The 144,179-nt window shown below is 37.3% G+C and overlaps 1 long non-coding RNA gene across 1 annotated transcript; it reads left to right on the top strand.

Annotated features, from left to right (window-relative positions):
- Positions 1-87,151: 87,151 nt before the first annotated feature.
- Positions 87,152-143,905, top strand: LOC120226676. Its single transcript, XR_005527082.1, has 3 exons — positions 87,152-87,478; positions 117,770-117,812; positions 143,796-143,905. It is a non-coding gene; the product is annotated as an uncharacterized LOC120226676 (long non-coding RNA).
- Positions 143,906-144,179: the final 274 nt, after the last annotated feature.

Below are 144,179 nucleotides of genomic sequence, written 5' to 3'. Positions count from 1 at the left end.
GGCTTGTTTTTGTTTATAGCCTCTTCCCCAATGCTCTTAGGGAAGAAATTATTTCCAAGTGGACATATATGGAATCACTACTATAAACTACTAGTAGCTACTTTGACTACCTGACAACCAGAGGATCCCAGGAATATTTTTGACTGTTTATGCCACATGGCAAACGAAAACATCCTGTGGGTGTGGGGATAGTAGAAGCTACATATAAATTTGACATCCATATGTCTAAGTACTAAATGATTGCTACTGTGTGAAATTTCTAAGATGGATTTGAAGACTAGCTACTATAGAATTTTATATCTGCCAAAACTTTGGAAGAAGATACAGTTTGTTTCAAGCAGCTGCCTATGTTTTTAATGGAGGAGGGTATGTGTATATATAGTTTATAAAAGACAAACTGAATTCTGTGTTTCTATAGGGATACATTTCATAGATTAATGCTAAGCCAGCAGTGTATTTTTTTAGTACTGATGGACATTTTCAGTGAGAGGCATTCAGTTGTCTGTGTTTTAAAGTTCATGTAAGAATTCATTTTCTTCAGGCTTGTTTTCTTAGTGAATCTCTATTAGTTTTTGTTAGCAAAAATTCATTTCCTATGAAATGTCTCTCTTAGTTATATTTGCATTAGGCAATTAACTGTTTGAATTTTGTTATTCTCACTATTTAGAAAGAAACACATATTCTTGGGGGAAATTAAGATGATTTCCATTAAAATTGGAAACACTTCTGCATACAAAAAAGTAGTTATGTTCTGAGGGTAGAGGTTTAAAGTTTATTCAAATCCTTTAATCCCCGTGGAAGTAAAAGTAATATATTGAAGTGTATGTGCAGAGGAGTATTTGCTACATTTCTGGATAGACTGCCTTGTGAAGGCCGTGCTGTCCTAGCACATCTTATAAGTACATATTTTTCTAGAAACATGTTAAACACTTTAATCATCCTGTAGTGGAAAGAGTGCAGGATTTGGACTTGGCAAGAGGATGCCTACTCTCCAATACTGGACTGTCCATGCAGTCTTATAATTGTATCTACTTTTCACTAAATCCTTAAATGTAGTATATGGTATTATCAACATTTATTTTTAAAATGTTTATTTATTTTTGAGAGAGAGAGAGAGACAGAGCCTGAGTAGGAGAGGGAGAGAGGGAGGGAGGGAAGGAGAGAGAGAGAAACAACGAATGAACGAACAAACCTGGAGTAGACTCCAGGCTCTGAGCTGCCAGCACAGAGCCTGATGTGGAGCTTGAACCCCCAACTGTGAGATCATGATCTGAGCCTAAGTCAGACGCTTAACTGACTGAGCCACCCAGTCGCCCCTCAACATTTAAAATATAATGCTAAGTTGTTATTAAATTACAAACTTCTTGCACAGATTTAAAGGTTTTTTAATTCAAGGGTTTTCTTAAAAAAACCCAAAAACTGAGTCTTTCAACATTTTGCTAACTATTGCCTAACTATCAGAGTTAAAATACTTATCCATAGTTCAGCTCCTTGGACTACATGATTCCTCTTTTCTCTTTTGCTTAAAAATCTTTAAATATGCACGAATAAACTAATTTCTGGCACTAAAGTTTTTCTAAGTTGGATTTTCTACTAGTGGATTGATGATATCCAAGGGAATTGGAAACATTCTGTTATTCAGTCAATCTTTAGATTGTTCCAGAGAAACAGTTGCTTCAGCCCTTTTCTTTCTTCTAGGGTTTGGGCAACTCTCTCAGTTGTGTAGAATAACTGAGAAGAGGTCACCCTAGACTGACCTCTTTGAACTGGGGGATACCAGTCAAGGATCACCCTTAGCCCCGCCATTCCTTCTGTTTAGTGTCTTGGGCTATGATCAAGATAGAGCCCAGGAACAACTCATCCTGAGAAGAAGCGAGCCCTGACACAATCCTCTGTGAGTATGTGCCTGTGAATGTCTTTGTGTGTGTAGCCAGATGCCTTGGGAGGATGAAGCTTGAATTAGGGAAGTTAGAAAAGTACCATTTTGGAGGATTGTAGGCCATTTCTCTCATCTATGATAAAAATTGTGCTTTGTATCCATGGAAAGCTCTCTTTTTAGGATTTTGGTTTACTTTTTACATGTAGATATTAGATAATTTCTCAAAGTAAGACTAAGGAAGTGGTCCAAATGCTGATGCTTGAATCTGAGATATTAAATAATCTATTTAGTAATATTAATTCAGATTATCATTAGCAGAATTAGGGTGCTCTAGAATTAATTTGTGTTCCATGCATCTGCATTGCTGCCCTATGGCTAAAAATATTGTTTGTTCTCAGGGAATCTTATTGTAGGAGACCCAGAGTCTTTACCAAGCCCTGAAGGAAGATTATGCAATGAGTTGGGCCTGAATTAGTGCTATTTCATTTAGAATAATATTTAGACCTTAATCCTCTATGCTTTGAGAAGAGGTTATAAAATATTGTAATGACTTCTCTGGACCTTGGCATTCAGGCTGCAATTTGTGGATGAAAGTAAGAGTTTTCTCCCCAAATAATTGGACATCTTCACCAAGTTGGCCTGATTTTGTTTTTGCAGCAATGAAAGGAAAGTTGGGGTCCTGGTCTCAGGGTGTGGAGATGAATGGAGGTTCTCAGTTGTGGGGGCCATTCTGACCCTCCACCTCTATTGGAAAGAAGTCTGAGATAGACTGTGGTTAGTCATTTAAAAAATGTGTACCAGGCACTGTGCTAGGTGTGAATGAAATGTTTACTTGGGAACTTACTTGCTTCTTGAGAAAGGCCTGAATTGCAATGTACTTTCCTCTTAGGACTGTCTTTGCTGCATCCCAAAGGGTTTGGACTATCAAGTTTTCATTTTTATTTGCTTCCATATACTTTTTAAAAATGTCTTCTTTAATTTCCAGCTTAATGCATTCATTCTTTCATAGGATGTTTTTTAACCTCCATGTATTTGAGAGCTTTCCAAATTTTTCTTGTGGTTGATTTTAAGTTTCTATCATTATAAGCAATGTTGTGATATGTATCAATATAGCTGTGTCATTGTATGTATGCAGGGTATGTACTTGAAATCAATTATTGTAGGGCTGGGGATTCCTGGGAACATGTGTATTTTTAACAGCTTTTTAATATAATGGCAAATATTTATTTTTTTCTTACTAATTTGATTTCTCATCTGCAGTGCAAGAGACATGCCAACAGTGAACAGTAGTATTCTTTTCATTTTTACCATTTGATAAGTAAAATTTGGATTTAATTTTAATTGACATATCTTGAAATAAAAAAAAATTAAACCTGGAGGAAAACCTAGAGAGTATCTAATTTAACCAGCTCACTTTACAAAGTCCGCAGAGACTACATATTGGTTGTACCCAAGATCTCACAGCTAATGAGCTGTGCTACAGGGATTGCAGTCCACCTCTCCTGGAACCCAGCCCAGGCCCAGGGCACCTTCCACTAAAACAAGCTTAGTGGGGGGGGTGGGGGGGGGAGCTGCTGCAGCTCTCTTTCTGCAGCCACTGGAGCAGAAGACCATGGAGAGAGAGTGGGTTTCTGTCCAATGAAAGACTATTAGTTGTTGATTGCAGTCTGCAGGAGCAATTAGTAGACATGGGCTCCTGGAGATGCTTTGTCCCAGGAAGGACACTGAGGATGCCATGGCCTGCAGGAGGAGCTGGCTGTCCTGGTGCCAGAATCTCCTCAGGAAAGTACACAGAGCTAAGAAAAACCTGTTTGGATGCCATTATGCCAATACCATAAAATGTAGCACGAATCTCACTGGGGTCTGCCTTTCTCATCACTGGGCCTTAAAATAGGAATGGAAGGAGGCATTTAGCCATCTTCTGGATAGAAAGGGTAACAAAGGTTTATCAGGGTATTGGACAGACTGGAGTCCTACAAAGTTTGGGAAGAAGATTGAGGCACACCCAAAGGCTCTAAATTGTAGTCTGACCTCTAGTTTTAGTTTATAAGGGATGTTTCTGGGAGATAAGGTCATGTCTTCAGTTTCCCCTTGTCCTTGCACACTGTCAGCAGGGTCACCGTCTTAAAGTCCTATTTATATCCCATACTCCATTTGCCTTATACCAAGTTCAAACCGAATTTCTTTTTCTGAAAAGAAAAAGATACAAAATTTCATTACATCCAACACATGATGTTAGTACAAGGGTGAAGAATCATTTCATAGAGTAGAGTGGAGAAAAATAAAGAGGAAACTCAGCAAAAAGAATCAGAACCAGGGGCTCCTGGGTGGCTAAGTTGGTTGGCGTCCGACTTCAGCTCAGGTCATGATCTCACGGTTTGTGGGTTCGAGCCCTGCATCTGTCTCTGTGCTGACAGCTAGCTCAGAGCCTGGAGCTTGTTTTGGATTCTGTGTCTCCCTCTCTCTCTGACCCTCTCCTGCTCATGCTGTCTCTCTCTCTCAGAAAAAAAAATTTAAAAAAAGAATCAGAACCAATCACAGTGACTTGGATAAATCATGAGATCTTCTCATCTGTCTGCAAAACAAAGGCAGAAATAGGTTTGGCATTGGCGACTGTGGGCTGGCTCCTTTCCAGACTCATTGACCCACTCCTTCTTGGCAGATCTGTTGGTCTGCTTAAATTGATCTACAGTTGTCTTGGAATCCTGGTTATTGCCATTTTCCCTCACTGGAACACTATGTCTTCACCATCTACTTACAAGTAGATCCCATTCATTTTAACCACTGCCTATACTTCACTCAACTTCCTCTGAAACCACTTATTTAATATTTATCATATATTGAATTTCTGATAGTTATCTTTTAATGAACACATATTTTGCCTGTAACTATACTATCAGCTACTTTGGTAAAGGAATGAGGTATTATGCCTGTGGTGGCTTTTGGTACCTACTTGGGTAGGCTGAACTCCATCTCCCAGAACCCCATTTCATGGATTTTTCCAGTTAGGGTAAGCCCCAAGAGAGGCACTTGTGTGAGACTTGCAGGGAAGCAGTTAAGCAGCAGCCATTTGGTAGCACACACAGGCTATTGCTGATCTGCTGCATCTCCCTGCTGCTGTGAGGAGCTCAATGGGCCTATAACTGTTCACTGTCCCCTTACCTTCTTTCGGGTGTGTGCATATGTGTATAATTCCATGATGAAGGGGCCCAGATTTGCAGAACACCCATACCATTAAGGTCAGAGGCCGGAGAACTGACATTGTATGCTTGTGAGTTCCAGTGTTACCTTGCTCTCCCTTACCATACATCCGTCTTCCTTCCTGATGGTCTGCCTGTGAACTTCAAACTCCAGCATCAGATGCAGAGATAAGAGCCTTACAGAGACTCTTCAGCCAGCCTCCATAATTGCGTGAGGTCAAATCACTGTGAAATCTCCCTGTTAGGAAAAGGCCGAGGTATCTGATTGGCTTTATACACACACACACACACACACACACACACACACACACACACACAAGCATATGAAGCAGATACTTATGTGTGTGCACACAGAGCTTCACAAAGCCAAATTTATTTTCTTTACAGTGTAATAGTTCAGATAAATAGATAATAATAGGAGGATTTAGAAATCCTTGCACAGGAGAAGAGAAAGAAATTATGATAGAAATCATGAAAAAATAATCAGAACCAATGCCAGTAAACAGATACATCATGATTACTAAAGAGGACAAACAGAAAGAAATCATAATACGGAACATCTGGGATGGGAATATAAGCAAAAATAGAACAGGATGGCAGGGGGAAGCCACATAAAGGAAAATGAACAGTTAACAAGGACAGAGGCTTCCCAACTTTCTCAGCTCCTTCAGTGTCCTGGTAAGTTTTTCATAATACCCTTGGGCCCAAGGAAATACTAAGCAGCTTTGCTTATTAAGTAATAAGTTCCAAATAACCTAAAGAGTATTTATGTCCTAATAATTTAATGCCTATTGGGTGCTATACATCTTCTCAAAGTTTGAATTAAATTGGACACCTCTATCGTAGTTTCTCTACCATATTAAGTTCCATGTGATACTTCCTTCTTGTCACAGGCAAAAACCCAACTTTACAAAGGTATGACATTTTTTGAAGAAATGTGGTTATCTGATGTTGAAGCTCCAAACTCTCTCTAGCTAGTACTTTGCAAAGTATCTGACAGAGGTTGCTATGCTTCTGTTGAAAATATGTCACAGCACCCTATAAGTTTGCGAAGGCATTCTGGGGTACCATGGAGCACAGACTGATGACCATAGATCTAGGACTTTAAAACAATTAGGGCTCCTGGGTGGCTCAGTGGTTAAGTGTCTGACTTCGACTCAGGTCATAATCTCACAGTTCGTGGGTTCGAGCCCTGTGTCAGGTTCTGTGCTGATAGCTAGCTCAAATCCTGGAGCCTGTTTCAGATTCTGTGTGTCTCTCTCTCTCTCTGACCCTCCCCTGGTCATGCTCTCTCTCTCTCAGAAATAAATAAATTAAAAAAATAAAATAAAACAATAGTGGAAGAAGTTATGGAGGGAAAAAAGAAAGGGCATTTAGCAGGAAGGTATTTTAAAGGGAAGAGAAAATGAAGACCTACAACACAACATACATTTTGGAGTTTATTCATTTACTTATTCATTCAATAGCTATTTACTGAGCACCTGTCTTATGCCAGACATAGGTATCATGCTGGGTTCAAAATATACAGTGTGAATTAGGTGAACATAGTTTCTGGCCTCAAATAGCTTTTAGCCTAGCATAGATAACAGGCATTAGAAAATAGAAAAAATCATGATTGGAGATGAACATGGAGCTAAGAAAGCATATAGGAATGAACTTCATTCTACTCTGAAGGCCAGGCTAGGACTCCTCAATTAAGTATGTTCTGACTTGGAACATGAAGAGCAACTAGACAAAAGAAACAGGGTGCAGGAAGAATGTTCCAAGATGAGAAATCAACATCCATGAAGGACCAAAGGCCAGGAAAGATATGGCATGAAAGGCACAAAAAGAATTTCAGGATGCCCAGAGAAATTCAAGGAGATGGATTGTATGGCATGAAGCTGGGGAGACAGACCCCAGAACTTGAAAGACCTGCAAGACAGCTGGAAAGATTGGATAGTGTGCTATGCTGAAGTGAAAAATTTGACAGGTTTTAAGAAATAGAATGACACCAGCAAATTTATACCCCCAAAGGATCACACTGGTTGCAGGATGAAGAATTGATTGCTGGGGAAAAAAAGACTGAAGTAGAGAGGTGAGTTAAGAATTCACTGAAATAGCCAGGTGTTGGATGACATGGTGTCAGTGGAGGGAAGGGTTGGTGCTGTTTCTCCAAACCTGAGAATGTGATATTGGGTGGAATCCAGAGCACAGAGAGAAGGAATAGTGTAAAGTAGTTGTTCTCAAAGTTGAGCATGCATTATAATCACCTGGAGGTTGAAACATGAAATCATTGGGTTTCTTCTGAGAATTTCTGATTCAGCAGGCCTGAAGTGGGGCCTGAGAATTTGCATTTCTATCTAGTTCCCTGATGCTGCTTATTTGGGAACTAACCTTTGAGAACCACTGGCCTAGAGCATGTACTAACACGAGGAAAGGGGAGGAAGGAAAGAAGAAAAGATAAATAGGCAACCACAGGCCGGTCACTGAAGGAGCTGTGCTCTATTTTGCTTTTCTTATTTTCATGAAATTGAAGGGAAAGGTCATCTGTTGAGGTGGGGAACAACAAAGCAAGATGTCGAGGACAGTGGACATTTAAAATAGTGATAAATGTTAAACAGGGCAGAGACTTGATTAAAGATACATAATGGTATTTTGGGATAATGCTGAACTTCCAGATGAAGTTGGTGGTCTTAAATTTATAGTGATACAAATCTACCAATTTTTGTTATTTTATATAGCAATTCTCTATTGCCCAAGTACATGTGCAGAGAAGGCAAGGCATTGGGGTTCAGTTAGGGTTGGTGTTCTCCTGGGCCAGAATTGTAGAAAAATAGTGAGGTAAGGGAGAAAAGGGGGTCATTGAAATGTCGGGCCATGTATATATGGGAGGAAAGAAAAGAGAGAAAGGTCCAGACAAATAAAAAGTTGAGAACTACAGATCCTAATGAATTGAGAGCACTAGTGTACTGGAGCCAAATGAGTGAACAATCCAGAAAAGTAAGATATTTTAGTTAGAGAACAGAAAGGCTAAATTTATGATGTCAAGAATAGAGCAGTTCCAAGTGATGATGGATATCTGGGTGGTCACGAGAGTAGACAGCTGAAGTACAGTGAAGGGGAAGGTCGTTGGAGAGGAGGGTCCAGGGTACTAGCATTTTAGAAAATGTTCTCCCCATGTATGTTGAAGATAACCAGATTGGTGGAAGAAGTTGAGGTGATGGCAATGAGCTAGCTGTGTACTAGCTATGAACTTGGTAGTTCCCATTGGTAAAGTGGAGTGTAGGATAATACAGCCAATGACATGAGTGAGCCTCAAAGGAGGACACACTTGTAAAAGAGACTGTGGAAGCTGTATATGAGCAGCAATGAGGAGCAAGAAGTGCCCCGAATCAGCCCCCAAAGAGGATGTCACAATGGAGAATGAAAGGTTTCCTTTCTGGGGCGCCTGGGTGGCTTAGTCGGTTAAGCGTCCGACTTTCCGACTTTCGCTTAGGTCATGATCTCGCGGTTTGTGGGTTCGAGCCCCGCGTCGGGCTCTGTGCTGACTGCCACCTCGGAGCCTGGAGCCTGTTTCAGTCTGTGACTCCCTCTCTCTCTGACCCTCCCCTGCTCACGCTGTCTCTCTCTCCTAGANAAAAAAAAAAAAAAAAAAAAAAAAAAAAAAAAAGGTTTCCTTTCAAAGACCGACACGGGTAGTGGAGTCCTCTAGTGAGAGAGCTAGTTTTCTCTTAGGAGACAAAGCAACATTTAATAAAGAAGTTGATGTCATAGGGAAGTTTGTTAATAATTAAGTATGAGTTTTTGAGGACACAGTAGAAACATTTTAATTTATGGAATAGAAGCAGCGTATTAGAGAAAATTGTTGGCAAGGAATCAATAAGCTGGCTGTAGCCTCACTTCTTACTTTATAGTTTGCTGAAGATTAGTGAAATTGATTTGTACAGTAACTGAGATTGTCAATTACCCAAGGAAAGTCATTTACATGCTCCTCGAATTCCAAAAGGTTTAGTCATGTTAATGGCACAGGAAAACTCAGAAAATATATGTGTAATTAGAATATTGATAATTTAAAAGCAGGAACTGAATTTGTATTACCTTAGGCACTTTAAGAATTATATTTATAAACCTTATAAAAATCAATCCAGAAATTCTGAGACTGAAGTCATCTATATATAACTGACTAAAAAGGTTAATGTAATTAAGATTTATTATGCTCATTGTCCCTGCTGCAGTTTAATACCAAGTGGTAGATGGTTTTATTCAAAATGAAGCAATTATGCTGAATTTATTACATTGCCAGACTAGGTATCTTAAACTACATTTTAGAACATTTTAGGTCTGAGTCTTTTATATTAAAAAAGTGTGTGTATATATATATATACACACACACACAAAAGATTTAAAGTCCCACTTATGTTTATTTTTAAGGTTATATTCTGGTATAGGTGAAATTTATAGCTCTATACTCTTCCAGAAAACTGTCTTCTGGGGTTATATGTAATTACTGTCATGGAAGGAGCTGAATACAAAGTTTGTTTCACATACACATAGCTAAGCTCTTGACTAGAAGTGGCATGGTTTCCCCATATGAAGAGAAGGGGGAAGTAAGGTTGTGCTGGTGTTTACTCTAAGATTCCTTCCTGGACCTTCCTTCCCCAGCTTGACTCTCTTTCTGTTTGGTCGGGGAGCTAACTTCTGCAGGATGCTTTCTCTGAGCTTCTGACCTAGATTATACCAAAGGGAAGCACTGATTGGGTCTCAACAGGAAGGGAGATTTCTCCCCCTTTTTCTCTACGTTGCTGGCATTTCTGACACTCTTTCTTTCTTCTCTGACTCCGTGATGCCCGGACAGCCCAGTCATGAGTCCAGCTTCTGCCAGAATAGCTAAAACTCTAGATTTCAGAAATCTACTTCTCTTTCCCCCACCTCTCTCTTAGCCAGTCACAATTTCTGCTGTTTCTAACTGCTACCTGCTTTTCTGATCCCTCTCCCCATTCTCATCCCTGTATTGAGATTACCTTTGTTTTAATTTCTTTGAAAAGTTTCTGTTTTCTTGCTTGGAACTTGACTGACATAAATGTCTGGCTTATAATGTTGTGGTAAGACTCTGTAAGTATATATCAGGAAAACAGAGCAGTGACTGATAGGTGCTTAACACATTTTCAAGTGGGAAAAGGAACTTTACAAAGCTGTTATGCATCATCCTTCTAAATGGCACACACAACATAACAGTTACAGGCATCTCAGAAACAATGTATAGGCACATTAAATAGCTGCAATCACTTTCCCAACTCCTGATAAATCATGTTGGCAGGAACAAATTTTGAAAAGGATGGAGCCAAAGAAGTGGTGATTTGAATCATTCTGATACTAGTTTGAGGAAAATAACAGTCATCAGAATAATTCACAACTTTGAAGTACTTATTGCCACAGTTATAAGTAGCTCAAGTACTAGGCATTTACATTTTATGCAAAGGATGCTTCTCTGAAGGCCATCTATAACTCAAAACTTCTATAATTCAAGACTAAATTTTTCATAAGCCTGAATAAATCTACAATTTATTTTATCAGTAAAAGGTGTCATGAAAATTGATTGGTCTTCTTCATGGTCTTTTGCCACATCTTCTTTCCAAAATTATTGATTCTGGTATATTCCTGCACTAACGCCAGCCCCACCATTTGATGAATAATATACAGAATATTTTACATGTTAAGGAAAAAATTAAGTATGATAATAATGAAAATAATGGCATGGGGCACCTGAACGTCGAATTCAGCTCAGATCATGACTCCAGGGCCATGGGATCCAGCCTGCATTAGCATGCTTAAAACTCTCTCTCTCTCTATCTATTCCTCTTACCCACTCACTCTATCTCTCTCTAAGATAAAAAAAATAAATAATGGCAAAAAATTCTTTTTACATTCTGAGGCAAGTAAACAAAGATGACTTATATGCTACAGAAGACTGAATAGGTATATATAGTTTACATGAAACATTATCTATTTGGCAATAGTATCCACTTAGTTTACAGTCAAGTTGGTTTGCCACCTCTCAAACCATAATATTTTTGATAAGCCTTTATAAATCGGGGACGTTCAAACAATTCATTTCCCAACTGTTATACCAGAAGCAACAATTTAGTATCATCTTACTTTGCATCATAGCAAGTTTACATAGTTTAACATTGAATGAAAACCCACGTCACTGCAGAAAATTTTAATGCTTTACTAATCACTGGGGATAGAGGTAATCAGAAGTTTGGGGAAAAATTATTATGTAATTTTTCAAGGAAAATTTAAAAGAATTCTTCCATTCAATCTTGGGATAAAAATAGAATTTGATTAAACTATATTTTGTAACTGCAACACCAGAGTGAGGGTATCATAGACACATGCACACATCTTCGAATTTTTCATTAACTATTATCCTTTTACATTTGATCATTAGAAATAGTGTTGAAGTACTAGAAATGTTATTCACATCTGGGAATTCCTCTTTACCCCACAGCCTGTTTCCTAGTGAAGCTAAAAAGTATGACTCAGGTGTTTGTTGCCTTGGGGAAAGGTTGTTATAGAAGAAGAATGGAAAAATCTGTCACTTCTTAGCTTTTAGTTTTTAAAAACAGGCTTATAAATGTGGGAGAGAATCAATAGTTTTGAAAAAAATATATTTTTGGGTTTGAAGAACCTGGGCATTTGTATTGGCTTAAAAAGCCAGAGTGTTGAGGCCCTTGGGGCCATGCAATTATACTAAGGACAAGAGCTATGAAAAAAGACCACCAGAGACCGTTTTTCTTCTCCCAGACTAGATAAAAAATCTCAAGAACCAGGAGGCAAAAAGAGTCTGAGAGTCTGAAGGCAGAATATGAGATCTAAGTGTGTCTCCCTGATAAGTGGGCCTGTAGGCCTGTACCCCCTCCTGGGGGCAGAAATTAAAACCCCCGGATATGTCTGGGTATTCGGGATCAGTGGTAACTGAAACTTTCACTCCAGTACTGAAGCCCAAGAAGACAGCAAGTTATGAAAGAAAACTCTCCTGAATTCCTAAGAAGTCATGGCATGTAGAATAGAAATATCTATGTGGTGTGTCTAGGTGGAGGGGACTTCACAGAGGCTCAGAAAGCTCTCTGCTCTTCTCAGGTAGCATGGGAGAGTGGCCACGTGTTTTTGTACAGCCCAGTAGGGGCCTGAAAGTAACTGAGAAAAGTCTGGCCCTGCAGAGACTTTGGATAGTTTACCAAAGATGTAGGCAATGTTTAGACCTCATGTCTGGAAACACAGCAGTCACATCAATGTCTTGTGTGGTATTTTTTTTAAATGTTTGTTTATTTATTTAGAGAGCATGGGGGAAGGGCAGAGAGACAAAGGACAGAGGATCTGAAGCAAATTCTGCTCTGACAGAGCAGAGCCCGATGTGGGGGCTGGAACTCATGAGATTATGACCTGAGCCGAAGTTGGACATTTAACAGACTGAGCCACCCAGGCTCCCCATTATGCAGTGTTTTTTTGTTTTTGTTTTTGTTTTGTTTTGTTTTTTACAATTTTGGCCCATGGCCAGTTTTAGTCTATGATAAGAAAGACATTTTACATTGTCTTCCAGGACACATAAAGTGTTCATAAAACAATATTTATGATGCTGGCTCTTGTGTTCTTTTCATTCTATTCTATTTCATTTGAATCCATTTGGTGTGATCTACTAAATTGATGTCATAGACTAAAGCATACAGTTTGAAAAACATTCTTTAGTGGATGCCAGTGGATGATTTCTAACTTCTCCCCATTCACAGGACAGAAACAAAGGGGAGTGGAGACCTCAACACTGATGGAGATGGGGCCAAATGAGATTAAGTTAAAGTTATAGAAGTATAGTCACCTTTTATGCATACCCAGGTATATGAAAGAAAAATTTGTAACCATTATGATATTCAGTGCTTATACTTAATAAGAAGCTTATACTTAATAAGAAGTACATTTGAAAATCAAAACTGGGGCGCCTGGGTGGCTTAGTCTGTTAAGCGTCCGACTTTCGCTTAGGTCATGATCTCGCGGTTCGTGGGTTGGAGCCCCCCGTAGGGCTCTGTGCTGACTGCCAGCTCAGAGCCTGGAGCCTGTTTCAGTCTGTGACTCCCTCTCTCTCTGACCCTCCCCTGCTCACGCTGTCTCTCTCTCTCTCTCTCTCCTAGAAATAAATAAAACATTAAAAAAATTTTTTTTAAAAAGAAAGAAAATCAAAACTGAGGGCAAAAAAGTGCTATCATCTTGCTTTCCATAAACTACTCATAAGGTTTTTGAACTATTTAGCAAAATTGGTGTAATACTACCCACCTAATGGTAGCTTCCTGAATCGTAGGGAAAACATGTGGTTATCAGTAACGTCTTGGAACATTAACTTTGTCAACTCAAAGCTGTCACAGAGTGATGAGCATTTCTCTAGGAAATAGTGGGTAGTATTTTAAAATTCTTTCAAATCAGAAGGATATATTTTTTTCTTATTCATGTTGAAGGTAAGATTAGTGAGAGAGAACATTTTGGCAGTATTCAAGTAAGGGCCTTAAATAGATTCACCTGTACTCTAGACCTTAGCTTTCTATCTCATGTTAATCATTCTTTTCCCTTAACGTATTTGCATTCTTTCCTTATCTTTATGACGTTCTTGTCTGTCACTCTCAATGATAATAATCCCTTGGCAGAAACTGAGTCAAATTCTGCCAACTATATTAGATGGTTGCATTCTATAACATTAAATCATTTTATCTTGTTGGTCTATAATTAAAAAGAAATCCTAATAATCCTAGAAACAAGTTTCTTAAGGACCTAGAAATATTGATATAGGACAATAAGGCAAGTGGAAAGAAAATCTTGATTTCTGTCTTAGCTCCGTTAGGCTGCTAAAACAAAAATATGATAGATGGGGTGGCGTATAAACAACAGAAATTTATTTCTCACAGTTCTGGAGGCTGGGAAGTCCAAGATCAAGGTGCCAGCAGATTCCGTGTCGGGTGAGAACCTGTTTCCTGGCCATTTTTTTTAGTATGTCCTCCTCTCATGGCAAGAGGAAAGGAACTCTCTGAAGTTTCTTTTATAAGGACACTAGTGTCATTCATGAGGACTCCACCCTCATGACTTAATCATCACCCAAAGGCCACAACTCTAAATACCATCATATTGAGCATAGGATTTAACATATGATTTGGGGGCAACAAAAACTATAGCTTTTGCTAGTCAAGGAAGATTGTCATGTTAACAGATCAATGGGAACAGTGTGACCTAATTTGTAATGGCAAGAAAGTGACAGAGACACAGACTGATGGCAAGGTTTCATTTGAGCCCAAACTTCAGGGATCTCCTGAGATACAGGACAAAGGCCTTTTGTTTTTTTACAACAAGATTCAGATGACTCAAACTCACTCTATGGCTCTTAAGTCTCACAATAGACCTGGAAGGAGCAAGATCTTTGATGAAAAGACAATGAAATAGAATAATTACACTTTCCTGAGAAAACTCACCCTGTCCCTATATTCCTTATGACATATTTTGGTTAGGAAACCTTTATTTTTTAAGTAAAATGTATTACATCTTTATAATATTTTTAATGTTTATTTATTTGAGGGAGAGAGAGAGACAAGAGACAGAGTGTGAGTGGGGAAGGGGCAGAGAGAGAGGGAGACACAAAATCAAAAGCAGGTTCCTGGATCTGAGCTGTCAGCACAGAGCCCCACGCTGAGCTCAAACTCACAAACACGAGATCATAACCTGAACAGAAGTTGGCCACTTCACCAACTGAGCCACCCAGATGCCCTATGTGTTACATCTTTATAAAATATCTTGTCCTACCCAGGAAGTCACGAACTAAAACCTTCTAGGGGAGCATCTAGGTGGCTCAGTTGGTTAAGTATCCGACATCAGCTCAGGTCATGATCTCATGGTTTGTGGGTTCAAACCTCCCGTCAGACTCTGTGCTGATACTGGGAGCCTGGAGCCACTTCAGATTCTGTGTCTCCTTCTCTCTGACCCTCCCCTGCTCACACCGTGTGTGTGTGTGTGTGTGTGTGTGTGTGTGTCTTTCTCAAAATAAATATTTAAAAAAAGCATCAAAAATTTTTTAAAAATCCCTCTAGGGCCCACATAGAAAACAAATAAACGAATAAAACCTGGTATATGAGAGAGTAGAGATGATTACAGTGAACTGGAAATTCTGTACTCTATCTAAAGACAAACAAACACACATAAAAAAAAAATCACTGTGTTGGCCTGAAAGAACTGTCTGTAGCTGAATTCAGCTTTCGTCTAGGAGTTTCCTTTAAATCAAGAAACAGAGTTTAGTTCATGTCAGAGGAGCACAGTGAGAATATGAATACAGATCTGACTACTTCAACCAAAACTCAATCGTGGTAGGAGCCTCAGGTTTCAGATCCCTTTCTGGTGGACCAGACTTACAGCAGACATTAACTCAAAGCAAGGGATGGGGAGACTATTTCTGGTAGGGGTGGAGACCAGTGGGATGGCAGATGCTGGGTTGCAAGATGTCAGCTTCACATGGAAGCTTTTTAAAAATGCACATGTCCATTAATTTCCCCTCCTGCCCCTAGATTGGGATGTGCACCACCCCAACCAGAGGTGGATCACCACCCCCACCCCAAGTTAGAAGTATTGCTGTAATGAGCTACTGTTACTGCTGCTGACAGGACTGGGTATTGCTTTGATATTGGAGTGCTGGGTGGCTCAGTTGGTTAAGCATCCAACTCTTGATTTTGAGTCAAGTCATGATTTCTTGGTTCGTGGGTTTGAGCCCCATGTTGGGTTGTGCACTGACGATGTGGAGTGTGCTTGGGATTCTCTCTCCCAATCTCTCTCTGCCCCTCCCCCACTTGTGCTTGCTCTCTCTCAAAAAAATAAATAAAAATTTAAAAAGTAAAGGTCACCTCATCCAATAAGATTTTTATTGTCTTGCATTAATTCCCTTTCACTCTAACTCCCATATATTGTCCCAATGGAGAGTCAGAAGGAAATTTGAGCTGTTCCTATAAAAACACTATGTATTTTCCCCTGAATCAGTATTTCCTTATTATCTCAGATATAGTTCTTTAGAAAACCCTTCAAAAAATAAATCTGAAAAATTTCTCTACAATGAGATCCCCCTGCATACCCTCGCCCCATTACTACTAGGTGGAAAGAAATACTTTTATTATTTTTCTTAGGTTTTATATATACATGCAAGAGAGGTATGTATTTTTTATATGCATACTATTTTAAGTCTATAAAACTTTCCAGAAACTAGAGAAAATGTTCAAAACTAGTTTTTACTAATTATACCAAGAGAGGAGAAATCCAGGTATATGTGTAATAAGATGGAGAAAATGTTACTCCCCAGAATTCCAAGGACTAGAAAGGGCAGGCTGGCTTGCCTGGGCTGCTTACCAAGAAATGAATACTTGAGATGGGGAACGGGAGCACCAGCACTTCATCTTGCGAAGTGTGCCTGGGCAGGGAGAAGCTTCTAGAGACACATGAGGCAGGGAGGTAGTGAAATAGAAACCTGTAAGTCTGTAAGCCTCAGCAAAGCTACAAAGCTCCTGTATTATCACTAGTATGACTGGATTTTTAAAATGGAAAATAGGGGTGTCTATGCAGTGATTCTTGAAGTCTATTTCACAGTACAACTTCCTTTTCAGATTATTGCATTCGTGCCTTAAGACGTTAGAATTTTTTATTGAAGCAATTTTTCTAACACATTTTCACTCAGTTGCCAAATCGAAGCTTATAAAGCATTTTAAAAATTGTGCTCTGTTCAAAACATTACATTTTGTGACTCCTGGTTGCATTACAAGAGAATGCTAGTCTTCTTATCACAACATATACGTGACCCTTCACAGTCTTTCCCAGCATAGCTTTCTAGGTTTATCGCTTGTCATTCTCTCCTCCAACCTTGCTGGGAAACTTTGTCCCAGTAATGAAGAGCTTGCTGACATTTCCTGAAGGGGCCATGCTCCATCACAATTTTATTTCTCTTTGTTCACACTGACAAACTCAGTGTTTAATGACTCTAGGGTCAGAAGTAAACCCTATGAAAACTTGAGTTACATTAAGGAGGAGAAAGTAACGCTGTGTTAGGAAGCAAAAAAAAAAAAAAAAAAAAAAAATGGAGTCGACACAGGTGTTACTGATAGCTCTAATTATTTTTTTTAACAGTTTAGTTCTACGTCTTGACACGTTATTTAAGAAAAACTATGAAAAAGAGGATTTGTCTTCAGTTCCTTGGATACAAGTGGATGCTGCATTGGCTTCATTAGTTCATATGATCAAAAATCTAGTGTTATAAATCCAGGTTGGAAATCAGGCTCTTCAACATTCCTATTAGTAATAGTGTCTTTTTTTTTTTTTCCTGAATAGCCATGGCAACCATTTTTCTGTGAGTTATTTGAGTTTAGTTCAATAGGGTCTCTTTGGTAGAAAAGCTGCAAGCAATTCGTTTGCCTTAAAAAATGAACTAAGCGAAATGAAATTATACAATATGAGACTATCAAATTGTATTATGTAAATGCAAATAAAATAAAATATATTCTCTCTAAAGTGCCAGTGGGTATTAAGAAGAGCCTAATCGAATTTACATGAATTCTCATAAATAAACCTCCTCAGGTTACCCGAGTCCTCAGAAAGGAGGCAAAGGACAGTGAACTGCATCTCATTTGACATCTTATGAGATTGTGGGGTTTTTTTTGTTGTTGTTGTTGTTGTTCTGTTTTTACTATTTTATACAGAAATCATTTAATACCATTCTTCATGAAGTGAGAGAAAATTGTAAAATATTGTTGCTTCAGTAATCCGTGTTCAGCATACAAGTTTTATTTGACTCATTTGGATTTCACTGGTCTGTACATGAGGAGGGTCATTCTGAGGGCAACATTATGGAGTCAAATCCATGCCAGGTTGTTGTCATTGAAAAATGATAGTAATATTGTCTCTCATTTAGTGGGAAACTATGGAAAAATTGTAATCCCACTCAAATTAGAGGTTCCATATGGTAAAAAATTACAATGTGTAGCATTCTGCATTTTATTAAGTAGTCAAGGTAAGAAGGTCATTCAGACATTTGAATGCTGAAAATTCAAGTAACCTTTTCTTCCCCCCTAAATAATTAGAATAAAATAAATCTTATATACACATTATATATACACATGTATTTACATACATATATTTTATATATGTAAAGATGTATACATTTGCATATAAAGCTATAGATGTGTGTATATATAATTAAAATCACATAATTATATACATATGATTATATGTGATTTTTTATATATAATCATATATATGTGATTTCAATTTGTTTTGAGGTCAATGTTAAGCTTTTGCTTTTTCTTTTACCATCCCTACTTCCCATTCTATGTATATAATGCATAACATAAATTGATATGTAATATGTATAACATGTAGCTAGCTTATCAATCTTCGAACCAGACTTTTAGTGTACACAGTGGTGTGCTGGCAAATGTTTAATAATAGACTTTCTAGGGAGAGGAAAAAGCACCAGTTTGTAACATTTGCTAATTTCCATAGTGTAAATATGCCCACCTTAGGCTGATCTGAAGCTATCACTGTGACCTCACTGAATGCACAATTGGATGTGCTGTAGATCACCAGTATGTAGGGTTTCAGCTGTCCAGCTACATTAGACAAAATCTTAAGAGCATAGATAATAGCATAATGTAGTAAAATAATTAGGAAGTGATGCTTTTTGAATATTTATTACCCTTATTTTTAATAGAATATATTTAATTCAAGGGAATATAATTTAATTTTTACTAGTTGGCTGTAACAGGCAAACCATGTGAGTCTTAACAATTTGACAACTTGCTTCTTCTTCTGGTTTGAGGCTGGCTCAAACTGCTCACGGGCAACTTACTAGGGTATGGAGATTGAATCTCACTTTCTTCTGCTAATCTTTGCGTGGTTAAGTTTTTTTTTAAATATATATATATATAATGTTTATTTATTTCTTTGAGACAGATAGAGATACAGTGTGAGCAAGAGAAGAACAGAGAGAGAGGGAGACACAGAATTCAAAGCAGGCTCCAGGCTCTGAGCTGTCAGCGCAGGGTCTGATGCGGGGCTCGAACCTACCAACTGAGAGATCATGACCCCAGCTGAAGTCGGACACTTAACTGACTAAGCCACTCAGGCACTCCTGAGTGGTTAAGTTTGAATATGTTTATAAACTTGTCAGTTCCTTTCATAAATAAGAATGCAGAAGATGAATCAAATGAACCAAGAACTGTCCCCAGTCTAGGGCTGAAACATCTAAACTGTGCATATTTTCTCAGATGCACTCCCCTTCCTCTCATTTGAACATCCCTAAAATTGGTGTGCATCTTATAATTGAGGTGTACACTTTCTTATAGTTTACTTTGCTACACTATAGTAAAGTGTAGTAAAAACACTTTACTACAGTGTTTTTCTACAATTCCTAAAATAATGATGCATCTTAAGTTATGGCATATGAGATTTGATAAAATGTATGAGAAATTGCTGATTTGATTAAGATGTGGTTAGATTATTTTTTTTATTGGCAAAGACAAGAAAATCCCTTTCTGTTCCAGGAAGTGAGTGTCTTAACATTAATTCAAAATATCTCAGTATGTGTTCATAAGAACAAGAAAGGCCTGATCTGTCAAATGAAGGGAGTTGACATTAAAATGTTCCAGCTCTTAAATTAAAGTCAAAGCTATTATGTTCTAAGAAGAAAACATAATTATTTTTCTCTTCATCATAGCTTCAGTGTTAACATCCATTGTATGAAGAATGAAGCATGTGCTCATCTATTTCTTGGAGTAATTGGCTATATCCATTAGGTGTTTTAGCTGTGGTACATAAGGGGTGGTTAATGCAGAAAATACCTGTAGGTGACATCTGAAACGTAACTGAGTATTAAGATCCAGAGAGATAGAAAATTGCCTTCAGCTCACTTCTCCTGCCAAGTCATTCTATCTTTTAGATTTTAGTTTTTAGGGAAAAGCCATGTTGATTCTATGTCAAGGCAGAGAAACAGGGAGTTCTATTTTCTCTGTGCGCACAGCCTACTGTGGCAAATCAGTTCACTTGTATCATCCTTGTATGCTTTAATGGGGCAGAAGTAGGAAATGCAAAAGGGTTATGGTCCTTTTGTGAAATATAATTGTTGGTTTATGCTTTATCCTTTAAAATAAAAAGTATTTTTTACTTCATTTTTCTGCTTATTAACGGCTCTCCATGTTTAGTGGAAATATTTGAAAACTACAGAAAAGTATGAAAATGAAAATCATGCATAAAAATCCCATCACTTAGACATAATACTTTTGTGCAGAACTTTCTGTGAATATCTCTGCCTTTCCCAGAGGAAGATTCTTTTGCAGGGTATCACCCATGTTAAGAAATTGAACATTTGTAAAGCTTTGTAAAATGCCTCCAGGAATTTGGATCAGTTTAAACTCCTAACATAGTGTATGAGAGTGCCTCTTCCATTGCACTCATGCTAACATTGGATATTATCATTTAAATTTTCCCATTTAATAGTAAACAGTGGCATCTCAGTATTTTTGTCTATTTGATTAACAGTGCTTTCAGGTAACTGCCTTGCACTCATTCATTAGGATCTATATTTCTTTTGTGATTAGCTTGTTCATGTACTTTGTTCACTTTTATTTTACGATGTCTACATTTTACGTGGAGACATCTATAAACATCTATATGGAAAGAATAACGCTTGCCATGTATATTTCAAATATTCTTTCCAATTGTTTTAAAATTTTTTTTTAAATTATAAAAGAATTAATGTACAGTTTAGAAACTGTAAAAATAGAGAGACGAAAATAAAAGCCATAATAAACATCCTTCTTCCTACATTTTGGGATTTTTCTTTTTGGCCTTATTTGCTTTCACACATCCACACACATTATTTTCAAATTCATATAGCATGATTTGTTTATATCTAGATTTTTAAAAACGATCCTACAGTGACCCATTGTAAAAGTAATATATGCTGGGGTGCCTGGGTGGCTCAGTCGGTTAAGCGTCCAACTTTGGCTCAGGTCATGATCTCATGGTTCATGGGTTCGAGCCCCACATCGGGCTCTAGGCTGACAGCCAGCTCAGAGCCTGGAGCCTGTTTCGGACTCTGTGCCTCCCTCTCTCTCTGACCCTCCCCTGTTCATGCTGTCTCTCTCTCTCAGAAATAAATAAAACATTAAAAAAATTTTTAAGTGATATATGCCTATCTTAGTTTCAGTTTCTCCAAAGTTAGACCCTGTGACTTGGTGTGGATGTCCAGCTCACACATACAAGGCAAAGGCAAGGTATGAAAATTCAGATGGTAAAGATCTACTGAGCCACTTTTAGATTACACAATTGAATACTTGCAGCAAAATGAAGAATAAGCCAAAGCCAGCCATCCTTGACCCTTGTCACACACATGGAAGCAAAGGACCCAGAGGACTGCAGCATGAGTTTAGATCATGTCTAGACTACTACACTAGTGATTTCATATTCTGCAGTTCTATTCTGATGGTGCCAAGGTAGAAGGTCCTTCACATCAGAATGTGGGAGGTGGTGAGAAGTCATCCTATGATGGTCAGTGGGTAGGTGAATCGGAGATGGCCTCATATCAGCTCCTGATAGACCTTTCTTCCTCTCATGTTTCAGATGGAATATGAAGTGTTTAACCAAAACTCTGGTTACGTTGTGGTTTACTGTGATTATGTGGCTGCCTGCGATATTGCCAGGTAATATATAGCCGAGTGGTTTTCCTATAGCAGGTGGTTTATCTAGAAAGTGGTCCCTGGGCACCTGGGTGGCTTAGTTGATTGAACATCTAACTCTTGTTTTCAGCTCAGGTCATGATCTTGCAGTTTTGGAGATCGAGCCCCGCATCAGGCTCTGTGCTGAGAGCAAGGAGACTGCTTGGGATTTTCTCTCCCTTTCTCTGCCCCTCCTCCACTCTCTCTCTCTCTCTCTCTCTCTCTCAAATAAATAAATAAACTTAAAAAAGTGTGTGTGGGGGGTGCCTGCGTGGTGCAGTAGGTGTCCTACTTCAGTTCAGGTCAAGATCTTACTGCTTGTGAGTTCAAGCCCTGCGTGGGGCTCTGTGATGACAGCTCAAAGCCCCGAGCCTGCTTCAGATTCTGTATCTCTCTCTCTCTGCTTCTCCCCCACTCATGCACTCATTCTCTCAAAAATAAATGAACATAAAAAAAAAAAAACATAATCCAAGGAAGCAGAAGTAATGGGTAAAGGGAAATGGGGAAAAATGAAAAACCCATGAAGCATACATGAATGGATGGGTTTGCCATTGTAGGCGACTATGGCTCATACCAGTGGGGACTCTCTTTGTAAGTATGTAAATTATACCTTACACATGCTATGGGACAGAACTATTATCCCTCCTTTCTTGTGTGTTGCCTGTCACTGATTCCTTGGCCTTTCCAGGCAGTTTGTGTGTAGATTAGGCAGTCTCCAAAGAAGACAGAGAAAGACTCCTGGGAAGAGAATTTGAGAGACACAGGTCTTGAGGTCGGGATCTGCCAGCAGTCTGGGAATTGTCCTGTGAAGCTACAGGTGAACTCAGGGGTGGGCAGAAAAGACCTAGGCCATGTCTGCCACAGTGCAGAACACAGGAAAGAAGCACGCTTTATATAAGGAGATAAACAATTTAAATACATTACTATGTGGTCATTTCAATATTCCAACTTTTTCTCTACATTTCCTTCAATGATTAGATGAACTATATTTTCAGTTTTGCTTTCTGTTTTCTTAAACTTTATCTCATTTTATAATAATTTACTCATATTATTATGAGTAAACATAATTTTTGTAAACAATATTTTTCCCCATACAGATTAAAGTTCACATGGAATAGAATTATAAGAGTAACTCAGTAAGTTAAAGAATTATTGTTCCAAAAATTCTGTGAATATTTGGTCTGAATCATTAATTGAAGGGGAGATAGGACTGTGGAGGTAGCAGAAAAGGTTTCTTTGTGGAGAATTTTATGTCAGATGTTTAAGGGCTAAGTAAAGAAGGGCTCAGATGTTTAGGAGAGCATCGGCTAAATTAGATCAGGTATGGCATATTTACAGATTCTGAAACACAATTAAGCAAACTCTATTAGGAGGCTCATTAGTTAGGTAAAAAAAATCCCCCCATCTCCAAGATGTCCACTTCCTAATCCCTGGAACCTGGGAATATGTGCCCTTGGCTGGCAAAGGGCAATTAATGTTGCAGATAGAAGTTTGCTAATTAGGTGACCTTATAATAGGGAGATTAAAGAAAGGTGGAGGTAGAAAGTCAGAGAGATGTGCTGAGAAGGGAGAATTTAATCTGTCCCTGTGACTTTGAGGATGGAGGAAGGATGGCAAAGAGCAAAACCCAAGGAGTGCAGGTAGTCTCTGGAAGCTCAAAGAGCCAAGGAAATAAGATTCTCCCCTCGAGCCCCGGAAAGGAACACAGCCTGCAGACACCTTAATTTTGGCCCAGTGAGACCCAGATGGATTTTGCCTGAAAAGTGGTGAGTCCTTTTAACCTGCATATTTGATCTTTGGGCCGGCCGGCCGGCCGGCCGGCCGGCCTGCCTGCCTTCCTTCCTTCCTTCCTTCCTTCCTTCCTTCCTTCCTTCCTTCCTTCCTTTTTCAAACAAGAAAGTTTTCTTTGGGTGTTCCTCTGTTCCCATCTTTAATGCCTCTTAGTGTAGTTGTTATATTTGTATTTCTGTGGTCTGGGTGTTTTTAAAAATCTGTTCTTGCACTTATAAGAGAGGTTCTCAATTCACACTAACAAATCTCTAATTTTCTGCAGAGTGAATTATACTTAGCTGTTACATTTTTATATTGTAAGAGATTTTACCACTGGCCGGCCCCCCATCCCATCTTCTAAAAGCCCATATTCTGTTGTATTCTGCTCTGATTTTTTCTTTTTTTTTTTTCCTTTTCTTTCTGGGTCTTTTAGTAAATTACTTATAAGAGGCTTATGGAAAGTCAAATTTGGACTTCTTCTTTGCAATTTGGATGCCTTTTATTTCATTTTGTTGTCTGACTGCTGAGACTAGGACTTCCAACACTATGTTGAACAACAGTGGTGGGAGTGGATATCCCTGTTGTGTTCCTGATCTCAGGGGGAAAGCTTTTGTTTTTTCCCGATTGAGGATGGTATTAGCTGTGGGCCTTTCATATATGGCTTTTATGATGTGAAGTTATGTTTCTTTTATCCTGGCTTTCTTGAGGGTCTTTTTAAGAAAAGATGCTATATTTTGTCAAATGCTTTTTCTGCATCTATTGACAGGATCATATGGTTCTTATCCTTTCTTCTATTAATGTGATGTATAACATTGACTGATTTGCAAATATTGTACCAGCCCTGCAGGGCAGGAATTAATCCCACTTGATCATGGTGAATAATTCTTTTTATATGCTGTTAAATCAGATTTCGTAGTATCTTGTTCAGAATTTTTGCATCCATGTTGATCAGGGATATTGGCCTGTAATTCTTCTTTTTAGTGGGGTGTTTGTCTGGTTTTGCAATCAAGGCAATGCTGGCTTCATAGAATGAGTCAGGAAGCTTTTCTTCCATTTCTATTTTTTGAAACAGAACAGCTTAAGAATAACAGGTATTGGGGCGCATGGGTGGCTCAGTTGGTTAAGCATCTGACTTCAGCTCAGGTCATGATGTCGCGGTTCATGGGTTTGAGCCCCGCATTGGGCTCTGTGCTGACAGCTAGCTCAGAGCCTGGAGCCTGTTTCAGATTCTGTGTCTCCCTCTCTCTCTGAACCTCCCCTGCTCACGCTGTCTCTCTCTCTCTCTCTCAGAAATACATAAAACATTAAAAAAAATTAAAAAAAAGAGTAATAGGTATTAACTCTGCGTTAAGTGTCTGGTAGAATTCCCCTGGTAATCCATCTGGCCCAGGACTCTTATTTGTTGTGAGATTTTTGATAAACAACTCAGTTTCTTTGCTACTTATGGTCTGTTCAAATTTTTTATTTCTCCCCATTTAAGTTTTGTGTGGGTGTCTAGGAATTTGTCATTTTCTTCCAGATCATCCAGTTTGTTGGCATATAATTTTTCATAGTATTCTCTAATAATTGTTTTTCTGTGATGTTGGTTGTGATCTCTCGTCTTTCATTCGTGATTTTATCTACTTGGGTCCTCTCTCTTTTCTTTTTGAGAAGTCTGGCTAGAGGTTTATCAATTTTGTTTGTTCTTTCAAAAAGCAGGCTCTTAGATTAATTGTCTTTTCTACTTTTTTTTCTTTTTGGATTCTGAATTGTTTATTTTTGTTCTGATCTTTATTGTTTCTCTTTTGCTGCTGCTTTGGGGTTTCCTTGCTGCTCTGCTTCTAGTTCGTTTATGTGGAGGTTAGGCTCTATATTTGGGATTTTTCTTGCTTCTTGAGATAGGCCTGGATTGCAATGTATTTTCCTCTTAGGACTGCCTTTGCCGCATCCCAAAGGGTTTGGATTCCATTTATTTTTAAACTTCTTTAATTTCCTGGTTGACCCATTCATTCTTTAGTAGCATGCATCTGGAGGCTTTCCAAAATTTTTTTTTGTGGTTGATTTCAAGTTTCATAGCATTGTGATCTGAAATCATATGGTGTGCATGGTATAAATTCAATCCATTCATATTTCTTGAGGGTTTTTTTTTTGTGACCCAGTATGTGATCTATTTTGGAGAATGTTCCATGTGCACTCAAGAAGAATGTGTATTCTGCTGCTTTTGGATGAAAAGTTCTGAATATATCTGTCAAGTCCATCTGGTCCAGTACATCATTCAAGGCCATTGTTTCTTTATTGATTTGCTGCCTAGATGATCTGTCCATTGCTGTAAGTAGAATATTGAAGTCACCTACAATTACTATATTATTATAAATAAGTTTGCTTATGTTTGTGATTGTCTAACTTTCACTTTTTGCAGATGGCATGATACTGTACATAGAAAACCCAAAAGACTCTGCCAAAATATTGCCACAACTGATGTAAAAATACCACAAAGTTGTGGGATATAAAATCAGTGTAAAGAAATGGGTTGCATATCTGTAAACCAATAATTAAACAACAGAAAGAGATATCAAGGAATCAATCTTATTTACAATTGCACCAAGAAACATAAAATACCTAGGAAGAAACTTAAAGAGGTAGAAGATCTGTATGCTGAAAACTATAGAAAACTTATGAACAAAATTGAAGTAAACACAAAGAAATGGAAAAATATCCCATGCTCATGGATTTGAAGAACAGATATTGTTAAAATGTTGACTCTACCCAAAGCAATCTACACATTCAATACAATTCCAATCAAAATAGCACCAGCATTCTTCTCAGAGCTAGAACGAACAATCCTAAAATTTATATGGAACCACAAAAACCCTGAATAGCCAAAGTAAGGTAAAAAAGAAAACCAAGCTAGAGACCTCACAATCCCAGACTTTAGCCTGTACTATAAAGCTGTAATCATCAAGACAGTATGGTACTGGCATAAAAACAGACACATACCAATGGAATAGAATAGACACCCAGATGGCGCACCTGGGTGGCTCAGTCAGTTAAGCGTTAGACTTCAGCTCAAGTCATGATCTTGTGACTTGTGAGTGTGAGCCCCATGTCGAGCTCTGTACTGGCAGCCTAAAGCCTGGAGCCTGCTTCAGAATTTGTGTCTCCTTATCTATCTGCCCCTCTTCTGCTCACATGCTGTATCTCTCCCTCTCAAAAAAAAAACAAAAAAACCCATAAACAAATATATATATATATATATAAAGAATAGAGAACCCAATTGGACCCGCAAATGTATGGCCAACTAATCTTTGACAAAGCAGGAAAGAGTATCCAATGGAATAAAGACAGTCTCTTTAATAAATGGTGCTGGGAGAACTGGACAGCAATATGCAGAAGAATGAAACTAGAACACTTTCTTACATTGTACACAAAAATAAACAAAAAATGGATGAAAGACCTAAATGTGAGACAGAAAACCATCAAAACCTTAGAGGCAAAAACAGGCAACAACCTCTTGGACCTCAGTCACAGCAACTACTTACTCGACATGTCTCCGAAGCAAGGAAAATAAAAGCAAAAATAAACTATTGGGATCTTATCAAAATAAGAAGCTTCTGCACAGCAAAGGAAACAATCAACAAAACTAAAAGGCAACCAGTGGAATGGGAGAAGATATTTGCAAATGACATATCAGATAAAGGGTTAGTATCCAAAATCTATAAAGGACTTCTCAAACTCAGCACTCCCCAAAAAATAATCGAGTGAAGAAATGGGCAGACACATGAATAGATACTTTTCCAAAGAAGATATCCAGATGGCTAATAGACACACGAAAAATGCTCAACACACGAAAAATGCTCAACATTGCTCATCATCAAGGGAACACAAATCAAAACCCCACTAAGATACTACCTTATACAAATCAGAGCGGCTAAAATTAATAACTCTGGCAACAGCAGTAGTTGGCGAGGATGTGGAGAAAGGGGAACCCTCTTACATTGTTGGTGGGAATGCAAACTGGTACAACCACTCTGGAAAACAGTGTGGAGGTCCTTCAAAATATTAAAAATAGAATTGCCCTACGACCTGGCAATAGCACTACTAGGAATTTATCCAAAGGATACAGGAGTACTAATTCATAGGGGCACATATACCACAATAGTTATAGCAGTGCTATCAAAAATAGCCAAATTATGGAAAGAGCCCAAATGTCAATCAACTGAAGAATGGATAAAGACGATGTGGTGTGTGTGTATATATGTATGTGTGTGTGTGTGTGTGTGTGTGTGTGTGTACGTGTATATATACAATGGAATACTACTGAGCAATGAACAAAAATGAAATCTTGCCATTTGCAACAATGTGACTGGAACTGGAGAGGATTATGCTAAAGGAAATAAGTCAGCCAGAGAAAGATACTGTATGTATTCACTCATATATGGAATGTGAGAAACTTAACGGAAGACCATGGGCCAAGGAAAGGGAAATAAAATAGTTTCAGAGAAGGAGACAAATCATAAGTGACTCTTAAATACAGATAGCAAACTGAGGGTTGATGGGGAGCAGGCGGGAGGGAGGGGAAAATGGGTGATGGGCATTGAGGAGGGCAGTTGCTGGGATGAGCACGTGGTGGTGTAAGTAAGTGATGAATCCCTGAATTCTACTTCTGAAACCAATATTGCACTGTTGATAACTAACTAGAATTCAAATAAAAATTTGAAAAAAAAAAAAACAAAATAAAAGAGGCCAATCTTTTTCTTTCAACTGTTTAAGACATCCTTTAAGATCTCCTTGTCCTTTGTTATGAGGGACCATCCTCCTCCACTTAACTCTGCTCCCTCTTATTTTTCCTTTCTACTTAGTGGAACTTGTATAATAAGAGAACTATTCAGTTGTAATATTTCTCAACAAGATGAATTCATGACATATTCTTGGACCAACTTTCTAAGAGGTAAGAGAAAAGTAGAGAATGTGAAACAAATAATGTAATTACTGGCTCTGGATAATTACTTTAAAAGAGAGACAGAGGAGATGGGTGGGAAAGCAAAGCTTCATACTCAAGAAATGTAAGCTGTTTGTTGAAGGGCTTAGTAGAAAATGGCTCAAAGGTTCACAAGTGAATCAGATTGTAGAGACCTCTGGTCCTGTATGAGTAAAGGTGTTGAATGTCCTTCTGAACTTCTTATCCTATCCATATAGCCACATCTGGGTAATTTCTTCAAAGTTATCATTTGGTTCATGAATTCTGCTGTTGACACCATTCATTGTGTTTTTGGCTTAAAGAATAAAGTTAATTCCTTAAAAATGTTGCTGGGTTCTTTTTCAAATCTTTCTGGTCACTTTTGGCAACACTGATAGCTTGTTTTTGTGAAGACACCTTTTATCTTGTAAATATCTCATATACATTTTGTAATTTTTGTTCTGATAATATAAACACTTAAATTATTTGGGGATTGTTTCTTGTATTTGCTGACACTTTACCATGTGATTTGTATTCTTGTGGCTCTCATAAACTCTAATTGTGAGTTCCTGTTTATTTGAAATTAATCTGTGAGCCTCCTGGGGTCTAACTTGAGAACACTTTCCTGATGAGAGGATGTGTATGTATGTCCTCTCTGCAGGGAGACAGGGGCACAACCAATCTCGGCCTACTTCATGTAGTCCCCTTCATGTTTCTCTGAATTAATGGGATATTTTAGAATCAGCTCCCTGTTGCCATTAGTGTAAGGCTAATCTTTGGGGTTCTAGGGTTGGAGGGTAATTTCACTATTTTATATAATTTATAATAGTTTATTATTCTGTATACTTTCCTTTGTAGGTAAACCACGTTTTTGTAAGCTTTTCTCTTTTTCCTTGGTATTCTGAGATTTCACTGTAGTGTGTCTAGATGTCATTTTACTTTTCTCCTGGTAGGTTCTTGAAACACAGTTTTGCATGGAATACTCTTTGATTCAGGTAATTTCTCCTTTACTCTCTCTTCAGATAATGCTTCTCCACCATGAGTTTCCTTTCTCTTTCCCTCAAATGTCTATTTTGGAGCCTTGCTTGCTATCTCTTGAGTGTACTTTGATGCTGCATTCTGGTAAATTACTCCTTCTCTCTTGCAGCTGTCTAGATGTCTGTTGCATCTACCTCTGGCCCTCCTTCACTTTATCATGTCTGTTAATATTTTCCACGGACATATTTCTCTTTTCAAAAATAGTTTTTTCCTTCTATGTTTGCTTTGCCCCTATTTTATTATAATTTCTATTCTCTACATGGGACTTTTTTTTTCTTTATCTTTTTGAGGATCCTGAGGATACTTAATTTAAAGCCTTTTTCAGGGGTGCCTGGGTGGCTCAGTCAGTTAAGCGTCCAACTTCAGCTCAGGTCATGATCTCACGGTTTGTGGGTTCGAGCCCCGGGCCGGGCTCTGTGCTGACAGCTAGCTCAGAGCCTGGAGCCTGTTTCAGATTCTGTGTCTCCCTCTCTCTCCGACCTTCCCCTGTTCATGCTGTTTCTATCTCTCTCTCAAAAATAAATAAAACATTTAAAAAAATAAAAAATAAAAACGAAAGCCTTTTTCAGACTATTTTGTAAATTGTGTAGTGAGTTTATGTTCCTTTGTTTTCATACTGTGTTTGTTTTGCTTTGGGAAGTTTTGTTTACCCCTTCTCACTTTTCCTTTTCCCTGGGTTCCCAGCCTGGAGTCAGATTTTATTGTTTCTTTGAGGCTCTTGTCCTGTGATAGGAAGTCTCAGATCTAGTCTCAGAACCAGTGGGTGGCTTGATTCATTTCCTGATCTTTAGATTCTGTCTGTGACCTCTGCCTTCCTCGTCCCACAGCTTATTTGAAATTATAGCCACAGGTGGTAGTTGATACCAGTTTCATTTAGTTACCTTTCTCAGGACTGGGTTTCTAGGGCACCTCTGACTCCTCACTTCAAACAACCAGCCAGGCTGCAGCTCCCCTTTTCACAGGGAGTGCTTTTAACTCTCAAAGGATAGGGGCTGAGCTTCTAGCAGTCACCACCTGCCAGAACTCAGTAGGGTTCAAGGCCTTAGTTCTTTTCATTGCTTTGTGTTTTTGGTCAATTTCCACTAGAAAGAGATGTTTACCTAGGTTTTATACATATAACTTTTTGCCTCTTTAATACTCTGCCATTTCCATGTTTGGAATACAGATGGTTTATTCAAGCGTGAACTCCTACCATTTTGACTAGAACTCCTACCTTTGCTTTTGTAGCCACTTGTAGGCTGCCCGTGTTTACATTCAGTATTTGTTTTGGTTACATATGCATTTGAAAATAAAGTAAGGTTATAGATTTCCAGTGCCAGCGTATACCGAGATTAGGTGCACTACTTCGTTTTGGTGTGCTTGGTGCCTGCTGGGCTTTCTCTTGAACTTAAGGTTCTGGTTTGTCTGTGACCATCTTGGATCACGTGAGTCCGTTTCACTTAAGGAGAGCTGTGTTTTAAACAGTTGTCTCTGTTCAGCCAGTTAGGGCAGTGCAGTTGTGCAGCTAGAGCAAAGGGAAGAAATCAGGTTTAATCAGATGCCCCCTTACTCTTGCTGCAGTGAAGGAGTGTCCTGTAGACATTTAGGTTGTGCTTTCTTTTTGCTTTTTAGCCACCAGGAGGTGTGTTCTGCCTTTCAGACTGGCCTGCTACTTTGGAAGCCTAGTGATTCACCTCTAGTTTATACATTGCAAATTACTTTTCTTGTAGAAAGGTTTTGACACTTCCTTTTCTGAGGCATATATAACTTTTTGTCTTTTCCTAGGACACTTAACTTACTTTCTGTTTCTGAGGTCTTTTTTTCCTACTTAAGCAGGTTCCTTTATGATGTCTTCCTAGACAACATCTTATCTGGGATGAACGTCAGTGGGTGGAAGAGGGGTGATAAAGAGGTTGGGATGGGAAGGTGATCAAATAAAAACATCATTAACATTATTATTACCATGGCAACAGAGTAAGCCTTTTAGAGGCTTGACAGTGTCTCTCCATGCACCACCTTTATCTCCTGTATTCATCTCAGTCTCCTTTGATCCTCACAATAGCTTAGTCAGGAGGACAGCACAATTTTCTCCATGCTACAGATGAAGGAAGGTCTGGGAGCTCACAAAGAAAAGTGACGTGCTGAAATCAGAATGAGAAAGGGTCAGAACAGGGACTAGTGTCCTGTGCTGTTCCATCATTATGTGCTGAGATATGAGCTGTACAAAGTGGAACTCTTTTATAAGAAGATGGGTGTCCTACAATGCCACAGACTTAATCAAAAAATGGATTAATGGATTATTTTCCCATTTCCTGAGTCTATTTGTACCTGTTTGCAAATGGATACCGTTCTGAAGATAGGCATGTACATTTATCTCCTTTATGTCTCTCTATTCTGGTGGCACCTGACTTTGATGTTAACCTGGAGTGAGAGACAATGTGTATTAAGTATTTTCTTGACATTTTTATTTTTTGGATGCCATTATATTTGGAAATTCTGTCTAGCAAAATTGCGTAGCTATATGAGCTATATGTTGTATGAAGAAGCTGTGAAAACAATTTCTGGCAGAAAAATGTTTTACCCTACAGGTAAGCTCACCTATTCACTCAGAATTATATATATATGAATATAAATATATATATTTAATTATATATAGAATTAAAAAATTATCTTAGAAAGCATGAAGGAGGAAGAGGGGTAGAGGCAGAGGGAGAAAGAATCTTTCTTTCTCATGGCCCCAGGATCATGACTTGAGCCAAAATCCAGAGTTCGATGTTCAACCGACTGAGCCATCCAGCCACCCCTCACTCAGAATTATTTAACATTTTTCAATACATGCCTTTTGGTGAGACCATAAATTTTTTGACAATTACTTTTTCTGTCTTAAAAAAGAGCCAATTATAAAAAGAAATGAGCTATCAATCGCAAACATGGAGGAACCTTAAATGCATATCGCTAAGTGAAAGAGCTTGTCTGAAAAGGCTACTTATTCTAGGATTCCAAATATACAGCATTCTGGAAAATGCAAAACTCTAGAGACCATAAAAAGGTCAGAAGTTATCAGGGATCCATGGGGAGAAGGAGGAGGAGAGGTGAACAGGTAGAGCACAGGACATTTTTAGGACAGTGGAACAATTCTGTATTACATGGTAATGGTGGGCAATATGCATCTCTCAAAGCCCGTAACTATACAACATAGAGTGAGCACTAATGTAAACTATGGATTTTGGTTAATAATGATCAAGGTTCATCAGTTGTAACAAATGTCCCACATTAATGCAAGATGTTGATAATAGAGAAAACTGTCTTAGCAGAGGAGAGGAGGTATGAGAATTCTCTATGGCTAATTTTTCTCTAAACCTAAAATTGCTATAAAATGGTCTATTAAGAAAACAAATGGTGTCCCTTGTGCCCTATAATACGTATGGAGTCACTAGAATTTCTAAAGAGCTTTTCTCAGCAAAGGGCTTTGCATCACTGAGGGAAACTACACACAGGCATCTCCCTCTCTATTTTTTTAAGTTCTTTTTTAATGTTTTTATTTATTTTTGAGAGACAGAGTGTTAGTGAGGGAGGGGCAGAGAGAGAGGGAGACACAGAATGTGAAGCAGGCTCCAGGCTCTGAGCTGTCAGCGCAGAGCCCGATGCAGGGCTCGAACCCATGATCTGTGAGATCATGACTTGAGCTGAGTCAGAGGCTTAACGGACTGAGCTACCCAGGTGCCCCTGCATTTCTCTTTAGTTATTATGATTACACAAACTTTATGTTAGAAACCTCCTTTGTTCATTACCCTCTACCTTCTCAACACTTTGTTTTTTTCAATCTGAAATAGCTCTTCTCTTGATCTTAGCTCAAGGGTAAATCTTAAAGGGTTGTGAAATCAGTTTCTTCAAATATCAGTTATGAGACTAAGAATAAAAACACTCAAATTATTTTTTGTATTTAGCCCATAGGTATTTTAACACTCGTAAATCATAAATAACTGCAGTTAAACATTCAGTTTTTTAGGACGCAAATCTCTTAGAAAGACTACAGTTAAAAAAATTCCTCCCTCTGGGACGTGTTCCGTTTGGTTTGGTTTGTTGATATCTCAAACTTCTTACTGATGCAATAACCATAGTTGTGCAGGAGCAGAGGCCACTTCTAAAATGTATGGGAATGCAAATGTAAGGAATCGACTGTTTCACATACAGCTTGATGTGAAACTGTTTTATCTGTACTAAGAACATTGTTGGCAGAAAAAAATAATTAGTCCTATAAAGTCTATGCCTTTCTGTGTCCCCATTTCTAATATGGCATTTAGTCTCTTTTTAATTTGAAGCACCAGATCAAATTAAACCACCCATTAAGATTCTCTGGTAGCATAATACCATATGACGTGATAGTTAGTATTAGTCCATGAGAACAGTGAACCCTTCCTAGTAGAGAACTGCATACTTGCAGCCTCCAAAATCAATAACCACTGTGGTTGTATGAAGGTGTGTGTGTGTATTATGTATAGGGGCCTTATAAGCAACATCTGAAAGCCTGATACTATTACTAAGCAGGGGCCAGAGCCCCAGAATAGTTTTAACTAGTCCATTCTATTGATTGAGAGAACTTGACTATTTGGACTTATTGGAATTCAGTTAATAATTCTTGCAAGGACATAATCCCTTATTCCAAGGAATTATTCCTTAAATGAAGTTAAACCAGGGCTCACAGGCCAAATCTGGCTCACCATCAGTTTTTTATATAGTTTACAGCCTTATTTTTTTTCTGTAAGCCCAAAAACTAAGAAGAGCTTTCACACTTGTAAGGGGTTAAAATTAAAATATGACAAAACCCAGATGTAGTCCAGAAGGTCTACAGAATTTGTATCTGGTCTTTTACAGAAAGTTTGCCAGCCTCGGTCTTAGAAACGTGTCGTTCCAATCCTTGTTTCCTATAACTAAATTAATTAGCTCTTATCTCGGCTCCTTCCACACAAAATGGCTGAGATAATTTACTTAAAGCTTTTGTATCTCCTCTATGGAAAGACCGTTAGTATATATTTCTATCTCTTATATGATTAATGAAGTCTTTGAGTTGGTTCAATAATTAGCATCCTCCTTTCAACCCAAGTCCCGAACAAAATGTTAAATAAGATAAAGGGAAGGTAGATGAAGGCCAAACCTCATTGTCCTCACTGCTAAAGGCTAATTTGAGAGGCGTAGCTTTGTGTGAATGCCAAATGAGCCCTCCCTTCCCCTGAGAAGTGTGGGACCACAGCAGAACCATCTGTGAGGAACAGGATTGTGTGTGCTTCTGCAGGTGGCTTACCAGCAGAGGGGGGAAAGGAGAGCTGTACAGGGCATTTTCTATTCTTAAACTTCTTGACCACACATGCCAGTCTTCTTCCAAAAAGAAGAAATGAGTTCAATGAAACCCGGGGTCAAATGCTAGGCCTGCTTGATTCACATTGAAGAATAACTCAGAAGTAGGGAAGAAGCACTTCCCCCTAAAATATTAATCTTCAAATCCTGAATGTGACCTGTAAGGCATGTCCTCCTTCCCTTTTATCCCCCCAGAACAACCCCCTCCCCCCCGCCACTCCAGGCCACCTCTCTGCAGTTTTACCTCTTCTTTACTTCAGTTTATAACTATGCTAAATATGACTTCCTAGAGCTGGTCTCTGTGCCTCGAGTTTTGTAATATCCCTGGTCAGAGATGCCTTCTCCTGCAGTCCATAGCTACCCTTTGCATAAATCCCCAGTTTAGAATTCATTTCCAGGGACTCTACTGTTTAAAAAGCGTGATTATTTTCTCTGTCTTCTTTTGTTGTCCATTCTTCCACTTCCTACATTTTCATTTTTTAAAATGCTTATTTATTTTGAGACAGAGCATGAGTGAGGGAGGGGCAGAGAGACAGAGAAAAAAGAATCCCAAGCAGGGTCCTCACTGTTAGCGCAGAGCCTGACGCAGGGCTCAGTCCTATGACTGTGGGATCATGACCTGAGCTGAAATCAAGAGTTGGGGACCTAACTGACTGACCACCCAGTCACCCCCAAAATTTCATCTTAATATGGTAGAACGCTTCAATAATGAGATCCCTAGAATAAGGATTGGTGGTTTTATGGCCACCATTTATTGAGCATGCACTATGGGTGCTGCATGAAGCTGAGTGCTTTCTACACATTCTCATTTAATTCGCAGTACTCATAATAATATAGATCATAGGTAGGTAACACATTTGAAATTCAATGTTCTGTGCAAAATGAAGACTTATTTAATAAGGTCATGGATCAGTTTCCTAAGATGTTTATATATTTTTTTTCTTAATAAGTTTCAACATTCTCAAGGAAAGGAGTAGTGGCTCCTCCTGTTTTGTGATTTCCATTGCATTTAACACATTGTTCTGAAGAAAAATAGATGTTCGATATATATATATATTCTCAGTTCCAGTACAATGAAATTAATAAAGAATAAAAATAATGTTAATTATCTTTAATATTCTACAAACCAGCTGGGAGTTAATGGTATAGCAGAGGAAAAGAATAAGTCTTCAAAATAAAACCACGTGAAAGCTGTGTAGATTTTTCTTCTTTAGCTTGTCAATATGCAAAATATCAAACACTCAAATGGAGAAAGAATAATAAAATGATCACTCATAATCTGCCATTAAACTTCACTCTTATCAACTTGTGGTCAATTTTGTTTGATCTACACTCCACCCTTTATAGATTAAGAAAATTAGACCTCTTACCAGTTACTGTGAATATTTCCATCTGTCTTTCACAAAGATGAAGACTTATTTTATTTTATTTATTTATTTTTTTAATTTTTTAATGTTTTATTTATTTCTAGGAGACAGAGAGAGAGACAGCGTGAGCAGGGGAGGGTCAGAGAGAGAGGGAGTCACAGACTGAAACAGGCTCCAGGCTCTGAGCTGGCAGTCAGCACAGGGCCCGACGCGGGGCTCGAACCCACGAACCGCGAGATCATGACCTAAGCGAAAGTCAGACGCTTAACCGACTAAGCCACCCAGGCGCCCCAGATGAAGACTTATTTTAAAAACAAAATAATTGCATTATAGTCCAAAATTTAACAGTTCTTTAATATTATCCAGTTAATGATAGAATTTCCCCAATTGTGTATAATTTAAGTTTAGTTTGCTACAGGATCTAAATGGGATTAGTGCAGTGTAACTGGCTAGCATGTTGTTGAAATCTTTTAAACCATAAATTGCTTCCTTCTCTCCTCCCATCCCTCCAATTTAGTTTTTTAAAAAAGCTGAATCCTATGACTTTGGAGTCTCATAGTATGGACCTTGCTAATTTTATTGCATAGTATATCATTTACCATGTTTCAGTTTTCCCCATTCCTGCAAACTGATGATTATATCTAGAGACTTAATCAGATTCAGGTTCAAATATTTTATCTAGAATTGTTTTAAGTAGTATTAAATACTTCTGTTAGGAATTTTTGTTTCTTTTGTGCTGTTAGCAGCCATTGGTAATCATTGCCTAAATATATTTACTCATTAGGGATTATAAACTGGTAGTATTCTATTTTACCTTTTCTTCTTTATTTGCTGGGATACTTCTGTAAAAAGGAATAGCACTGTATTAAGTACAGGATAGCCCGAAATACAGTTATTTACTCTGAAGTAAAGAATGCAATTTTTCAACTTTCTACAATTTTTCAAAATAATTATTTTTCAAAATAATTCAAAATAGCAAGAATCACCTTTCTAACATCTTTTGAAGGTGACTAACAAGATCTTTTTCTGAGACTCATTATCAACTTACAAGTTTAAACACTTGTTTCAGTGTGCTATAAATATTATTCTTACCATTGCTTAAATTTTCCTCTTTGGCCAATGGGAGCTTCATCCAGTTGGTTCCTAAGTCATTTTGGTCATGAACATTTTCTTGCCCAGACATGAAATCAGCCTTGTCTTCAAAAGCTCTGGTTTGTTTTGGTATAGAATATGAAGGGATTATGACCTGGGTGGTGTCGTGTTAATAACTACAGTGCTGGTCATTGTGTGTAGGCTTCTTCAGAAGTCGTTAGGAAATGTATTTTTAAAAATCTGTATCTCTTATCCTGTGTCAAAAGCATCATTATGTAAGACACTTGCATATTCATTTTCTTCACAATTCACAAAAACAGTCTTAGAATAATGTCAGCCCTGCCACCTATACTACTACAATTATTAGAAACAATTTGAAGGTTTCTTTTTAAAAAACAGTCTGAAAGCAAATATCTCTAGGAAAGTACAACCAAATAATTGTTTTCTGTTTAGTTATACTATCAACTCAAAAGTTAGCTTTGTTTATTTCAAATTTGTAAAGAATTGTCTTTTGCTATAAAATTGACTTCATTTTACATCTAGCATTTACATGGTTCCAAAGTCAATTGTAAAAAAAAACAAGATCTATTCAGGAAAACCTAGCTTCTAGGTTCTTGTGTCTTTCACCACTTTTCCTCCCTCCCTTATAAGTAACCATCAAACATGTTTGTGGTTTACCTTTCCACTTGTTAATCCTTCTATTTTTAGTGTGTGTACATGCATGCATTTTTATTGATAAATAGAATCACTTAAATATTTGTCTCTAGCTTTTTTATAGTACAGTATAAACTGGGAATCTCTGCAAAAATATGAGGAGGGATTCCTGCTTCCTTTTTATAGCTGCATAGCACTCCACCATGTGACTATTCCACAGGGTATGCAATCAGTCTATTATGATGGACGTATCCATTTTATTTGCTATTACAAACTGTTCTGCCATAGATAATCTTGTAAAAAGTCCTTTTGTATTTTGTCAAGGCATCTTGGGGATAGATCCCTGAAAAAGGGGTTTGCTGAGTCAAAGGTTAAATACAATCATATTTTTGATTAATAGTGTCAAATTCCTCTCCAGAGGGATTGATATATATTGCATTCCTATCAGCAATATGTGAAAATGCCTGTTTCCCCATAGCCTTGCCAATAATGTATGTGCCCACTTTGGGATAGACTTTTTTTTTGCTAAAATTGTATCTTATTTACTCTTACATTGATATTTTCTTACTATGAGAGAAATTGATCATCTTTTCAAATGAATAAGATCCATGTAAATTCCTCCTTGGGTGATTTCTTTCCATATCTCTAGCCATTTTTCTCTTTGGATTTTTTTCCCCTCTACATTTAGGAGGTTAGACTTTTGTAATATAATGTGCAAATGTATTTTCCCAGTATGTCATTTGTCTTTTTACCTGGCTTAGGTTGTTGAATATTTTGTGCCATAAAAACATTATCATAAACTTTATCAATCTTTTATTTACATTACTGGATTTTATGCCCATTAAGGGAAAATTTCCCTATTTAGGTAATAAAGCTATTCACCTGTGCTGCCCCTTTGAATACTTTTATGATACAACTTTTTACATTTCAAATCTCTGATGGGGTTTATGCTGTTGTATAATTGAGGAGTAGTTCAAATTTTGTACTTAAAACTCTAATTATCACGATATACTTTATCTGAATGTCCATTTCCTTACTGATTCTCTAAAATTCCATAAGCAATTAATCTTATGTCTGGATTTTGTGTTCTACTTCATTGGTTTCCATGTCTGTTCTAACATAAAGCACACTAGTGAAAGTATTGAGGCTTTATGATATGTTCTAATAGCTGGTTGTGCAGATCTCTTTTCATTGTTCTTTTTTTTTTTTTTTAATTCTTTTTTCTTTTTTATTTATTTCTGAGAGAGAGAGACAGTGTGAGCAGGGGAGGGTCAGAGAGAGAGGGAGACACAGACTCTGAAATAGGCTCCAGGCTCTGAGCTGGCTGTCAGCAGAGAGCCCGACGCGGGGCTCGAACCCACGAACCGCGAGATCATGACCTAAGCGAAAGTCGGACGCTCAACCGACTAAGCCACCCAGGCGCCCCTTTTCATTGTTCTTTTTAAGGATTATTCTGATTTGCTCATTTTTATTTCTTTTCTTTTAAAGTTTATTTTGAGAAAGAAAGAGAGAGAGCGAGCGAGAGCACACACCAGTGGAGGAGGGACAGAGCCAGAGTGAGAGAACCCCAAGCAGGCTATGCTGATAGCCCTGAGGTGGGGCTTGAACTCACAAATCATGAGATCATAACTTGAGCTAAAATCAAGATTTGGATGCTTAACCTACTGAATGCCCCTATTTTTATTTCTTCTAATGCACTTTAAAGACAACTATCTAGCTCCAGAGGAAAATGGTATTTTTATTGGATTTGTGTTTTATTTAGAAATTAGAGCTTTCATCTTTATGACTTTGGATCTTCTTTTCCAAGAATGTTGTATGTTCATTTGTTCATGTCTAGTTTTATGGTTTTTAGAAATGTTCAATAGTATTCTTCATAGGTTTTAGACCTTTCTTGCTAAGTTTATGCCTAGGTATGGCCTTTCTCCCCCCTCCCACTTTTGGAAATAATGCCTCTTAAGTTTCAAGTGTGTAAATAAATGCTATTGATTTTTGTCTGTTGGTTTTCACAACATGTTATTTTCTAAATTTTCTTATGTTTGCAGTAATTTTTCATTAAATATGGAGTTTTTCCAGATGTATGATCATATCATCTGTAAATAGGTGTTACTTCTTTGTTCTTATGCCTCTAATGCTTTCTCTTGTCTCCTTGTATTTATATCTCCAACAAGTATTAAATAATTGTGAAGAGAAGGTTTTTTTACTTTTTCTAATTTCAGTAGAAGAGTCTTTTGTATTTCTTCTTTAAATAAGATGTTGCCTTATGTTAAGGAAGCACCCATCAATTCACATCTTATGAATAATTAGTATGAACAGGTGTTAATTTGTTAAATGATTTTTCTAAACCTATGAAGTTGTCTATGATCTTTTTCTCCTTAGCTCAATTAACATAATAGATTTTATTAATAGATCCCCTAGAATCTTGGAATCAACTCACTTAGATATGATGTGTTAGTCAAGATTACAATATCACATAAAAATAACACGTTTAGTATTTTTACATTGATAGCCATAGTGAGACTGGTCTATAATTTTCTTTTTTGGTGTAATATTAGTGTTTTTGGATCCATGTTAGACTCACTTTATAAAACTTAGAAGTTTCTTTCTTTTACTTATGTTCTAGAATCATCTAATTGGGATTACCTGATCTTTAAAGTTTTGGTAGAAATCTCCTCTGAAACCATCTGTATCTAATGGTTTTTGTTTCAGTGAAGTGTGAAGGAGGCGCTCTTCAGTCATTTCCTCTATTTCCTGTATGGAAATTAGACCTTTCTGACTTTGTTTCTCTCCTGGTGCCTATATGGTACTAATTTTAAAATACAGGTTTTATTATTATTATTTAGATAAGGCACAGCTAATAGATCAGGAGATAACCATCACTGAAAAAGAGTTGGTTACACTCCTAGACCAAGAGGAGACAGCATTCTGTGCCCTGAAACTACACAGGGAAGTCCCAGGGATGGTGGGGAGGGAGAAGAAGAGCGGGAGCTGTGGTGAGAGCCTTTATCCTGGTTTCCATGGACTGAAAGAGGCAAGACACCATTAGCAGGTTTAGGATTGCCAAATAGAATCACTTCACAGGCTCTGGGGCAAAGGGGTACCTTGTATCTGGTACCTGGCCTTGGGGTGACTAAGGCAGGTGACAGTGGTTCTGAGTGTGAGAGCTTTAGAGAGGAGGTGGTTGAAGATGTGGCTTCTGGATTGGAAGGTTTGCATTTAAAAGACCTACTGTGCTCAGGGGCAAATTGTTCACCATATCTAAGAAGTGGCTGACTCTAAGAAGGACAGTTCCTCCAGGGACAGCAAGGCCCCAGCTGTTGAAGCATCAGAATATAGAAAATAAAAGACTTTGTTAATGTGTATGGTAAATTGCATTTTCTGGAAATTATCAGTTTAACCTGGGTTTACAAATTTATGTGCAAAGATGTGTGCATAGTAGTGTTTTGTTTGGTCATTTCCCATTGTTAATATTTTTAAAAATTTTCTTCTTCTTCCCTCCCTTCTTTGAATTAGGTTTGCTTTGGTTTATTTTGTTCTCTTTTAAAGAACCAGACTTTTTTTTAAAGTTTATTTCTTTTGAGAGAGAGAGAGAGCGAGCATGCACAAGTCTGGGGGAAGAGGAAGAGGGGGAGGGGGAGAAGGAGGAGGAGGAGGGAAGGAGGAGAAGGAAGGGGAGGAGGAGGGGGAGGAGGAAAGGGGGAGGGGGAGGAGAGAATCCTAAGCAGGCTCTGCACCATCAGTGCAGAGCCCTAGGAACTCTAAGACGATGACCTGAGCCAACTAAGTGAGCCACCCAGGTGCCCCATAAAGAACTAGCTTTTATATTAGTTTTTTATTTGCCTGAGATTTCAGTTTTTATCTTACTCCCTTTTTGGGAGAAGGGTAAGGGGGTGATAATTCATTTGTTCTCTGGTAACTTTTTGAATTATATATTTTCAGTTTTATGGATATGTATTTATGTTATAAATTTTCTTAGAATTGCTTTAGTCCAATCTTATGGTTTCACTTGTTGTGTATTCATTATTATTAACATAAAATTCTGTAATTTGGTTTTATATTTCTCTTTTCATTTGAGTTAATAGCTCATTATAGAATGCTTTTAATTGTCAGACAGAAAGCTCCTTTGTTTTCATTAACAATTTGGTCATCAATGCTGTATTTCTAATATGAGTATTAACTGACAATTTTCTAATTTGGGTATTAAATAGCAATTTTCGTAAATGTTATATTCACCCTTCAAGATGTATTCTCTATTATTGAGGTTTGCAGTTTGATATGCATTTATATGGCCTTTTTATTATTTAGGTTTTTTGTATCCCTGCAAATTTTTTTGTCTACTTGATCTTAGATTGAGAGATATGTTAAATTCTTTTCCTTTGTTATTACACTATTATTGATTACATTCCCTATGTTATATTTTTCATCACCATGACTTATTTTATAACTGGAAGTCTGTACTTCTTAAGCTATTTTCCCCCACCCTACTCCCTCTGGTAACCACTGGTTTGTTTTCTAGAATCAGTTCCTTTTTGTCTTTGGTTTTGTTTTTTAGATTCCACATATAAGTGAAATCTATGGTATTTGTCTTTCTTTGTCTAATTTATTTCGCTTAGCCTATTTCTCCCTAGGTCCATCCATGTTGTAACAAAGAACAAGATTTCGTCTTTTTTTAATGATTGAGTACTATTTCTGTGTGTGTGTGTGTGTGTGTGTGTGTGAGAGAGAGAGAGAGAGAGAGAGGGAGAGAGAGACAGAAAGATCTCACATTTTCTTCATTTATCAATGGGCATTTAGGTTGTTTACATGCCTTGGCTGTTGTAAATAATGCTGAAATGAACCTGGGTTGCATAGATTTTTTTTTTTTTTAATTTCTGAGAGAGAGAGAGAGAGAATGAGAGAGAGAGACAGCATGAGCAGGGGAGGATCAGAGAGAGAGAGAGAGAGAGAGATACAGAATCTAAAGCAGGCTCCAGACTCTGAGTGAGCTGTCAACACAGGGCCCGATGCAGGGCTTGAACCCATGAACCATGAGATCATGACCTGAGCTGAAGTCAGATGCTTAACTAACTGAGCCACCCAGGCGCTCTGCACAGATCTTTTTAAATTAGTGTTTTCGTTTTCTCCAGAAAAATACCCAGAAGTAGAATCGCTGGATCATATGGTAGTTCTACTCTTTGGCTTTTGTTGGGGGACCTTCATACTGTTTTCCACAGTGGCTGCGCCAGTTTACATTCCCACCAACAGTGCACCAGGGCTCCTTTTCTCCACATCCACGCCAACACTTGTTATTGTCTTTTTGATACTAGCCATTCTGACTGGTGTGAGGTGATGTCTTACTGTGATTTTGATTTGACGTTTCCCTGACAATGAGTGATGTTGAGCGTCTTTTCATGCATCTGTTTAGTATGTCTCTTTGGAAAAATATCTTTTCAGGTCCTTTGCCCATCTTTAACCTGGATTATTTGGGTTTTGTGGTGGTGTTTGTTTTTGGTGTTGAATTGTATGAGTTCTTTTATATATTTTGGATATTACCAGATTATTGGACAGATCATTTATAAGTATTTCCTATTCAGTAGGTTGCTTTTTCATTTTGCTGATGGTTTCCTTCACTGTGCAGAAGCTTTTTATTTTCATGCAGTCCATTTTTTTCCCCCCCGCTGGCCTGGAGAGACCTATCCAGAAAAGTTTTGCTAAGTTTAATGTCTAGGAAATTATTGTCTGTGGTTTGGGTTTTGTTGTTTAGGAATTTTATGGTTTCAGATCTTACATTTAGGTCTTTAATCCATTTTGAACTTGTGTATAGGTGTATGGTGTAAGAAAGTGGCCCAATTTCATTCTTCTGTATGCAGCTGTCTAGTTTTGCCAGCAACATTTATTGAAAAGATGGTCTTTTCCCCAATGTATATTTTTGCTCATTTGTCTTAGATTAATTAACTAAATAATCATGAGTTTATTTCTGGGCTTTCTATTCTGTTCCATTGGTCTATATATGTCTGTTTTGGTGCCATTACCATAGTATTTTGATAACTACAGTTTTGTAATATAGTTTGAAATCTGGGCTTGTATTATCTCCAGCTTTGTTCTTTCTCAAGATTGCTTTGGCTATTTGTATGGATTTTTTGTTTTTTGTTTGTTTGGTTGTTTGATTTTGGGAGGGGGGGTCCATACAAATTTGAGGATATTTGTGATCTAGTCTTTGAAATAACTAATAATGTTTTCATAGGGATTTTATTGAATTTGTATATTCAATATTGTATACAATAAATTTGTATATTCAATATTACTTTGAGCAATATTGACATTTCAACGCTATTCTTCCAGTTTGTGAGCATGGTATATCTTTCCATTGACTTGTGTCATCTTCAGTGTCTTTCGTCAGTGTGTTACGGTTTTCAGTTTATATATCTTTCACCTCTTTTGTTAAACTTCTTCCTAGGTATTCTTTTTGATGCAAATTTGTATGGAATTGTATTCTTATTTTCCTTTTCTGTTCTTTTGTTAGTAGTATATACAAATGCAACAGTTTTCTGTATATTGTATCCTGCAACTTTATTGAATTCATTCATTAATTCTAATAGTTTTTTTGTTTAGTTTTTAGGGTTTTCTATGTATAGTATCAGGTCATATGCATATAGTGACTGTTTTACTTCTTACCAATTTTTAAAAAAATGTTTATTTTTGAGAGAGAGAGAGGGGGAGAGAGAGAGAGAGAGAGAGAGAGAGTAAGAGTATAAATGGGGGAGGGGTAGAGAGGGAGACGGAATCCAAAGGAGGCTCCAGGCTCTGAGCTGTTGGGACAGAGCCCAATGGGTGGCTTAAACCCACAAACTATGAGATCATGACCTGAGCTGAAGGAGGATGCTTAACTGAGCCACAGGTGCCCCACTTCTTACCAATTTGGATGCCTTTTGTTTCTTGATTGCTATATCTAGGACTTCAAATTCTAAGTTGAATGAAAGTGATAGTGGATATCCTTACCCTGTTCCTGATCTTATTAAAAAAACTTTTCCCTATTGAGTGTGATGTTAGCTGTGGGTTTGTTATATATGGCCTTTATTATGTTGAGATATGTTTCTTAGTCTATACCCACTTTGTTGATAGTTTTTATCATGAATATTGTCAAATGCTTCTCCTGCATCTATTGAGATGATCATATGATTTTCACCTCTTATTTTGTTAATGCATATCACTTTGAGTTGCATATATTGAACCGTCCTTGCATCCCTGGAATAAATCTTGATTGTGGTGAATGACCCTTTTAATGTATTGTTGGATTTAGTTTGCTAATATTTTGAGGATTTTTGCATCTATGTACATCAGGGATATTGATAGTTTTCTTTTTTTGTAGTGTCTTTATCTAGTTTTGGTAACGGTAATCCTGGTTTCATAAAATTACTTTGGAAGAATTCTCCTCCCCCTCCCCCGCCTTCTCCTCCTTCTCACTGAAGAAGTTTGATAAAGGTAGGTATTTACTCTTTAAATGTTTGGTAGAATTCACCTGTAAAGCCATCTGGTCCTAGACTTATTTGTTGGGAGTTTTTTGATTATTGATTGATTTTAGCCTAGGAATCTATGTTCACATTTTCTATTCCTGATTCAGTCTTGGAAGATTCTATGTTCCTAGGAATTTATCAATTTCTTCTAGGTTGTCCAATTTATTGGCGTATAATTTCAATAGTAAGATCATGTGTTTTTTGTTTTTGTTTTTGTTTTTTGCTTTTGTTTTTTGTTTTACTATGGTGTCAGTTGTAACTTTTCATTTATGATTTTATGTAGGTCCTTTTTTTCTTGAGGAGTCTGGCTAAAGTTTTATCAGTTTATCTTTTCAAAGAATTAGCTCTGAGTCTCCTTTATCTTTTCTGTTTTTTAAGTATCTATTTCATTTATTTCCATTCTGATCTTTGTTATTTCCTTCCTTCTGTTAACTTTGGGTTTTGCTTGATCTTTCTCTAGTTTCTTTAGGAGGTATGTTGAATTCTTAATATATTTGAAATGTTTTTATCAATTCTCTTTGAATATTCTATAGTTTCTACTTTATCAAAGGTTTTGATGTCTTACTGGGAACAGAAATTTTAATAATTATTATCTTCCTCCTTTGAATATTTTTTGTTCTGATTCCTTACTGTTCAAATATGAACATTGTGACCACTGCATTTATTTGCTTTTTTCTGGTATACATTTATTCATCCTTTTATTTTTAACCTTTCTGAATCTCTCCCATTTAAAATTTTAGATCTTTTTCTTATATAAAGCATAGTGTTGTTTTTCAATTTTAGGTTATCTGAGATCCATCTAGTTTAAATTCCATATTTTACACACACATGAATAAAATATTCCATTATATGTATATATTTTCTTCTTTGGTATTGGTAGCTCTCTGTGCCTTTCTTTTGTGTTTCTGGTTATATATAAAGGTTTGAACAATTAGGTGTAAAAAAATTTTATTCTAAGCTAATTTCTGTCAGATAATCAATGAGTTTGTTTTACTCACCATAAAATTCCCCCATTCTTTCCTAATTTTTGTTAATTGCACTCTCTCTATATTGCCAGACTATATAGCCACTACTTATCATACAGTCTCCTTTATAATCATCATTTTAGTTCTTAGTTATTCAAATATGTTTAATGCTCAGCACTAGTCTTTAGGGCAATGTTTGCACATTTTGATTTTTCTGAAGTATTTTCTAGTAGAGTACCCCAAACTCTTGCTTATTCATAATAATATATTGCCTTTATACTCAAAGGCTATCTTACTTCAATAGTTGTTTGGCTTACAGCTTAATGAATTTTAGTAATGCAAATACTTGTGTTATTAATTGCAAACCTTTCTCTAAAATCACTATCATGTGTTTATAGTAACTTTTCCTGCCTTTACACTTTGGCTACCTAAATACACATTCCTATATTAGTTTTGACTTTTGAAAACTTTATAGAAATGAAACCATGTAGTATATGTATTTTTTATCACTTAAAACAATTTTTTTAAAAGTAGACTCCATGCCCAACATGGGGCCTGAACTCACAAACCCTGAGTCAAAAGTTACATGTTCTACTGACTGAGCCAGCCAGGTTTCTCTTTTAAGCTTATTTTTGGTATTCATCCACATCATTGTGTATGGCTATAATTGATTCTTTTTCACTGCTGTATAATATTCTAGAGACTACCTATGCAATAATTTATCCATTATCTTGATGAATATTTGGATGTTTTCAAGCATTCCTGAATTTCTCAAGGTGCAGTTAGCTGGAGTAGATTTCCAGAATCTTTAAACTATGTATGATTCTCCTTCTTAATAAAGATTTTTTCAGAATTCTTGTAGCAATTTACAAGCAATTTATTTTTTTCTCAGTAGTCTTTGAGATAGGCTCTTAGAGTTGGAATAAGACTTGGAAAGGATCTGTTTTCACCTCTTTCATTTATAAAAATGAGTTTCTGTTAGGTCGCAAATGATAAATTTGAAATTCCATTGCTGATAAGTCACCAAGTTGGTTGACAATAAAGGAATAGATTGAAAAATGTCCAAAAGAAATATAAACCCTTAAGTCTTATACTTTGGGCCATGTAGCAGCTTGAGGCACATATAGCTCAAATGTGTTCTAGTGACATTATCAAATGTATAATGTTGATATTGATACCTGAATTGCTAAGGAAAATGTTGATTTGGTATTGTACACTGTCTATGAAAACAGAAAAATACAAAATACATTTTAGAAAGTTTCATTAAAATGTTATAATAATCAAAATAATTATGCTTAAAGGAGAAATATTAATAGTTGAATATCTTCATGTAGAGTAGTGGTGGTCTTTGCTTATTTTATACATTATCTAAATTATAAGTTCCTGTAGAGTAGGTATAATATCAATTCTTTTTTTTTCTTCTTACCATATTGCATAGTATATAGGAGATACAATTTTGAAAAAATCAAATATTTGGTACTTCCCCACACAGTATGCAGCAAGTCCAGAGTTAAATTGTAGAAGTGACTTTAGTTATAGTTGAGTGTCATGCTATTTCTGAGGAGAGTTGAAAGTAGTATAGGAGATATCTCGGTAATTATGACTAGAAGTTGAGAAAACTCAGTTTTGTAAACTAATAGCTACTTTTGTATGAAATGAGAGACTGAGGGAAGCAAAGTTTCCAGGCTGTAATTGTTCTCTGACTCATTTAGTGCAAGCTCTAGAAGAAGTACAAGTACTTCTCATTTAATAATGTAAACAATAAGTAGAAAATTGGTAAGAAATTCTCTGAAAGGATCAGTTAGGCTCTTAAAATTATGTCCTTACAGCCCATGGATGTTTGAAATCAAAGTTTGATGAACCTGAAAAGAAGGGAGGCTTCATCTAAATAACATAATGGGAAACAACAACAGAAAAAAAACCCAACAACCAAATTTTCCAGGCTTTACAAAATATGGCAGAACCTGGCATATGGATTTCCTAGCTAATGAGCATATGCCATGAATTGCTCTGGCTCTTGTCCACAGTAGCTACTGTGAATGACAACTAGGAAAGCATTTCCTTCTTATCAAACCAGGAACAATAGCAGATGTAATTACAACATTCTGTCAGCTGTGTGTGAAAATGAATTTCTACTTACTGCTGTGCAGAGAAGCCTGTTGTGTCAATCTGGGGACTTTTAAACAAGTGTACTTGGGGAAAATCGTCCTGGAAGAAGCAAGGAATTATTCTTTCAATGTGACCTTTAGGGTCTGTGACTCTTACAGGATTAGCGGTCACATTATTTCATGTTCCAATGAAAATGAATATTTTCTTTGTTTGCCTTCCTTTTATTTGACCTTAAATATTTATATAAGTGTATTAATTCATTAATAAAAACTGAAAAAAGTATACACATCTTATCTGGTTGGTAGTAATATCTAAGGTCTCTGTATATTTATATATACTTATGTTGTATGCACATAACGTATAACTTATGTATATAACACAAATGCTTATAAATATGTACATATGTGTATATATTATTTCTGTCAGCAACTGATGAAGCCATATAAAGAAGCATTTTGATTACCAATACAAATAAGTGTTTAACAATGGGTTTTTAGAGAAAAATAAGACCCTGATTTGTAGCATCTGCCTCCTTCCATGGGGTAAATACTCTAACCATGACTTAATTTAAGCTGTCAAAACTCCTTGCTACTGATGGAGTAGAAAAAAGATGCTGGTTCCAGGACACCTTGTAGGGCTTTTTAAGATAAGAAAACTGAGGGTGCCTGGGTGGCTCAATTGGTTAAGCATCCAACTCTTGATTTAAGTTCAGGTCATGATCTCACCATCGGGCACTGTGCTAACAGTGCGACGCCTGCTTGGAACTCTCTCTCTCCCTCCCTCTCTCTCTCTCAAGAATATATAAACTTTAAAAAAAAAAAAAAGGAAAGAAAACTGAAACATAACAGGGTGATATGATTTGTTTAAAAACAATAGAACTCCTATGAAGAAATGCACATGAACCCAGGATATTTTATTTCTCTGAATACCTTTTTTCCATTAATTTATATGATTCCCTGTATAACAAATATCTAGAGTGAAGGATAGCATATCTTTTTTACCTTAACTCCCTCATATATACCTATTCTTTTAATATAAATATGTATCATGCAATATTGCAAACAAAATGCAATAATCTGGATATATTTTTTTTATCATTTATCTGATACTTACATTTAACCAGGTGTTCTGCATTTTATTTGGCAACCCTTTCTACACTGTATACAAGCAGAGAAGACATGTCCTGAGAATCACATGAGGAAGAAATTGAGACAAGCTTGTGCTCTTGCAGAGAAGGCACTGGGAGAAGGGGAGAGATTTGATTTGTGTCATCCTGACCCTGTCCTCTATCTGTCCTGCCCCACCCTGATGGACTACCACGTCCTGGGCACTCTGGGCAGCAGGCGTGTTGAACAGGTATTACTTATTAGATATATTCTAAATTTAAAATTTTTTTTTAATGTTTATTTATTTGGGAGAGAGAGACAGAGCACAAGAAGAAGAGGGGCAGAGAGAGAGACACACATAGAATTCAAAGCAGGCTCCAGGCTCTGAGACATTAGCACAGAGCCTGATGGGGGTTTGAACCCATGAACCGTGAGATCATGACCTGAGCCAAAGTCAGATGCTCAACAGACTGGGCCACCCAGGCACCCCGGATATATTCTAAATTTTATGCATCCAGCTCGATCAGCATCATCCACACTGTGGTCCACAGTATACTAGTTACACATGACAATGCTAGTCACCTTTTGCCTCTAAAAACAAGTAACTGTATAAGTAAATGTGAGGAATCATGGGTTGAACAAAGTACAGTTTTCTCAGTAGTAAGACTTCTTAGAACCTTAAAATGCTAAAACGCTTATTGTAAAAATCCAAGAAGCAGACTTAGAATTGGTATTTCCTTAACTTGACTGCAACAATTTTTTTCCTCCATGGTGCATCTTTTAAGACCAGTGTTTCAAGGAATATACTTTCTGGAAATATTCTTTCTAATCATTATGATACACAGATTACCTTGGAAACATCACTCCACAGACATAATTGCTTTGTTTCTTATTTGTATGAATTTTGTTGAATTCTTTTGGTGGGCAGAGAGTAGCATTATTTAATTGCATCCTCACACATTCTCAAGTGTACCTAGTTTCCCCTATGCTATTGTCTTGGAGTAAAAAGAACATCAGTGGACTTGCCATTGGAAAACACACTTTATTTGTAAACCTTAGATCTGAGATTATTCTTTTTATGGGTTTGAAAAGTAGAAAGGAGCCTTCAAGGCTGACCATGTCCAGGGAATGTTAGAGTGTTCCCAGGTTGTTTATCATCTGTCATGGTTTTATTGCTGGAGAAGGGATATATATATTTCTGGGGGTGGGGGGGAATGTTTGAGAAACTATTCCCTTCACCTTCCATTATCTCAAATGTAATGTAGCGCATTCTGGGTTTTTTTAGTCTCAAAGCAGTTTTGGTTCAACAATGAAGAGGATTTGTGAAATTTAACAACTGATTATGTTTTACATAATTCTTCAAAACTGACCTATCTGCCATTTGTCATTATCTTTTGTGGTAGTAAAAAAAAAAAAAAAAACCATGAAGAAGACTGACAAAAGTATATTTTCACTTAGAATTTCAACTATAAATATCTTGTCCTATTTTCTGCGCATGTGTGCTCGTGCACTCATGTGCGTGTGTGTGTGTGTGTGTGTGTGTGTGTGTGTATCCATCAAGTTGGAGATAAAGTTTACCTTAACCCCATCCACCCTCAATCTCCTTCTCTCTTTCCAATCTCAGAGGTAACCATTATCAGGAACTTAGTTCTCTTCCATTTTACACTTTTCCATAGATGTGTCCATAATGTCTGTAAATTTACATAAACATATATGCACACATAAATGCTTCTATATCTATATATGTCCATTGATATCATACTTTCTGCGGTTTTGTTTTTAACTATTCTATAATGATACATACTAGATTTGGTTCATTTTTCTTACTGGCTGTGTAACTTTCTCTCTTGTGTATTTATACATTTTTGGGCATGAAGTTTGTAGTCTGTTTTCTGATTTTAAGTATAGCTCAAATATTTTTTGTGTATGCACTTCTGTGAAGGTTTCTGGACATCACACCTTCAGGACTGTTGTCATTGAAGTATAGGTTAGGGGTATATTTGCAGTTTTCCTAGATATAGCTACCTTGGGCTATAATCAGCAGTAACAATTTTCATTCTATTCTGTGAAGTGTGAATATCATTTCCCCTAAATTCTTGCCAATGGTTTATTAGATTAAAACATTTAGTGGGGTGCCTGGGTGGCTCAGTCGGTTAAGCATCTGAGTTTGGCTCAGGTCATGATCTCAAGGTTTGTGGGTTTGAGCCCGGCCTCGGGCTCTGTGCTGACATCTAGCTCAGAGCCTGGAGCCTGCTTCAGATTCTGTGTCTCCCTCTCTCTCTGTCCCTCCCCTACTCATGCTGTCTCTCTCTCTCGGTCACAAGTAAATAAAAAAATTTTTTTAAAAACATTTTGCAAGCATGATAGAAAAATATCACTGCTATTTTAATTTGTATTTTCCTGATAACAAGAGAAAATTAGTATATTCTCATATTTGTATTTTGAGTTACTGTTTTGGGATTGTTCTATTCTGCATATTTTATCATTGTGATTTGTCTTTTTTTCATTGATTAGTTGATGTTCTTCATATATTTGGGATATTGTTCTGCAAGATACATGGCAAAAGTCTTCCATCTCTATTTTAACTTTATAACTAAAATAAAAGATGTTTATTTAAAACTTAGTGTTTGTAATGGGTCTTGTTTCTAATTAATTATATCATAAATATAGTTTCTAATCTTTTAGAGCCTTTCTTACATTTAGATAGTTAATGTATCAGGGCCTGATTTTTGTTTATGTTGTGAAATAGTAAATCAGATTTTTTTTAAGGAGAATCACTTTTGTTAACATAATTTATTATAAACTTTGTATTTTTGTCACTGATTCATACATACATTATGTACCATGTTCTTCTGTATTTGTGGGTCAGTTTCTGGGCTCTCTCTCCTATTCCGTTGATTTATTTGACAGTTATGGTATCAACACCATACCATTTTAATTAGTATAGGCAAGAACATTCTTTTGTTTCTTAAAATTTCATTTACCTATTTTGTTTTACTCCATATGTGAAGTTTAGAACTAGTTTAAGTTCCATGAAAATGTTATTGTAGTTTAATTTGGAGTTGCATTAAATTTTAGGTGAGTTTTGGGAGAAGGCATTTTATTGCATTTATTCTTCCCAGTTACTCAGGTGTTTATGACTTACAAAGAGTTTCTTCATTTTATCCAAAATGGCCTCAGACATTTTTGGTTACGATTTTTCATATTCTAAAATTGCTACTGTGAGTTAGTTCTGTTTTCCTTTTCTTTTTCCTAAGCAGCTTTTACCAGCATAAAAAATGATTAATTTTGAATGTTGAGACTGTATCGAGAAATGTTAGTAAACTCCCAGGGTTTTCATAATTGTTTTTCTCTTTGGGTTTCTTTGAAGAATGATCCCCAATAATGTCAATATTTAAAGTCTTTCTGTGACAGAGAACAGTTTTATTCCCTCCAATATCCTGTTTCCTCTTGAAGACAGCCCTGCGTTTTAACTGGGCATAGGTTATACAGGATAAAGGCTACATTCCCCCGGTGCTCCTATAGTTAGGTTTGGCCTTATGATTAAGTTTTCATTATAGTGGTGTAACCAAAAGGAGTGTATTCAGTGTCAGAGCAGTGTATTTGAAGCAAACATATAATCTCTTACCACCACTTACCTTGCATGAAATGCAGACATGGTGGCTGGTGCTGGAGCATTTATCTTGGGCCAGAAAGTGCAAACTGCCTGTTGAAGATAGCAAATCCACAAGAGAAAGTAGGTCATAAATCCCTATTACTTGTCAAAATCTATTTTCTGTCCAAGCTTATAGGAGGAGGTAGAAAAAAAACAAAACCAAACTACTATCTTGACTCAGGGTTTTCTGATACTTGAAACAAAACCTGTTCTTTCCAATCCTTGTATCCTCTTTATGCTTCCCCCATGTCTTGCTTCTGGTTTTGACTAGCCCTTTAGCACAGTGTTTCAACTGTGAGGCCAGTCTTTTCCCGACCTTAATGGGAATATATCTAAAGTACCACCATATGTAAGATGTTTGTTATATGGCTTTAGCAGATAATCTTTATTAAGTTTAGGAAATGCTATTCTATTCCTAGTTTCTTAATCATATAACAGGGGTTAAATTTTTCAAATATTTTTTTTCTTGTTTAGCGTCTGTTGAAATAATCCATATGCTTTTTTTTCTCCTTTCATCCATTACTGTAGAAAAGTATGTTGATAAATATCCTCATGTGAAAATATTCTGTCATTCCCATGATAAATTCCCTGTGGTAATGATGCATTTTTATTTTAAAAATTACTTTTGATTCCAAATTTATAACATTTTTTAAAGATGTTATCCAGTTAAGTTCATTTCACATTTTTTCTTCTGTTTTCTTCTAGTTATCTTATCAAGATTATACCTGATTTATAATGTAAGTTGTATAATTTTTCTTCAGGAAGAGTTTATATATGATAAAGTTTACCTACTCCTTAGAAGCTTAAACTATAAAGGTGTTCTGTTCAGTTTAAAAGTAGACGTTTGAGGGTCACCTGGGTGGCTCAGTGGGTTAAGCACCCGAATTTGGCTCAGGTCAGGATCTCGCAGTTCACGAGTTCGAGTCCTGCTTTGGGCTCTGTGCTGACAGCTCAGAGCCTGGAGCCTGAGTCAGATTCTCTGTCTCCCTCTCTCTCTCTGCACTTCCCCCACTTGTGCTCTGTCTCTCAAAAATAATAAACATTAAAATAATAAAAAAATAAAGATAGACTTTTGAATATTCTATCAGTGTCCTTAATACTTATTGGTCTACTTAGATAACCATTTCATCTTGGATCAGTTCTATGTGTTCAGATATACAGTTGGATATAGATTATATCTAACTTCAGAAAAAAATCATTCCTTCTTGATTTCATATTGACTTTAATTTTTATTGTGTGTCTTATTTTCTTTAAATGAGAGGTATCTTTAGCTCTTTTAGTGATTGTATCTGAAGTTAAATTACTGAATAATTGTTATCCATTGGGAAAGGAACATTTGCTGTGTTGGGATTCTTCAATTTTCAGTTTAAAAATTAAATGCTGACATTTGCTTAGAGGAAAATGTTATCACCATTAGAAAAAAAGTAATGAAAACCTGTCTGTAGTAGCATATTATTTAAATTAGTATTTTTAAATATTAATAGTACTTAGTGCTTAAAGTTCATAGTAAGGGTAGCGGTGGCATATAATACCCTCTCAATCTTGTTTGTTCTTAGAACCCTTCCCCAAAATGGCTAATTTGTCTTCTAGTTAACTTTTCAAGTTAACTTAAGTCTAGCTTGATGTTTATCAGTTGTCATGCCATGTCACGTGGTATACTATAAACCCTTCACAGGCATGCCAGCAGATGGTAATCAATATGAAAATGTAGTGGCACTTGGGTGGTTCCATCTGTTGAGCATCTGACTTCAGCTCAGGTCATGATTCTTGGTGAATTAGAGCTCTGCGTTGGGCTCTATGCTGACAGCTAAAGCCTGGAGACTGCTTCGAATTCTGTGTCTCCCTCTCTCTCTGCCCTTCCAATGATTGAGTTCTGTCTCTCCCTCTCTCAAAAATAAATACTTTAAAAATGTAAAAAAATACAAAACTTTTGCCAATATTCTCATGGCAATGTCTGTCAGAGGAATCCTAGAACTAACTTAGTCGTGTGATGAGGTATGTTGCTGGCTAAACCTGTTAAATCATCAGGTGAAAGGCATAGCCTGTTGGCAAGAGGGACGGCATGTTTACTAAAACAGAGTTCAGGTAGAAAGTGCCCAGTAGCTTCCTAGCTGGTGCATCCCGTCCATACTTGTTCCTCGTTCCTCACTGTCACTTTTCAAAGACCGATTAGACCTTTGTTTTTCTTCATGTTCATTTATTTTTGAGAGAGAAAAAGAGAATAGGAGTGGGAAAGGGGCAGAAAGAGAGGGAAACAGAATCTGAAGCAGGATCCAGGCTCTGAGCTGTCAGAACAGAGCCCTTCATGGGACTTGAACCCACAGACTGAGAGAGATCTTGAACCGAGTTGAAGTCGGACGCTTAATCAACTGAGCCACCCAGGTGCCCCGGGACTGACCTTTCTAAGGCCTAAATTATATCATGTTATTTTCCTCTTTAAAATCCTCTGGTGATTTTGCTCTGCACCCAGAAGAAATCAGACTCCTCACCATGGCTTAAAACACCACAATACTTGCCGCTGCGTACCTCATGGACCCAAACTTTTCTATACTACATTTTGTTCACTATTGTAGCTAACCTGCCTTCTTTCTGTTCTTGAGGTTTGTTAAGCTCTTTCTCTTGCACCCAGTTCCTGCTGTTCCTCCCATAAAGAACACTCTTCATAACTACTTATGGTAGACACTTTCCCTGTCTACCCTATATAGGCCCCGGTACTCTATCTCATTACTGTATGTGTGATGGAAAGACTGTAATGGATGGTTTGAGAAGGTAAATTTTCTTTTGTGATGACAGGTGAATTTTGAGACTACAAACTGTTATCAGCTATAGGTTTGGCTTTTCAGGGCCCCTGAGTTCCCGTTTAGATGTGCAGAGTCAATGCAGTCACCTTTATAAGTAGATGAGGTCTACTCTGGGTCCTTGATGATTTTCTTCTCAGTGCTTTGCAGTGGTATTTGAAATAATCTTTTCTTGGTTTGTGTTCTTGTATTATTAATCACTCCATGCTAAAATATAAGTTCCTTGAGGCCAGATCTCTAGTGCCTGACTCATTGCCATTGCCCATGTACCCAGACTGGGACTGAAAGGTGCTCAGTAGGTAAGTGCCCTCTGCTGATCTGCCGGGTCTTCACTGCCTGCCGGTTCACTTGCTCTTTGAGAGAACTTTTTGGATTTTCAATCCAAATAGAAGTTCTCCCTTCCTTCAAACCTTATACTTACTCTCTCATGACCTCACAGTCTTCTATTCTTACAACTTCTGCTAATTTCCTATCCTCTGTACTAAAGAATAAACTTCTGAAGAGCGAAGATAATGTACTACTTTGTATATCCTCTACAACTGTTAGCACAATGCCTTGTACATTACTGTTAGTATATCATCGTGAGTTGAAGCAGTACTAATTTTGTATCACTTTAGGCTTTTACATTGCGAGTTTTGAATTTGAATTAACATGACTCTTCTGTTAAATGGAAGTACCAGTTTTTCCTTTCCTTTTATTTTTTTTAATGTTTTTTTTTTTTAAATTTATTTCTAGGAGAGAGAGAGAGAGACAGTGTGAGCAGGGGAGGGTCAGAGAGAGAGGGAGTCACAGACTGAAACAGGCTCCAGGCTCTGAGCTGGCAGTCAGCACAGAGCCCGACGTAGGGCTCGAACCCACGAACCGTGAGATTGTGACCTAAGTGAAAGTCAGACGCTTAACCGACTAAGGCACCCAGGCGCCCCAAGTTTTTCCTTTTAAACATATCATGGTTTCTGATCTGGCCTTCCTCCTTATGTTGTCATTGCCCAGACCTGCTCCACTTAGACATCGCAAGCTAGCAGCTCTCAACAGTCTAAACTGCATATGTATTTTATTTGGCTCTCACAATGTTTGTAACATCTTGAATTAGTTGTTACTGCTTAAAAGTGAGATTTCATCAAAATTTTATACTTGTGATTCTCCTGAAAGATAGGATGATCTGGCAGCCCATTGTTCATATACCCTCATGACAACAAATGCTGGGAACATACATGTGCCCTCGTTCTCCACGGTCTCTCCTCTGGTCTTGTCTCCGTTGTTTGTAGTACATGCTTAGACTCTTTACATGTTGGAGTTCGAGACTAGATTTATCCAATATCTATGGAGTCTATGTAATTTGAGCTACTGATGAACCAATAGTAACTACCTAAAACTACCTGCGATCCGACTCAGGTATGTTTGACTTTAAAGTCTGATGTGTTTCCATATTTAACTATGTATAGAAATGTGTAAGGCTTTGGCAGAAAGAGGATTATATAGTTTGCTCACAGAAGCTTCTATTTGCTCAAGAGCAGTATGAAAGGATGAAACTCATATAGAAGTTAGAATGTTTGGGTACTCTTACTACTTTTTCGCACTTTGTGATCATTTTACCTCTCTGGGCTATAGTTCTACTCTACAAATTAGGCATGACATGTGCTGATACCTAAGATTCCTTCTAGTTCTTACTATCCAAGGATTTAATAAAATTTAAAAATATTTTCTTGATATATTAATTTCAGTTATTAATCTTGGCATTATAGAGCTGACAAGTCTCTGTTGACCTGACATTTGTTCATAGGGCAGTGTCTTTTCTGTGTTATGAACACCTGTTTGATGCTTTCAGGGGCCCCATGGATATTCAGAAGTGCTAATTAAAGTGAATACTATTATTCAAATAACTTCCCCAAAGACTACATTTCACAGAGTTGAGCTGTGTGATTACATTTCCCTTGACATATACTTAGATTTCTAAATAAAAGGGAAAAGTTCATGGCAACATATATTTTGACTCCAAAAAAAAAGATGGTGATGAATTATGCCTCGTTTTCTCCCTGTGTAGTTGCCAAATCTTTAGAACATGGATCATTTGGTTCAGTGCCTTTCACTGAACTTTACCTGTCTGAACTCCTTGAAGCATTTGGTCCAGCATCCCCTCTCTCGATGTGAATCCCTGTCCAATATGATTGAGTGGTGTGGTTCATGCCATGACTGTACAGAAGCAGAGAGAAGCTAAGTGCCAGCACAGTGAACAGAAAACTTCTTTGCATCTTAGGCAAGTGTTTCTTTAACAAGGAATAAAAATGAGACTCTCCAGGCTAAGCATGAAAGGAAATCTAAGACACCTTAACACTTACTTATTAATTAATGAGGTGGTCAGATGTTGTTTTCTAGCCAATGTCAGTGTGAAGTGATGTGTACCCAAATATTAGACACCAAGAAATGTAGGTCTGAGCATACAGTTTTACAAGTGAGGATAAAGGATTTCTTGATGACCTGCAAATGAATGCTAGAAGAAATATTTTTTTCCACTGATTGAGGCATGGAAACTAGTGCTCACCTACTATTTACAAAGACACTCTTTTTGTTAAAAGCTCTGGGACTTGTTTTCTCTGAGAGAGGTATTTGTAGCTATAATTAAGAAATCTGTATAAATTGTGCTGATAATTATCCTAATTGGTATGAAAATCTGATTGAATACTTAGAGAAGTAAATTGCCCCAGCTGAGTTTTATAGGCAACACAGTTTTTGAAAAGAGAAGCTGAAGTAGGTAAATAGGTTTCAAAAATAAAGACCCTGCTAACTTTTAAGTAGGTCACATTTAGAAGTCCTCTTTGTGTGTCTGTGTATCTTAATTTGGACAACTCAGTGGCCTTGCAATATTTATATCCAAGACTAAAATAAGGTTCAAAATAAAGCAGAGCTGAATTGCTTGAGATGCTCTAAGATAAAAGGTCCTTACTGTCAAGATGCAGATGCTAAAAGCTCTCGGGCTAAGACAATGACCCAAGTGAGTGATGGAGACATAGGGACTCCAGTGCGTATCTGTCCTGATCTGCAGGAGATGGCTAGTTTTCCAAATGTGTCAAAAGAGCAACTGTAGTGTCCTTAAAGTATATATTCCCAGCAATTAGTCTATCTGGGAGAATGACCTGAGATTCTGTTTTTAAAACCTGTCTGTGTGGTGACTCCTATTAATTCACTTCAAATCCGAGGTCATCATTGCACAAATTTGACCAAACGGTGCTGATTTCAAGGAGCACAAAAGACAACAAACTAAAGGAAAAGACATCTGAACCAAGAGTAAGGTAGCCTATTTCCCCAAAGAGGAATAGAAGAGTAAAAACGCATGACCTCAAATCATTTATATTTGCCTTTGGAAGATGTCCTGACCAAGTTTTGGCAGCCGATTTACCGTCATAACTTAATTTTGCTTAGGATAATAAATAGGTTTTCATTTCCAAAATACACACCCAAGAATGTGTGTGGGTGGAGAGAAACAGCTCCCCACATTGTAGGGGAATGACAAAGGAAAGCCATTTTGGGATTTAAAGTTTGCCAGGGAAAATCCACAAAGCGAACAATCCAAATATAGATAAGTAAAGGGTAACTGTTAATAAGTTAAACACTCTCTACAACACATACCATTACTAAAAGGAAGCATACTGTCTTATAGGTGGCTTATAGGTAACTTTTGGTACTTTTGTAGTAAATAAAATACAGTAAATTGATAAGGAAAGTAGTTTTTCATGTGGTGGTTACTTTGTGACAAACCCTGAATTACATGCTTTGTGCACTGCAGTTGGAGAGGGAGTGTAGTGGCTGTGAACATGGTGACCAATTTGTATTTTTTTTTATGACAATTACTTTTCTCCCCCCCCCCCTTATTTTTTTAATGTTTATTTATTTATTGAGAGAGCAAGCAAGTAAGCAAGCACGAGCAGGGAAGGGGGGCAGAGAGAGACAGGGAGACACAGAATCTGAAACAGGCTCCAGGCTCTGAGCTGTCAGCACAGATTCTGACGTGGGGCTCGAATCCATGAACCATAAGATCATGACCTGAGCCAAAGTCAGACACTTGACTGACTGAGCCCCTGAGGTGCCTCATGACAATTACTTTCTTTCATCTGTCTTCTCATCTGGAAGATTATAATCACTTAAACTATACCCATTTATCAAAGCGAAGTAAAAACACTTAATAACTTAAGATGGTGAAGGTATTTGTTCCATTTTTCTTTTAATCACTTTTTATCAGAGCATTATACATGTTCACACATACTACATCATGTTAATGACCTTAGCCCAACTCTGTGAGTGGACAAGGATGATCCCATCACCTGAAGATATTCTATTCATTTATTTTTATTTAAATCCAAATTAACATAATGATTTATGGAATCCAATAATGATTTCAGGAATAGAATTTAGTGATTCATCACTTACATATCCCGGCAAGTGCTCTCCTTAAAGACCATAACCCATTTAGCTCATGCGCCACCCCCAACCCAATACCCCTCCAGCAACCTTCTATTTGTTCTGTATATTTAAGAGTCTCTTATAGTTTGCATACTTTTCTTGTTTTTATCTTATTTTTCTTTCCCTTTCTTAAGTTCATCTGTTGTGTTTTTCTTAATTCCATATAGGAGTGAAATCATATGATATTTGCCTTTCTCTTACTGACTCATTTTGTTTAGCATAATATACTCTAGTTCTATCCGTGTTGTTGCCAATGGCAAAATTTCATTCTTTTTGATCATTGAGTAGTATTCCACTTGTGTGTGTGTATCACATCTTCTTTAACCATCCATCAGTTGATGGACACTTGGGCTCTTTCCATAATTTAGCTACTGTTGATAGCACTGCTATAAACATTGGGGAGCATGTGCCTCTTTGAATCAGCATTTTTGTATCCTTTGGAGAAATATCTAATAGTGCAATTGCTGGATTGAAGGATTTTTTGGGATCCTGTTTTTAGGATTTTTTGAGGAACCTCCATACTGTTCTCCAGAGTGGCTGCACCAGTTTGCATTCCCACCAGCAGTGCAGAAATGTTCCCCTTTCTCCAGATCCTCACCAACATCTCTTGTTTCCTGAGTTGTTAATTTTAACCATTCACCTGGAGTATCACCTGGAGATATTATTTTTTTTTAAATTTTTAATAGTTTATTTATTTTTGAGACAGAGAGAGACAGAACTCCCTTGAGTGGGGGAGGGTCAGAGAGAGAGAGGGACACAGAATCTGAAACAGGCTCCAGGCCCTGAGCTAGCTGTCAGCACAGAGCCCAACGCGGGGCTTGAACCCACAAACTGCGAGATCATGACCTGAGCTAAAGTCGGATGCTCAACTGACTGAGCCACCCAGGTGCCCCTGGAGATATTTTTAATGGATGAGGAGCCTGAGCCTCAGAGATTAGGTGATTCCCAAAGGTAAAAAGTAGTCCTAAAATCCAAGATCTTTGAACTCAAAAACCAGTGCTGTCTGTAGTGCTTTCCCTCTATTGCACCTCTGGATGCTGTAGGCTGGAAATATTATTTGTAACCATGTGCCCACATAAAGACATTTCATTGAATAAGCTGGTATATATGAGAGTTGTGATTTGGGATCAATCACAAGGTCATATACAGAGATGTTAAAGATGCATCTGGAGCCTCAGTTGAAGCTAGTGTTGGTCAGGCTCTGAGAAGGATAAAATAACATCATTATAGCCCTGGGGTTTTCATGTCCAAGAGATAATAGAGATTTCTAGATGAAATTTCTGTAGGACTGCTTCTTAATAGATCTCTTCTCTGTCTCTTTCCCCTACGTCTCGTGGGATTTTGATAATTTGCATACATCACAGATGGGGAGAATCAATTCTAAAGATGAGAAAACAAACTCAGGAAGGAGATGTCCACATGGATAATAGAACATTCAAACTACGCCTTGAAAGCAGGTCCTCTGACTCTCTGCTCAGTGTTTTGGGAGGAACTTTTAAAATTACAGTTAGTCATAATCCTTCTCACCATTAACAAGCATTTCATGGACTCCAAGCATTTTCTGGACACAGTGGAAGCAAATCACTCTCAAATCTGGTACTGTTCTAAAGGAATATGTAGACACTGTTTTGGAAAACAGAACAGACCACTTCAGAAAGATAGCGCTCTTGATTCTGTTAACATTTGAGGAACACGACTTTTCTATCCACTCTTGTAGAAAGGCCGTCCAGTGTTTCACGATGAATAGGAAACAACTTAATGTCTCCTGCTGCAGTTGAGGTGGTGTAAACTTCAGACTGGAAGTTGTACCGCGCTTGCGTTACAATCTAAGCTGTCCCTTAGGAAGGTCTGTGAGTCTCTACTTCTGCCAGTTTTGTTCCTCTTCTGTGGAACCTCTGTTCACTGTCCTTTCAGGACAATAATCTGACATTTTTAGTCAGCCTGAATCAATTTTAATTCTTTTAAAGTGTTAAAGGCTCGGTGATGATATGAGTTTGCAGAAAGCAGGGTGACTTGGGCTGTATCGGGTTTGAAAGTTAAACAGTTTTATTTATAGGCTTGGGTTCTGCATGAAATATTAAACTATAAAAGCACAAGGTAAACAGATTTATTTTTAATGTGTATATATGACATCTCAGACATCCTATCAAGCTTTGGAATAGACTGAGCAATCCTGGGGCTTGGGGTTAAATGTACATCTGTTTTCTCTCTGTCCTGAGAAGGCAACTCATAAAAATTCATTTTCAGCAGATGGTTGTAAATGAAGACAGACTTACCTTATTTGGATTAATACACATTCATGAAGAAAATGTTACTTTCGGATGAAACTAAGGCATCCCATAAATCCAATCAATAAACTGACCTGGAATTTCTTCAAAACATTCCAAATCATGAATAACAAGTAGTCGGAATGCAGCCTTTCACCTACTGTTCCCATCCCGTGTTCCCCCACTTCCCACATTTGATCATTGATAGCTTTGTAGCAGAGACAAAATTTTGTCCTAAAAGACTTAAGTATATATCTGTCTTCCTGAGGCTGGAAAAATGGAATCATATGATAGACATTCTCAGACACCTAATAAACATCATCCAAATGTAAGTCTTAAATCCTTGGTAAAGGATTCTTTTTGGAAAAGCCCTTCTTGTAGTAGGGTTTTAAGGAGGACAACTTAACTGTTGGTTTTTTTTTTTGCTTGTTTTGTTTCTTTTCCCCCTTATTCTACTAATGGTATTTAAGCTTCTGTTCTTGCCCCAGGTTTGATAAAGGAAGAACCACTGGCCTTGGGTGAGGAACTCTTGTTTCTAGCTCTGGCTCTTCCTCTCACCAGATGTGACTCCAGGCAGAACAATTCTATCTGAGACCCCCAGTTTTCACAGCTTGATGGGGCCGTGTGTTCACTGCCATTACATTCTTTATGTTCTAGAATTACTTGTTGTATTATAGTCAAGGAGGTAGGGTAAGATGCCTTGCTGTCATCAGCAATATTATGGCTTTCTTTCTTCCTTAGAGCTATATGTTGGGAGAAGAAGTGAGACTATCACACACACTGAATCTTGTCTAGGCTCAGTTAGAGTCTTAGAAGAAAGCATATGTTTTAGGGGAACCTGAGTGGTTCAGTTGGTTAAGTGTCCAAATCTTGGTTTTGGGTCAGGTCATGATCTCACAGTTTGTGAGTTCAAGCCCCACATCACAATCTGCACTGATAGTGTGGGCCTCTGTGAGATTTTCTCTCTCCCTCTCTCTCAATCTCTCTCTCTCTCTCTCTCAAAATAAATAAACATTAAAAAAAAAGAAAGAAAAGAGGCAGCTGGGTAGTTTAGTTGGTTAAGCGTCTGACTCTTGGTTTCAGCTCACGTCATGATCTCACAGTTTCTTGAGCTCTAGCCCGTAAGGGGCTCTGTGCTGACAGTGCGGAGCTTGCTTAGGATTCTCTCTCTCTCTCTTTCTTTCTCTCCCCTCTATTCTCTCTACCCCTCCCCTGCTCACATTGTCTCTGTTTCTCTCAAAATAAATAAATAAAATTTAAAATATTAAAAGAATAAATCACATGTTTTATTCTATTTTAAAAAAAATTCTTTTATGAAGTACAAGAGAAGACCAAGCCTATTAAGTCACTTATGAACACAAGTGACTTTGAGATTGGAATGACCTCATAAAAGTTTATAAAAGAATTACCGTAACATACCAGTCCTTGTCAACCTTCATCTCATCTATTCTTCCTCCCTCTGTAATCACTGGCAGCAAAGAGAAGTAGATAAATATGAATTTGCTTTGTAAATGATACAAATTATTTAGTTGCCATATCTCAGTAGAGGTTTCCAAAATTGCATTTATCATTTTTTCAAGTGTGCATATTATATTGTTGGGGATTTAAAAAAATTTCTTATTAAATGCATTAAATAATCTTTAACAATAAGAACTTAGTAATTTCTTTCAACATCTTTGACAGTCAAAAAGAAATCTGAAATACTGGAATGACAGTCAAAACCAAAATTTGTTTCCTTTTTTTTTTTTTTTTTAAATAGCACCTTTCCCAATGCTGAGAACCCTCTTGGCTAGAGATTTTATATAATCTTATTCTGGATAAAGTCTATAGTTCAGTTTTGTCACTATTTTTACAGGTGAGAAGGGAGTGTGTGGCTAATTTAAGTCTAAATGATTTAAAAATAGAGAAATTTACCCAGTGTGAGAGGAGCAGTTTGGAGAGCTAACAGGATGGGAAAATGTGATTTTAAAGCAACATCAGACACGGGAATAATTTCCTACCCAGATTGCCTAACATGAATAATTCTCACCTTGATTTGGGTGTAGTTTAGGTAAACTTTCTCACAATTCATGTGGATACCAGAGGAAAAAGAAAGTATTTTTAGTAAGCTTTCCTAAGAACTTTTTAGTCACAACAGATCACACTGTACTATCTGTTTCTCTGAAATTGGACTTGTCTCTCCTCCTTTCCCTTCTGACTACAAGGGTCTGTTGCTAAAATAGTTGTAAAGTTCTGATCAAACATAAATGCCCCTGTGTTATATGTCTCTCGGAACTGACTGTTACATTGTGAGGCATCTAACCCTTATGATCTTAAGTGGTAATTTACATAAAACATTTTTCTAATACCTGTTTAAAGGTTATATTGGGTAATGGGGATATGAATTTACTACCTACCTCACCCTTAAACCTAATGCCTGTCTGACTTACAACATTATTAAGGAATAACATTTCTTCCCTATTCCTTAATGTGTGTTTTCATTTGGAGGGGCAGGGTGTAACATCCCTAGCCTCTCTCCGCCTCTTTGCTGACCCATTCCCAGGGAAATGGAACACTATCTGATTATTGAGTTTGGCCAAAGTAAACTGGGCATGCTTGGATCTACTCTTTTCTTTAATCCTCTTGAGAGCCAGCTGCCTACAGGGAGTATGTGCTCTACTCCTCACCAATGAAGTTTCTACCCTTCATTGGCTGAAGGTGGAGGGAAAGCCCTGTCTGCCCAGCAGTGCCTATGACTGGGTAGATTAGTCTAATTCTGAGTTCAATATTAGAAAACACCCTCTTCCACTGATTTAAGCCACATCTACCTATTTGGCTATTTTAGTAGCAAGTGACATTTTTTCGTCTCAGTATCTCTTATTTCTTAATTCCATATTCAAGGAGGAAAGAATATCTTAATTAGCCCTTATCAAATACCAAAGATATGTACAACTTCTGACTCTTGTTATTCTTCTGTTCCCAGGCTAATGTTTTGAGGGACAAGGAAAGCCCAGCATCCCCCCTACTTCTTCACCTTCTATTTCTTCCCAGGCTAATGTTTGTTTGCTTAAGGAATAACTAAGTAGCAGCAACACTTAGAAAATGAAAGAGGGTATTGAACTAGGCTTATCTTTACATTCTTAATTATAAAGTCACATTTTGATACCCTCATTTGAAGTGTTAATTTCCCTTCTTTAAAAAATTGTTTTAATGTTTATTTAGTTTTGAGAGAGAGAATGAGAATGGGGGTGGGGGGTGGGAGGGGAGGGGGAGCAGAGAGAAAGGGAGATAGAAGATCCAAAGCGGGCTTTGCATTAGCAGCAGAGAGCCTGATGCGAGGCTTGAACCCATGAACCATGAGATCATGACCTGAGCCAAAGTCAGATGCTCAGCTGACTGAGTCACCCAGCTGCCCCTAATTCCCCTTCTTTTTAAAAAATTTTTTAAAATGTTTATTTATTTTTGAGAAAGAGACAGAGCATGAACAGGGGAGAGGCAGAGAGAGAGACACAGAATCTGAAGCAGGCTCTAGGTTCTGAGCTGTCAGCCCACAGCCCAACGTGGGGCTCGAACTCACAAACTGTGAGATCATGACCTGAGCTGAAATCAGATGCTTAATCGACGGAGCCACCCACCCCCCCAAACCAATTTCCCTTCTTAAAGACAAATATCCACTACATGTTCAATAAAGTTGTATGTAGAAGGGGAGTTCATAAATGTGCTTGTTCATTGCCACGTGTTTTTGGCTGTGGTTTAGCTTTAATCTAAGTAAGAAATCATGGGGAGAAATACATACGGAGAACAACTTGTTAAAATCAAAGAGCTTGTTCTCTTGTATATATTCCAATCAGATGATCTGCAGTTAGAAAGAAGAGACAGGAATGAGATACTTCACTAAAATACAGGTTCAGTCAGATCAAAATCCATTTAAGGAATGCCAGAGTGGAATGGAAGAAAGGTGTTGGAGAATCATGTTATATGTATATCCCTACTTTGACTCAGCCCAATTATGGATTTCTAAAAATGTTCATCTATGTATTTATGTATTTTAAGGAACTCTTTGTTGAGGACTTTAGTGTCCCTTTCTGTTTTGTCAAGAATCGTTCATACGTTTTTGATTTTAACACCCCACCTTTTCCTGAAAGAGTACAGGATAAGAGATTGAGAGTATCTTCTGACCATCTGGGCAGGAAGACAGAGCCTAATTCTCTGGAGGTCTTGACTTTGATGTTTCAGTTTCAGTTTCTTCATGCTGGATTCCACATTGCAAGCATCAATAGTATTGCAAAACCTTAGCAAAAGGGCCTAAGTGTTTTTTGTTTTTCCTGTAAGCAGTGTGTTGTTAAAGTTTTATGGCTCAAATGCATCAAGTAATAGCATTCCTTAATCTTGTACTGCAGGTTCTGACAAATTTTACAGAAGCACATGTGAAATATTGATGTTGTTATAGGCAAAACAGCACTATGAACTCAGGAGTATATGTGATACTCTGTGGATACTGATGGAATTTTGAAGATAGATTCTTATACAATATTTAATGTCCCTTGGTAATCACTCTTCTTTTAAAAGATAGGTACATTGATTGAAGCCAAATAGATTGTACATATATCCAGCCTCATAGATCATTCAAAGTAAATCACCCCTGCCCTCCAGGTCTTAAAAGGATCTAGATCATTAAGTTAGACATCTCATTTTATATCAGAGAAACACTGAGAAATAGGCAGTGTGACTTGCCTAAATTTGTTAGTGGTCAATCCAGGATTGTAAACTTAAAATTCTGATTGAATCTTGTGTGTTTTTCATTATATCACATGAAATAGGAAGAAAAGGCATAGTTTTGGCCATGGTTTTGGCCCTGGATAAGAGGTTCTTTCCAAAGCTTGCATTTATTACTTTTTGTATTTACCTCAAGACAAGACAGCAGTGAGGTGACTATTTAGATACGCTATTTAGATAGTGAAATAGTACTTGCCTATTGACAAAAATTGAAGTAGACAACACTTGCCTTACCATTTCTTTTAACTTTTCTTCTATTCCTAACACTTAGCCCTAGTGAGTCTTTTTGGACATGATTCCAGTGCATAAGCATGAAAAATAATGGGCTGGATTCTCTGGATTATTATCCTGGTTCTGCCACTGATGTGAGCAACAATCAAGAACAGGTTGCTTAACATCTTTTTTTTTTTTTTAATTTTTTTTTTTAATGTTTTATCCATCTCTAGGAGAGAGAGAGAGACAGCGTGAGCAGGGGAGGGCCAGAGAGAGAGGGAGTCACAGACTGAAACAGGCTGCAGGCTCCGAGCTGGCAGTCAGCACAGAGCCCGACACGGGGCTCGAACCCACGAACCGCAAGATGATGACCTAAGCGAAAGTCGGACGCTTAACCGACTAAGCCACCCAGGCGCCCCTTAACATCTTTAAACCTCCATTTTCTCCTCTGATAAATGAAGATGACAATTGTAACATTGTCAAGATCAAATGAACTAACTCACAGAGCTATTTCAAAGGAGTAGGATTGGCCTACATCAGATTTGTGTCAAAAAGAGATACCACTGGAATTCCAGGTTCATTGATTCTTCATTATGTGAGACTGTTTAGTTCACTGGCTCATACTTGCTAAATGCCAGTAGTGACCTCAGTAATTATTACAACTCAGAATGCTCCCATAGTTTCAAAATTTTCAAAATGGACCTGTTTGAGAACCATCAAACTGTATAATTTTTAGCTCGTAACTTGATCTATATTAAATAATTACTCATAAATATCTCTTCCTTGTCCTCCTCCTCTTTCCCAGAAACTTACACAAGAAACTACTTGGAATCTTTCACATCTTCTCCAAGATGAAACTCTTGCTATGGACTTGAGCAAGGTTCCCTTGTGTTATGAGCTGTTTCAAAGGGGTAGGACTGATAAAGATCAGAAACGGTGGCCAATTTAAGCCTGCTATCCAAATAGTTCAGTTTGTTTAATGATTAGATCTGATGATCTAGTTTCCTGATTCTAGGCCCATACAACAGAGAGAATGAGATAACATAAGGACTCCGTGATTGCTGGAGAGACCTTCTTGGGCAAGTCTAGGCTACATGCTTGTTTTATTTTCTTTTAATCCCATCTCTGCCATCTGAGCCAGCCCAGAGCTTTATCTCAACCATTTAGTTTGAGACATTCTTACTAGGCTCTCCCCAGAGCTGCATTGCTTCTGTCTCTCTTCCCTTGCATCAAACTGCCACATGGGCTAATTCTGTTAGCAGAACCTGACAGTTCCATTGCCCTAATCTGAACTTTTAGAGATGATGCATGTCCTGCCTCACCCAAAATGCCAAGATTTGCTAAAATTGGATTATAGTTCTACATTTTTGTATGACCTGATGTTTTATTGTTCTGCTCCTCCCTGGTTCTGTGACTTCATAGCTTTTTTTTTTTCCCCCCTCCCTTTGGAGGTTCTTTTCCTATCCTGCTGAGCAGCCAGCCCCATGGTTTTACTCCACCCAACCTGAACTCTTGGACTAGGACCTTCTGCCCTGACTAGAGAAGAAGTCAGTCCTACGTATCAGCAGTCTGATGAAAAGGTTGAAGAGTTTGGAGTAGAAACTATTGACTAAAATAATTATCCTTTCATCCTCAATCAATTTGAAGTTGACTTCAAAGAGCTGGTAATAGCTTTGGATTTCAGTGTGCAGAAAAAGGTGAACACTTTGAGAACTGCCATCAGTGAGAATTTGATATTAAGATTACTTTTGACAGCTCAATATGGGAAAGAGATAACAATTGAAATGACAAGCTAATGGGAACCTACAACCTACCGGGAGGTATAAAGTTGTCTTTCTTAGTTTTTTCTACAATGTAGTCAGACATGAAAAGCTATTTCTGGACTATCTTTTTGCTATAATTGGTTTGGCAATGAGTTTAACTAGAATGATAAAAACCAACCTTGCCAATGAATTTCAACAATGGATCACTAGTAAACATTTTTCTCCTCCTCCTTGACTTCTTCCTGCTTCTTATTGTTGCAAATCAGTATAGCATAGAAGTTCAGAATTGGACTTTACAGTTAGACAGACCTGAATTTAAATATAATTTCAGACAAATACAAACTGTGTGACTTTGAGCAAATGAATTTTTTGAGACTTGGTTTCTACATCTGTGAAATGGGGACAATAATACCTACCTCATGGAGTGGTTGTGGCAGTTAAAAGAAATAACCTGTATACAGAGCTAAACAGAATACTTCATAGTGAGTACTTCAGGATAGAAAGCTGTTACTGTTTAATATTTCCAAATAGCTGTTCAAATGCTGTCTTAAACCTCTATAGAAAATGAAGTGGTCCTTATGCTTTGGACTGTACCTCTGTGATCTTTCTCTGCCCTTTACTTTTATCTATTCCACATTCCAAATAAATGTGGAAATTTTTTATAGGCAAGTTACCTTCACTGACTTACTCCTTCTTTCCTGGGTAAAAGTGAAATGGAAGATTGAAAACATCTGTTTATGATACTGAAATGCAATAAAACCATGGCACTCAGAAGAAATATGCTTGTAAGGTGCACTAGCCTATAGTTTCATCAAGCGAACTCATGCTTTTTATTAGTTCAAGATCATTTAAGATTCTCTCCTATTCTGATTTGATTTTGGTGATCATACTTGAAGCTTTCATCAAAGTGAAATGTAAGTGACATTTGAACATTGTCAGTATTCCTTTTGATGAACAAAAGGGGGATGAAAAATCTACGTAGATTCAGGAATTATTCGTGGTGTGTTCCAAGATCATAAACTCTGTAAGAGTGAGAATCATGCTTGAGTCCATCTTGCTCTCAACTGTGTCTTTACTACATGTCATCATGCCTAATACTTAGTAGATATGAAAAGATTGCCTACTTTGTATATAGTAATATAAATCATTGGCCTATAATTATGCATTTATAAAAGCAGTTGGCAAAATTCTAAAGGTAAGATGACATTCAGCAAAGGTTTCTGTCAGATTTAGCTAATAGGCCTCCTTTTTATGTGAACCAATTAAACTTAGGTCATTTCTCTGCCTTAAGGGAAGAGTATTTATTCGTGATCAATCTGTGTGACCCTTTTCCGAAGGGTATTTTATTTTTAATGAAAAATTGGCCAGTGGTATATTTTAGACTTGTTCATTAACATTTTAGCTGTGTTATCTGAAATGTTGATGTATGGTTAAATTAAGGTTGTGGTTTTAGGGGATAAACTAAAAAATACCAGGATATTACATTATACATAAAGGACAAGGAGATTTAAATTAGTAATAAACCAATTTAAATTGGGTTGTCTTGAAATCCTTAATGATGATTGTGCAAATGACTCAAGGTAAATATATTTTTTAAAAAGTTTGGCATCCGTTAAACTTTGTCTAAAATTAATTTCTTTGGGAAGTCTTGTTGAAGTTTTCTATTAAAAATCTAAAGAATAGTGGAATACTAAGATTTTATAACAAAGTAATGAGATCGATTTCTTTTTTCCTTTTAATGAACAGACTGGGACATATAATTTGATGTATATTTCCCACAAAGTGGTCATTTATTCTAAGAATATAGTCAGGTTTAGATCTTGTGTTTAGGATTTGCCTATGGCAATAGGAAAATAGAAGAAAACTATTATTATTTTATGATTATGTTTCACCCTCAAACTTGTTTACTTAATCACTTGGTTGCAAATGATGTTTAGTTGATCATAAAAATAAAATCCAATTTTAACGAATGAGAATTTTCTGTCACTAAGCACATCAAGTAAGAGTGGCAGGCCTTGCTTATCCTTAAAAAATTCTAATGTTTTGAGAGATGTCACCATCACTGGGGAAGAAACGTCTAGCCTTTTGAATGACTGCTACATTGAAGGTGAAGAACACTTAGAGTTGTACATCCAGTTTTTAATTAAGAGAACCAGTTTTATTATTTTATTTTATTTTATTTTATATTTTTATTTGTTTTGAGAGAGAGCATGTGAGTAAAATGGGGGAGGGGCAGAGAGCAGAGAGAGAGAGAGAGAGAGGGAGAGAGGGAGAGAGAGAGAGAATACCAAGCACACTCCACACTGTCAGCACAGAGCCTGATGCAGGGCTCAAACTCCCGAACTGTGAGATCATGAGTCCAGCTGAAACCAAGAGTTGGAGGCTTAACCAACTGAGCCACTCAAGTGCCCCCAGCCTTATTATTTTAGAGATCTAGTAGAAGAGCACAATTAAAAGCTTTAAACACAAGCTTTATTTAGTTAAGTCTTTGTCAATGGTACAACCGTGAGATAAATGCATATATCTTGGAAATCAAATGATTACTTATAGATTAACTTCAGAACAACTGAATAATAATTATGGCTCATGTATTTTTGAAATGAGATTTGACATTTTCTGTCACTTTTAGAGTGCAAATATTGGAGTAGCATCATAAAATACAAGGGCCACCTAGCTTTATTGTAAACATGAAAGAGAAAATGTTATACAGTGATTCCATATAAGATTTATCCATTGAAAGTCTGGGAATGGAGATGTTATTCAGCTTAACAGATACACCATTTCATAGATTTATTTTGGTGCAGTTGAGGCACCAGGGTACACTGTAATTTTCTTCTAAATAGAGTATAACTTCTGGGTGAGATCCTCTATTTGTATACTCCCATACTAATGTCTTCTAAATCTAAAAGATAATCAAATGGAAACTATTGTCTGAATTTCCTATAGGCTCCTCAGACTTACCCTCTCATTATCTAACTTTGTGATGGGCCCCTCACCCTTGGCTCACTAACTTGATTGTCTTCTTTATTTCTTATGCCTATTAATACTGTGACCAGCTAAGTTTCAAGAGTGGGAAATCATAGTATCTTTCTTTTAAAAAAATTTTTTTATTTCTTTATTTGATTCTGAGAGACAGACACAGAGAAAGCAGGGGAGGAGCAGAGAGAGAGAGGGAGACACAGAATCTGAAGCAGGCTCCTGGCTCTGAGCTGTCAGCCCAGAGTCCGTCGCAGGGCTTGAACCACGGACTATGAGATCATGACCTGAGCCGAAGTCGGACACTTAACCGACTGAGCCACCCAGACGTCCCCATAGTATCTTTCTTAAACCCTCCCTCTTTTCTACCCAGACCTATCCAATTAGTCACCAACTCCAAAACATTCCTTCAATGGCCATTTGCTCTTCATCCCACTTGCCGGCGACTTAGTTACCTCTGACTTAGCCTATAGTCACAGTAGGCTCTTTGCCTGCTTGATTCCAGTTAGTGCTTCCCACTGATGACTAATTCTTTTTTTCCGAGAGACAAGTCTGAGATGTCACTTCTTTCAAAACAAACTCTGTCTTCTTCTTCTTCTTTTTTTTAATAGAATAAAAGTCAACATTTTTAATTTGGTGGACAAAGAACGTTGTAACCTGGTCCTAACTTAACACTTCTTCATGCACAACACCCTTAATTTCAGCCACACTGCAATTTCTTACCGTTTCTCTAGTGCACTATTCCAAGTCACCGGTCCTTTTCCTTGCCCAGGCTATTCTCCCTTTCTAAAGTCTCCATCACCCCAGCAGTCCCCCAGCGCCTGCTTCCCCTCTATCAAGGACTCCAAGGGTGAACTTGTCCCAGCTTCACCCAAGTAGTTGGTTGCTCCCTTTTCTGTGCTCTTATGTCCTTTCTATATTGTGATGCAGTAATCTATTGAACTAGAATTTGTCTACCTATTTGAGTCTTTTTTTTACTAAACTATTGTGTTCATAGAGGGCTGTCATGTATCTTACTGATCTGCATAGCTACTATGTCAAGAACAGCCAGTGGCACTAGGATAAATAAATGATCATTGTTATTTCCTCATTTTTTTCCCTACTCAACAGACACTTATATGGGACTCTGTATGAGCCAGGCACTATTCTAGGTTATTTATATTAACTAATGAAAATTTCACCATAGCACTACCTAATAGGTAAAATTATGACCCATATTATATATGAGAACACTGAAGCGCTGAGAGATTAACTTGCTCAACATGCACAGCTGGTAAGTGCCTGAGCACACTATTGAACCCAGGCTTCAGGCATGGGGTTCTTACAACTATACTGCATCCCAGTGTAGCCCCACACCAGAACCCCAAATTAATTAGTTTTTGTGAAGTCCTTGCTTTTAGGGAAAGGAGAAAAATACAAGGAAATTGAAGAGTCAGAAATTTATTTATAAAAAGGCAGTCTGAGAGTAGGAAACAATTATTTGTCTACTATGACTAGGATATATCATCATACTAAATGCATTGTACATAAAAATGATAAAAATGTCATATTTCTAGAATTTCTTTGAGGAAGTAAGCTTCAGTTGGCCAGTATGGTAATGTCTTAATAATGGTTTATTTTCTGGCTTTCCTTTCCTCTATCATTTTTCCCCTTGATGTTAAAATATTGCCCTTCTATTCCTTATATATTTCCCATATATAACAAACTATTTTCCTTGGAATACTTTTTTCAGAGTCTACCTCTGAGAAAACTCAGCTAAGGCAATGATGTTTATAATTATGACCTTGGTTGCAAAATATTGAGTAAAAGCTTCAAATGTGTTAATATATGAGGAAGAAAGAGTTAAAGTCCATTGGGGAATAATTTCTACAGTCCTTTATTATAAACTCACCTCAGAGCCCTGCTCTGGTCCTCTGGTACTTTGCCCAGTTTGCTGTTTTAATTCTACTTTAACCAAGAAGACAAAACAATCTTAACACAAATAAGGAAACTGCCCAGCCTTCCTCTTCATGTGATAGATTCTTTCCAGTATAAGGGAAAATAAATCTTCCCCTCAGATGCTAAATGCAGGACTTAGCAAGGAGAAAATTGTCTTTTATCTATCTACCAATGGTTGAACTGAGTACCACTAGAAAACAATTTATTTGGGCCTCTCAAACTCTTGTCTGCATGGATCATGGCATCTTGAGTGAGACTTGTATTCTGGTAAAATTTTTCCTACTTGGGATCCTTGGGCATCTGGGGACAAAGTAATGGGAATATGATAGTTATTTTTGATATGGTAAAAATCCCAATGGAATTCATATTTTTGCCTCCCCAAATCATTGTTGGGGACAACCAAAGGGTTAAACATACTTGTTCTCAGTTGGAATCTTACTATCTCATATTTGTCTACAGCTCTGACCAGAAGTTAGTTTTTATCTTTAATAAAAATAGAGATCAGTTACTTAATGAAAGCAATTGTGTAAATAACCATCTTAGAAAGTTGTAGTTAGGGCTGGGGAAAGAGTGGGAGTGAGCAGGCCCTTGGTCAAAAATTTGCATAACCAAGCACACAGCACAGGGAGAAAGCTGCCTGTTAGTGTGAGTAAAACCAAAATTAATATACCTGGGAAAAATCAAACTCTAGTTACTGCATGATATGTTCCAAAGTGTCTGTTGTGATAAGTAAAAGGAATCTTGAAGCCACTTAGAACATTTCAATTCAACCCTGCATATATATATGGAGTGCCCGTTAGTTTTGGTGCTGCTTTAGTTAGAAAGATCAGCAAAATACCAGGCCTCTTCAGGAGGAGGGAAGCATGATGGCATGTTGGATACAAGCCCAGTGCATCTGGTCTTGGAAGAGATTCATTTGGGCTGCTTGCCTCCAGGAAGACCTCACAAACCTGTAGGATGCTAGATCTACCTGACACTTGAAGATTTACTGTCACACACTGTAACCAGATAGTATGCAACTAATTTAAAAATATGCTTTGTCCTTTTATCCTAATTTCAAAAGCAATTATTCTGTCAAAAATGAAAACAAAACAAGACCCAAACTCAGATAAAGAAGAAACTAATGCTTCCATCCAGTGAATGTTAGAAGAACAAAGTCATTCAATGATGTTACCTCATTTTCTTAACCATGATTTCATTTGGGTCAGTGTTAGTCCATTCTTTCCCCCCTATAATATTTTATTAATTTTACGTATTTGTAATCATGGCATGCATATAATTGTGTACCTTAATTTTTACTTCACATTAAATGCATTTTCCCAAATCAGTAACATAGTCTTCACTGCATGCCTGCAGGGTGTTTCACTCCGTAGATAAAATTTTTTTTCTATTGTTAGATATTTATTGTTTCTGTTTTATTAATGCTGTCATGAAGAGTTTTATGTTTATGATTTCTTTTAATATTTTAAATCACTTCCTTAAGTTATAGTTCCTCCAGGATACAAAGTACAGACTGTATTTGCTGTTCACTGTTGTATCCCCAGTGCCAAGCTCAATGTCTGGCATATGGTATGTACTTGATAAATTTTTGTTAAATAAATGATGAGTGCAGAGGAATTACTAGATTGAATAGCAGGAGCAAATTTTTATATCATTTTTAGCTCTAATAGTATAATATTAAACTGGCTAGATGCTTTTGCAAATGTTACCCCATTTAATTATAAGAAAAACTTAGTGATGGAGCTGAAGAATCAGAGGTTGAGGGACTGAATCACAGTCATATGGCCTGTGTGGAGCCAGCATTCAAGCGTAGGTGCTTTGATGCTAACCTCAGTACCTATTCCTGTTGCCACACTGTCCTTCACCTACATTTTCTCATTAAGAAAATCAAGAAGAAAGAGCCTGGAGGCTTTAATTGCTGTTTGTCTAACAACAGTTAGTGGGAAGGTCTAGCTGGCTGGCTTGAGCAGAGTTTGCCAAAGCATGGGCTGTGCACCACTGCCATAGAACGGACCTGCGGTGCTTGTCAAACTGGCAGATCTCTCTACCTTTGTCTATACCTAAAGAATCAAAATTCCCAAGGGATGGGAGGTTCCTGTGGGGTTGGAATCTCCATCTTTATCAAGCACCCTGTTGTGTGTGTGGTCGCCAAAAATGATGTGTTGAAATCCTAATAACTCCTGGTACCGGTGACTGTGATGTTATTTGGAAATAAGGTCTTTGCAGATGTAATCAAATTAACATTGGTGAGGTCCTATCGGTTTAGGATACCTGAATAAGTATCCTTATAAGATGAGGGAACTTTGGATACAAAGGAGGCACAGACAGGAAAATGCCACATTAAGACACAGAAGACAGAGGGACAAGCACCTCTGAGCACAGAGGCAGAGATTGGAGAGATGCATCTATAAGCCAGAGAAGGCCAAGCATTACTGGCCACCACCAAAAGCAGGGAAGAGTCAAGGAAGGATTTTCCGCTAGAACGGAGAGAACATGGCTCTTTCAGCACTTTGATTGTGAACTTCTAGCCTGCAGAACTGTAAGAGAATACAGCTTGGTCTGTGATATTTTTTGTGGCAGCCCTAGGAAGCTAATACACATCCCTAGAAAAGTTTTCTGCATCAAGTTTGAGACCTCTAGTTAGACTTGACTGATTTTAAGTCCTGAATTGATTATTAACTAAAAATAGCATTTTTAAACCTGAAGTGATCAAATAAAGGACAAGATAAATGTGTTATATCATCAAAGGAAGTACGGACTAATAAACACGGTACATTTGGATTAATGAACAAAAGTCTATTTTGGCACATCTAGAATCAACAAATCTCAATGTGCATGTTTCACACTGGAAAAGAAGCATTTATATTTGAGATATTTAGATCCAAAGCTTTATGTCTTTAGTATTGCTTACTCATCTTTTACTTAAAAAAATTGTTTAATGTTTATTCATTTTGAGACAGAAAGAGACAGAGAGTGAGCAGGGGAGGGGCAGTAAGAGAAGGAGACACAGAATCCGAAGTAGGCTCCAGGCTCTGAGCTGTCAGCGCAGAGCCCAATGTGGGGCTCAAACTCACAAGATGCGAGATCATGACCTGAGCCGAAGTCAGATGCTCAACCAACTGAGCCGCTCAGGCACCCCTTACCCCTCTTTTAAAGGCCCAAATACAGAGCTTCCATTTCAACGAATTATAAATTAAACTTAACTAAGAAATAGCTTTTCAGTAACTTTTCCTGAAAAAACTTTTTTTAAAGTCTATTTATTTTGAAAGAGAGCAAGAGTCAGGGAGGGGCAGAGAAAGAGGAAGAGAGAGAATTCCAAGCAGGCTTTGTACTGTCAGCGCAGAGTCTTTGTACAGCAGCAGCAGTACAGGGCTCAAACCCAGGAACTTTGAGATCATGAACTGATTGGAAACTAAGACTCAAACATTTAATGGACTGAACCACCCAGGTGCCTCTCAAGAAAAAACATTTTTAAAATATGATGGGTAGGATTAAAATGGTTTCCAGTGACCTCCACCTCCTGGTACTCACATTTTGTGTGATGCTCTCCCCTTAATGTGGTCTGCGCCTGCTGATTTGCTTTTAACAAATAGAATACACTAAAGGTGGCACCAAACCACTTTTGAGGTTAGATTTTAAAAGACTGTGTCTAGGTCACACTCTCTCTGGGTCTTCTTGCTTGTTTGTTCTATTAGAACAAGCTGCTATTTGTAAGTATATCCCATAAAGACAGATGCTTTTATTCTTTCTAAAGATCTCAAGTATAAATGCTTGTGATGTTTCCTTAAGGGGAAACCCACAGCAAGGAACTGAGGCTGTCAGTCCAACAACCTGGAAAGTACTGAATCCTGTCAACAGCCACACGTATGAATTTGGAGGTGTGTTGTTTTTCTGTTTGACCTTTGAGATGTAGCCCAGCTAAAACCTTCATTGTAGTCTTAATGAGGTCCTGAGGCAGAGGATCCAGTTAAGCTGTTCATGGACCTCTGACCCACAGAAACTGTGAGATAATAAATGTCGTTTTATGCCGCTAAGTTTTGGGATAATTTCTTATGCAGTTATGCAACAATAGACAGCAAATACAAGAGCTTTAAAATACCTGAGCCTTCTTTTGTCCACATTTGGAAATTTACGGAGTTATTATAACTGTCTCTAACATTAGCCTTGCTTGGTTTTAAATGTGAGGGATTTTATGAATCTCTGCTTAGTAGTTAAGGGGAAAAAATATGCTGATTTTTGCCTCTTGCTTGCCTTTGAACCCAGTGTTTTTTTGTTTTTTTTTTAATGGTCACTCGGATGTCATTCTGTCCAATCCCTGCACTATTCAAATGATGGAGCCAACATTAGTTTCACCAAGTATAGTTCCTAGATTCAGCAGATAAAAATACAGGACTGGTTAAATTTGAATTTCACATAACCAGTGAATCATTTTATTTTTTAAGGATCATGCAGTTAAGTATTTTGTTTTAAACTTTTTAATTTTAATTCCAACATAGTTAACATTCAGTGTTACATTAGTTTCAGGTGTACAATATGGCATTTCAACAATTCTGTACATTACTCAGTGCTGATCATGATACATGTACTTTTTTTAAAAAAAATTGATACATGTACTCTTAATCCCCTTCACATATTTCATCCCTCCCTCCCCCACCTCCCCTGTGGGGACCATCTGTTCTCTATAGTAAAAGTCTGTTTCTTGGTATCGCTTTCTTTTGTTCCTTTTGTTTTATTTCTTAAATTCCACATATGAGTAAACTCATATGATATTTGTCTTTCTCTGAATGACTTATTTTGTTGAGCATTATACTCAACATATATTGAGTATATATATATATCAATATCAATTGATGGACACTTGAGCTGTTTCTAGAATTTGACTATTTTATTTAAAAAATTGTAATGTATATTTATATTTGAGAGAGAGAAATAGAGAGTGAGCAAGGGAAGGGGCAGAGAGAGAGGGAGACACAGAATCTGAAGCAAGCTCCAGGCTCTGAGCTGTCAGCACAGAGCCTGACACGGGGCTTGAACACATAAACCGTGAGATCATGACATGAGCTGAAGTCAGACACTCAACTGACTAAGCCACCCGGGTGCCCCTAATTTGGCTATTTTAAGTAATATGGCAATAATCATAGAGTGCCTGTATCCCTTTGAATTTTGGGGGTAAATACTCAGTAGTGTCTATTTTTGTGCCAGTACCACACTGTTTTGACTATAGCTTTGTAACACAACTTGAAGTCTGGAATTGTGATACTTACAGTTTTGCTTTCCTTTTTCAGGATTGCTTGGCTATTTGGGGTCTTTTGTAGTTCCATACAAATTTTAGGGTAACAGTGTTCTAGGTCTGTGAAAATGCTGTTGGTATTTTGATAGGGACTGCATTAAATCTGTAGATTGCTTTGAGTAGTATGGACATTTTAACAATATTTTTCTTCCAATCCAAGAGCATGGGATGTCTGAATTTCTTTATGTCATCTTCAATTTCTTTTTATCAGTACTTTGTACTTTTCAGAGTACAGGTCTTTTTCTTCCTTGGTTAAATTCATTCCTAAGTATTTAATTATTTTTGGTGCAGTTGGAATTGGAATTGTTTTCTTAATTTCTTTGTCTGCTGCATTATTAGTATACAGAAATGCAACAGATTTCTGTACATTGATTTTTGTATCCTGTGAATTTGCTGAATTCATTAATCAGTTCTAGTATTTTTTGTAGAGTCTTTAGAGTTTTCTGCATATGGTATTATGTCATCTGCAAATAGTGTAAGTTTTATTTCTTCCTTAACAATTTGGATGACTTTTATCTTTGTTATCTGATTGCTGTGGCTAGGACTATGTTGAATAAAAGTGGTGAGATCCTTGTCTTGTTCTTGATCTTAGGGGAAAACTCCTATGTTTTCTCCAATGATGATGATGTTTGCTGTGGGTTTTCATATATGACCTTTATTATGTTGAGGTATGTTCCCGCTAAACCTACTTTTTTGAGGATTTTGATCATGAATGGATGTTGTGCTTTATCAGATGCTACATCTGCATGTATTCAAATGATCTTTTATTGATGTGATATATCACATTGATTTTGCAAATATTGAACCCCACCTTGCACACTGAGAATAAATCTCACTTGATTGGTGAATGATTTTTTAAATGTATTGTTAGATTCAGTTTACTAGTATTTTGTTGAAGATTTCTGCATCTATGTGCATCAGAAATAGTGGCCTGCAGTTCTCTCTCTCTCTCTCTCTCTCTCTGTGGTATCTTTATGTGTTTTGTTTGTTTATTTGTTTGTTTGTTTGTTTGAATGAGGGTAATGTTTGAATGAGGGTAATGTTGGCCTTATAGAATGAATTTGGAAGTTTTCCTTCCTTCTCTAATTTTTGGGATAGTTTGAGAACAATAGGTATTAACTCTTCTTTAAATGTATGGTAGAATTCTCTTTTGGAGAATGTTCCATGTGCACTTGAAAAGAATATGTATTCTAATCTTTTAGGATGAAATGTTTTCAGTATATCTGTTGGATCCATCTTGTCCAGTGTGTCATTCAAATCCACTGTTTCTTCGTTGGTTTTCTGTTTGGATGATTTGTCCATTGATCTAAGAGTGGTGTTAAAGTCTCCTACTATTATTGTATTACTATCGATTAGTTCCTTTTTGTTTGTTATTAACTGCTTTGTTTGTTATTTGGGTGCTTCAATATTGGGTACCTATGTATTTACAATTGCTATATCTTCTTATTGGGTTGTCCCCTTTATTATTATAGAGTGTCTTTATTTTTTGTCTTGTTACCATCTTTGTTTTAAAGTCTATTTTGTCCAATATAAATATTGCTACTCCAGCTTTCTTTTGACATCGGTTTGAATAATAAATATTTCTCCATACCCTCACTTCCCTCACTTTCAATTTGCAGGTGTCTTTTGGTCAGAAATGAGACTCTTATAGGCAGCATATAAATGGGTCTTGTCTGGTGAATCATTTTTTAACATAAGTATGCCCCATGTGATATTTAGGTCATAGTTATACTAAAATGTAATTTGTTCAATTGAAATTGCCTGGGTGTCTTGTATTCTTTATGGCAACCATATACCCAAAGTCATATGAACAGTTTGTAACAGAGTCTTCACTAGCAGACAGACGTCTGGTTCCCAGGCCAATATTCTCCTTCCCACCTGACCCTGTGATACTGATGAAAGTGGTACTTTAGAAACTCATCTTGTGGTTGAGTGTGTTTGAAGTTTTAATGTAGTAACCATTACTGAACTGCTTTTGAAAGGAGCCCATGGTTCATTAAAGGACAAAGCTGATGTTCTTTGACAAAATCAATGGATTTCATTCTGCAAATGAAAGTCCAGTCTGATAGCGTTAATGGAAGGCAGCTGCAGATCCTGATACGCCCATAATAGTTAGCTGGACTATATGATATTAGCTTCTGACTTGATTGCATTAATACAATGATTTAAGTATGCAGATATATTTTGAGGAGAGACAATTTGTTGGAGGAAAAAAAACCAAATCAATTTTAAGGAGTTTTAATATTTATATATTTAACATATGCAGTTATATAATCATTAAAATATTGATGTGAAATACAGCAATATACACAGTAGACATTAAGAAGCCCCTTATTAAATGGTGCTAAGAGAAATTAAGCCCATGTCTGATTGCTCTCTAATTAGAATTAGTACTCTTTGCTTTTGTTCTTTAACTTTGAACATCCGTGTGGCTTTAATTGTTTAAGTACATTTACATGGTTAATTTACATAATCTACTCATGTTGACAATGGGTTGATGTAGCATGTGGTTTTTGAGGATAACAAGTGAAATGAGAAAACAAACTGGTGGAGTGAAAAATAGGAAAGCCTAGTGATTAAGATATTTGAATGAATCACACTCCAGTTTTGTGCCTTTGCTTATTTCAGCTTATTAATTTCGACACATCCTAAGACTTAGAAGGACTTTATGTTTTATGACTTAAATAAAACCAATTATTATTAATGTTAAAAATTCCACTGATAAACCTTTAATAATTTTGTCTTCTCCAGGGACAAATAGTCAAGAAAAATATAGGCAGTAACTTAGAGCTCAACTAAATGTTAGGAGTTTCTTTTTATGGGGAAGGATTGTATTTAAACTTGCTTTATAATCCAATACTGGGCTAGGCACATATATTGATTATATATATTTATGAGTGAAGATCTTAATGAAAATACACTAATATTAAAGTAATTTCCCAATATTTAATAATCATGAATGAAAAATATTCTACTTTAATATATTCACTTTATCTCCCCAATTCTCCAAAAAAAACCTCTGGAAACAGGCTTAAAGAAAAAACAATTTGCCTAAGGTCACTCTGATAGAATACGGCACAGTCTGGTTTCCACGTCTATTTTCTCACTCCAAACCCAAGAATCTATCTATTGTGCCTTACTGTCTTTAGATTTCTGATGCTGTTCTGTTAAAGATTGTATCCACTTCACAAAAATAGAGCCTGTACTGTAATGAAATCAGTATTTATCAGGCACACTAGAGCCTTGTTTCCTGGAATTTAGCAGTTGAACCTCTTGAAGTCTGAAAATGACTTATTTAGAAATACTAAAGGAGGAGGAATGGAAATTCACTTTTTCCATTTAGAATTCTCATGGCTGATCTCATCTCCATTCAGAGTGATGTGTCTCTCTGAATATTTTATTAGAGTTCTGTTGCAGCTGAGTTAAAGTTGTGCGCGCCCCACTGCCCTGAGCCAGTGATGGGATATGTCCCATAATTTTTGGCTGGTTGGCTGAGTGACCTAAAGCTTTCAGGATCGATGTGAGGAGTGCTAAGGAGGCTAAGACAGTGTGGAACACCTCAGCAGCCAGGAAATGAACCAGAAATTAAAAGGATATGAAATCTAATCTCTGAAGAAAATAAAGTGAGTCAGTGTGTGATTTTGTTGGCATGGATAACAGCAAGCTGAATCTATATATTTTTTTCTTTTGTCTGTAGTGGTAGCACCGTTCATTATAAATCAATAATTTTATGATTTTTCCACCATTCTAAAATAACCTTTAGGCTTTACAGTATAGGCCTTGAACCCTAGTAATTGATTTTTCCCTTCAGCATACTTAGCTGAGGAATTGTAGATGTTTGAATATCAATCTTTTTTGAATTAACTGCTTTAATGTAGTTTTGTAGCCTCCTGGATCCATATATTCCTGAAGACTGAAATTCTCAAAGGAACTTGAAGTTATAGAAGAACATGACTCCAGTTTTTCTCCCTTAATTCATTTCTTAATCAACATCATCCCCTACATCTCCCTTGGCCCCACTACACACAAACACTCAGGGACAAGTAACGAGAATGGTATTGAAATGTCTATCTCCAGAGGAATTTGGAGACCATAATCTTAGTATCCAAACTGCAGTCTTACCAGTCTTTTTGACTTGTCTTTTTATTTGTGCTTTTAATTTTCTTGTTATTCTTGGTTCCAAGACTCACAATGCAGCTCTGAAGTATGTTTTATGGACTATCTTTGGATCTTTTATTCTATTCTGAGCTTGCTGTTTTTTGAGCTTCACCACCTTCTTGATGTATATTCTTTATTTCATGGATGTTTTTCCTAAGGCTTTGGTAGTTTTGTATAATGCTTTTTGTATATAATATATTTCTGTCTGATAAAAGGGCTAGTAGGGAAGTTGAAGTTCCTTTGACCATTATAACAGATATCTGCTGAGTATTTACTACGTGGCAAGTGTTATACTCTGTTTAATACTCATTTAATGATAGCTACCACCGTAAGAGTTAGGTAAGAATAGTATCATTTATAGGTCTTAATAAGTCACCCAAAGTCAACATGCAGATGTAAGGGAGAGTCAGGCTTTGGATCCATGTCTCTCTGACTCCAAAGATCATGATCTTTACTACCACAGTAACTTTTCTGTCATATTGTCTCTTATTGGGTACTGATGCCTATTTAGATTGGGACTCTGCCTTCAAATCATTGCAAAGAATATGTCCTTCTCACAATCAGAAAATGGCGTTCTTTCACAGCAAGTGAAAGGCTGTGTCACTTGCTCTTCTGTGTATGTAAGAGTTTACGCAGAGAGAGTGTTGATGGAGATTTCTTAGATAAGATTGTGCTCTGAACATGTGTGAGAAATCCACCAGTATTACTTCTGACTCCCTCTAGATGTTGGTTAACCTGCACAATCATTTATCTTAGACCTTTAGCTCACTAGAGTGAAAGCTAAATTTTCAAATAGCAGTTCTACTTATATATGAAGGAAATGCAATCTGGTCTTGCTTGAGGGTTTGATTTGGGGAAGAAAGATGACAAGAGGCTAATCAAGGTCTTTCTACTCATAATTTTCTAGTGCCCCTTCTGCAAGGTGTTTTCTCTGGCAAAATGAATGTCTCAACCCAAGGCAAATGGGGTGGTTTCTAGAAATAGTTTATTACTTTTCACAGATTCAGGCCTGAAATGCTTACATGGTGTTTAGCTACTATAGTAGGCAATAGGAGGTGAACTGAATGGAGATATGTGTGGATAACATTAAAAGAACCATTTTGATGTTTGGATAACAACTGAAAATATAGGATCCAGGAAACAGTCTTAAGATCAGGTCCATTTACATTAGAGCAATAAATATATATTTGCAGAATGAATAAAAGGAAAAGGTAAAATATGAGTTTAAGAACATTGGAGTCCACTGAATGGATTTATAGAAAGGAGATTGGAAGAAACTTTTTTTTAATAGTCATTTATTTTATTCAAGCCTTCAGAGAATGTGTTCTGCAATAAGGAAAGCATCAGGATGTAAGCGTAAATATGCTGGGGTTTTGGTCTTTTCCTGCAGGGTTTCTTGAGGCAAACCCCCCAAAAATTGTTTATTGAAAGCTAAAATGGCTCCATAATTTGTCATATTTCCATCCTATGAAATATTATACAGCTCTTTAAAAATAGCTTTATATTTCTTGGGAGAGATATATATGAAGTATTGTTACTTTATACATAGGTGATATATACCTTATATATATTCATACAGGTGAGAAAAGAAATTTTAGTGTGATTTTATATATTTGTGCACACTCATATACACATATATGTACATATATTTATTCTAAGGTAATTTATATATTTATGTGCTTTAATACATGTATATGTACACATATATATAATATCACTCTCTTTGCTAACATAACACAATCACATATATGTATGTACACATATAAATATTTGTATGAGAAAGATGAACTTAGAAGAGTGGGAATGAAGAGATAGGAAACCACTAACTTGTTCTGTGTATAACCTTGCTCTGTTTCGCTAGTTATGATAATACACATAGTTTTTAATGAAAGGAAATAAAAGTAAAATTTTACAGTAACAGCATACTTCTAGTTAAGAGATCACTGATGCTTGAGATTTGAATGGATTTCCTCTGTATCTTACGTCTGGAGAGCTTGAGTATTTCTCTAGTATTAAAAGGTCCTCCCGTCTGATGTAGCAATGGATCCATCCATGGCTGAGAAACTCCACCTTTTCAAGGCTCAGTGTTCTTATCTGGAATTTCAGATATGAAACAGATGTTTGGGAGATTTCATCTATTTCAGATACTCTATCTTTTTGTTCAAAAATAAAAATAAAATCTGTGAAGACAATGATGATGCCAAGGTGCAGCCTGGGTCTTTCGTCCTCACTCTCCCTTCCATCCAGCCCACTAATCCATCAGTCACCCACAAATTCAGCTTCAGGATAAACTCCCTGACCAGTCTCCTACCTCGTAGAGCTCTCTCTAAAGCCTCTCCCAAGTAAAAACTCTAGATCTGCTCCTAATTAGGACTTGCTGCACAGAAGAAATCAGTGTGCAATTAGGATCAAAATAAGTCCACATGAAGTTTAAAAGACACCATTTCTTTAAAATGCAAATACCCTTTGGGAAAGGTACATTTCAAGTCTTACTACTCCCTTGAAGTTTTTAAAATCTTTTCATTTAGAGCAAGATCTTGAGAAGGAAACACATGGGGGAGAAGAACATGGGTGCTGAGGGAATAGATTAACTACAGAGAGGAGAGAAAAGCTTCACGAGGTTAGTGTGAGGGTGACAGGTACTTTCAGAGCTTGTCAGAGGAAAGACTGTATTTGGGCTAACAGCCTTTGTGTGCTCCTTGGATTCTTTTTTTTTTTTTTTTTTTTTTTTTAACATTTATTTATTTTTGAGACAGAGAGAGACAGAGCACAAGCTGGGGAGGGTCAGAGAGAGAGGGAGACACAGAATCTGAAACAGGCTCCAGGCTCTGAGCTGTCATCACAGAGCCTGAGGCGGGGCTGGAACCCACGGACCACAAGATCATGACCTGAGCCGAAGTCGGATGCTTAACCGACTGAGCCACCCAGACACCCTGCTCCTTGGATTCTGTTTTTATCTCCTACCTCATATCAGATGCATCAGCAAATCCTGTCAGTTCTCTCTTCAAATATAACCGGAATCCAACCACTTTTTCACACCAACACTGCTCCCACCCTGAACCAAACCACTATCCTCCAGATTATTGCGAAAGGTATTCTAAAACAAGCTCTGGCTTTTGTCCTCATACAATCTGTTCTCCCAGTAGCCAGAAGGACTGTTTCAAAACCTAAACCAGATCAGATACTCCTCCTCTCAAAATCCCTTCTCTAGTGGCTTGCCATTTCTTTTTTTTTCTTTTTTAATTTTGTTTATTTATTTTGAGAGGGAGACAGTGTGAGTAGGAGAGGGGAAGAGAAAGAGGGAGACAGAATTATAAGCAAGGTCTGCAACATCAGCATGGAGTCAGATGCAAGGCTTGAACTCATGAAACTGAGAGATCTTGAGCTGAGACCAAGAACCAGATGCTTAACTGACTGAGCCACCATGCACCCCAGTTTCCCATTTCAAGGGAAGTCACCTACAGAAGATTCCCCACCTTGGCTGACATTGAACACAATCTGGTGAGCTTTAAGGTAATATTCATGTTGGGGTCTGATTCCCCCAAAATGTTGATTTTATTGATTTTGTGATTGGGGTATTGATACTTGCTAAAAAGTCCTCAAGTAATGCTAATGGGCATCCAGGGCTGTGAACCCCTGCAATCTGCTCTCACTTTCCCTTCTCCTTTCACCTCATTTATCTTCCAATCCCTGAATATATCTGGACACACAGGTCTTCTGGCTGTTTTTCAAACAGACCAAGCACACTCCCACCTCAGAGCCTTTGTGCTGGCCGATACTTCCTCCGGTGAGCCTCCTTTAGGTTTTAGTATGTCAAGCATCCTGCACAAGGATCTCTAGAAAATTATGACTCGAAGGACCTTGATTAGCCTCTTGTAATTTTTTCTTCTAAATAAAACTCTTCAAGCTAGACCAGATTGTATTTCCCTCATATATAAGATCTGTCATTTGATAATTTAGCCTTCACCCTGGTGAGCTGCTGAGGTTGAAATATACATGGTTGTGTTGCCAAACTGCTGGAAGGAATTGCAGCTGGTGCTGGTGTTTGTGGGGTATTTTGCACACAGGCCCAGAACACATTTTTATGTAGCAAAAATCCCCATGGTCACATGTATAGAACCTGTGTACATATACATAGGAAACGTACGTACACAAAAAGTTGGACCAGTTAACTCTAATATCTCTTCCAGAACAGATATTAGATGATTCTCTTGTTAAAAATTAATGTGAACACAGAATTATAAATATTAATTATTTGAAAACAGAATCAAGGACAGCTTGAAGGGGTTTAGCCCCTCTGTTCCCCATAGTCCATTAGCCACCTTCAAATGATGCTAAATAACCACACAGGTTAAGTAAAAGCAATGGTCTTGCTGGACATTGAAAGTTCACAGCACCCTGGCCTTACCTTTCAGAACACATTGCTGCCTCTGGAGTGTCCCCTATGTAGAAGTCCCAATCTGTACCTTCTGGGTAAGCTTTTGGGACACACTTTGTTGAGTAAATTCATTGTATTTAGGGTTGTGTGATCGATTCATGTGGTTGAAAGAAACCTTGTCTTTTTTATTTTTTATTTTATTTTAAAAATTATGTTAAATTTATTTATTTTGATAGAGAGAAAGAGAGTATGTATGTGCAAGTGGGGAAGGGGCAGAGAGAGAATCCTAAGCAGGCTTCCTGCTGTCAGTGCAGAGCCCAGTATGGGGCTCAAACTCACAAATTGTGAAATCATGACTTGAGCCAAAATCAAGTAAGACACTTAACCTACTGATCCACTCAGATGCCCCAAATATTGTCTTTTTAAAATGCCCTTTAGAAAATGTACACTTTAGGCTTGGTTATGTGTATTTTAGCATATGATGTTTATAAGAAGGCTAGGTATTTAATGGGAGCTCATGAATATTTGAAGAATGAGTCAGTTGATAGGTTAATTGATTGTTTTCTGTGTGACTCATGTTCCCATTCTTAGAGAGACTTGGTCTGGGGTTATCTTAAGTTACTTGCAAGAAGGCATGAGAAGAGGAGCTGACCCTAGTAGTGGGATTTGAAGAGATTGCCACATGACCATAGATAGGAAAGAGCATTTGCTGATGATGTGGAGAATTCATCTGTGTCAAGGGCAGCTGAGAAAGCTCCAGCTTTGTGTATGTGGGTGAGTTTGTGTGTGGGTGTTCTCAGAATACACACACACACACACACACACACACACACACTCACTCACTTTCAAACAGTTGACAAACCTGGGGAGGACCAATACTAACTCACAAGAGTATCAGTCAAGTGACGTGTTTTTTGAACCAACTGTCTTCCAGCGGTTCCAATTTATCCTGGGGGTGGAGAAGTAGAAGCACAAAATGGAAAAAGAGAGAAACCATTTGCCCTTCTCCAACTGTGTTTTCTTCTTCCAGCCTTTTGCCCTGAGAAAGGTGATGGTTTGGCTTTATTTTGTTTGGACTTTTGATTTACAACATAATTAAATGCTTTATTGTTTTTATTGTTGTTGTTGTTTGGCAATTTAAGGTGACTCTAGAACTTTTTATTACTTATGAATGCCCAGAAAAAAATAGTGAAGACTGTTCAATTTTCATCTGGAGGCAATGCAAACATAGCTCAAAAGAATACATGAAGAGACTGTTAGAGATAAAAATGAAGTTGTTTATAGTTCTATTCCATGAGTCATTCTTGTTACATGTTGTCTACTTCACAACTCAGCTCTGATTAGTATGATATTGATGTTCATGTTAGCCTGAACGTATTTCTGTAACAAGTCAAGCACACTTTTAGTTGATGCTGAAATTTCTCACAAACTTTATTTTTAAATGGAATTATCAGACTAGGTTAATTTCTTTAGTAAAAGGAGAGCCTGTCAAGGAAGTCTTTCCTGTCAAAGAATTGGAGTAAATCAAATTTGTATTACTGGAAGAGTTCTACTGGTACCAGGTCAAAGCTTGCTTTGAAACCTCTGAGTCACACAAAGAATACCTCATGCCAATTGGGTCTGTGGAAATTACCAGTTAAGGTACTAAGAAACTTTTTTTTTTTAATTCTGTTTTTCTGGTGTATGTCTCCTGGAGACAGATGGATTCTTTATTTTCTTTTAATTCCTACTTTTAGTTGTACAACATAGCGATTTAACAATTCTATACATTACTCTCTGTTCATCATGACAAATATACTCCTAATCCCCTTCACCTATTTCACCCATCACCCCACCCATCTCCCCTCTGATAACTATCAGTGTGTTCTTTTTAGTTAAGAGTCTGTTTTTTGGTTTCTCTCTTTTTCTCTGTGTTCATTTGTTTTCTTTCTTAAGTTTACATATGAGTGAAATCATATGGTATTTGTCTTTCTCTAATTTACTTACTATTATGCCCTCTAGATCCATCTATGTTGTTGCTAATGTCAAGATTTTATTCTTTTTTATGGCTAATATTCCATTGTGTATATATACCACATCTTTATCCACTCATCCTTCAATGGACATTTGGGTTGCTTCCATAATTTGGCTATTGTAAATAATGCTGCAATAAACATAGGGGCACATATATCCTTTCAAATTAGTGTTTTAATATTCTTTTTTAATTTTTTAAAAAATGTTTATTTTTGAGAGACAGAGAGAGCATGAGTGGAGGGGGTGTTGGAGTGGGGAAGGGCAGAGAGAGAGGGAGACACAGAATCTAAAGCCGGCTCTGAGTTCTGGGCTGTCAGCACAGAGCCCAATGCAGGGCTCAGACTTGTGAACTGTGAGATCATGACCTCAGCCGAAGTCAGATGCTTAACTGACTGAGCCACCCAGGCACCCCAGTGTTTTCATATTCTTTAGGTAAGTACTCAGTAGTGTTATTACTGGATCATAGGGTAGTTCTATTTCTAATTTTGTAAGGAACTTCCATACTGTTTTCCACAATGGTTGCTCTAGTTTGCATTCCCACCAACAATGCACAAGGGTTCCTTTTTCTTCACATCCTCATCAACACTTATTTCTTGATTTTAGCCATTCTGGCAGGTGTGGGGTAACATCTCCTCTGGTTTTGATTTGCATTTCCCTGATGGGTGATGTTGAACATCATTTCATGTGTCTATTAGCCATGTGTATGTCTCCTTTGGAAAAATGTCTCTTCATGTCTTCTGCCCATTTTTAAAGACTTATTTATTTATTTTTGAGAGAGAGAGAGAAAGAGAGAGAGAGAGAGAGAGAGAGAGAGAGAATCCCAAGAAGCCTCTGCACTGTCAACACAGAGCCCAATGCAGGGCTTGAACTCACAAACCATGAGATCATGACCTGAGCTGAAACCAAGAGTTGGACACTTAACTGAGTCACCCAGGTTCCCCTCTTCTGCCCACTTTTTAATTGGATTATTATTTGTGTGTGTGTGTGTGTGTGTGTGTGTGTGTGTGTGTGTGTGTTCAATTCTCTAAGGCCTTTATATATTTAAGATACTAACCCTTTAACGCCATTTCCAAATATCTTCTCCAATTCTGTAGTTTGTCTTTTAGTTTTGTTGATTGTTTCCTTTACTGTGCAGAAGTTTTTGTTTTGATTTAGTCCCAATAGTTTATTTTTGCAGTATTTCCCATGCCTCAGAAGACATATCTAGAAACATGTTGCTATGGCTGCTGTGAGAGAAATTACTCCCTGTGGTCTCTTCTAGGGTTTTTATGGCTTCAGGTCTCACATTTAGGTCTTTAATCCAGTTTGAGTTTATTTTTGTTTATGGTGTAAGAACGTGGTCCAGTTTCATCCTTTTATGTGTAGCTATCCACTTTTCCCAACATCATTTGTTGAAGAGACTTTCTTGTCCCCATTGCATATTCTTGCCTCCTTTGTGGAAGATTAACTGATCCATATCTAATTGTGGGTTTACTTCTGGGCTCTTTGTCCTGTTTATTGATCTTTGTGTCTGTTTTGTGCCAGTACCACACTGTTTTGATTACTGCAGGTTTGTAGTATATTTTGATATCTGAAATTGTCATCCCTCCAGTTTTCATTCTTTTCAAGATTGCTTTGACTATTAAGTGTCTTTTGTGGTTCCATACAAATTTAATATTATTGTAATTCCGTTAAAAATTGCTATTGGTATTTTGATAGGAATTGTATTAAATCTTACTTTGAGTAGTGTAGACATTTTAACAATATTTGTTCTTCTAATCCATGAACATGGAATATCTTTCCATTTGTGTCATCTTCAATTTCTTTCACCAATTTCTTTATTGGTCTTTTACCTCCTTGGTTAAGTTTATTCCTAGGTTTTAAATTATTTTTGGTGCAGTCATAAACAGGATTTTCTTAATTTGAATAGAATGAATGAATGAATAGAAATGTCACAGTTTTCTATACATTGATTTTGTATCCTGTGACTTTACTGAAATTGATTTATCGGTTCTGGTATTTTTTTTTTTTTTGGTGGTCTTTAGGGTTTTCTATATATAATATCATGTCAAATTTGCATTCACATGCAAATAGTGAAAGTTTTACCTTACCAGTTTGGATGCCTTGTATTTCTCATCTGATTGCTATGGCTAGGACTCCTTGTACTATGTTGAATAAAAATGATGAGAGTAGATAACCTTGTCTTGTTCCCGATCTTTGGGGAAAAGATCTTCATTTTTTTTCATTCTTTTTCATTCTGTATGATATTCATTGTAAGGTTTTTTAATATGCCTTTATTATGTTGAGGTATGTTCCTTCTAAACCTAATTAGTTGAGAGTTTTAATCATGAATATATATTGTACTTTGCTAAATGCTTTTTTCTGCATCTGTTGAAACGATAAAATCATGTGGTTTTTATCCTTATTGATGTGATGTATCATGTTGATTGATTTGACAATATTGAACAATCTTTGCATAGTATTAATAAATCTCACTCGTTCATGGTGAATTATTTTTTTAATGTATAGTTGGATTCGGTTTTCTAATATTTTGTTGAAGATTTTTACACCTATATTCATCAGAAATACTGGCCTATAGTTTTCTTTTTTAGTTGTGTCTTTATCTGGCTTTGATATCAGGGTAATACTGGTCTCATAGGAGAATTTAGAAGTTTCCTTCCTCTTCTGTTTCTTCACATAGTTTGAGTAGGTACTAACTCTTCTTTAAATGTTTGGTACAATTCATCTGTGAGGCTATCTGGTCATTGACTTCTGTTTGTTGCGAGTTTTTTGATTACTAATTCAGTTTTATTGCTGGTAATTGGTCTGTTCAAATTTTCAATTTTCCTGCTTCAGTTTTAGGATGCTACATGTTTCTAGCAATTTATCCTTTTTTTTTCTAGGTTATCCAGTTTGTTGGCCTATAATTTTTCATAATATTCTTTTATGGTCCTTTGTATTTTTATGTTGTTGTTTGTTATTTCTCCTCTATCATTTCTGATTTTGTTTTAGTCCTCTATCTCTGTCTCTAGATGAAGATTTATCAATTTTGTTGATCTTTTCAAAGAACAAGCTTCTAGTTTTATTCATTTGTTATAATTTTTTTAGTTTTAATTTTGTTTATTTCTTCTCTAATCTTTATTATTTCCATTCTTCTGCTAAATTAGAGTTTTGTTTGTTCTGTTTCTAGCTCTTTTAGATGTAAGCTTAGGTTGCTTGTTTGATATATATATATATTTTTTTGCCTCTTGAAGCAGACCTGTATTGCTATAAACCTCCCCCTTAGAATTGTTTTTGCTGTATCCCAAAGATTTTGAACTATTGTGTTTACATTTTCATTTGTTTTCAAGTAATGGTTGACTCATTCATTGTTTAGTAGCAGGTTATTTAACCTCCATGTATTTGTAGTCTTTCTAGATTTTTTTTCTCGTAGTTGATTACTAGTTTTATAACATTGTGGTTGGAAAGGATGCATGGTATGACTTTGATCTTTTTCTTCTTATTTATTTATTTATATTATTTTTTAAATATAACTTATTGTCAAACTGGCTAACATACAGTGTATAAAGTGCGCTCTTTGTTTTTGGGGTAGATTCTCATGGTTCATCAGGTGCTCAGCCCAATATACAACATACAACATCCAGAGCTCATCCCCAGAAGTGCCCTCCCTAATGCCCATCGATCTTTTTCAATCTGTTCAGATTTGTTTTGTGATCTATTCTGGAGAATCTTCCATGGTTCCTCTATGTTTGTTATTAGTTGCTTTATGTATTTGGGTGTTTCATGTTGGGTACACAAATATTCACAATTGTTATATCTTTTTGTTGGATTGTCCTCCTTATAGAGTGACCTTTATCTCTTGTTATAGTCTTTGTTTTAAAATCTATTTTGTCTAATATAAGTTGCTACCCTAGCTTTTTCTTCACTTCCATTTGCTTGAAAAATGCTTTTCCATACCTTCACTTACAATCTGCATGTAGGTCTCTCGTAGGTTGCATATAGGTGGGTCTTGTTTTTTTATCCATTCTTTTACCTTATGTCTTTTGATTGGAACATTTAGTCCATTTACATTCAAAGTAATTATTGATTGGTATGTACTTATTGCCATTTTGTTACTTGTTTTATAGTTTAAAGTTCTTCTGTTTCTTTCTTCTCTTGCTCTCTTCTCTCACATTTTGCTGACTTCCTTCAGTGATGTGCCTGGATTTTTTTCTTATTTTTTTGCATGCCTATACCTGTTTTTTGTTTATGGTTTCCATTTGGTTTATGTGTGACATCTATGCATATAGCAGTCTATATTAAGTTGATGGTTGGCTAAGTTTGAACCCATTCTTTGCCCCTCTCCCCATGTTTTAGGTATATGGTGTCATACTTTGCATCCTTTTATATTGTGAATCCATTGTTTTATAGATATACTTAATTTTACAGCTTTTGTGCTTCCTACTTTTTTTTTTTTTTTACTCCTACCTATTAACTCAGAGCTCCCTTTAACATTTCTTGTAAGACTGGTTTTGTCATGATGAATTTTTTTAACTTTTGTTTATCTTGGAAACTCTTAATCTCTCCTATTTTGAATGATAGCCTTGCTGGAGAAAGTATTCTTGCTTGCAGGTTATTTTCTTTGAGCATTTTGAATATATCGTGCCAGTCCTTTCTGGCCTGCAAAGTTCTGCTGAAAAATCTGATAGCCTTATAATGTTTCCTTGTATCTAACTTCCCTCTTAGAATTGCTTTTCTCTTCATGCTTTAAAAATTCTCTTTTTTCACTACTTTTTGCCATTTTAATTACTGTGTATCTTGGTGTGAACCTTCCTGGGTTGATTATGTTGGGGACTCTCTATGCCTCCTGGATTTGGATTTCTGTTCCCTCCCCAGTTGCAGGAAGTTTTCAGCTATTTTTTCTTCCAATACACTTTCAACCCACTTTTCTCTCTCTTCTTCTAGGATCCTATAGTATGAGTGTTGTTACACTTGTTGGTATTATTGAGTTCCCTAAGTCCATTTTTCTTTATTGTTTTTTCTTTCTCCTGTTCAGCTTGGTTTCCATTACTCTGTCCTTCAGGTTGCTGATCTATTCTTATGTTTTCTCTAGTCTACTATTTAATCCATCTAGTGTATTTTTAATTTGTTATTGAATTCTTCATTTTTGGTTTGTTCTTTTTTGTTTTTATATTTTCCTTCTCTTTGTTGAGAGTCTCACTGAAGTCCTTCACTCTTCTTCAGTCCAATGATTATCTTTGACCATTACTTTAAATTTTCTGTCAGATATGTTACTTATCTCTGTTTCATTTAGGTCTCTCATTGTAATTTTGTCCTGTCCTTTCATTTGGGACATATTCTTCTGTCTCATTTTGTCTAACTCTCTATGGCTGGTTGTATGTATTAGGCAAGTCAGCTATGTTTTTTGCTCTTGAAAGTAGAGGTCTTAAGAAGAGGTCCTCTAATGCCCTGCAATGCAGTATCCCCTATTCACCAGAAACAGGCGTTTCAGCAGTATCTCCTACATATATTGCAAGTGTTCTACTATTGTGGCTGAGCCACTTTTGCCTTCAATTTAGTCAACTGCAACAGTTCTCTTTGCCTGTTGTGGGCAGAGTTTGGTCTCTTTGTTAGTGGGACTGTCTGGGGCCACCTTTGAGTTTGAGTTGAGTCATACTAGGTGTTTGCCAGAAATACCAAACTGCAGGGTGCTTTCTCTGTTTTGTCCCCTGAGAAGCTTTCATTGGTTAGCAGGGCCTACAGTCAAACCTGATGTCTGCCCCCAGCCCACTCCTTGGGTAGCAATTATAATGGTATGTGTGGTGATCTTCCCCTCTTCCCAGGCAAAAGTCATTTTGGAGTGGTGTGGCCCCACTGGACCTGCTTTCACACTGCAGGCTTGTAACATTGCTTTGGATGGACTCTGGCCCAGGGCATATCAGAGGAGGTATTTCTGTCTGAGAACATGGGTACAGGGCAGAGCACATGATGCCAGCAAAGTCAGAGCTTGTCTACTGCAGGAGGGGGGCATAGCCACTTGGGAAAACTCCTACCTATGATGGGATGGAGGGGGTGTTTCTGTAGAAGAAGGTGAGGATGGGGTTAGCCCTGTTAGCAAGCTAGGTAGAGAGTGTTCACACTGTCCATGTATCTATGGTGGTGGGCAGAGGAGAGAAATGACACCTTCAAAGTCTTTGGTTCCCAGACAAGTCTCCCAAAGATCTCTGTCCCTTCAGCACATGCTCTGAAATTAGTAAGTAAATTTCCTTCCTATGTACCCAAGGTGATTTTCAAATTGCTGCTTCTATGCTATATCTTAGTGGAGCTCTTTGTTGTGCTCTTTAAAGGTGTCGATTCCAACCTCTTAGTACCCTCCCCCCAGCTGATCCTGATGATTTTTAAGGTCCAAGTGTTAAGCCCCACTGATTGTTAGGCCCCTCTGGTTTTAAAGCCAAATGTTATGGGGATTCACCTTACTCGTGTGGGTTCCTTGTGCATGCCTGCATGTCTGGTGTGGGGTCTGGTCCTTCCCAGGTCCGTGGCATCCCTCCCTCTTGTGAACAGTCATGCAAGTCCATTTAGCTCCTACCATATCTCCACTCTTCCTACCCTTTTCAATGCCCCTTCTCTGTATTCAGCTGTGGAGAGTCTATTCTGTCAGTCCTTAGGTCATTTTCTGGGTTATTAACACTGATGTGGGTATTACCTCGTTGTATCCATGGGATAAGGTGAGGTTAGGATCCTACTGGATCATCTTCCCTAGAAGTCGCTAAGGAACTATTAATAATGGACTATATTTTTTTCTTGAGCTACATCAGGTACTAGACAAAATTGAGATTTTCCTAAGAAAAATGAGGATAAAAGTCTCCTGTAGTTAATTGTTCTCTTTAAATTTAGGGAACACATCTTTACATTTATTTATAACAGAGATACAATTTCTACCCTTAACAGATGGGCTGACATCAGGTCTGACAAAATGGCCTCTTGTTGTGGGGGTAGCTTCAGTTTTCCAAGTGTCTTGGTCTATTGAGACCTGCAGCCTGGTAAGCTGGGAGATAAGCGCTGTCTTGTGTTTCTTTTCTTTTCTTCAGACAGCAGCCAAGCATGGTGCTTCTCACACAATAGATGTCAAAGAATGCTATTGACCAACTGTCTGGGTGTTTCAGTCATTTGGAATGCATATCGCTGTCTATTCATATTTGAAACACAAACAGCATTAATACTGACTGTTCTGTGGCTTCTGAATTCCTTTCCCAGCTCTTTTCTCATTTCAACTAATTACTGTAATGGGCAGAGCACCCTTTCTATTTTGACAGTTAAGATGGAAGAAATTGAAAATTCAAAAAGACCATAAAGGACAGAGTCTCAAAAAAAGAATCCATTAAAGTCACTTAAAAGTTATCTCAAATCCTCAGTATCCGGTGTCCCTAACTTAAAATTCCCTATTTTGTTAAGGCTTAAATGAAGTGGCTCCTTTTCCCATCCTGAGGATAACAAAAACCATTTTGCTTTGGAAAAGATTCCTCTATCTTCGTGTTATAAGTGTACTCAAATTTTTATATATGTGCAAATAAGAATAGGTAATCTTTCCTTTTGTAATTTCTGGAAGTGAGTTTTCTCCTTTCATCTTCTGACACGATGAATAGAGAAGGGCAAATGAAAAACTGTTAAGTGGGGTTGTTTATCCATCAGTTATAAGATTAATAACACACTAAGCAATTCTCATAGTTATTATGAGCAGGAATAGCTTTAGGCACAATGGAGAAAGTTATCTTTGCTACCAACATATCTTCATTTTATCTCCTTTATTAATCTCCTTCCCAGACTTCTAGGACTTAGTGCCCAACCTTTCTGTTGTCCTTTACATGCCCAAGTCTTAATTCACACCCCAGCATACCCTTCAGTATTCCCTCCAGAAAAGCTTTGTGCCTGGTTTTTCTGGGCTCCTTTTCCTTTGTTCTCACTTGCTCCTGCATATTCCTTTTCCCAGGCTTTGCTTGATATCTGGCTAACAAATATGATCAGTTCTTTCATTTAAGGTAGCATTAATCAATTATGATTCAGTGTGTTACAGAAGAGTTGTATCATCGGCTTATTTATCTTAAATTAAGCACAAGCAAAGGGTTCGAAGATTGAAAAACATGAGAGAGAAAGAAAGGTAATGAGTTATAATGTGTTCCCCATTCTACCAGTCAGCTCCCATAGACTGGGAGGCTTAAACAACAGATACTTATATCTCACAGTCTTGGGGGCTGGAAGTCAGAGATCAGGGTGCAGCACAGTAGCGTTTTGGTGAGGCCTTTCTTCCCAGTTTGCCAATAGCCATCAACTCTCTGTCTCTTCACATGTTAGGAACAGAGAGAGAAATCTCTTTTATACCAAGCCACCAGTCCTATTGGATTACGACTCTACCCTTATGATCTCATTTAACTTTATTTCCTCCAAAAAGCCCTATCTCCCAAAACAGTCAGAATGAGGAGTTAGAGCTTCAGCATATGAATTTTGGGAAGGGAGGACAAAATTCATTCTATGGCATCCATTCTATTCCATCTATGGATGATCAGGATGAACAAAATGGCAGACCAATCTATATCTTACACATGTATGTATGTATGTGTATATGTATATATAAATTTATGTATTTCTCCTTGGTCAGTCTCAAGTTCTATTTCCATTGCATGAATGCCCATATGTTCAAATGGACTAAATTTGATTCAAAGACTTAAATATATGTTAATTTCATATAGTATGGCTAACCACTTCATTTGATGATCAGTTGAAGAAATAGTTTTCTGTTCCAATAATACTGGGGAAGGGAAAAAATGATGTTTAATTTGCTGAGAAATGCTATATATGCTTATTATACTTCATGGGTAATTTAAGTGACTTTCACTTACCTGAGTGTGATTTTTCCCTTAGGAATTGCTTTTAGATCTGTGTAGGACTTTATTATACATTTGGATTTTAAATGGCTTTTATAGCATAACCTGAAGTCATGAATAGTATGGAAATTGCACATACATGTTAGGATGTCTTTGGGTGGGGAGACCTAGGGGAACTTTGAAAACATGCATAGGTAGTGACCGTCCCTGACTATAGATAAAAAATGAGTTTTTTCACATGACTTTGTGGTATATAAAATGTTTTTATAACCCTCACATAAAAAGTTAATTTGAAGTAAAGTACAAACTCAAAGTGACTTGATTAATTCAGGATATTAACATTACCAAGAAGTGATCAATAAGTGCTATGCTGTGAGACAGTCATATTCAAATGAACTTCCCGGGAAAATTGGTCCTTGTTATTAAAGCTGAATTTAGAGAGCAATAATGCCCAGGTAGGTAACAGTTGCAGGAGAACAGTTTATTTAACATTTATTTATTCAGGAAGTATTGAATGTTGACTATATGTCATCACTGTTCTAGGTTCTAGAGAACACTTGAGATTAAGATAGGCAAACTTGTTCTAATGGTGCTTACGTGGAGTGGGGAGGGAAGTAAGCAATAAACCAATGCAATAAGCATAATACCAGCTGGTAGTAAATTGGGCTAATATGACATGGTGTCTGCATTGCTGCTTTAGATTTAGTGGTTAAGGAATACCAATCAGATTTAAGGCAAGCTCTGAATGACGAGGAGCCAGTCATGCAAAAAGAAGGGAGAGCACATTGCTATCAAAGGGCGTAACTTGGACAAAGGCCTATGGTATGAAGGCACTGATATATTTGAGGAGCAGGTACAAAGCAGCATGTCCATCTGCAGCAAAACAGAAAAAGGGGAGAGAACCTAAAGTACCAGTCTTCCTCAAGAAGATGTGCAGGAATTTGTAACAAATTAGAGACACCAGTAGAATGAGCTGTGTAAAAATAGTTGATGGAAATTGTTTAAACTGTATACTCTGAGCCAGTGCAAAGAGACAGAAAATTCTCTGAAATTATCATAAATGTCTTGATATGAGAAAATGATCATTTTGAGGGAGACAAACCTGGAGATTGAGAAAATGACCTGCTTTCCCCAGTGTGCTATACCAATATTACCATTTTTTATGTGCGTCACGGCAGTGGCAACAGAAGAACAAGGATTTTGCTAGCGTCTTAGTGATACTTAGCTCTAGCACTACCATCATACTAGTTATAATGTGGGAATGTTCTGTCTGTATGTACGTGTCTTGTGTGTGTGTGTGTGTGTGTGTGTGTGTATATATATATATATATATACTTACAAATGCATGTTATATATATGCATTATGTGTAAACATATGCATTTGTATATTATATATTATTATGTATTATAAATGTATATAGATGCATGTATAAATATATATACATATATATACATATATATATACATATATATTTATACATGCATCTATATATATCCATCAGAGTAGAACAGAGGCCATCAGAGTAGAGCAAAACATTGGTAAACCTAGGCTTTGAATTCAGGAAGATTGGGGATTCATCTTTGATTGTACCTCCTAAGGCTGTACGTCCTTGGGCAAATTACTTTATTGGTCTATAGTTGAGTTTTCTTTTCCAAACAGTGAAAATAAAATTACTTTACTTCCAAGGTTTTGGAAGGACTTTAAATGATGTAATACTGACTATTTATGCATTGACTAGTACATGCTAGAAATTTTTTTAAAAATAGAGTCTATGACTCTCACTGTTATTTTTTTTTAATATTTATTATTTATTCCTGAGAGAGAGAGAGAGAGATACAGAATCTGAAACAGTCTCCAGGCTCTGAGCTAGCTGTCAGCACAGAGTCTGATGTGGGGCTCGAACCCACAAACTGTGAAATCATGACCTGAGCCGAAGTCAGACACTTAACCGACTGAGCCACTCAGGTGCCCCACTCTCACTGTCATTTGATGAGTTCATTCCATTTTGCACATTTGGTCATTCTCAGCTAAAACTTAATGTTGTCACTATGTATGTTAAGAAAATCTCTTCAGGAATTGCAGATGATAAAGACCTGAATTTGGTTGGACCCACTCAAAGAAAATTACTCCATTAAATAAAATGAAAAACCCAAACAACAAAAAGTCTGTCGCCTTTACACATTTATCTTGGTTTGGAGGTGACACTCCTTTATATTCTCACAAACATGATTTCACATAAGCAGAGTTCATAAGCCTCATTTTGAAGACAGGGACTTGAGGGTGTAGAAGGGCTTATTTTCAAAGATGGAGCTACCAGCACAGCATTCTTTGTATGTTTCTTATTGAATCTGCTTGGGCAATGAATATGCTACCTAGTGTCTTATATTCTGAATTTGGTTAGTATGATTGGGAAAGGGAAAGGAGTGGAAACATGACAGAGTATGGCCACAGCTATTTCTAGAAAAGGCGGAGTGAGCATTTACTGTAAAACATAACCCATGCACTTACCAGCAAGGAAGGATGTAGAAATATTTTTCAGCTACTCAGCTAGAATAAATAAAACCTGCACTTTAAGGAGTAGATTTCTGACAGTAGCAAGAGAGTTTTTACTTAACATCAGAGTTATTATTAGAGGCTTCCATAAGTAAAGCTACCCTTGATGATTTTTTTAATCCTCTTTTGCATGGAAAGATGAAGACAGTATAATGTGTTCTTGGATATTTCAAATCAATTAAGAGCAGGTTCCCCAAATAGAGAGAGTGTGTGGGTTATTTGTTTTACTCTTTGTTCAAACTATGGCATTCACACCATCCACACACTTACATCTGTGGTCTAGAAGTTAGGAATGATTAGAGTGGCTTCAGTGGCTTCTCTAAATGGAGACAAAGCTACGCCTGCCTGTTTTGAGGATGATGTTGTTGGGTGAGACCCTCTTCCAGGTTGATATTTATCCCATTGCTAACATGTTATGAATTGAAAGAGTCCTAAAACAAATAGAAGTTTCAAAGAAAACAAATTAAAGTGAATCTCGCTGTGTTTATTTTATTCCAGCTATACTAGCAAAATAATAGCAGGGATGGAGGAAAGATATGGGAAGGATGGATAAACTTCAAAATTTTCTGCTATGTTTTATGCTAAAACAGGTTACAGTTTTCAAAGGGAATTATTGTTAATAAAGAGCAAAGAGAGTGGTAAGAAATAGAACTTCCTCTGATGTTTTTATTATGTTCCAACAAAAAGGCAGGAGCGTGACTCCATACTTAGCATATGTACCGCTACAGCATTGACAAGTGACTTTATCAAAGTCCCCCAGAAAGGGACCATACTGTCTGAAAAGTCAGGGAGAATGTGGCCAGATACATAGCCTTTGAGCATTAAGAGTCCATCTTGACTAACTCATTACTCCAGGTCTGTCCTCAAATGGTCCTGAGCTGGCTGGGTTGTGAAGCCACGCCTTTCTAGAGGAGGCTATTCGAATAGAGAAAAACATCGGAAAACCTAGGCTTTGAAATCAGGCAGATTGGGGGGTCCATCACTGATCCTACTTCCTAAGGCTGTACATCCTTGGGCAAATTACTTTATTGGTCTATAGCTGAGCTTTCTTTTCCAAACAGTGAAAATAAAATTACCTTACTTGCAGAGTTGTTAGAAGGACTAACTGATGTAGTATTGACTAGTTATGCACTGACTAGTACATGATAGAAACTTTTAAAAAATGAAATCTATTACTCTTACCCTCTTGAGTCCCTTTTGGGTGAAGAACAATCTAAGTTTTTACTGAAAGTCCTGGACTCTGGATTTCAGCACTGAAATTCCCACTTCTCAGGAACTTCTCAGTTCTGGACATATCAGAATAATGTTTACCATAGATGTTCACCTTGTTGGGGAATTATCTTCTTGATTTTATTATGAACTCCTTTTGCTCTTTATCTTTATTGATGCTTCACTACCATGTATATTTGTTTAGTAGACCTTTACATAGTGCTTAGCATATGCTGGGCAGTGTTTTAAGCTTTCTCAAATACTTATAAACATTTCAAATATTTAGTCATTAAAAAAAACTGAGGTAGGTATTCTTTCCTATTTACAGATGAGTGAGCTGAGGCAGAGAGAGGTTAAGTTGCAGGCTGCATAACTATTAAGTGGAGGATCCCAGTTCAAATTTCAAATTCTGATTTTAGAGTCCATGCTGTTAACTATTACCCTTATGTTGTCTGCATGTGGTGTATATATTATAACTAGTAGTATCTGGAATTAAGATGAGAATTCCATTTTACTCTCCTTCACTGATTTAAAACTTGGCCTTCCTCTGGACTTCTGAGTGTGACTCTTTTGAGATGTAACCTGACACAAATACTTTAAAAGATGAGGTTGTTAAGGGCTTTGAACATCACGGGGGAAAGGATATTATAAAAGGCAGGATAGTAATATTGTCAAGTGATATGCACGGCTGAAGTTTTCAGTGTATGAATATTTAGGATCCCTGTTTTCAGCATTCTTGCTCTTATTGATTTGTCATATCAAAGATGAGAGATGTTTCTCTTTAGAATATGCTGGTTCCTTTGAAAGACAGAAAAAAGAAGAGAGTTGATAGAAGAAAATACTTAAAACATTAATCAGATCAATTATTTTGACTGGAATTGGGTAGTCACCTACATGTCAGATTACATTAATATGAATTCTAAACATCATTTATGCTTTATTTTGAATGAACAATCCTTTAATTGAAACCTATCATTCTCTTCCCCTCTATCCTGACACTCTTCACCCCAAACACACACCTGCACAACTTTGTCAGCCTCTTGATTACTGGTAAGTGGCTCTGCTACAAACTCCAATGAATAGTTGCATGTTTTTCCACCATAGCCCGCAGCCCTTTAATATGATTAGTGGTGCGGGTGGATTGAGGGATATGAATAAGTCTTCCTCAGTCTTCTCTTTGCCTGTTTAATTTACCACTTTTCCTGGAAATATTTGAGAATATGAAAGTCTTCTGTCTGTCTTCTTTATACTGATTTATTTAGAATTCACAAATGTTTCATTCCAAGGATTTCTTCCTTAAGTCACAAATTTAAATTCAGCAGAAGGCACACTATCTTCACTTCATGTTATTTCATATATTTTTATGGCAGTCGACATGAGACTTCTGAAGGGTAAGGTACTATTCTGGGCATTTTCTGAGATGAAACGGTGGTGCTTCGAGATTATTCTAGAACCATTTCACACAGCACATTCTGTTAGACCCTAGAATGTAAACCAGAACTTGCCTCTCACAGGCATGCTACCAAGAATGTATTCAAGATCAGCTTTTAAATTCGTTTCAGGAGTTTTGGAGCACCTAACATATGGAAGACATAGTACTCAACAGTTTCTTTTTGGGATGCTAACTTTCAGATGAGGTCCCTGACTTCAAAAAGTTTTGTCTGGGGGCACTGAGTCGCTCATTTGGTTAGGCTTCTGACTTGGGCTCAGGTCAGGATCTCATGGTCTGTGAGTTTGAGCCCCATGTCAGGCTCTGTGCTGATAGTTAAGAGCCTGGAGCCTACTTCGAATTCTGTGCCTCTCTTTCTGCCCCCACCCCTGCTCACACTCTGTCTCTCTCTCAAGAATAAACATTTAAAAAAATTTTTTTAAAAAGAAGTTTTGTCTGGAAGGACTACAAAGTTGGACATAATAAGATTTATAATTGAAGTGTGAAGGGCTACTGAAAGGCAGAAAAAAGAACAGACATTAATGGTGGGGTGGAAGGGGAGGGAAAAGATTGGGGGAGCCACCTTAGAAGAGGTGGCATTTGAGCTCACTCGGGGTACAAATAGGATATGAACAGATAGAGATGGGTAGGGAGGACAGTTCAAGTTTGAAGGACAACAAAAGCAAGGCACATTAGGCAAGTGACAAAGTAGGAATGGGCAAGCCTTCCAGAGAATGGCCAGTTTCCCCATGTATTTGGCACAGAAGAATATGAGTAGTATACTGACAGACATGGAAAGATATTTGGGTGTAAAGATGGAAGGTGTCAGCATGCTTTTAGTGTGGACTTTGTAGGCAAAAGGAACAACTGCTGACTGATGTATGTGATATCATCTATAACACAGAACATAGAGCAGTTGTTAGATGGCTGTAATTATTATTATCCTTGTTTTATGTAGACTCCCTTTATGAGATTGAGGAAGATTTTTGTCTGTTCCTACTTGGTTATGTGTGGTGGTGGTGGTGGTGGTGGTTCTTCTTCTTCTTCTTCTTCTTCTTCTTCTTCTTCTTCTTCTTCTTCTTCTTCTTCTTCTTCTTCTTCTCCTCCTCCTCCTCCTCCTCCTCCTCCTCCTCCTCCTCCTCCTCCTCCTCCTCCTCCTCCTCCTCCTTCTCCTTCTTCTTTTAGTTATAAAGGGGTACTAGATTTTATCAAATGCTTTCTTTCTATATCTACTCAGGTGATCATGTAGCTTTTATATTTATTATACTGATATGGTTTGTTAATAGAGCTTGGGATATTGAACTAACCTTGCATTTCTGGGATAATCCTACATGGTATAGTGAATAATATTTATAATGTGTTAGATTTGGTTTGATATAAATGTCTTGTGGATTTTTGCATTGCTATTCATGATAGTCTATAGGTGTTATTGTTGTTTTGTGATTATATTAGTCTAATTGGGCTCTTAACAATAAAATACCACAGTCTCTGTGGCTTAAACAATAGAAATTTATGTCTTGGAATTCTATAGGCTAGAAAGTCCAGGATCAAGGTGCTGGCTGATTTGCTTCCTGGTAAGAGCTTTATTCCTGTCTTATGGACGGCAACTTTGTTTTCACATGGACTTTCTTTTGAGCTTATGGAAGAGGGTGGTGAGGGGAAGGATGGATAAGAAGAAGGGAGGGAAGGGAGGGATTTTCCTCTTATAAGGACACCAATTTTATTTAATTGGGGCTCTACCCTTATTTCAATTAATTTTAATTTACATCCTGAATGCCCTGTCTCCAAATACAGAAACACTGGAATTTGGAGAGGACACAACTAAATTCATAGCAGTGACATCTTTGTCAAGTTTTTGATATTAAGCTCATATAATTGGAAAGTGTTTTTGGCTTTTCTGTGTTTTTGGTGTTTTTTTTAAAGACATTGATAAGTTTGGTATTCTTTAAATGATTGATTATGTTTTTCTTGCTACTTTAAATTTTTTATCTTTGTACCTCTTTTACTATTTTTTAAAATGATATTTTGAGAGAGAGTAGGGGAGGGGCAGAGAGAGAGAGAGGGAGAGAAAGAATCCAAAGCTGTCAGTCTAGAGCTCAACTTGAGGCTCAGTCTCACTGATTGTGACATCATGACCTGAGCTGAAATCAAGAGCTGGATGCTTAACCGACTGAACCATCCAGGTGCCCTTGCCTTTTGCCATTTTTACTGTGATGTATTTGGGTGCGCATCTTCTTGTTTTTATCTAATTTGGAGTTCATTGATATTCTTGGATATGTTAATAATTTTCATCAAATTTGGAATGTTAGTCATTATTTCTTTGATATTTTTTTCTGCTGCTTCTCTCCTTATTGTTTCTGTATTTTTGTGTCCTCTCCTATTATGCATATGTAGGTGCCCTTGGTGGTGTCCCTTTCTCTGAGGTTATTTATTTTTCTTCATTCATTTTTATATCTCTGTTCTTCAAATTGCATCATTTCTATTTATCTGTATTAAAGATCACACTTTCTTTATTCTGCCAGCTGAAATCTATTGGTGAGCACCTCAAGTGAATTTTCCATCTGTTTGTGTACTTCTCAGCTTCAGATTTTCTATTTGGTTCCATTTTTTAAAATAATAATTTCTAGATCTTGTTAATATTTTCTATCTGATAAGACATTGTTGTCATTTCTTCCTTTATTTCTTTTAGCAAAAAATTTTTTTAATTCTTTGAAAAGATATCTAATAGCTGGTTTGAAGCCTTTGCTGTATTTGACATGTGGAACCTTCAGATGTAATTTCTGTTGCCTGCTTTTTTTTCATGTGTGTGTGACACAGTTCCTTTCTTTCTGTTTGTTTGTGTTTTACACATATTGTATGTTTTTGTTGAATATTGGGAATTTTAAATAATATAGCAACTTTCCTTACTTTCTTCCAAATAAAATCAGTTCCCCTTGGAAAATCTTCAGAGATCTGTTTCATGTCTGTTTCTCCCACTGAGAAAAACCTCTCTTCTACTGCTCCAGACCTGGGTATGGAGAATAACACCTCAGATTTTCAAGTAGAATGCTGGGCTGGGGCAGCAGCCACTGGTCTTCTCAGCTTATCTCTCCTAGTATGGAACGTATAACCAATGAATTAACTGAAGTGAGGGTGATCTAGGCCCCTGTAATTAAAGGCCTGTATGTCTGGGGTAGAGCTTCTGTTCTTTGAGTGGGTCTAGTTAGAGGAGGAAAACCCCAGATCTTACAGTTGTTTTTACTTGAAATAGAATTCCTTCAATACAGATGAAGGTGGGTGGGTGGAGGAGCTGTGGGAAATACTAGCAGTCTACCCCTCTTGAAGAAGTAATGTAGCTTAAATTGGGAGCTGGGAGAAAGAGAGCTCGGTATTCCCAGTTGCCCAGAGTGGAGTTTTATCATGCTGAACTGGGGTGGGGGGTGTTTGTGATGCAAATGCCACAGACTCTTCCTCTTCTTACTAAGACTTGGTAGATTTTCTTGAGGAAATGTTTCTTCATTTTCTGTTTTCCCTTAAATCCATTTCCAGAATTTTTATTCATTTGTTTTTTTAAAATATATTTTTCACCAGTTATGATTGTCTTACTAGGGAGAGCGTCTTGGAGGTCTTCATGCTGCCATCCAGAAATTGTCTCTTTATATGTTGAACTTCTAAGCCTATTATTTCTGTTAATCTTTAGAACAACTTAAGAATAAAGTGGTTAAATATCAAGCCAGGAATTAAGTCCAGAGACATTACACAGTACCTTGCTTGTAGTAAGTGATTAATAATATTTGCTGAAGAAATTAATGAGCCAAAAATATCAAGCAATACAATTTAGGAAAGAATGTTTTCAGATGAGGGCTGTTATAATAAGGACTATTGTAGTTGGGTTGAGAGAGATATCATAAAGTGTGTTTTTTTTTTTAATTTCATGGAAAAATCTGCAATTTCTTACAAATTGCAGATTTCATAAACTTTGTACCTGAACTATTGGTCTTCATGACTAAGATCTGCTGTACAATCTATCAATTCCACAGACATATGCTATTGTAATGGTTCTTAAATTAATTCATTATGAGAGATGGTTCATTTGGTGACTTCACCAAATGACAGAACAAAGCCCTTGGAAGGGAGGTGCTTACTTAATGTTACACTGGTTGAATTCTTGGGGCATGTCTGGGAAAGCAATCGGGTGTTTTATTTGCATGAGAATCCAATGGTATTGCTGGATGTAATTGAGCTTATAAGTGCATGGATGAAGCTAGGGAGCAGGAACCCTTTTTGAACATACCAAATAGTGTTGTAATTGGCAGAGGACTTACTCTAGAATGACAAAAGGTTTTAGTGGTCAAACTCAGTCCAAGGAAACAGGCTAATAACCTGGGTTGCTATACTAGAGTGTAACACATATCATCTTCTAACCCAACACTTGGGAAGAATGTGTTCCAAGACCTCCAAAAGACTGTTTCTTAAAGAACATGAAAGAGAGAGAGAGTGGGAGAGGAGAAGAAAGGATAAATGAAATGGGATGAATAGAAGAGTGGTGGTAGCTCTATGGATGTTCTTCACCTTTGTTGTAATCTTACATATGGAAATGAGAATATTGACAAAAGTCCTATAAGAAATCAATAAAGTCAGTGTGACAAAGTCCCAAAGTTTTCTCTTATTGAGCTTGTGCTATTACATGTGAAATCATAGGCATAAAACAGGCTCTGAGATATATTCTAGAGGACTACACAGTTGGAAGGAATGATGTAAATATGGTGACTTACTACAGTTAACTACTTGCGTAATATGTGGAGCAGTAGCTCAGAAAGGGTGTAATTTCTGAAGGAGAACATGGAGCGAGTTGGTGAACAAGAGTAGAGACAGAAGGCAGTAAAGAGGAGCTTCAAGGGAGTGAATGGAGAAGTAACCGCCAGCAATAATAAAAGGAAACTTTAGTGGCTGAAGAGAAACCCAAGTGGGTGATTTCAGAACCACACCAGCAAGGAAGAGATTGGGAAAGCTGGTGTTTTCTGGTTATTTCTGGCAGAGGCTAGAGACCAAGACTCTTACTATCATCATTCCATCCCTTGATGGTACCTCAAGCACAGGGAAGGTCAAGTGTATTTCTCTGATGGCATTCTCTTTTGCAAAAGGGCTAAAATAGAGAAAAGAAAAAAAAAGGAAAAATTTGTTTTTTGTTTATGTCTTCTATTTTTTTCTTTTGCAAGAAATCCTCTGGCTTGTACCTGTTAACACCTGAAGCCAGATACCAGGATCCATGATAATTTTGTCTTGTCTGGCTCCTCCAGAGCAGTTAATCTTTCTCTTTGAGCTATAATAACTGCAGTGCTGTAGTCTCAGAGCAATGAAACCAAGTTAGACCTGGGCATGAGAATGTTGCCTACACTGAATTGAAACCTTGAAAAGCAGCCATGGCTTTTTCAACTCCATTCATCTCCCAAAGCAAGCAGCAGTGTCTGCCAGATGGAAGTAGTCTAATTTGGTAGATGGAAACATTTCTAAGACTTGTGGACTATATCACAAATGCTGCCAGTTGAAGTTTCTTGCACAACTCAGAATTGTATTCCCCTAACGATACCATTTAGAAAGCCCAAAAAGAGTACGAAAGAAAAAATAGAATGGAACAAAATCTGTCCCAGACATCTCTTGAAGAGTTTGCTGATGTCATTTAGAGCTCAAACATTTTGTTTCCTACCTCTAATGGGTTAAAAGCATTTCAAGGATTTTTTTTCCTGTCCTTAGTACACCTTTAAATGACAGGCACAGATGTTTGCTTTCACTTCTTAGCATCCTCAACCTGGGCATTCATTGTCTAAGCACTGGAGTTTCGGTCATCACATGAATGATTACAAAATACACAGCCAAGTCCCCTGTCCTTAGCCACCTTCAGCCTAGGAGTGGGTCATTTGATAATTAGATCTTTGAAAAGCACCTTGAAATAAGGGCTATAAATAATTCTTTTCTCCAATTTTAGAAAGCTCCATGGAAAGAAGGGTCATGGAAAAATCCTTGGATCACCCTCCATAAAGACTGGTATTTGTTTGCCTGGGAGTAATTCAGGGTGAGAGGGAGTATGGTGTGCTGGAAACAGGTCCTGATGGAGAGAAAAATGAGTATCCAGTCTTGCTGTGTCACTAATTGGTTGTATAAGTTAGGAAAGTCCCTTCTCATAAGCCCATATATGTAGAATGAGGATTGAACTTGATGTGTAATATGTTTTTTAATATTCTGGGAACACTTGTTTTACCTCAGTAACACTTCTGTAGTCTTGTTGGACTATCTTAATGGTGTTTCCTAGTTTGTTACTAAGTAAGTGGTTCCTCTAACTTTGTAGAGAACTCAGAAAGTTCTCCAAACCCTTGAGTATTTGAAGTTCTAAGTTTTCTGCTAAGGGAGAGAAATTGGTGTGGCATACCAGGGCAGGAGAGAGAGAGAAGCAGTGGTGTCCCAGAAACCTGCTGGCATAGTCAGCACATACAATCCAAGATGTTAGCTTGTTGTCTGGAATTCTTGAATATGTAACAGTCTTCTTCCACAAGGCCTACTGCTGATAGAAGACCAGATGAGAGATGTGTTCATGGCTGAGGAGAAAACTGTAAGGCTTTGGGTTCTGATGTCAGACAGATCTGGGAACTCCAATGGCACAATTGATTAGCATGTGGTACTTATATGAAGTCAGATCTCAGTTTGTGACTCCAGTTTGCCATTTACTAACTTTGTGTTCTTTGGAAAATTTCTTAGGCTTTCTAAGCCCTAGATGATTTATTTGTAAAGTAGGGGAAAGTCAGAGATTATGTCAGATGATTTTAGGGAAAATTATGGTAGGTAAAGTGTGCTTAACACGATGTCTGGTGAATACAAAGTACACAATATACATTAGCTATTCCCATTTTTATTAGTAAGGTCACAGGTTAATGAAATTTAGGTTTACTTTATGAATACCTATTTATGAAAGAATACCTTTAATAAATACCTATTATATGATCATTGCACTATGGATATAAAGAAGAGGAAGCCATATTTTTCCTCAAAAAACCTAAAAATTCTGTTTTTGAGACAAAATGGTTGCCAATTTAATCAAAGGCTTATGAATTCTATCATGTTGTAAAAGGTGTTTAAAAATTGTATTAATTACAAAGGGGTGCCTGAGTGGCTCAGTCGGTTAAGCGTCCAAGTCTCGATCTCAGCTCTGGTCTTTATCTCAGATCTTGATTTCAGGGTTGTGAGTTCAAGCCCTACATTGGGCTCCACACTGGATGTGAAGCCTACTTTAAAAAATTATGAAAAAAGTATGGATTATATATGTTTCAATTGTATTAACAAAGTTACCAAATCATAGTGAGAAATACTCTAGTTTAAAAAGTATACCTAATTGAATTTCACTTAAAAGGTTGCTGATTATGTAATAATAATAATTCTTAAGGTTTAAGCCTTTGAAAAATTAAGTTGAATTCTAAAAATATTTAATTGGATCATTTTGAAACCCTAGGTCTTTGATTCACATATAATTTTGGCACTGGGGTTTCAGAGTGTGTGCCTATCAGGCACCTGGCAGAGATGGATTAGGTCCAAATCCAACCAGACGCTTAGTGGCAGATGGCTCCCACTCCCAGTGCAGTTACTCCAGACTTGGAATGTGTAAGAAGTTAAATGCTCAGAGGATGAAACCTAATTCATTACAGACATATGTGTGCCGAGTTTGGGAGAATCTGTGGCCCCCAAGAACAGTGTTGTATACCTAATAATGAATGAGGATCCACGAACTAGAGTGACTTCAAATGATCACAGTTAACTGCTCCCAGGCCTCTAGGTGACCTCCCAGTACCATGGGATATTATTCTTGGGTGCCCTGAGGGCACAATTTACTTTGTTCTCATTCATTTTATTTATTTGCCAAATTTCTTAATATCCAGCTTAATCTGTTTCTTCCAAATCCAGCGGGCCAGATTCTCCTATTTATTCTGGGTTAGAGAAACTCCTGTCCTAGAGCCTTCCCTAAAAGTCAGGGAGAAAAACACTGTCTCTAGTACAAAGACACTCTAATTGACTATTTTAGCCAGCCATTGGACTCAGGGGTAGACACAGGCTCCCAAATATTCCGTATGATTATGAGGCACATAAAAGAAGTGTGCCCATTGACTAGGATGCCTGAATCTAGCATCTCCTCCTGTTTCTCTCTTAAGTCATCCAGTCTACCGGATCAGAGTGGCTTTTCTCAGGGGTTTCCTTCAGCCAAAAGTTCCTAAAGCACTAAAATTCTAGTAGAAAAACACTATAGAGGCTAGAGAAGAATCCTTTAGCTTAGAGGATCAGACAGCAAATGTTCATAAAGTATTTACTATGTAATAAGAATAGCAATGTGCTGATGATATACTTATTTGCTCCTGGGATTTACATAATCCAGTGGACTGATCCCCTCCCTAAGTATAGGTCGACAATAGATGGGGGTCATATCCTATAAGGCAGACCTTCTCAATAGTGGCACTATTGACATTTTACACCCTATTCTTCTTTGTTGTGGGAAGCTGTCTTGTGCATTGTCTGATTACCAGCATCCCTAGTTGCTACCTACTAGATACCAGTACCAACCTTTAGTTGTGACAAAGTCTCAAGACATTGCCAATGTCCCTTAGGGTCAAAATTTCCCCAGTTGAGAACCACTACCATAAGACCATGCATCCTACTCTCTGTGCTCCTCTAAAGTCACCTGGGAAGGGGCAGGGTTTTGTTTCCATTCAGCCATCAGGGTTCACATCTCCCATAAACCATGTCTAGATGAGCTTAAATATGTTTTCATGGCACTAGACTAGCTTTTCCCAAGACAATGTTTCATAAACACTGTTCGCTAAAATGTCAATTGATGCAGGGTTAAAAACAATGAGTCCTATTGTCAAGTACCCTTGACACATACTGAGTTAAACAAATTTAAGCAAATTTCTTTACTATAGAACTTCTCATTGTTTTTGAAATGCTCCTGTGAATTGTAACTGCAAGAGAATATAGTACTTAACATTCCCAAACTTATTTCTACCGAGATCCCTTTTCACAGAATGTTTATTGATGTCCTAGAGAACAGAATTCTGAAATACCGCTTGGGAAATGGTATTCCAGTTTTCGCTGGAGGCTATTGGCCTAAGAAAAGGTCTCCTCTAAGGTCATCTGAACAAAATTTAGCAGCACTTGTAAGCAATGGGAAGTACAGCAGCAAGGTAGTTAAGTTCTGGAGTCAGTCTGACTACTCAAATCACAGCTCCACCACATACTATTCCTGCATCCTGGAGCAAATTACCGAAGTTTTCTGTGCCTTCATTTTATCTGGAAAATGCAATTATGAATGGTGCTACTTCATCAATCTCTGGATGGAGATTAAATAAGTAAATAAATGTAGATCATTAAGAACATCACTTAGCAGGGGCGCCTGGGTGGCTTAGTCGGTTAAGCGTCCGACTTTCGCTTAGGTCATCATCTCGCGGTTTGTGGGTTCGAGCCCCGCGTCGGGCTCTGTGCTGACTGCCAGCTCAGAGCCTGGAGCCTGTTTCAGTCTGTGACTCCCTCTCTCTCTGACCCTCCCCTGTTCACGCTGTCTCTCTCTCTCTCTCTCTCCTAGAAATAAATAAAAATATTAAAAAAAAAAAAAAGAACATCACTTAGCATATAAGTCCTGAACTGATACTAGCTATTACCCTTACTAGATCTTGGAAGCAATATAGTAAATTCATAGCTCAACTATGAGTTGTGTGGGGCTACTTTAATTGGGGACAAAATAATTGTTGTAGCAAATTGAAAGAGTCTACTTCAAGGTCTCAACTGGGGTACCAGGGACAACTTGATGGAGGAGGTGTATTTAAGCATGCTAGTTTCTATGGTTTTCCTTAAGTCACATTTCACGCTATGGTCCATCCTTGGCATTTGTTGTAACTCAGTTTTTCTTGTGTACTTTGTCCAATAATTGTCTCCATTTTAGATCTACAATGAACATAACACACTCTTCTTTTAGTCCTTATTATTTTCACTTTATCCCTGACATGAGATAGCAGAACATATTAGATGAAACTATTACTTCATGCCTGAGTATTCTGAAGAATAGGTCAGGAAAATCTTATTTTGTAGATGAGGGGCTAAGATTCAGGGAGGAGGGAGATAGGAGTTGTCCAGGATGTGCAGCTAAATAGACCCCTTGCCCTTCTGGGTTATAAAAGATATTTAGTACATGATGGGAATAGCTCCTTCTTGCCATGCTTATTATCTTGGGTTCCAGGATCTGATCCTGATGGAGACCTATTTATGGGTGAATGACGAGGCCACATAGAATGTGGCCTGAAATGATGTTGAACTTTCCATGCTCAGGGGAGCCAGCAGCAGCTGACATTATAAAATCTGCTCTGGACTTATACTCATTGTCAAGGCATTTTCTTAGCAACTAACGTAGCAAAGTTAAAGGATACCTGCTTTATCTTGTCCCTTTCTTTTTGTTCAGATGCATATAAAGAGGATCTAAGGAGGAATGCAGGAGAGTCAGTCATTTCTGGGGATTTGTGACTTCACACTCCCTTCACAGGGAGTTGAGGAACCACAAGAGGTTTTTGTTCTCACTTTCTCTGGAAATTTTGAAGTCATTTATGATAACTAGGAGCAATTCTTAGAGATGTCTATAATGACCCAGCAGAGTCCCCTTATATACGCCATGATTTAAGGTACAGATGATTTCAGGAATTGGAGGAGCTAAAGACCATGGGTCTATAGAAAAATGTAGGTATAATTTCTTTTCCGTGCTTGGCTGAAAATTAGGTCTTTGAGTCATCTTTGATGGTTCATTTGCCCTAGAGCACTAGACATGCTTCAGGTGGTTTGTAGAATATTTTGAACTCTCTTCCTGGTTGGGCCTGGGCTGGTGAAAGGGAGGATGGGCATTACAACAGCAGTGGCTGGGAGCTCAGTGCCCTTCCAAGTACTGGAGAACCCCCAGTGGGGGAAGCGCTGTGGAAGTCAAACGTGCTTGCATCAGAGTTGTCTGACTTATGGCAAAACCAATACTAACCAAATGTATAAGGAGAACTAAGACTAGCGGACAGGTTTCTATTTTCTAAGACAACATTTCAAGTATTTCCTTGACCGAAGCTGATATATGCACAAGCACATTTTCAGGAACTCTAATAGAAGAAAAGCTGCTACTTCCTTTTAAAAAATTCATTAAGAAACATAGCAAAGATAATCCAGAAGCAGTCAGAACGCTTCATATTTCATTTTAAATAACTCCTTTGCGGGTGTTGAATGCTTCTTTGCGGTACCTCTGGTACTACCAGAAGTGATTTGTAACAAAGCACTGGAGAGAAAGTATCCATCTTGAGTTAATCCAAACCCTGCGGGACGACACACACTCCAGGAATAATATTGGTTTCCTAGTTAGGCAGCAGCTGCTGTCTCTCTTGCCACCGGAATGATTGTGTTGACAGATCTTTGTAGTGTGAATCAAATCTTAAAGGCATAATGAGAAAAAGCAACACCAGAGCTCTCATCCACTCTTTCTGGTAAGACTTTTATGTAGTTGTTTTGAAACAGGGAGTTGAAGATGGAAGAGGGATCTGTCTTTTCTGCATTTGGACCCAACTTCATGTTGAAGTTATATTCATGAAGTGCTTCATGTTGAAGGTATATTCATTTACCTGTGTTAAACTGAGCTCTTTAATGAGGGAAGGCAAAGTTAGGAAAGGAATAAAAATGCTGTCGCTTAGGTTCCATTGCTTATTAAGGCATTCGGGGATTCTGAATTTTTTTCAACCTAGTTTCTGAAAACATAGTAAACCTTCAGAAATAAGAACACATTTGATCAACAGAATGTTACCTGTGAAGCTAGGGAGAGGGGTGGGGGAGAGAGGGAGAGGCTGAGAGAGAGAGAGAGAGGAGGAAGGACACCAACAAGGAAATAAAAAAGTAAATACCTGAACTTCAGAGGATAACAGTCAGGTTAAAAGCCTTAGGAATGTTGCAACTGAGACATTCATTAGAAAGCCAAGAAGCCAGAACTGTGGTAAACTAAAGGTGGATGTTCATGTGTGCAGTTTGATCTGGTGCAGTGCATTTCAAAGTGCACAAGCTCAGATCCACATAAGGATGATTTTAAAGGCCAAAAGAGTCTTATGATCTTAGGGTGCCCAACTTGAAATCTGTTTTAGACTTAGGGCCATTATAGAAACCTTAAACCATTTAAACAGTGGTAACAATGGCCACCATATATTTTGAGCATTAAATTAGATAATTATCCAGATGCTGATTTAATCATCATGACCATCCTGCCAGCTGTTTTGCTAGTTCCATTTTACAGTTGGTGAAACTAAGATGAACAGAGGTTAGGTAACTTGCCCAAGGTACCATAGGAGTCAGTCTCTTATGCTTGGCTGCAGAGCTCTTGTGGCAGAGACTGTGATTTGTGGACTTGCATTTCTCAGCCTCCCTGCAAGGAGACAGAATTCTGGCCAATGAATTGGGAGCAGAAGGCACTTGTGTGACTTCCAGGGTGAAGCAATTAAGGGTTTATGTTCCTTATCCTGGTTCTCTTTTCCTCGTCCATTGGGAATGCAAAGTTTGTGTGTTTTGAAGATGTCATTGTCTCAAGGTGTAAGAACTCAAAGTCATGATTTATGAAAGGTACCAAGGAAATCCTTCCAACCCACATTCGTCTGTGATGTGGGTGACAAATAAGCCTTTGCTCTGTCAAACCACTTACATTTCAGGGTGTATTTGTTACCATAGCATAGCATATTCTGTTCTAAATAATATAAAATTTTACCACTTGTATTTTGCCTTTATGTATCATTCTTACTCGTGAAGAATTAGTAGATAATAAAATAATCAAACTGAACATAATATTATCTCTAGAAGTGTTATCTAGAATAAGAGAATAACACAAAAAAATTTAGATTGGCAGGTTTTGCTTGAAAATTATGCCTTTGGGGCTATAATCAAATTCGGGGCCTGCTCATCTAATTTATGAAGAATCCATTGGATAGTTCTAGTTCTCATATGGCTCATGATCTCTTGTCAACTTTACTCTAATCAACATATCTACAAACAAGGATCAAACTGTGAATTAAACTAGTTCTCTTCCCTCTCAAATAACTTTAAAGAAAAGTCTGAAGTACTGTATATTCCTTGGCCTATTTCACTTTTCATTTTTGATTTCAGGAGATTGACTTAATAGAGAGGAAATTTATGACAGATTGGTTCCACTAATAGGTACATATAAGAGATTGGTCAGCTGTTGCATCCTGAGTGGAGTGGGTTTAACTTACTCCTTCCTACAGATGGGGAATATGAGGTCAACTCTGTTTCCTGGAAGAGAGCTATTACTGAACTTTGATATCTAGCATTTTGCCCTTTTTTTTTTTTTCAGGTATTTTGAAACCTGTAAGAAGAAACTGTCCAAAATTTTCCTGGTAAGGAATAACCTCTGATTTCTTTGTAATATGATAACTGTCCACTTGATTTTAAAATGCTGATTGTGCAAGGGAACAAGTTCTCTCTGGGGTAACATTATAAGTGGGATGTAGCAATGTTAGCAGACGTGGAAATGACCATGCACAATATTAAGCTCAGATGTAATATTAGGGCACTGTTGGAAAATCTTAAGGAATACCATCATTTTGTAGCAACTTCTTCTATTAATTCCGTGTGTCATGTAAAGGTATCCAGATAGGCAATACATAGAAGTTGACTTTTGATCTGAGATACTTTCTATTCCAGGTTTCTCTCTAATATGGTTATTTATATATTTTATTTTATTTATATATTTTAAACACATCCTCCCTCAGCACATATGTCCCTAGAAAAGGTAAACTTTGATTATGTCTTCCTTAAAAACTGGTAGAAGTTAAATAAAGGTATATGATTGATGTATTCGGGGGAAGGGAGAATAGTATTTTGGGGAGAATGATGAAAGGGTTAGATTTTTTTGTATCCCCCCAACATGGTTATTGCCATCAGAAACCTCAGTGTTTGATTCTTCTAACAGATTTGCTATATTTCACCTTTTCCTTCTTTTAGATTTATGTTGGTAATTTAGCACTGAAATCTCAATACCGACCGAACACCATTATGCAAACCCCTGCTCAAAATTTTATTTAATAATTACCAATCCTGATTCTATGGCTGATTTACTTGATTATTTATTTGGGGGATATAATTAACATACAATGTTAGTTTCATGTGCGCAAAATACTGATTCAACAATTGTGTACATTACTCAGTGCTCACGATGATAAGTGTAGATACCATCCATCAACATACAGCAGTATTACAGTATTACTGACTGTATTCCCGATATTGTGCTTTTTATCTCCATGACTTAGTTATTTTATCACTGGAAATCTGTACCTCTTTATCCCCTTTGATCTTTTTCACCCATCCCTCCTCTATGGCTGTTTAAAAACTGATCGTGGGTTAGGGGCTCATGGCATTGTGCCACTGTGTTAGAGGATAAAGATCAAAGATACTTCTTCCCTTTCTCTTTGTATGAAGGTAAAGGCTTTCCTGGTTTTGATAGAAAGTAAAAGTTGTGCCATGTTGACAGGACAGATGAGGCAAGGCACAGCATTAGCTGTTCCATCTGGTGTTTCTTAAATAGGACAAACTATTCTTGGAGCTCTGCGAAGTGCCTGCTTCATCTCACAAGAGTTGGAAATGACTGGGCTTTTTAGTGAACTCAATAGGTGGGAGATGTGCCTTGTAAAGCTAAATAAAAAAGAAAAAGGAGACATAGGGCCTATGGAGAATAAATGTCTAGCAAATGACTCTGTTTCTACAAAAGCTCAGCAAATAGGAGTTTTTATGATAAGCACAATTCTGTTCCCAGTCCATAAACCTTATTTTTAATAAAAAGACTCCTATTTCTCTTTAGTAATCCTTTTGAGATTACAACTGCAGTTTGTCATTTGCGATGATAAACTCACCAGTCACCAGGTGTTTAGCACAGGATTTGGGGAGGTGAGTAAAATTGAAATTTCAAAGCCACTATCTCTGCATGTGCCTCATAAAAATTTTTGGCAGCTGTTGCTGGAATAAAGCTTCCCTTCTCTCCTCTTCCCTTGGCTCTGAAAGAGATAGTACATTGCAGTGAGCTCTGTGTAACTGGATGTTCTGTGAAGTTCTCTCAGTTTATTTCTCATTTTTCTGTCTTAAGACCGCTGTTTCAAGTGTGATGTAAACATTATTAGATTGCACACATGTTTCTGATCAGGAAGTCCTGGAATATTTTCTTGGAATCACCATCTTCTAATGTAGTTAAAAAGGCAAGCTTAAAAAGACCACTCCTGGATTGTGACTTGACCTGATGAGTCACATTGATAATCAGGTCCAGTAACATTAGATTTGAAATCTAATTTGCTTTGATTTCTTGTATCCCTATGTATTTGTGGAAAGAATCCATTTACCATAGCATGAAAAACTTTAAGATACCTAGGAATAAACTTAACAAAAATGATAAAGGTACATGTTTTCAAAAAAAAATCTGTACTGAAAGACACAGAAAATACTGAAAAACAGAGAGATATAACATGTTTCTGGTGTGGATGATTCAATATTGCAAATATATTGTAAATATTGTAAATATTTCAATTAGTCCTGAGCAAATCTATAAGTTCAATGTAACAATTGCAGTAAAATTTGACTTTTTAATGTACCTTGATTCTAAAGTTGACCCGGAAGATAAATTTCATAAAAAGAGTTAAGAAAATGTTGAGGGAGAAAAATCAAACAGGAGGGTACCCTTTAATTTTCTATTTTGCTAATTGTTGATATTGGCAATAATTTTCTGGATGGTTCTGTTTAATAGCAACTCATAACTTTTTAAAAATTAGTGTGCAAATAACTTTTTGCTGGATTAATTCAAAAGATTAATATCAGGCTTCACTGTTGCCTTCCTGGTTGAATTAATTCTATGTAAGTCGAACTGCCCTTAAAGTTTTATTAATAGGATTTTTTGAGACTAGAACTCTGGTATGTTTGCTACAAAATAATGCTTTAATGGTCTTATTTTTTTATTATTATTTCACTATAAAGATCTCTAAGGCTAATAAGTGATAGAAGTTTAATAAACTAAATATTGGAATTGAAACTAAATTTATTTTTCTAATCTTATGTACCCTGAATGAGCCAATTATCAGGACAAATATTTATTATTGCTAAAAATAGTGAAACCATAAAGAAAGGTCATCCATTAATCATCACGCTTAACTTACAGTGAAGTCTATTCCTGGTTTCTTAACTGTGTGTCAATAGCATCTTACAAAAAGATTCAAGCTGAGAACAGATGCAGATTTGTTATCTAATTCACACCTAATGGAATGATGGGAATTAAAATAAATCTATAAACTGCTTTGCTGCGTCCATGACCTACAAGTTGACAGAAGGTATCCTGAAGAAGGCTCATGTTTTAATAACATGATAGATTTATGAAATGCTATATTGTATGAAATCTTGAATTTCACCCTATACTGCTTCAATGAACTATCTAAAAGCAGGACAATGCCATATTTTAAATAATGGGTATCTTACTAAAGATTCTAAGTCAGAGTCAAATTAAATCAAGCTGAGACAGCCTGATGTTCTTCTATATTAACTGAGTTTCTAATGATTACTGTGTTTGCATTAAAAAACTGTCTTGACATATAAAAAGATCATAGTCACCATTCTGTGAGGCTCACCCTTGTGAGTAAAATACAGCTAATAAGACAGGATATAGAATTGGGATTTGGACCAGAATTATGGGTAAGAGGAATTCTCATGATATAATTTTATTCATTCACTTATTTAAAACTATTGAGGAGCTGCTATGGGCGAGGCATCTTGTTAGATGTGGGTCTAGTGATGAGCAAGATAAGCATCGTCACTCATTCAAGGAGCTTATAATCTAATTGATGGAGTAATACATACTCCATTTCTTGTGAAAATTCCTTGTAAAGTTGAAATAAGGTAATATCCGTAAAGTATGTATGACATGCTGTAGCTAAATAAACATTAGTTTTTGTTCCGCTTTGTTATCTTCATATAGAGGGTACCTCACTGTATTCAGTTGTCAAAAAGACTTAGTACTCAAGTGATATTGATTACCAATTGAATGTGGGTCATGAACAGTCTGAGCGATGCAGGGAAGAGGTCACAACACAAATGTACTCTGTGACTTGTGAGCAAATAAGAGTGAGAGGCATGTATCCACAGCAGAAAAGCAGCCATTGCAAAGGTAGACATTTCAGATACACCACAGAATGATTCTGAGGGAATAAAAGAGAGTGGTTAAGAATTTCTCCTGATGCAGTCAACTGAATATAAATGATATAGATCTTCTTTCTAATATCAAAGTGATGTCCCTGGGGTTGATAGTTCTGGTGAGAATGAGTGGGGCTAAATTTCAAGTTACTGGGTTACTTAGATTTGCCCTCAGGGTCCTCTATCCTTTCAGAGAAGACGTACTTCAAGGCGTACTTCAAGGAGAAATGGAAACCGAGGAATTCTGATCAGCGAATGAAGAGTCTTTAAACTGGAGGCAGTGTTTGTGCAGGACAGGGTGACTAGACTAGTAAACTGACTAGAGATGTTCTGGATTCAAAAGGAGAAAAATACTTAAGGAGCAGTAGACAAGTGACTGTTACCCTAGACTTATTCTAGCGGTAACTACCGAAGATTTCAAGTTCTGTTACACTAACTTTGGCCCTGCTTGCTTCTGTGGCTTTGTATTCTTTGTATACTTTGTATACTTCACCACTTGGGAGTTCCAGACCCAGTCCGTCTTTCTGACCAGGCCTTGCTCTTACACAGCAAAAAGAACCAATTTGCCAAACACTGTTAATATCTTCTTGCTTTCGTTTGTTTATTTAACAACAACTGGATTTGTTGAGTATTTACCAGACACTCATACCAGACACTCTTCAGACGCAGATAAGGCATCAGTGGAAAAAAAAAAAAAGACAAAAATCCCCATCCGTGTAGAGATTACATTATAATGTGTGTGTAGGAGTTTGGGATAGATAGGAACACATAAATATAATGATTAAAATAAACAGTATTTAAGAAGCTGGTAAGTACTATGGAAAAAATACATCTGGGTAAGGTGATCAGGAATGCTGGGGGATGGGATGGTGGCATTGAGGTGGTATTTGAGCCAGATTTGAAGGAGTACAAGGAGCTAGCCTCAAGGATATCTGAAAGGAGCAAGTGGAGAGGCCCAAAGCAGCTGTGTGCCAGGTGTGTGAAAGATAATCAAGGAGGTGAGTTTGGCTGGAGCAGGGGGAGGGGGAGACACTAAAAAGGAAGCAGATCAGAGAGGGACTGAGTTCAGATTTTGTACAGTTTTGTGAGCCATGATAAGACTGCAGTTTCCGCTTTTGCCTTAACTATGGATGATGACTTTGGTCCTCTGCAACCATTGGTCAAACTTCTTTCAACACTTAGTGAGGGCCAATTCATAGTTTTTAACTTCCTAAGAAGATGGAAAGAACTGTGGGAGAGAAAGAGGGTTTGTGGCCCCCCAAGCTGATGATTGGCTTGAAGAGTACCAAGGTTGATTGTTGGCGTTTGATTATTGGTTTGTGATTGGATGTACCATCTGAAGGTGTGAAAGTACCCTCTCTTGCTGCAGGTATAAACCTTTGGCACCAGAGGATGGTCAGTGATGTAGATACTCCCAAACCAGGATCTCCCAGGGGGCCGTCAATCAGGATATCCTACCTCCACAATGCCTGAGGATGTCAGTCACTTTTTAGCTATTTAAACATGTCAAAGAGCCATTTCTTACTCAAGGGCTATTTTTGAATTGTTTGATTTTGTATAGTTTTAATTTTAGTGGTTGGTTGTCAAAATTTTCGTCCATATTTTAGAATACTATCTTTTGGTCTATTGTGTTTAAAAATCAAAACTACATTTTAATGTTTTGCTTTATGGAAAGCACCATTATAGGAAAAGAAGATCTGAGGATTTTATCTTTAATCGTAGAAATGTGGGACCCTTCCTTCTCTACCTCTTAACTCTGTTGGGGTTTTTCAATGATATCAGAATATATTTCTCATTCCAACTTTAGATGAAAAAAGGCATTTTCAAGAAGTCACCCCTTTAGGGAGTGTTGCAGTTTCACTAAAACTAAATAAAGCAGAACAAATAGCTGGACACTTGAAGGAACTTGCAAACATATCTATTTCTTCATTTTTCTATTAACACATGTTACTTAGAAGCCTATAGATATTTTGATATTTATATGAAGATGGCATGTATTTCATAAACAACATTCAGGTACTATAACTTACTCTAACACTGAATTCGGAAGACACCAAATCTAGCGAGATAAATATACATGAATTAGTCCTAGCCACGAGATTCAGATTCTTCCTAAGGATGTTAGGTAATTCAGAAGATGAAGTGATGTGTATGTGTCTTTGGTGAGTTAGAGTGCACTGAGGTGACATGTTATCAACCTATATGAGTACAAATCAGGGCCAAGGAATCAGTTGCAACTCAGAGAGGCTGGGGCATCTGGCACTGAGCAAAATAAAAATTGTGGCCTTTGAAAGGGGGATGAGGCCAGAAGAGAAGGCATTTGCAAAGCAGGGGAACATTTAAAAATATTTTACTTAAAACAAAAATTTTTCCTACCATTTATTGTCTTCCCCATCTCAGCCTCCACTTATCCTGCCAATGCTAGAGGTTTGTTCACTGCCTGATGGTCAGTTGTGTTGTATTTTTTCACGTCTGGGAAGTATGACTGTCTTCATGATAAAACAAGTCCCATTCTTCTGAATCCAGGGCCACAGTTAGACAGAAAGGAATCTCTCCTTTAAGCTTCACCACCAGGGGGTAGTCTGGATCTGAGAGTAAGTGAATAGACCAAATGGATGTGGTTTCGGGAACTTGGGTGGTTTTTTTGGTCCATTTTTGGTTTTCACACTCTGGGAGTCCAGTTTTTGGAATGCCTTCTACTTTGGGAATAAAGGAACTTTTCAAAGCAGTTTTGCCTAATCACATTTTGAGTGGGTTCTTGGGTCCTTTATTAACAAATGACTTCTTATCCTCTGCAGACCCATCAAGGCTTTTGGTCTATCCCAGACTATGTTCTAATTCTAGAACCTCAACCCTATTCCATTCAGAGTATAACCCTGAACCTAACAGGATGAATTTTTTGAGGTCATGCTGGCTTTGAAGACTTCAAAGCCTACCTACCACTCAGAATGCCAGAGAAAGTAATTAGCATTCTGAGTGGTAACTGTCCCATCATTCATTTCACCTCTTAAGGACTTTTGAAGTGTGAGTAGTCTGGGAAGCCAAATGTAACTCCATAATTTGAATTATAATATGACTTTCAGTGTATCTGATTCATTCATATGAAGTCAGTTTCATCTTCTTATTTCTTTTTTCTATTTTTTAATTGTAAAAAATGGAAAGAAAATGCTCAAAAGGTACTAGAAACTACAAATAAAAAGAAGTACGTATTTTTACTTCACAATTTAGTTCCCTTTGCTAGAGGTAACTGTTATAGGTTTTTGTTTATCCTTCCAGGAAAAGAAAAAAAAGTGTGTGTACAAAAGCATAAATTCCACCCCCCACACACACACCACCACTTTGAAACAAAGTAGGACCATCTTGTATACATACATCTCTGCTGTGCCTTTTTCAGATTTTTAAATCTGGTATTGTTTTGGAAGTTATCCTTGAGAAAACGTCTTTACTCTGATGTGTAAGCATGAATCTAGAACTCCTTGGTCAAGTTTTAATTTTTTGAAGGATATTACCAAGTTGTCTGCCAAGAAGGATGCCCCAATTTTTAGTCTTATTAACATATCATGAGAGTGCCTGGTTCTCCATACCGTGGACAACACAGCACTTTCAAAACCTTGATTTTTGACCTATATTATATTAGATGAAAAGTCATATCTGACTGTTTGAATTAGCATTTCATTGCTTATGAGTCAACCTGAGTATCTTCTGACCTACTAGTAAGCCCAATTTTCATTTGGATTGTCGTGCTACCATCCAGTGTTTTTGAGAATAAGTACAACACGTAACCTTTGAGATCAGGAATCATATTGTCATTGGTGTTGCCAATGTCATCTAGTAGTTGTGTGTAAATATAATATTTTATTATGAAACTCTGTTGAGGCAAAGGTACTTTTGTTATTGCAGTATGAGAGACACCTTGTACTTCCCGTCTATCAGGCACTTTATTAATCCTACAATACAACACAACCTATGCTCTGCAAAATATTTGCACTTTTCCTTTGAAGTGAATTTTACTCTTTAAGTCAAAATATTCCTCACAGTATATATATCATTCACTGCTACAAATGGCCAGATTTATTGTTGCCAACTTATATTTGGCAGTCTTTTGCTGCATTATTTTAGTCTTGGGAAAAAAGCAAATTGGTCATATTTAACATTTAGATATTTCTTTTTGGTAAGCAAACATTTTCATTTAGTGTGATCTCTGGCAGTGTTTTTTATTTGAACTGGTTGGCTTGTAAACACTTAATACACATTAATTGTAGAATCCAGAAGGCTGGCATTCTTTTACTTTGATAGAAGCTGCTTTGCATAGGTTGTGTTTATTAGCTATTCTCATGACACACATCATCTGTGACTAATGTCAAAATGCTAGTTGATAGTTCATAAGGAACAGACAAAAAGGTATGACTCTATTTAGGGTCAGTGTATATTAAAAGAAATACAATCTCCAAGAGAAACAAAAGTAAACAAGTAAAGACGTTCTTAGCAATACTGTGACCAAGTATTTTCTTAAATGGTTTTCCTAGGAAATGAGGAATAATAGCCTCAGGGCAGGAGAAATTTTATGGGATTAAAATGAAATTGGTGCCATAATCTCAATATCTAAAGAATTTTACAAGTACTGGGGGCTATAATACAAAGATTTTGGTGAGAATTGGAACATTATTGGCCATGGTTTTAAAGCATATATTAGCAGTATATTCTCTTGAGGGAGCCTAAAGTTCTCTCACTTATTTCCCCACCCCTCCACCAGTGATAAGCAGACTTTAAGGTGGACCCCATGATATCCATCTGCTGGTGTTCACACCCTGTATAATCCCCTCCCCTAAGTGCATATGGAATTGGTGAGTTGCTTCTAAACAATAGAGGATGGCAATGTTAATGGTATGTTGCTTCCATGATTACAATATAGTATATAGGACTTTGTCTTCCTAACAGACTTGCTCCAGGTATTCCCTTGCTGGCTCTGAAGTCAGCTGTCACACTATAGGCTGTATATGTCAGGAGGTGAGGCCCACATGGTAAGGAGCTGAGGGCAGCCTGGGGAAGCTAAGGGACTCAGATCTACAGCTACAAGGAACTGAATTCTACTAACAACTATGTCTTAACTTGGATAGGACCTTAAGGCTCAGAGGAGACCAAAACTCTGGTTGATACCTTAATTTCAGCTTTATGAGACCCCAAGCAGACAGTCCAGAGAAGCTGTGCCCAGACTCCTGACCTATGGAAACTATAGAAGTCAAATATGTGTTATCTTTTTTAAAAAAAATTTAATGTTTTATTTATTTCTGAGAGAGAGAGAGAGAGAGAGAAACAGCATGAGCAGGGGAGAGTCAGAGAGAGAGGGAGATGCAGAATCTGAAACAGGCTCCAGGCTCTGAGCTGGCTGTCAGCACAGAGCCTGACATGGGGCTCGAACCCATGAACCGTGAGATCATGACCTGAGCCGACGTCGGAAGCTTAACCTACTGAGCCACCCAAGTGCCCTAAATGTATGTTATCTTAAGCTGTTAAATTTGTGGTAATTTGTTATACAGAATAGAATATAACATACCACTAGATGAAAATACAACCTATGGCATACTGTATTTTTGTTCAAAGTATTCACTGCCTTTTTCTGGGGGCAAATTTTACTTCCCTGCTCCATTGGTATCATGTTATATGGGATGCCCATCCCAGCAGGATTATACTTTCTTGTCCTTTGAACTCAGAAGTGATCATCTGATTTTCTTTGGCTCAGAGAATATGGATAGCAGCAGACACTTTAAGAGCCAGCTTGAGGTTGTCCATCTTTCTCTTTTCTTTCTTTACTTAACTATGATCTATATTGGACATATAGTGGCAACAAAACGTAAACATTTCTTTTTATAAGCCACTGAGATTTTATGTTTCTACAACATAATAGAGTCTTTCTTTCTGAGGAGGAAAAATTCTGTCAGACACAATTGGGTCAAGTTGTTGTGCAGAGTTTTAGAAATTTTGCCTTTCATTGGCAGACTCTGCCTAGATACCTTCCTTCCCTCATTGTATTATCCTCCTTTGGTGACTGACTTGCATATAATTCTGCTTCTGTATCTTCCAGAAACTGTCTGGTACAGTAGGGCAGTCTAGAAATGGGTATTCTTGGGCCTTTCATCTGGGAAATCTTCTTGAGATTAGGACAGAGTTTAAGGGGAAGGAAAAATGAAGTGTACTATTCAGGCTGTTAGGAAAAGGCTTTCCATGGGCTGGTTTTTGCATCCTCATTCTCATCTTTGTGGATGAAAGATATCAAAGATCAGGTCAGTATGGGGTTTGTTCTGGGGAAAAGGATCAGAAAGGACATTGCATCTGCCTTTTGCTGAGAAAAGAGATTCTCAAGATCATAAGTGATACAGCCCAGTTCACCAAGGCAGGAAACACAGTCCTAATTAGTAATAAAGAGTGTTTCTCTTTCAAGACTGTCCACAATGCTTTTACTTCTCAAGAATCAGCCATATTAAGGGATGCTTTAGTGGCTCAGTCAGTTAAGCATCCAACTTTGGCTCAGGGCATGATCTCATGGTTCGTGGATTTGAGCACCACATCAAGCTCTGTGCTCACAGCTCAGAGCCTGGTGTCTGCTTCAGATTTTGTGTCTCTCCCTCTCTCTGCCTCTTCTCCACTCCTGCTCTCTGTCTCTCTCTCTCTCTCAAAAATAAATAAACATTAAAAATTATTAACATAAAAAAGAACCAGCCATGTTAAGGGGCTGGTCAAGGATTTAGCAATTTTTAAAAAATATTCCTAGAATCTATCTCATTGGAGACCCAGTAAACATTGCTGATAGCACTTAAATATTTAAGGACAGGATAATAGAGGAAGTCAAGAGAATATGTTTCACTCAAATGCTGCCTCAAGTTGATCTTTTAATGAAAGACATGAAATTTCCAGAATTTGTGTTTCTCTCTTGCCACAGAATAGAGACTATTTCTAAAATTGTTTTGGAAGTATTGTACTGTGAAACAGGGTACATGGAAACCTGTGCATTCATTTCTGCATGATAGTTAACCGACTTCTATTGACTTGGGATTACCCTGGAGTCAGACTACCTGGCTTTGAATTCTTACTCTGCCATTCAATTTGCTCTGTGACTTTAGATAAGATTCTTTAACACTCTGTGACCCAATTTCCTCATCTGTAAAAGATACTCTCTCCTTTGATTGTTATGAGAATTAACTAGCAAATGTAAAGCGCCTGCTTAATCACCCTAACCTACTCTTGGTCTTACCAAACATGCTTCTCAGTGGAAAAACTTCTGATCTTATAATTTAAGACGAGGCCTCATATTTTATATCCAAAGTAGCATTTCATTCATTTTCAGCTCTTCTTTTCCTGTGTATCCAGATTGGCTACATCACACATGTATTAGAAGACCTGTAAAAATCACAGCTTTCTTTAAGCCTCTTTCTTGGTATAGTCCCCCTACCAGCTGTTTGCTCTCTAGCAACAAAGTTGGAACTACAGTTTAAAAAATCCAGTTATGCTAATGATGGGGGAAGAAGATTTTTGTTTTAGATACCGTCACTTGCTTTTTTTGTTCTAGTTCATAAAGTAAGCTGACTTTCATTAGTTGGCTATCAACTAAATTCAAGTGTTCTGACATACACCATTCCCATTCATCATTAACAGCTCTACCTAGCTGCATGGCATAATACTATTTCCTTCTAGGGCAACAGATTTGACCTCTGGACAGGACAGAATTGATAATTAGTTGGTGGAGTCTGAGGAAAGCTGGCCATTAGAAGAAGGCAAATAAACTAAATTAGAGCCTGAAGTAGAGTGTCAGAATCAGGCTAGATCCAAATGAGATTAAAGTTTGAGAAATTTCTGATCATGGTGGCAGGTTTGGACCAACAGAAGGCTTTAGGATGGCCATGATTCATGTTGTTCAGCATCTGAAATATAAGGATGGAAGGTGTGATTGGAAAAAAATGAAGGATCTGGAAGCGTGGCCCAGCCATAGAGAAAAAAATCTCTGTAGAAATTAGGAAAAAGGGTTGGGACTGTAATTGTCCAGGGTAGAGGGCTCAGCCAAAGATAGGCTCTGGAGTCATGAATGTGTAGTAGGGGCAGGTAGAGAAGGCTGTCGCTCACTGATCACTTTGGAACCAAGGACATTGTTTCCTCAGGGATGTTTACATATGTTAGAGAGAGGCTCAGAGAGAACCACTTGGCCCCATGGCACTGGACCAGGGGGTCTGGCTATGGCTGAAATCCCAAGAGGAAGACACTATTACTGGCAGCTTGGGTGAACCTGAGAGAGCTACAGTTTAAATCTTAAGGCATTATTTTCTTTGCTTTCTCAATATATAACCTATTTTATTTTTAAAGGGGTCAAAAACACAACCTCTACTATTGTTAGCATCCAGCTGTTTGCTGACGTGTGAAAATAGAAATTTGGAAGGAGTGGGTCCTTGACCTCATCAGCATGTGTAGTTTCACCTTTTTGTATTTAGAAAAGGATTTATGTAAATGCCCTTATCCAAAATTAGACCTGAATATCATGTTTGTTTCTAATTAATTTTAATGTTTATTTAAATAAAGCCAATTTAATGCATTTCTAAGGGTAATTAACTGTTACCTAATTTATAAAATCTTACCAAATTTACTTTGGAGATCTAATGATAATTGTAGTTAAAACTTTAAATCTTAAGAGTGTGTTTTATTAGAAGACTACATCATTATAATAAGGCTAAACTGGGATCTTCTGAGTAAAAACAAGTGATAGAATAAATGGAATGTATTTAAATTTTCACATTTAAAAAAAATTTTTTTAATGTTTTATTTATTTCTAGGAGAGAGAGAGAGACAGCGTGAGCAGGGGAGGGTCAGAGAGAGAGGGAGTCACAGACCCAAACAGGCTCCAGGCTCTGAGCTGGCAGTCAGCACAGAGACCGACGCGGGGCTCGAACCCACAAACCACGAGATCATGACCTAAGAGAAAGTCGGACGCTTAACCGACTAAGCCACCCAGGCGCCCCTTTTCACATTTTTTATACATGTATTTGTATGATAAAATAATGTTTTAAGAAGATACTTTTATGCTAATTATATTTTTAAATAGAAAAATTTTGTCAAAAGAAAATCATACCTTGTTGGGATTTAAGGGATTTTATTGTTTATTAGGGGACTGAGGAAGATTCAACTCTGATTTGAGAGATTTTCTTTGAACCTTTGGTCATAAAAAGAAATATATGGATGGCTATTCAAACACATGTTATAACCAAACTATGGAACAGATGATTTTTGACAATAGATAGCAAAATGTATAATGAACTTAAACAGCTGGCTAAGAACCAAAGTGTCATGCAGGGGAAAAAAGATCTCCATTATAAGCCAAATAACACTGCTAATAGCCAAATGCTGCATTAGTTGGCTAAACATAGATTTGCTGACTTTCAAATATATGTTGGTCATTGCCAACTGAAACAACTGAAGTCAACATTATCATCTAACAAATGTTACCTCATTTGAAATTCAGACTATAGCTCATAACATTTGGTGACAGACTGATTTTAAGTCAATGGGGAAATTGTTTTTGAAATATGTTGATGTGTTTTTCTCTTTTGCATTTCCATGTACATGATCTTCTAACTAGTTAGTCTGATTCATCCATTTACCTAATATAGCAATCTTGTAGCTTTAGACTAATAAGGTTTTGAGTAGAAAAAATAATTATGAAGGGTTGAATTTGTCAAGAAATAAAATCATTTTAGGGCTGCCTGGCTGGCTCAGTCAGTGGGGCATGTGACTCTTAATCTCCAGGTAGTGGGTTCAAGCCCCATGCTGGGTGTAAAGATCACTTTTAAAAAATCTTGAAAAAATGTAAAATGATTTTTAAAAGTCTTTAGTATTTTTACTGTGAGCTTTGTTTGCCTATTCAATAACTAGTACATTTCCTTTTTTTTTTTCTAACAGTCTCGTGATTTGGTTTAGTTACTCCATTGGGCCATGAGTCTTAAGAAAAATATATGTCTGTACCAGCCCAGGGCTAAATCATGACTGGTCTGAACCAATTTGAACAGTCTGAATTGTTCTTTGCTTTGCCAAAGATTAGTTTAGGCATCAGCATGTGATACAATTCTGAAAAATGAGATGCTGAGGATAACTCTGATCAAGGTTTTCTTTGCTATAAAAAGTTGCAGGAAATGTTGTTTTAGCATCTAATTGAAGGCATGAATTGAGCAAATGGTTATATCATTTGATTATTAGTGAGAATGAGTTTAAAAAGGCTTGTGATATATAAAATAATTATGGAAGAAGCACTGTGTGTTAAATATAGGGACATCTTGGATGGTGGCAGCTTTCATGTGTCTGTCAACTGGTTAAGGATGGCAGGGGACTTGTCTTTGATGATGCAGTTGAGCACTGAATTAATAAACCTGGAATGAACCTACCTTGGGAATAATCACATTGGATAATGCCATTTCTTTACTGTCTAAGCCAAATTGAGTTGGCATTGTCTACTAATTATAGCTGAGGGCATTGTAACTGGTAATTGTTCATTAACATATCAAGAGCCACACCTGACCATCCAGAGCATAGTGTTTCTTCCATAATATAAAGAAGATAGCTCTCCCATCATTAAGAAAGAGACACAGAAATAGTTCACACAGGAATAATCAGGGTATAGCATGAAGGGAGTTCATTTGAGAAAGGAGAAACATACCATTCCAATACAAGGAATTAGTGGAATAGAGGCAAAGATGAGATATGTACTACTGACTGACTGAAGTACTGGACAGATGGAGGCATAATATATAGGAACTGTAAATCAGAGCATCTTTTGCACAATTTATATTTGATATTCTAGGCTAAGATCATATTGTCAAAGAGGGAGAGTGCATCAGTTCTAGAGAGTTAGTGCTGGCAGAGGGAGGATCTCAGTGTGGCTCATCTGAGCCACTTCGTTTTTCATGTAGTAGAGACAGGAAACCCAAACCCTAGGATTTCTTTGAAGTATGGAGAAAGAAAGCCAGGAGTTTGGTTGGGAGCTTACCAGAGAAGATAGTGGCTGTAAGGACAAATAGGTAGTGACTGCAGTGTCCAGGGACTTTATGACAGACTATCTAGGATTCATGGTTGGGCTGAAGGCGGGGGGAGGGGGGGGTTGCAATACTACTGAGAGCTGAGATGGGTTCAGGACAGTAGAGAGGACCATCAGGCCCTGACCACACTAAAGGAGACCAGGTCATGATTTAGTTCTTTAGTGTAGATACCAGAAATGGATGCTAGCAGGGTCACTAGTGATGAGACAGATAAGGAGGTATGAGTTGATTAAGAGCAAAAGAAGCTGCACAGGGCATTTAGTGTAAATATGAGACTCAATTCCTATGCCAACAAAGGATTCAGTAAGCCGTGATCAGGTGACACCTTGGGAAGATCAGGGAGAAGATGAGGGGATCTAAAAGGCTGAAAGAGACTGAGCACTCTTAAGAGAGAATCTAAACCCAACATTGTGTTTTCTTTGTGCTTCACTGACCCAGTTACAGGCAGTCCTTGGTTTGAATTTTGGCCCCATTGCTTACTAACTACATGACTAAGGTAGATTATTTAAACGTCATGAACTTTAGTTGCCTCCTGTAGAGAATATGAGAATAATAAATTGTAACCAGGGCTATTGTGAGCATTAAAAGTTACATCTATAAAGTACCAAAACAAACCAGGCTAGGAAGATTACTTTGACATGAACCATATGAGCATGCTTTTCTCTTGCAAAGACCAGAATAGAAGTATATTCTTTACAGATGCAGCACATTGGTGCTTTAACCCAAGGAGGAGACTGGTTATTTGGGGGTGATCTGTGAGTTAAAGATCAGAGCAATGGTCACCCCTGAGATTCTCCATCCTGGTTGAGCCTAGAAGTGAGAGTGACTTGATATCAGCTATATTTGTCTGGTTCTGCTGAAATCAAGTTATGATTGGTACAGGACCAGGGAAGAAGATAGAGTCTTAAGGTGAAGAGATCAATTTGGTCCAGCTTTGGTGGGTTGGAGTAGTCGAGGGATATGAGATGAGAGGAAACCTCAAAGGTAGTCTCATCCCTCATATGTCTTTCACCCCTCCATCATGAAGAAAATGTCCTTCAACTTTCCACATGCTTTAGTTCCCAAAATTCAAGCCCCATCTGTATTCATAATAACTTCTACCTAATACCTCCAAATGTTTGCCAATAGAAAACACCTCAGTGTAGGAGCTGAATGGAGAAGGAAACAGTGTCCATAGGCAGGCAGCTGAGGTAGTATCATTGCTTTCACTTTCTAGAGATGAAAATCTGGCCTTGTTGTGAGGACTTTAAACATTGGAACATCTGGGCCAATTTTCTGTTTTGTAAATTTAGTACAGGATTTTGACTTGATTAGGAAAATAGCTTCATTGGGACAAAGAATTAGCTTGACTGTTGTATTTGTGGTTAAGGCTGCTATAACAAAATACCACAGAGTTGCTTAAAACTACAAAAAATTGTCTTAAAGTTATAGAAACTAGAAGTCTAAAATCAAGGTGTTGGCAGGGCCACATCCCTCTGAGACTCTGGATAGAGTCTTCCTTGTCTCTTCTCAGTTCCTAGTGGTTGCTTGTAATCCTTGACACTCCTTGGCTTGTAGCTTCATCAATCTAATCTCTGTGTCCACCACCCATGGCAATATTCACATAGTGCCTATCTCTGTGTCCAGATTTTCCCTTATGAGGATAACAGTCATATTGGATTAGGGCCCATGCCAATAATCTCATTTCAGCTTATTACATTTGTGAATATCCCCCTCCCCCCCCAAAAAACACATCCCTTTCTGAGATACTGGGGAACTCCTTTTTTGGGGTGACACAGTTGAACCTATTAAAGTTGATTCTCTGGTCCTACAATATTCATGTTCTTTCCACATACAAAATACATTAATTAAGCCTGTCCCAGCATTCCCAAAAGTCGTAATCATTTCAGCATCAACTCTAAGTCCAAAATTTCATTTAAATATAATCAACTAAAAGTTCCAAATCTTATTAACTAAATCATCCAAATCAATTACTGGTGAGACCCAGTTTATGATTTACCTTGGGGAAAGATTCTTCTCCATCAGTGAACTTGTGAAGCCAGACTAGTTATATTCCTGCAAAGTGCAATGTTAAGATCAACACAGGATAGACATTTCTATTTCAAAAGGGAGGAATCAGAAGGAAAATAGTCACAGAGCTGAAGAGAGTCACACAGCAGAAATGCAGAAGGGCAAACTCCATTACATTTTAAAGTTTGAGATTCCCCATGTGCTTGATGCTCTGCCCCCCAGGCACCCCCTGATGGGATCCTTAACCCTTGGGTCCTAGGAGGTAGCCATGACCTGTGGAACTCATGAAATAAATATCTCTGTAGAGAAAGAGAAGATATATGTATTTATATATATTTGGAAATATATATAATATTTCCAATATAAATATATATATATATATCTTATATACATATAAGGTACAGATATATAAGATATACCTTTAGGAATTGGCTTACAGTTATGGGGACTGGCATGTCCTAAATCTTCAGGGCTGAACGGCAGTTGAAGATCCAGAGAAAAGTTAATGGTGCAGTATTGAGTCCAAATGCAATCTGGAGGCAGACTTCCTTCCTTTTTTGGAGATCTGTCTTTTCTTTTAATTTTTTTTAATGTGTTATTTATTTTTGAGAGAGAGGGAGACAGTGTGAGCAGGAGAGGGACAGAAAGAGACGGAAACACAGAATCTGAAGACAGGCTCCAGGCTCTGAGCTAGCTATCAGCATAGAGCCTGACCCCAGAAGCTGCGAGATCATGACCTGAGCCAAAGCCGGATGCTTAACTGACTGAGCCACCCAGGCACCCTGAGATCTGTCTTTTCTTTTAAGACCTTCAGTTGATTGGATTAAGCCTATCCATATTAAGGGGGATAACCTGCTTCAGCCAAGTCTACTGACCCAAATCATAATCACAACTAAAGAATACCTTCACAGTACTATTTATTTAGATTTGTATTTGACCAAACCACTGGGCAGCATAGCTTATATCCTAGCCAAGTTGACACATAAAATTAACCATCACAGATGCACAAAAATATTCCCTTTCTAATATTTTAACTCTTAATTGGGGTTGAGTCTAGCAAAGAATGTAGGATATAAATTTAGCTATGCTTTCACTTAATTTGAAAGATGTCCTCTCTACTCATTTACACAGAAGAAAGTACATAGAAGCAAGTAGCAAAATTAGACTCTAGATTTCTCATCTTTTGTCTTTCAATTTTGTAGTCACATTAAAATAAAGTCTTTGTATGTATGTGTGGGTGTAGGAGGGTGGGTAAGAAAGGGACAGACTGAAGCAAGGAGACATGGAGTCAGAGAAGGAGAGAAAGGTTTATGTGGCAACAGATGGTGACTATGCTTACTGTGGTGAGCATTTCATGATGTGTACAGATGTCAAATCAGTATGCTGTACACCTGAAACTAATATATTAACTATACTACAACTTAAAATTAAAAATAAAATAAAATAAAATAAAATGGTCATAGATTGAAATATAGAAGTTCAAGAAGGAATGAAGAATATTGGGAAGGGTAAATATAAATAACATTGATTGTTTAAAAAATAAATGTCTTTGAGGATTATGAAATAGTAGGGGTAAATGTATAACAATAATAGCACAAAGCACAGAAAAGGGGTAAAAAGTTAACTATTATAAGGTTATTGCATTTTGGGGGAAGTGGTAGATGTAGTAATTAACTCTGCTTGTGACAGGTCAAGTGTGTTTACTACAATCTTTAGGAGAACTACAAAAATTAATACAAAATATAACTAAAAAGCAATAGAGGAAATAAAATAGAAAAATTAAAGAAATACTTGATTATCAAGAAAAAAGAAAAAGAGAAATAAAGAAATGAAAGACCACTAGAATAAATTTTTAAAAACAAACGGTAGAGTTACATACTCAAGCACAACTATATAAAAATACTCGAAAGGTAAGTGGACAAAATATTCCAATTAAAGAGAAATAGTTCATATTATATTTAAAAAATACTCAAATCCATGCTGTTTATAAGACATACAATTTAAGTGGAAGGACACAGATAAAATGAAAGTAAAATTATGGGAAAAAGATAAACCAGGTGATCACAACTGAATAAGAGGTTGGTGGGCAGACGTTAAGGAAAAAGTACTTGTAGAAATAAAGAGAAATGTTTCCTAAAGCTAAAATGGTCAATTATCTAGAGAGACAGAACAATCCTAATTTCATATAAACTTGTTAAAATAGTCCAAAACATATACACAAAAACTGACAGAACTAAAAGAAGAAACAGACACATCCACACCGTAGTTAGATGTGTTAATAAATCTCTCCAAGAAATGACAAAGTGGACAAAATATCAGCAAAGACCAGGAAAACTAGAGGAAAATAATAATCAACTTGGTCTAAAATACATATTCAGAACATTTCATCTGGGTACCACAGAATATATATTCTTTTCAAGCAAACATATGCTAAAATAAACCTTATACTAAACAGTACAGCAAGTGTCAACAAATTTCAAAGGATTGCAGTCATACAGTATATGACAGATTGCAATGGATTAATCAAGAGAGCAATGATAGGACAATAATTAGAACACTTATAAATGCTTAAAAATTAAGTATCGCATTTCTAAGTAATCCATGGCAAAGAAATAACAAAACTAAAAAAAAAAAAAAACTGAATAATATAAGACCTTTTAAAACCTATGGAATGCTACTAAAGTAGGACTTGGAGAGAAATCTATCCCTTTGAAAGTGTAAGTAGGAAAGAAGGAAGATTAGAAATCAGTTATCTAAATTTCCATCTCAAGAAATTTTCAGGAAATGTAATTTCACCTCCTTTTGGGGAATTTAATTCATCTTTTTAAATATTAAAATAATGGGGTTATCAAATTGTCTATTTCCATGGTAACTATAGTGCTTTAAGTACACTATGCAACACTGAAAATTGAAAACACATTAAATAATAATGACATTAAAGTAATTTTAAGAGAAAACCAGGTATAATTCTAAAATGAGTAAAAATTCAGCTTTAGTGTAGTAACAGAAAAAGAAAGGAAAAGTAATGTTCAAAATGTAACTCCCTCCATGGGATTTGCAGAGATGATAGACACTAATCCCCTAACAACTGCTTGAGCAGGTATGTCCAGTTTTGTCCAACCTCAGGAACTTTTCCTTCTGGTATGACTGAAAATAATTGTATGTTCTAGCCAAGAATACCTATTTGCCTAAAATTAACATTTGAAGTAATGATTTTAAAATAACGAGTCTGGGGGCGCCTGGGTGGCTTAGTCGGTTAAGCGTCCGACTTTCGCTTAGGTCATGATCTCACGGTTCGTGGGTTCGAGCCCCGCGTCGGTCTCTGTGCTGACTGCCAGCTCAGAGCCTGGAGCCAATTTCAGAGTCTGTATCTCCCTCTCTCTCTGACCCTCCCCTGCTCACGCTGTCTCTCTCTCTCTCTCTCTCCTAGAAATAAATAAAAAATATTTAAAAAAATAAAAATAAAATAATGAGTCTGATTAGGAGGTGGAAAGGGGTTGAAATGAGGAAAAGAAGATATTGGATTATGGGGGGAATATCTTTTTCAGTGCAATATTTGTTCTCCTGGCATGATTCTAATTTATTTATCTCTTCCTTTTCTGTTTTTTTGTTTTTTGTTTTTTTTTTTTTGCAGATTTATAGCTCATTATCAAGTTCCCATTACCTTACTCTTTTTTTGGCTTTACTTTTTAGTGCTTTAGCCTTGTTTTTCTTGCTAGATCAATAATATTAAAGCGAGACCATGGTAATTGCAGATTTTACCTTCCTCAGAAAGTTTAGGATGATAAAGTCAATCATTAAGAATTTTATTTGCATACTCTAATCTCATTTAGCAGTACTGCCCTTTGATCTAGGCAAGCTTAGCCTCTCTCTGAGGCATAGACCAGGCTTTTGAGGGTCTTTATCAATATTTTCTAAGCCCCTTTTCAAAGCCTGGTACTGAACAGGGCTGCCAGTGCCTTCCAGATGAAGCACCTCAGTAATGTTTGTAAGTCCTAGTCCTTATTTTTCCCCCTTGGGACTCTCTCAAACCCTCTATGCTATAAGAGTAGGTTAACTAAAGGCCCAGAAATATTCTGGAATTTGGTCCAGTGGGGTCATTCTTTGGTCCTATGGCCTGGAACTCTTCCGTGAAGAGCAGCCTGGCAAGCAGATTACTCCTTCTACTAGTGTGGCATTTCTTTAGTGGGGATACATGATGTTGGGTCACAAGAATGGAGATATATACTGACTGGGTGACTCTCACATCAGAGACAAGAAGGGTTTATGGCTTTTGGATACTAGTGTTCAACCACTCTTCTTAGCCTGAGGCACTTGTGTGAATCTGTGCATTAGGTGTGGCTCTTCCTTGTTCTGACCACTGCACTGCCTCTGATCAACATTACCGAAGGAATGGGGCCACCTTGAGAACTTTGAGATTTCTTTCGGCTCTGACTAATGTGTCATCAAGCACATCTGGGCTGGTCTTTAGCCATGCTGAAGTGCAGACATTCTTTGAGGAAAATGAGGCTTCTTTTGTTCTGTCTTCAAGCCTCTTGTCTATCCTGCCCACTAGAGGTGGTATTTGGAAGGCAGGGGTGTAGTGTGTTCTACACTGAAAGTGATCACTTTTTAGGAATAACATGATTACACTCTATAACTCAAGAGAGGAGATGGTTGGAAGGTATGTTCCCTTATGTTTATGCTGTAAAATTGAGAACAGTAAATTTATTATTATCAGAAAATTATCATTCACATTTTTCTGCATACGGTGAGTTAAACTTGCATTTATGGTTATCATCAGGGAAGCACAGTAACAACCTTTGAGAGAGTCATTGAATGCCGGTATTCATGGGAAGGACGAGGGGTAATGCAGTGCCATGAGTAATGCTGTAACCACCATTGATTTAGTATTTATTTACTAAGAGGCAACAGGATCTATGTTGTTTCCATACAAACATATTCTGAAGAGCCATGATATTGTGGATAATAACAGCATTATTACTTTGTTCCCATAGTGGGAGATATAAAATTATACAGGAATGACTTATTTAACAATAAAGGACATGATGAGGGGTGCCTGGGTGGCTCAGTCCATTAAACGTCTGACTATTGGCTCAGGTCACAATCTCATGGTTTGTTAGTTCAAGCCCTACATCATTAGCATGCTGTCAGTGTGGAGCCTGCTTAGGGTTCTCTCTCCCTCTCTCTCTCTCTGCCCCTCCCCTGTTTTCTCTCTGTCTCTTTCTCTCAAAATTAAATAAATAAATTTTAAAAAAATTGTAAAGAAAGGAACATGATGAGATGGTTCTTGGACTTAAGTAGGAATAGGTGTTGCCTGAACACCATAAAGAATCTTCCCATGCACTGATTTGATAATAAAAAATATTAACTACCTTTTAACTCATATTTTTAAATCTTTATTGATAAACAACCATACCTCACATGGACCTAGAAATTTCATAATGCACTTTATTTTTATTTTTTTAATAGTTTATTGTCAAGTTGGTTTCCATATAACACCCAGTGCTCATCATGATGCACTTTAAATAAAACTATTTATATAAACAGAGGGTCTCACACATCCTAGGGGGTAACCCTGGATGAGAGAAACAAAGAGCATTTTAGAGTTGATAGCTAATGTTTTGGCCTCTGGGCTACATCTGTGATATAAGTTCTGGGAATAAACTGAACCAGTAAGGGCATACCTAAGCCAAGCTTATACTGCCATGTTGCCAGAGTGGAGGTCAAGAATCGTCACTGAGGAAAGCAAGAGCATAACCAGGAAGATAGTAGTTTGTTTCAAAGACTTAATAAGGGGTAGGGCTGGAAACGTAAGAACTAGTGATGAAGTTGATGGTCAGGAGAGTGGGAAGCAGGCTGGGTGCTGTGATGGGCAGTTATTTGCATAGTTCAGAATAGACCAGTAAAAGCTATAGACTCTATGAAAACTCTTTTTCTTAGGATCTGGCCAATAGACAGAGCAGAAGTGGTACCTTAAGGAACCATTATCAACTCAACGTGGAAATTAAGACTGGGTGCTCCCTGAAAGCAGAAACTGATTTTCATTTATCACTGGAATCACAGGCTATTTCTCCTTGCCTAAGATATAGCAGAAGCTCAGGAGATGCTTGTTGGATGAATGAATTAAAACACTCAGTAGAAACAATAAGGTTTTGTCATTTTGAGGACTAGAAAAATGGAGAAACCAGATCTACCAAATATTTCCATGAGAATATTTCCTTCTACTTAAATTGGGGGCAGGGGGAGAAGTGAGTTGATGTAGTCAAATTGGAATTTGGGATCATAAAAGAGATCAGTAAAAGTGGCACCATACTGGGGGGAAATTAGGGGTTTCTTTCTCCCAAGAGCACCCATTTCCATGCACACAAAAAGCAAAATTGAATCCAGAGGTTTACTAAGAGGCGACATAGTCTCTTACTGTCAATTGGACATAATTTTTATTGTGGCTCAAGACATAAGAGTTAACTACAACTTTTCTATTATCGTCTTCCTTATGTTCATCCCAGAAAGTGAACAGATCTAATTCCATTAGTAATTCCCTTGTTTTCCTAATTCTGTTGATAAGACAGAATCGTGCAACTTCATCTGGTCCTACAGCTGCTTGTCCCCATCTGTGTGTCCCTGAAGTGGGAATAATCTTGCTTTCTGTGGTGCTTTCTATGATTGGCTCTGTAGATGTGGCATAGGAGACTTCACTTTGGATTGTGCTGCTTGGTGGGTCTGTTGTAATTTTGAGTTGGATTAAGTACTTATTTTCTATAGAATGGAGGTAAAAAGAGTGGGTGCTTATGTATGTTGACGATGTGTCTAGAAGAAAGAACCTATGGAGAAAGGAGAGTGAAAAAGTAAACTCAGTTGCCTTTTAATTCTCTCTCCTCTGATACACCTGTTTATTTACTAGTGGTAATTATGGGTTGGTATTACATTGGTCATACCTTTACATTGACTTATGTCACCAGCCAAATAGTGGATGATTCTATGTAATGATTTCTTTGAGGGCACATGTTTTTCCCAAAGGTACTTTAAGACAACATATAGAGAACACGCCAACCTCTGTAGCCTTTTATCTGACACCAATTCTTTTTTAGTCAATCTATAATATTCAACTTATTTCAAAACACAACAAATGAGACCGTTTTCTAACCTATACTGTGAACTGTAAGCCATTCTTTGAATATGATTTCACACAACAGTGTACTTCCATGCAAGGTGGGTACTGGGCACCATATTGTTCTTGCCCTGGTAAGGCTGCTGTGAAGTCACACATTCACTGAACACTGTCTTTTGGGATGTAGTTATTAGCTTCCCCAAGACACAAGTAGCTGAAGCTCCACACCTAAGTCTCTGTTTTCTTCGCATCATTCAAAAGAGACAAGTCATTAATATTGGGGTGACATGGGGGTGCCCATTCTTCTACTCACTTTCTTTATGAGGATCCAGGCTAGGCCTTCTATCCAATGCACCATTTCCTTTGCTGTCTTCATGCAGCATCCTCCTTCTGCAGCATCACCCCTGACAGCTCTCTAGGCTTAATGTAAATAGGCAGGTATGCCCTGGAATTTACAATAATTTATAAACACTACAGAGAATAAAATGTTCAAATCACTAATCAGGGAAATGCAAATCAAGATTATTTTACACCTGTTAGAATGGCTATTATAAAAAACAAAAGATAAATGTTGGTGAGGATGTGGGGAAAAGGAAACCCTTGTACACCCTTGCAGAAATATAAACTGGTTCAGCCACTATGAAAAACAGTATGGAGGTTTCTCAAAAAAAAAAAAAATAGAACTGCCATAAGATCCAGTAATATATACAAAGGAATTGAAATCAGGATCTTGAAGATATATCTGCACCCCCATGTCCATTGCAGTAGTATTCTCAGTAGCTAAAATATGGAAATTACCTATGTGTCCATTGATGAATGGATCAAATAATTATATTTGATATGGTGTATGTAAATACATACAGTGGAATATTATTCAGTCTTAAAAACAGAAGAAATCTCTGACATTTGCAGCAACATGCATGAACATAGGCCATCATGCTAAGTGAAACAAGCCAGACACAGAAGGACAAATACTACATGATACCACTAATATGAAGAATCTAAAATAGTTAATCTCATAGAAGCAGAAAATAGAATGATGGTAACCAGGGGAAGGAGGGAATGGGGAGGTGTTGGTCAAAGGGTACAAAGTTTGTTGTGCAAGATGAATGAGTCCTAGAGATGTACTATACAGCATAGTGCTTACCTAATACTGTTCTGTGTGCTTTAAATTTTGCTAAGAGAGTGGATTTTATGTTAAGTGTTCTCATCACACACAAAAATAGAACAAGAAGAAACATTTGGAGGTGACGGATATGCTTATGGCATAGATTGTGGTGATGGTTTGAAGGATATATACTTATCTCCAAACTCAACAAGTTATATACATTAAGTACATATGGCTTTTTGTATGTCCGTCATAGTTCAGATATATGGGAAGCAGTAGAGAATAGCACAATGTTCATGCAGGCTATTTGGGGTATAATTCTTAAATCCTAATATTGACACACATAAAATCTATGGCATAACTGGCAAAATCAAGCCCCAATCCTTGCTCAACTTCTAGTTAGTACCCCAACTGGACTCAAGTCTTGACCTTTGGTGTTAAGAATGAAGGCAAGTGGGTTATGCGGTTTGTCAGACAGTATGCAGTAATTTGTAACTTAGTGTTTATTAAATGCTTTCTCATAGCATTGCTTAAAGAAAAAAGGCTGTTTTCACCCTCACCTTGAATGTGAATTATGATCTTCAAAGAGTGTGCTAGATTTTTCTAACCAGAATCGGTGCAAGTATTAAGACTTTGATTCCACTTAAAAAATATACATTCTAGTTTTTATTTTCCAACAGTTCATTCAAAATTTAAAAATACATACTTATTAAGAGTTCTCTTTAATAATTCACTATAACAAAATTCTAAGGCATACTCTACTTTGTCTACTTGTTTTTATCTCACAATCAATAATTATATTTGATATGGTTCTCATTTTGTGGGCCAGTATTGATTGCTCGCTTCTCTTACCTCCTAGTTTCTCCAGAGTCTTCCAGAGACTGGCCCAATGTACCTTTTGATGCCTGCTTGGTGTTCATCTTTTGAGTCTGACTCAGAAGTCAGGAAGGATGTTACATGTCTACTTTCAGGAAGGTGAGGTTGTGTGTTCATTCTTAGAACATCTAGGATTCATCATGTAGATTACTCTAGATGGTACTCTGAAGAACCTAAAATAGTCCTTATTGCTCTTATTCCTGTCCAAATGGATTTCTTTCTTCCTGATAGGATAAGGTCCATTGATTTCTTATAATTTCTGTAAACAGAATTTTTAGATAGATTGCCTTTCCCTACCTAACTCCTAACAAATTAAAAGCGATGTAATTTGAGGCAACATCTTGAAAATAGATATAGAAACTTTGCA

Source organism: Hyaena hyaena, unplaced genomic scaffold, assembly GCF_003009895.1.
Source record: "Hyaena hyaena isolate Hyena2069 unplaced genomic scaffold, ASM300989v1 scaffold_1795, whole genome shotgun sequence".
In the NCBI taxonomy this organism is placed as follows: Eukaryota; Metazoa; Chordata; class Mammalia; order Carnivora; family Hyaenidae; genus Hyaena; species Hyaena hyaena.
This window is presented reverse-complemented; position numbering and strand designations above follow the sequence as displayed.